The sequence below is a fragment of the Manis pentadactyla genome, chromosome 11, assembly GCF_030020395.1.
Source record: "Manis pentadactyla isolate mManPen7 chromosome 11, mManPen7.hap1, whole genome shotgun sequence".
NCBI lineage: Eukaryota > Metazoa > Chordata > Mammalia > Pholidota > Manidae > Manis > Manis pentadactyla.
The window spans coordinates 92,477,960-92,619,700 of record NC_080029.1 but is presented as its reverse complement, the minus strand read 5'-3'; the positions used below and the strand labels follow the sequence as shown (position 1 = coordinate 92,619,700).

General features: G+C 43.0%; 5 protein-coding genes and 1 non-coding gene across 20 annotated transcripts; 4 read left to right on the top strand and 2 right to left on the bottom strand.

The window, feature by feature from the left end:
• Window positions 1-358: 358 nt before the first annotated feature.
• Window positions 359-22,796, top strand: TGM7 (transglutaminase 7). 2 transcript variants are annotated; one of them, XM_036923666.2, is made up of 13 exons: window positions 359-874; window positions 8,983-9,165; window positions 9,537-9,782; window positions 10,372-10,490; window positions 12,115-12,243; window positions 12,329-12,506; window positions 14,641-14,779; window positions 16,060-16,163; window positions 16,593-16,835; window positions 17,926-18,252; window positions 18,614-18,774; window positions 20,610-20,743; window positions 20,989-22,796. In XM_036923666.2, exons 1-13 carry the CDS (start codon window positions 865-867, stop codon window positions 21,146-21,148), a joined length of 2,133 nt encoding a protein of 710 aa, XP_036779561.2. In that variant the 5' UTR covers window positions 359-864; the 3' UTR covers window positions 21,149-22,796. The 2 variants fall into 2 exon arrangements, with proteins under 2 accessions (XP_036779561.2, XP_036779563.2); XM_036923668.2 differs by lacking the exons at window positions 20,610-20,743; window positions 20,989-22,796 and adding an exon at window positions 18,923-19,580.
• Window positions 22,797-26,775: 3,979 nt separating this feature from the next.
• Window positions 26,776-51,662, top strand: TGM5 (transglutaminase 5). The gene is made up of 13 exons (XM_036923669.2): window positions 26,776-26,948; window positions 29,376-29,555; window positions 29,685-29,930; window positions 31,249-31,367; window positions 33,851-33,979; window positions 34,520-34,697; window positions 44,702-44,840; window positions 45,446-45,549; window positions 45,650-45,889; window positions 48,704-49,069; window positions 49,474-49,634; window positions 50,791-50,924; window positions 51,115-51,662. The coding sequence occupies exons 1-13, from the start codon at window positions 26,939-26,941 to the stop codon at window positions 51,266-51,268; spliced, it is 2,160 nt and encodes a 719-aa protein (XP_036779564.1). The 5' UTR covers window positions 26,776-26,938; the 3' UTR covers window positions 51,269-51,662.
• A 10,220-nt stretch (window positions 51,663-61,882) lies between these two features.
• EPB42 (erythrocyte membrane protein band 4.2) lies at window positions 61,883-88,038 on the top strand. Of its 6 annotated transcripts, XM_057488753.1 has the most exons (15): window positions 61,883-62,392; window positions 62,860-63,021; window positions 63,344-63,430; window positions 64,579-64,764; window positions 65,368-65,601; window positions 68,523-68,641; window positions 69,550-69,654; window positions 70,553-70,730; window positions 71,235-71,373; window positions 71,681-71,775; window positions 72,551-72,793; window positions 73,853-74,152; window positions 77,751-77,911; window positions 79,044-79,177; window positions 86,971-88,038. In XM_057488753.1, exons 3-15 carry the CDS (start codon window positions 63,421-63,423, stop codon window positions 87,140-87,142), a joined length of 2,076 nt encoding a protein of 691 aa, XP_057344736.1. In that variant the 5' UTR covers window positions 61,883-62,392; window positions 62,860-63,021; window positions 63,344-63,420; the 3' UTR covers window positions 87,143-88,038. The 6 variants fall into 6 exon arrangements, 5 of the variants coding, with proteins under 5 accessions (XP_057344736.1, XP_057344734.1, XP_057344737.1 ...); XM_057488751.1 differs by having other exon boundaries at window positions 61,883-63,021; window positions 63,340-63,430; XM_057488754.1 differs by lacking the exon at window positions 63,344-63,430 and having other exon boundaries at window positions 61,883-63,021.
• A 998-nt stretch (window positions 88,039-89,036) lies between these two features.
• CCNDBP1 (cyclin D1 binding protein 1) lies at window positions 89,037-98,091 on the bottom strand. Of its 2 annotated transcripts, XM_036923687.2 has the most exons (11): window positions 97,887-98,091; window positions 97,676-97,735; window positions 97,307-97,386; window positions 94,966-95,047; window positions 94,097-94,193; window positions 93,851-93,924; window positions 93,228-93,304; window positions 92,635-92,918; window positions 91,039-91,099; window positions 89,776-89,822; window positions 89,037-89,517 (listed from the first exon to the last, which is right to left on the bottom strand). In XM_036923687.2, exons 1-11 carry the CDS (start codon window positions 97,993-97,995, stop codon window positions 89,403-89,405), a joined length of 1,086 nt encoding a protein of 361 aa, XP_036779582.2. In that variant the 5' UTR covers window positions 97,996-98,091; the 3' UTR covers window positions 89,037-89,402. The 2 variants fall into 2 exon arrangements, with proteins under 2 accessions (XP_036779582.2, XP_036779583.2); XM_036923688.2 differs by lacking the exon at window positions 89,037-89,517 and having other exon boundaries at window positions 89,779-89,858.
• Window positions 98,092-98,149: 58 nt separating this feature from the next.
• TMEM62 (transmembrane protein 62) lies at window positions 98,150-139,458 on the bottom strand. 8 transcript variants are annotated; one of them, XM_036923681.2, is made up of 14 exons: window positions 138,868-139,458; window positions 138,467-138,578; window positions 136,742-136,879; window positions 133,524-133,569; window positions 129,876-130,017; window positions 128,634-128,758; window positions 128,364-128,486; window positions 126,098-126,253; window positions 111,926-112,085; window positions 107,908-108,021; window positions 105,953-106,037; window positions 103,210-103,314; window positions 101,309-101,427; window positions 98,150-98,778 (listed from the first exon to the last, which is right to left on the bottom strand). In XM_036923681.2, the coding sequence occupies exons 1-14, from the start codon at window positions 139,045-139,047 to the stop codon at window positions 98,716-98,718; spliced, it is 1,668 nt and encodes a 555-aa protein (XP_036779576.2). In that variant the 5' UTR covers window positions 139,048-139,458; the 3' UTR covers window positions 98,150-98,715. The 8 variants fall into 8 exon arrangements, with proteins under 8 accessions (XP_036779576.2, XP_036779574.2, XP_036779575.2 ...); XM_036923679.2 differs by having other exon boundaries at window positions 98,150-98,996; window positions 138,868-139,443; XM_036923680.2 differs by lacking the exon at window positions 103,210-103,314 and having other exon boundaries at window positions 98,150-98,996; window positions 138,868-139,449.
• A 1,788-nt stretch (window positions 139,459-141,246) lies between these two features.
• On the top strand, window positions 141,247-141,353 carry LOC118931420 (U6 spliceosomal RNA). The gene has a single exon (XR_005032377.1). It is a non-coding gene; the product is annotated as a U6 spliceosomal RNA (small nuclear RNA).
• The last annotated feature ends 388 nt before the right edge of the window (window positions 141,354-141,741 follow it).

The following is a 141,741-nucleotide window of genomic DNA, read 5'->3' as shown; positions in this document are numbered from 1 at the left end:
TGGTAAAATACACACATTGGGATTGCCAGACATCCTCCTCCTTGTTTTCTCACTTACTCTTAAAAATGTTTTTTTTTTAACCTTCCTATTGTGGAATTAAAAAAAAATTTTTTTTAAATCACCAGCATTCAGTATCTCACTGCTTAGATAATGACAGTTTACTTTTCCTGTCTTTTTAAAATGGGTCTATCTATATAAATAATGATTTTTACACCATTGAGATAAGCCACCCTGGTTTTGTATCCTGCTCTCCCCCTCCCCACCCCAGCTAACATTATTATATCATAGGCATTTCCCTTTGGCACTGGAAACTTTATCAACTTCATTTTTGATCAACAGCATAATCACACACCATGTCAAGGTGCTTGGTTTTTCTTTAAGATGCAGAAGTTTCCATTTCTTCACCAGCTGTTCAAACCCATTTTCATAATCATTTGTGAATTACCCATCCCCACCTCAACACGGACTGTCTGCTGATGCCTGACACCAGGCTGAGCTGGCACAGGTGAAGTGGGTCCCGAGCCTCAAAGTGACAGAGGTGCAAAGGGACAGATCCAAACTGAGCTTTGTCTTTCACATCATTTGAATCTTCTCAGCCTAAAAAGGAGGCCACAAAAACAAAAAACCTTCAGCAATTTTTAAAAAGGCTCAGGACAGAGGCTCTTTTCCTTAAGCTAAGATGCATCCATAACAACGGGAAAATTAAGGGAAGGAGGAGTACTAGGAGGAGGAGGAAATGGCAGCCCCACCCAACTCAGATGGAAGGAAAGGTCTAGGAGGATGACTAAATGCTCAGAGGCAAGAAGGTCTAGGATCTTGGTACGGATTAGTTGAAGGACCTTGGCTGACAGAAGAAGGAAGGAAATGGATCAGGGTGAGTACTGGGAATCTTACTTTTCTGAGGTGCTTAACCAAGAGATGGGAGATGTTTGCAGAGGGTATGGGGTGAACAGAAGAGACTGGAGATGTTCAAAGTTCGTTTTGTGATCTGGTTCTTCCCATTTCCTCATTTGAATCTTGGGGCACAAATCATATGTTTTCTGGGATCAGCTTAACCCTGAAGCTGTGGACAATCTTTTCTTTAACATCTTGGGACTGAAAAGGACTTGGGAAATCTGAGGAGGCCGACGGGGACCTTGGCCTTTCCTACCTTTTCTCCTGGTCCAGCTCCTCCTCTGGCTCTCAGCTCCCCTTAGAGAGCTGCTGCCCCTGGCCTCTGAGCTCAGGCCGCTTTATGGGTCCCCTTAGAACCTCTGCTGCTCTGCTTCTGGTGCTGAGAAGAACAGGGCCCAGCAGCGGGGGCCAGCCTGGCAGACACACAAGCCTGCCAGGGGAGGGCACCAAATACAATTATGTGTTTCTTAGAATTGTGTTCAAAATTATGTATCATAGACATAACTAGAAATTAGAGAAGTATATGGTATTTTAATACAAGCCAGAGTTTAATAGAGAAGTCTCAAGAGGCTTGTTTATATGTTTGATTCCAGGATATTTTTATGCTAACTCTAGGACATATTCCCCCTCAGTTGTCCCTAACTACAGTAAGCAAAAGACATTAGATTGTCTTTGGAAATAATATACTTTAATTAAACAAGTAATACACTAAATATATATGCTTTTTATAAAGAGTAAAAAGTTCATGTATTAGGAAAGTCCAACCTCCCTTTCACATACATCTGTACTCCTAATACTGCTCCTTCCTCACAGGAAAGAACTGTTCACAATTTGGTTAACTGCTCCCAAATAATACTAGATTATATAAAATTGTTTGTTTTATTCAATGAAACTATACAATACATATTATATGATGTCTTGCTTTTTAAAAAACTTTATCATATATCTTGGAAACCTGTGCAAGCCAATGCATATTGGTTTATCAAAAATTTGTAACGAATTACACTCTTCCATTCTGGGCACATGTGCAAATATTTCTTATATGAAAGACTTCTAAAAGAGCTATTGGATCAAGGACAATACTACTTTAAGTTTTGATGGGTATTGTAGGGGAGGGAAAACTTAACTTTTTTTCTCTACCAATCAGGTTCATTGGCTAGAGACCTATAAATTACACTGACAAAAGATAAATTAACAAAAGAAAACACAAATATAATTGTATTAACATATGCATTGCACCTTCACATGGGAACACTCAGTGAAGAGTAACTCAAAGAGGGTGGTTAGAACTTGGGCTTATATAGCATCTTAACATGAGAAAAATACAGTTTTAGGGAAGGGACAAGACGGAGGAAAAGAACTCTGAGTTTCTAGGGTGGAAATTGTGGGAAGTCAAATGTAGAGGGAAGTAATGAAAGATAAGGACAAATTAATAGTTTGCTATGTAGATTGCTCTGGTGTCACCTCTGGGCTGATGAGTATCTAGGGTTGTCTCTGGTGCTTAACGTCTATCCTTCCTGGTAGAGAGGGGAGGGAGGACAACTTTGTAAATGTATATCCTGTTTTGAAAATGTAAAAGCAGAGAGCTTTTCTTGTATCTGCTTCTTCTTGATGCCTTCAGATCAAAATAACCTTTAAGCCAAGGATTGTGGGATGGCATATTTAGCTGCCCTCACTATCAAACAATTTTCTCTAAAAAGTCTGTATGAATTTACATTCCCACCATCAATATGCCAGGCAGTCCATTTCCCTATACCCTCACAAAATAGGCTATTGTTATTCTTTTAAATATTTTTGAAGAGATCAAAGATAGGATCTCATTATTGTTTTAGTTTGCATTTCTCTGATGATAGCAAGGCTTCTTAATATTTATAGCAACTTTGATATAATATGAATATTAAGCCTTTGTTACATTTGCTGTAAAAGACTTAATGATGTGGCCTGTTGTAACCAGCCTGGAATACTTTTCTTCTGCCAGAAGCTGTTTGAATTGCTAAGTACAGGGTATAAACGATGAAACAATATAGTTAATCATATGGACACACTTACATGAAAACAGTGTTTCAAAGAAACAACATAATCGTACATGATTAACTGACAAATAAATGCTTCAGAGTCCAAGAAACTGCAGAACAGGGAGAGAGACCAGGTGAATCCTGGAGCTGGTTCTGCCCTGAGCTGCTGGCATTTTAGGATGACAAGAGCTGCAATTAACTTCTTTTCATTGTGTTATTTGGATCCCTAACACTCTACAGAGAAGCCAGGGGACCCCTCCCCAGTTCCACTAGAGCAGCTCCTTTTAGGTTTGTTTATTATGTTTTCATTTGAATAAAGCATAATACTCACTTACAGGAAAAAAAGTGAAAACCTCAAGACAACCACCACAGACCAGAGATTAAGAGCTAGGTCTGGAGTCACACTGTCTAGGTTTAAATGACATTTTTTCCACTTCCTAGGTAGGTGACACTGGGCAAGTTACTTAACCTCATAGGCCCTGTCTGCTCATGTGTGATATTGAGTTATAATTTTTTGTTGGGTAGTTGTGGTGATAGAAGGAGATAATGCATATGAAGCCTGGAGCTTAGTAACGCTCAGGAAATATTAGCTAGATATAAAACTTTCATTACAAGTGCTAGGGTATCTCCATGTCTTGAAGTGCTTGGGCAGAGTTTCAAGGAGAAGGTAGATGCTAAGTTTTCCTTGGTGAATGGAAGCAATGGGACATGTGGAGGTTGGAGAAGGGGCAGGGATTGTCCAGCGGTAGAGGTGGGCACGATCTATTTGGAGGCCACACATGGTGAAGTAGAGTTTATTCATGGCTTTGGGAGATACGATTGGGTAGGTATGCTGGGATCATATTGTGGAGGACTTTGAAGGCTTGACTAAGGAGTTTGGACTTGAACCTTTAGGTAATATTACACTTCTATTCTTGCACACTTAAGGGGGCCCAAAAACAATCTGCAGTAATCTCACCACACAGGAATATTTGTCAGATAGGAATCTCAGGCAGATATGCCCTTTCACACTTTTTAAAAGGGAAAAAATGAAAAAGAATGAAGTGTTTATCAAAGTCCCAAACTGATGGTAAGAGATGTGAAAAAAGAAGACAGTGATAGGGAAGCTGACTAAAATGAGGGGACAAAGGCAGGAGAAGGCAGGGAGCCGAGCCCAGAGGCCACAGGACATTTGGCAGCAGGTGACAACTCTCTCTGCTGGCCCTGCTGGGGATAACTTACCTTTTGTCATCTCTGCCTGGAGCTTCTGGTCCTTCACAGTAGGCTGATTGCCTAGGATGTGGTTGGCAGTGGATCCTTTTAACCTGCCCAGTCTTCATCCAAACTGGCTGAGGCCTTAGGAAGCCCTGGAAGTCAAGGTATTTCAACAAGTATTTACTTGCCTACCGCCTGCGCAGGACGCCGGCCGTCTCACACACAGGGTGGCCCCTCCTTCTCACCAGCTCCTCTGTTTGGGTTCCCATTAGCCTTTTGCCTAGATTATTGTGAAACTTCTCACTGCTCTTCCCATGCTGTCTTTTTTCGCTCTGATCTGGGCTACACACCACAGCAGAGTTCATCCTGATGTACTTTCCCTTAGGTACAAAAGGAATACAAGTTCGAAGCAAAAGCTTGGATAACACCAAGAAACTCAAAGGAAAGAAAAATTTCCCATAATTTTACCATGTAAGGATAATCTGTAGCATAGCTTTTTTAGTCTCTTTATCTTGGTTTTTCATATCTCATGGATTATTTCCCCATAGTTTTTGTTCTTTTTGTTGGTTACATCAAAATAAGAGGACTTAGTTTGCGTATCCCCCTCTCATTGTAGGACATTTGTGTTGCATTGAGCATCCGTATACTTATATTTTTGTATACAAATTATGCTTTTCCTTAGAAAAAACTCCTAGAAGAGGAATTTAAGTATCAAAGGCATTTATGTTTTAAGGGTTTCTTTTATTTAGTGATAAATACTGATAAATTGCCCTCAGAAAGGTGTAACATTTTATTCTCCAGTCAGAGATTGGTGTACCCATTGCTACTGAATCAAACAGCAGCATTTCAGCCTGGAGTCAAGCCCCCCCCCACATCCTGGCTGTCTTGCCAATGGGTTTCAGCTTTGGGCAAGTTCACTATGGATTCAGTCAAACCAAAAAGTGATAATGGAACGTTCTTGGGGTGAAAGGATTTATACCCAACTTTATTCCCACCATGGCAGGTCAGTCACTAAAATCCCATCCACTCAGAGCGAGTCTGCATCCAGCAAGCCGGTCTCTGCCTCTGGGCCTCTCTGCCCCTGCAGTGTCTCAGTCTCTGTCCTCTCTGCTGCCACCACTCCAGCCTCTGCTCTGCTCTCATGCAGCCACGCAGCTGTGCAGCTGTGCCACCATGTCGCCCAGAGCGCGGGGCGGAGCTCTTTGTATAGTCAATAACATACTGCCCACACGTGTGTAGTAAGCAAGGCAGCCAGGGCCAGGGGAGAATCCTGGCCACGGGACATTCACTTTCCCCACAGAGGCCCCGCTGCACTCACAGGCTTTCTCCCTCTCCTCCCCTATAACCCCACTGCCTTCTTGCCATTTTGCTCTTCTTGTACTTCACACATGCACCCATGTATCTATTCAGCAAACGTCTGAGAGTAGCCACTAGGGAAGGCAGGAGATCGTGAAAGTTAAGGGACAGGCTCTGGAGCCAGACTACCTGGGTTTGAATCCCAGTGCTGCCCAACACTTCCTGCATGTCAGGAACAATATTAACACCTCCATCATAGACTGGGTGTCAGAACATGAATTATTTCAGACGTGTAAAATGCTTCTGACGGTCCCTGGCAGGTAGAAAGGATTCAGTGAACCTTAGATGTGATTATCAGTAATTAGGAACCATGCTGCATCCTAGGCTTGGGGATCCTAGGTGTGAGAAGAGGGCCAAGGTCTCTGCTTCCATGGAACAAATTCTAGATACCAGTAAGTGCTCTGCAGAAAATAAAGACGGTGTTGTGATAGCAAGTGGTCATAGGGTTGGAGGTGGGCACCATATTCAGCGGCCAAATAAAACCCTGTGTGGTGGTTACCTGTGAGCCACAACTCAAACGGAGAGGTGGAGCCGCCCAGAGGGCAGGGCTGCCCCAGGTCTGGTCTCTCCGCAGGGCAGGAGCTTCACAGTCAGAGCTCATCGCAGGACGACAGCTATTTTATTGTTGCCTTTTTCCTTTTTTTAAGGCTGATAATATATATTTTGATCCTCTTATAGCCTTGGCTTTATAGTCAAGCACCAGGAGACACGTGGCCGGGGCTTGCCTCTCCTCATACACGTCATTAACACTGGTGGGCTGGTGGCCGACAAGGCCTTGTGGGCACTCACATGTTGTTACTAATTGCTTTTGCTTGATTTCCTGCTTTGCTGAACCTCTTCCTGATCTTGGATTTCTTTTCCTGCTCCCTTGAAAGCCCTCCCTTTTGTGTTCTGAAGTCATTGTCTCCCTGACATGAAAAGCAATTCAGTGAGCTCAATGTGTAATTATGTTAAGCTGAATACAAATGAAAAGCTGAGTCTCTAATGGAGAATGCGTTTTTTCTTTTTTTTTTTGAGACTGCATTTTTTCTGTGCACTGCAACCTTGGGTGTGGAGAGGGAGATATCTTCCTTCCTCCTTCCCTTTCCTTCCCAGGCCAGGAGTCAGCTTGGGGAAAAGGAAAATTGAGTCGTCTGCTCTTAGAAGTTATGCTTTGAACAGCAGCCAGGAAAAGGCTGCCCCGAGTCCTATTCCCTTCATTGGAAGCGATGTTAGCACTCCTGTGTGCTCTTTATGGCCTCTTTTGGGTATCTTATCTTTCAGGGTGGGAACTTTTGGGTATTACGTATGGGGTAGAGAGACTTTCTGTGAAGGCTCAGTAGGTCCTGGTATGACAATGTCAGGTCCTTTAGGAACAAATGAGATGCAATCAGTTTCCACTAGCATCCAGGCCAGTTGCTTTCAAAATTTTGACTATGACCCACAGTTTACATCATAACTCAGTTATACATAAGATTATACTTGGTCTTCCTATGGGGACTCATGGTGGTATTTTCCATTCTATTCTTCTTTTAAAAAAAAATGTTCACATTTCTTTCTGTTGATTTCACAAACAACTAATGGATTGAACCTGATGTTTTAAAAATACTGTTAAATAACTCAAAAGTGTCTGTCTTAGGTCTTGCCCTGAATTTTCTGGTTCCAATAATATAACTACTTAAGTACCTAAGTACAACATCAAGAGTTTGGAAAATTTTGAACTATTTGTTCCAGTACCTCACCTTCGACTCTACCTCAAGGAAATATATTACTAGGAGGGAGATCAAGGGACCACCATGCACATTCTGTTTTCAGCCAGATGGTTGACAAATTTGCGGGAAAGATGCAAACATGAAAACTGGATTCAATTTTACACTGTAAAGGAAATTTTAAAACACCTGATCCAACTTCCTCATTGGAATTAGAAATAGTCACAGCTAGTACTATACTGAAGAGTATCTCCTAATGGTTCAGTGTTAACTTGGAAGAAAGCTCTAACAAGAATCCTCCTTTAGCCTCTGACTTGAGACTTACTGCTTGGAACCATCTTATCACCAACGACCTGGATGAAGACATGGAAGGCAGTTCAGCCAATACCTAGGAGGAGAAGTAAAGCTTTTGGGTGAAAGTGTCAGGATTCAGAAAGGCCAGCGAGGCAGGAAAGGTGGGTGAAATTATTCAAGTGAACTCATTTAGAAGACATATAGAATCTATGTGGCACGGGGAAGGCAGTACAGCATGGAGAAAACAAGTAATGACCAGATAGCATCTTACTACACAGACAGTGACTGTAATGGGGGGGGGGGGGAAGGTGAGGACTTGATACTATGGGTGAATATGCTGAAACCACAATATTGTTCATGTGAAACCTTCATAAGATTGTATATCAGTGGTACTTAAAAAAAAAAAGTAAAGAAAAGCCACTAATCCATATAAAAAAAAAAGGAATCTATGTGGAAGTTCAACATACAAATGGCACAAAAACTGACTGGGAGCAAACAGCATCTAAGGCTTCTACCCGCTAGATTCCATTAGCAGCCTCTCGCCCCTGTGGTGAAGGTGAGAGCAGAAGATGCCTCCCGATCTGCCACTATCCTCCAGGGGACAAAATTTCTCTGGCTGAGAACCACTGAGATAAATCGATGTACTACCAGGCGAAAAGGCCTAATGGATATTTGTTGACAGGAAATGCGATAAATATCACCAGCAAAAACAGCAAAGCAAATGCAGTCTGAGGCTGCGTTATTACCAGTAGTAAGAGCAACTAATGGTTACTGAGTACTTACTCTGTACCTACCACTGCGATAAGGTCTTCACCTGTGAATCCTCCCTTAATGCTCACTTGAACCCTATGAGATAGGGATGTCATTGTCACCATTTTTCAGCCAAGGACACTGATTCTAGGGGCATTAAGTGACTCACTGAAGTCTCACAGCCAAGGTGGTGAGAACCTGTACTCTTGCCATTGTGCTGCGAGAGTTTTTAAACCGTACTCGGTGTCCACCTACAGTAGCAGCCCAGAAGGCAGTCATTGCCCTCATAAGCCCAAGATATGGCTGAGAAGCAAGAGATATGCTGCACATAACCTGGGTGACCCCCACCCTGGCCTGATATCCTAAAGTAGGGACTTGCCTATAGCCAAGTCTCCAGGCAGCTCATTGACTTAATTCATATAAACTTCTAAAATGCCCTTTCTTCTATCCACAGAATAGGGAGATTGTCAACAAAAGTGGTTAGGACTATGTGGTGGCACTTCAAGGGTTAAGTTTTGGTTACCTGGAAATATTTTGCTTTCTGGGCACTGTGGCTTAGGGTCCAGGTACAGAGTCACCGGGAGCCTGGTCCTCCCACTCCCAGGCCAGGACCTGCTAACTTGCCCTCTGAGGCTGAATCATGAAACTATCATGAAAGAGGGTGGCAGAAGGACTAGGACCTGGCCAGGAATTTTACCTAGTAAAAGTCAGAGCCAGGTGCACAGAAATGATTGGCTGCTGAGCCCAGGGAGCTACAGCTGGGCAGTGACCTGTCCCCATCTCGGCCCCAGTGGCAGCCTTGGAGCTCATGTCCATTGACCTGCAGAGCCGCAAGAATAACAAGGAGCATCACACGCAGGAGATGGGCTTGAAGCGGCTCATCGTGCGCCGGGGCCAGACCTTCATGCTCCGACTATACTTCAACCGACCCTTCCACTCTGGGACTGACTACATCATCTTCGTGGCTGAGACCGGTGAGTTCACTCCAGCCCAAGGCAAAGTCACCTGTATGGCTCTGGCCTCTCCTTTCTGAGCCCCTCCTGTCTCTTCTCCTGAGACCCCAGGAAGAATTTTATTAGTGCACAGCACCAATAGGGTACCCATTATCTCCTTCAATTCCCATGACAAGAGTTTCAGGTTGGTGCTGTTATGATCCCATTTTACAGATAAAATAACTGAGGCCCACTGATTTTATGTGGCTTGTCCAAGGACACCCAGTGGTGATAAAAGCCTTAAACCAAAAGATTTAGCAAGTAGAGGGAGAAGGTGAGGGTCCTTCCAGGCCCTCTGAGATCATGTCATATAGATTTTAGGTCTCATTTTGGGGTCATTCTCTCCTGCACAGGACCAGAGCCCACGGAGTTGCTTGGAACCCGAGCCACCTTTGCACTCACTCAGGCCCGACAAGGGAATGTCTGGAGTGCTGCTGACTTCACCATTGACTCCAACTCGCTCTATGTCTCCTTTTTCACACCGACCAATGCTGTCATTGGCCCCTACACTCTGAAGATAGAGATCTCTCGGGGCCAGGGTCCCAGGGTGGTTCACCCCCTGGGAACTTTCATCCTGCTTTTTAACCCTTGGAGTGCAGGTATGACTTGCTCATGAGTAGTAGCGCTAGCCTGATTCATCGGAAGCGCTCTGAGAGGTGCTTTTGAGAAAGCCCAGAAAAAAACAGCTGCATATCGATGCAATGTGCTCACTAAAAATCATCTTCACAAAGCTTTTCAATGTCATGATGAAAATGTTCATGGTGTGATGCTAAGTGAAATAGGTTAGGAAATGGAATACAGTGTGACCCTAATTGGATTACATATATGTGCAGAGAAAGTAAGAGTGGCCAGAACACAGTAAAATGTAATGATGGGTGTGTGAGTAGTGGGGATGAGCCATCTTCCACATCTTTTCATCATCTGCATTTCTCAAGTCTCTACAATGAGCTTGTCACTTTTATAATCAGAAAAAGAGAATCATTATTTTTTAAAGTATAGATTATATCGCCGGCCTCTAGAAAAGCACATAGTAGACTTTTAAGGGGTCCAGTCTTGATTTTTATTGCCGTCAGCCCATTGCTTCTCCAATTATCCAGCAAGCTACTGTTATTACTGTTTTTTAATTTTATTATTCTGTTTGTTTTTTGCTTTGGGGTTTTGTCTCTTCCACTGCTCTTAACTGCTCAGAGGACGATGTCTACCTGCCAAGTGAAATACTGCTGCAGGAGTACATCATGATGGACTATGGCTTTGTTTACAAGGGTCATGAAAGATTTATCACTTCCTGGCCCTGGAACTACGGGCAGGTAACACCTGAAGTGGGCCTAGGGCAGGTCGCCTTTAGCTGCTTCTTAGATAACTGTTAGCTCACAAAGGGCCACTAACAAAGTCAGGGTGTGCAGTGGTGGGCCAATTTCCTGTCCAGTGAGAGAGCCAAGGAAGGGGAGATGCCTTTCCATTTTAGCTTTAATTATTTTATATGAAAAACTTAAAATCTGAGTAGACAGGCTGCTATAAGCCTCCATGAACCTATCCCTCAGCTTCAAAAGCGATCAGTTTGTGGTAAATCTTGTTTCATTTATACCAGAGGCTTGCAACCTAGAGCCCACTGACTGTTTTTGCATGGCCTATAAGCTAAGATTGACTTTTACATTTATAAATTGTTGAAAAATAATTTTACAAAATAATATTTTGCGATGTACAAATTATATGAAGTTCAAACCTCAGTGTCCATATATACCATCTTATTGGAACACAGCATGCTCATTCATGTAGGTATTGTCTGTGGCTGCTTTTAGGCTGTAGTAGCAGAGTTGAATAGTTGAGAAAGAGACCTTCTAACCTGCATAGCCTAAAATATTATCTGGCCCTTTACAGAAAAAGTTTGCAGACCTCTTCCCAACCCCTTCCACCTTACCACTAGATTTCTTGGAAGCAAATTACAGATACCACATCATTTAATCCAGTAATACTCTCAAATACAGCTCTAAAAGATGATGACTCTTTCTAGACAACTGAGCCATAATAAATTACCACAATTGAAAAAATGAACAGCAATTCTTTAATAACATCAAATATCCAGTCAGTGTTCAGAAGGGAGGGAATCTTGGGCTCTGGGCAACTTTTCTACTCTTAACCACCAACCACGGTGGTGGCAGTTTCTCTCTTCCTCCCACTGCCATCTCAGCCCTGTCCGCACACACCAGGAGGGGAGAGGCAGGGGGAAGCAGGGAGCCTTGCTAAGGAAGACCAGCTTCCCTTTCTTCCAGCTGTGACAACTTGTATGATTTTTTGAAACTGAAATATGAGTGCATTTGGCAGCCAAAAGGGTTGCAACATATGTCACAAATACATGCTGTAAACCTACGTCATGAGCCTACACGGGCTTCTCTTGTGCTCACAGCGTCGACACTGAGCTCCTCTACCTGATCTCAAGGCCCTCGTCATGCTTCACCCTCTCCTCACACGCCTAGCCCTCTATTACTCCATCTGATCTTATCCCGTCTCACAAGTCCTCCAGAAAGGAGAACCTCTGAATGCTCAAAGACCTCAGCTGACATCCCCAACTTCCTCTCTTCCCCTCCACCTCATCCTTCAAAGCCCACTGGCTCCAACAGCCTTCTCCAATCCCTTCAGTCAACGGGGATCTCTCATCTCTCTGAATTCGATTTGCATTTTCCAACAGAGCCACACAGGTTAGTTTCCAGAGTTACGAATCTAATACATTCCCAATTAGATTTATAAACTCTTTGAAGGCAGGACCTTGTCTGTATTTTGCAACCTGCACCCCCACACCCACCCCAGCTCATATACATCATCCCTAAAAGTCTGTGTCACTGACTTTTGTTTGTTTCGGAATTTGGAACTAGAATTGTTCCAAATTCTACACATTTTTACTCTTCTCTTTTCTCCCTCAAAATCACTTGGAAGTTTGAAGAGGACATCATAGATATCTGCTTTGAGATCCTGAACAAAAGCCTGTACTTCTTAAAGAACCCATCCAAAGACTACTCCCAGCGGAATGACGTGGTGTACGTGTGCAGGGTGGTGAGTGCCATGGTAAGGACAGAAGCTTTCCCACCCCTGATAACAAGCTGGGCTTCCCCTGGGGCACTGTGAAAACCCACATGTCTGTCCTATGCAGATCAACAGCAATGATGACAAGGGCGTGCTGCAGGGGAACTGGGGAGAGGACTACTCTGGGGGTGTCAGCCCACTGGAGTGGAACGGCAGTGTAGCCATCCTGCGGCAGTGGTCAGCCAGGGGCGGGCGGCCTGTGAAGTACGGGCAGTGCTGGGTCTTCGCAGCTGTTATGTGCACCGGTGAGTGACAGGGAGAAGGGAATGCAGAATCACTCATTTAATCTTCATAATAACCCTTTGAGGTGGGGCCTTGACTATCTCCATTTTCATAGGAGTCATTGTGGCTTGCTCATCACCCCACAGCTAAGGAGTGGTGGGCACTTGGACTCAATCAGCATACTCTTTCTACTCAAGGTATCCTGCATATTCACCTGGGAGGAGGGTTGACCTGTTTTAGTCTCTGATGCAGCAGTTAGACTATTAAAATGGTTACCTGGCTAAAGAAGTTTGTGGTCCCAAAGGGGAGGCAAACCCAGATGCTTCTGCCACCGCTCAGGCCTCTCTGCTCCAGGTGAGAAACAGGTTGGCAGAAACTTTCAGTGCAAGCTGACGACCTGGGATAGCCTGATCTCACCTGTACACAGACCCAGCAGCTCCCAAATACTTCTCAGAGAGAGTCTTCAGGAGTTACAATGAAAGATTTGCTACTTTGCTAACTACCCTTAAGGAGCATCAACACTTTATGCATTATCAGTTATTTATAATTTAGTGCAAAGTTGTTGGTCAGATTATCTGAAGATGAGGGAAAGATGGAAAGTACTGAGGTGGCGGCCCATCTTCCCCAGTGTGGGCCAGGAGTACCTTACACAGCGTGTTATGCTGTGATGTTCAATAATTGTTTGCAGAGTTAATTGGTTGACTCTGAACTGGAGAATGAGGGAACACAGAATAGGGAGGATGGAGACAGGGGCCAAAGACAAAGTCCTAGATTTTTCTGAGACAGCCAGCACAGCTCAGCAGTTATGTACAGGTGCTGCAGATAGAGGAGAGGTGTAACTGTTTAAATCAAGTGACCTCACTTAGCTCACTTGTTTGCTGGAAAATGCTCAGCATGGCACCAGCATTTTTTACAGCCAGTTTGCACTGAGCTGGCTTGGAAGGTTTTATGAAGGAGGGCTCCAGCCTTTAGACCCTGGGACGAGAGGGAGAGGGCTAGGTCTGTGTCCTTGCTCCACCTCTGAGGCTCCCCATGCCCAGGCCCTGGCCTTCTGGGGCCACTGAGCGAGGGGGAGCTGCTCTTGCCAGGCTGCCTCTGGCTCTGTGCAGCCCTTGCCTAGTGCTCACTGCTGCTAACGGTTTTGTGAAAAGCTAGGAGCTACACTGTGCTGGGAATGGAGAGCTGATTGTGGAAAGGTGTCCTCCTGTGGAGCTTTTGAATGAACTGAAACAAAAAGATTGGTCAGTCTCAATAGTCCTCTTACTTTTCAAAGCATAATAATCCTCCCAGAAGCTTCAGGAGGCACCTTCTACTCCTCATGAGCAGGAGAGGGGTGGGATAAACCTCTAAATTTCTCACCTCGCTGGCAGAAGTGGGGACCTAAGTTCCGAAAGGCACACCTGACTTTTGGCTTGATTTTATCTGTATGACATGTGTGGTGCTGCTGGTGGTATAATGTTTGCTGTGCATGACTGTATCAGCGAAATTGACTCCGCTTTCAGAAGCCTTTGTAGCACTATCCCGAGCAGCCACGAGAGGGTACTGTTGCTTTACCAAAGATGGTACTGGCTTCATTGGACCTGCAGGTTCTGTCACTATATTCCACTTACCTCTAGAAGTCTGTCTTGCCCTTCTATACATTCTTGATTTCTTTCTTACCTCCTTCAAACCCTTGTCTTTCAGAATTTCAGAACTGAAAAGCTTCTGACCCAACTCCTTGTTTTGTTACACATAAGCAGACTAAGGGCCAGACAAGTTAAGTCACTTACCTAAGGTCACAAAGCCTCTCTTCTGAAATTGCCCACCACACAGGCCTCAAGTTTTTAACTTTCTTTCAAATTAAATGTTTTAGGTCATCTTTTTTTAATTTGGAAAGCTGCTGAATGGGAAAAGCCCTAAATGATAAACTGAGTTGTTACTTGTTGTTTTAAGTGACTTCAAATAATTTCTTTCTCCGGGTGGGATGGAGACCACTGAGAGGACAGGTAGGCGGCAGGGCTCTGGGCCTGGGTGCAGTGCTCCAAGGATAAAGGTGTTAGAGGTGTGGATCTGCAAGAATCTTGGCTTCTTTCTCCCCTCCAGCTTGAGTTAGTCTGCATGGGAGCCAATGATTCTGCCTGAATGAACTCAGTGATTCTCCACGCTTTTCTTCTCCAGTGATGAGGTGCTTAGGTATTCCAACTCGTGTTGTTTCCAATTTCCGTTCTGCACACAACATGGATGGGAACTTAACCATTGACACCTACTATGACCGAAACGCAGAGATGCTGCCAGCTCAGAAACGAGACAAAATATGGTAAGGGACACTGTCTCAAACACAGATCTCTGCTCTGTCCCAGGGAGGATGGGAAAGCTCTGACTCTGTTGCTGAAGCTAAGAGAATAATTCCCCAACCCAGGAGACAGTTCTGGCTAATGAGATCATTACATCAAACTCATTGGGGAGATAGAAGACTGGGAGAAAATGTTCTGCAGCCCACAACCAAGTGAATAGATTGCATGTCTTCTGATTACTGCCCTTAAAAACTACATTCATTTTCATCTTCCATCTTTGAGTCTTTTTGTTTGGACCATTCTCTGTTTCCCCTGTCAGGGCAAAGCCTGGACTTGCTGCCTCTGCGTACATCTTCAGTCTCTCTTGAGTCCTTCTCCCTGCCCTGCTGCCTCTGTGTGTGCATGTGTGCAAGCACGTGTGCGTGCGTACTGTGTATCTCTGTGTGTCCCTTTTTTATATCTTTAATCTCTTCCTCTGGTTGCTTTCTCCTGCTCTGCCCCAAATCTGATACCCTGTTTTTCCTTTTCCAGCCAGTTTTCAGGTAACACCTTTTAGTCTTGGGAGAACCAGTTGCTGTCCTTGGAGCCCCCTCCCTCTCTGAGCTCTTAGAGGAGGAAACTCTATTCAATATACACTGATATGTCTGAGAAGGTTTTTTCACTTATGTAGAATTCTGTCTGTGAATGCATGACCTGAATCTAATCAGGAGGAAACATCAGACAAGCCCCAAATGAGGGCCACTCTGGTTTTTTAAAAAAAAAAGGGGGCTGTATTCAAAATGTCAGTGTACTAAAACAAAGGCAGAGGAGCTGTTCCGAATCAAAGCAGATGAAGGATACTGGACAACCAAATGCAGTGTATGATCCTGGATCGCGAGGAATGCTATAAGTGATATTATCAGGTCAACTGACAAAATAGAAATATAGAAAGTAAATTAGACAAAATTATGTAACAATATGGAATATGTAACATTGGTAATTGTACAAGATTATGTATGGAAACATCGCTATTCTTAGCATATACACATGAAAGTAAAAACAAAGAAAAAATATAATCTTTATATCTATACTGAAAGAAAGCCAATGATAAGCAAATGGGTCAAAATGTTAACAATAAATGAATCGGGCATATGGATGTTCTTTGTACTATTCTTGCAACTTTAAGCTTGAAATCATTTTCAAATAAAAAGTAAGAAAAAAAAAAAAGAAACAGCAGCAATGAAATAAAACCCTCAGTACGGTGTCTGATAACCTGGCAAATCCTCCAGAATTGTGAATCTTTTTCTCCTCTTCCTTTCCATAGGAATTTCCATGTCTGGGATGAGTGCTGGATGGTCCGGAAAGATCTGCCCCCGGGGTACAATGGGTGGCAGGTTCTGGACCCCACTCCCCAGCAAACCAGTAGCGGTGAGTGAGGACCATGGTGGAGGGTCTGGGCTCCATGGGGAGGCTGGTCAGGGTGCGAGACCACGTGAGCAGGAGTCCAGAAAAGAGTGGAGTTTTCCCCATCTGTCCCCTTCCCAAAGTCGTGGTAGAGACAACTTGGAGTCAGGAGTCTTTGCCATTGGCAGATGGGGGACCCAGGCAGGTCTCTGGACCTCTCAGTGGTTTCCCCACCTGCAAAGTGGGGAAGATGGAGAGGATTCGGCCACATCACAGGGTGGCTGTGAGGCCCGCGTGATTTCACAGGCCCTGGAGAGAATGCTGTGGATGAGGGCCATTGCTGTCCTGCTTTTCCCCGTGCCAGCTCCCGACCTCCTTCCACCATGACCAGCCACCCCAGGTACGCATGTTAGCAGCAGAGTCAGCCATCCACAACTCCTGTTCCCTCCGCAGGGCTGTTCTGCTGCGGCCCTGCCTCTGTGAGGGCCATCAGAGAAGGGGAGGTCCACCTCGCCTATGACACCCCATTTGTGTATGCCGAGGTGAATGCCGATGAAGTCATTTGGCTCTTCGGGGATGGGCAGGCCCAGGAAATCCTGGTCCACAACACCAGTTCTGTTGGGAAGGAAATCAGCACCAAGATGGTAGTGTCAGACCAGCGCCAGAACATCACCAGCTCTTACAAGTATCCAGAAGGTGCTTGGAGCCCCAGGCATTTGGGGGAGGGGGGCAGGTATGATGTCTTTTGTGTTGTCTCCCAAAGAGTTGGCTCCCAGCTAAAACCTTCTCCACCCAGCCACCACCTCGTTGAAGATTCCCATGTGGCCCTAGGATAGGGTTGCTGGATGTAATAAGTAAAATACAGGGTGCCCAGTTAAATTTGGATTCCAGATAAATTCAGATAAACACATATTTTATTAGCATAAGCATGTCCAAAATATTGCGTGTGACATACCAAACATATGCTGTTTATCTGAAATTCAAACTTAATCGAACATCCTTTGTTTTATCAGGCAACTCTCTCGTGGTCTCCTGCTGTCCTGGCAGTGGGGGTGGCGGTGAGGGGAGAGATGGGCGCTCAACGCAGGAGAGAGCTCCTGGGCCTGTGAAAGGCGGATGCCCCTGGGGATGTCTGGGTGGACTCAGGCTGCCTGGACCCACCCTTGTGCCTCCACCTTCCCATCCATAAAAATGAGTTAACTACGTCAGAGGGCTGTGTGAGGGTAAATGAGCAAATACGCAGAAAGCACTTGTGTACACAGTGACTGCCCTAGAGAAGTGAGCAGCGGGGGTGAGCTGGGGTTAAGCCCGGATGTTGAGTAGCCCCAAAGGGCAAGAGCTGAAGTTCTATTTAAAAGGCTTGAGCATGTACTTCCGAAGTGAGGGTGCTGGTGGGGGAGAGAATCCTCCTCTGGCTTTGATGATGAAGTTAGTGATGAGGGCGATACTGATGACAAAGAACAGCACTGCGGGTTTATATTCAGCAACTTATTTAACCCCAATTTTTGGCAATTTTGTGAGGCAAAGAGATACCCTGGGTTATAGGTGACAGAACTGAGCACCAAGAGATTAAGAGATGATGACAGAGCAAGGACTGAACCGAGCGCCGAGCAACAGCGCCCGCCCCGCTCTCAGCCACGATGCTGTATTGCCCCCTCTACAGCTCTTCACGTGGTTGGGGCTTTAGGAGGGCAGCCGGGAGTTACTGGGAGGCGTGTTTCCCAAAGGCCATTTGGTCCTCTCCACCCCTCCCACTGCTGTCTTTCCTGGCTCTCCTTCCTGCCAGGATCCCCCGAGGAGCGATCTGTGTTCATGAAGGCTTCCCGGAAGATGCTGGGCCCAAGCAGGGCCTCTTCACCCTTCCTGGATCTGCTGGGGTCTGAGGGCTTCCAGGACCCGCCGGCGCAGCTGCAGCTTCACCTGGCCAGGCTGCCCGAGTGGGGGCAGGACCTGCTGCTGAAGCTGCATGCCCGGAGGGTACCGGACAGAGCCCACCCCCGGGGCCCCATCAGGCTGGAGGTGCGCTTCTGTGCACAGGCTCTGCTACACAAGGGCGGTGCCCGGGAGCCCCTCTGGAGGAAGACAGCACACCTGGACCTGGACTTCGGGGAGGGTGAGCAGGGCAGTTACTAAAGGAGGGGACTTTGGGGCCATGGACAAAGCTGAGCTGACTCAGCCGCATCTCCCAGAGACCCCTGCACCCCCGGCACCCACTGCTGGGCAGTGAAGCTGCTGTTGGCAGGAGGTTGAACGCCGTGGGTGGGATCTCTGCTGCCATCCCACCAGGCGAAATGTAGCAGTGCCCTGGGGGGGCCGTGGGGCAGGGCACTGCCTGCCTCTCTTTTACAGACTCCCATGCATGCTCTCTCTCACACGCAAACTGCTTTTTCTTCTCTGACACATAGACATTTTCTCTCTCTCCTTCTTTCTGAGACGCATTCCCGGGACACAAGATGCCTTTTGTCTGTGCTTAGAGGTACGGCTGCCGCTCTTGCTACCCTTCGACAACTATAGAAAGAAGCTGATGGATGAAAAGCTGATCCGTGTGTCTGGAATTGCCAGGGTGGAGCAGACAGGAAGGTCCGTGCTGGTGCTGAAAGATATCTCTCTGGAAACTCCCCACTTATCTATTGAGGTGAGGCGTCTGGACAGAGACCGGGCCCAGGGGCCCTCTGACTCACCCAACCCAGGGGCTGGGGATACAGCTGCGAACAAGACACAGTCCCTGCCTCAGACACCAAATGATGATTAAAGCATGGTATAGGGTTGTCTTCTGTCTCTAGGCAACATGCAGAGCAGGCCACACTGGCATCCCAGAGGAGGTGACATTTGGCAGAGAATGCATAGGAAGACACTGTAGAGAGAACTGAGGTGGAGATGAAGGCATCTTAAGTAAGCAAATAGCTTTGCAGAGGTGAAGAGACAAGAAAGGCAGTGACAGAGATGGAATAGAGGAGACGGACTTCAGAGAGATCACAAGTTCAATCCCACGGCTGACTGCTAATAAGGCAGGGATGACAAGAAAGAGGGAAACGAAAGGTGAGCCTCAGATTCTGAGTTCAGAGGCCTGAGTTGCTGGTGAGGCCATCACTGAGGAAGGAATGAGGAAGGAAGGACTAATGAAGAGGACAGAGAGGTTCCCCATCTCCTACCACCAGGGCTTCCTTGCACTGAAGCCTCCTTTCCCCACCTCCCCCTCACTCCTACAGACCTGCCCTCTGCCTAGCCCTACTGCCTCTGCACCCAGTGGATTTGTCAAAGGTGCACTCCACCCCACCCCACTTCCAGAATGAGAGGCGAGTGACCCCATGTCATAGCTGGCCACCTGACAGTTTTCACCTGGGCATGCTGTCAGGTTGTCAGGCCAAGGGATGCCAGGCAGCCTCCACGAGGGTACAAACGGTGGACAGAATTACAAGTGCAGACATGGCCTGGCGCTCAGGTGAGGGCCCTGCCATTACTCAGAACCTGGTTACAACAGGATCTGATGCAAATGCATCTGACTCCAAGTAGGCTATGAATTGGTCCCCACTGGTAAGGGACCTGGAGTGTTTTGTGTGACTATGATATATTCCAATTTTCTTTTTACTTGATCTACTTTGATACCCTGATTACCATGCAAGCAACCTGCTTCTAGAATTCTAGAATTCTTCCTTGTTCTTGCTTCTCTGGTTGAGCCAGAACATGCCACCAGTATGATCTGGGTGTTCAGAGATCATTTCAGCTCAACACTCATTAACCGAATGGCCATCATTTTGCTCATAGTGCACTAGGCACTGGGGCTCTAGAAGTGACTTTAATCCCTGCTCCCACTCACAGGCCAAAGCCATGCTGCTCTGGGACACAGACCTCACATATGATGCATTGAACTCAACTGGAAAAACTCAGAGTACATCTGTTGGTGTATATGAAGACAGAGCATTGTAGGGGAAAGATCCTGGCTGGTGGATGGGACACCTGGGGCAGGTCCTGTCTCTGCCGTGAACATATCCTGTGACCTTGGCCTCAGAATGACATTGCTGATGGCACATGGGCAGCACACATGACACCACTTCCTTACCCCATGCCTGCGTCAGACACTACTGATCAATCATGACACTCTCACCGCCTCTGGATTTGTCCTTAGGATCCTTTTTAACACAAAATTTCTATTAGCCACAAGAAACAGGTTGGAGCTGCCACTAAAATTAGAATGTACTCGCTATCCTGGACTAGATGGTGGGGATAGAAATAGATTTCAACTTGGTGCCAATTGCCAATTGTTGGTGGCGTCCTGAAGTATTGTGACCTAAAACAGACCAGGATATATGTTAACCTCAATACTTGCAGCTCATATTCTTCTCTCCCAGTGGCAGCATCTTAGCTCCTAAGTAAGCACTCCCTGGCAGTCACCAGTGATGGGGATGCGAAGTACTGAGCTGGAGGGCAGAGGTGAGGCCCGTTGCCTGAATATCCCTGTCTCCTTCGCAGGTTCCTGAGAGGGCTGAGGTGGGCAAGGCCCTGAGAGTCCACATCACCCTCACCAACACCCTCACGGTGGCTCTCAGGAACTGCATGTTGGTGCTGGAGGGAAGCGGCCTCATTGATGGGCAGATATCAAAAAAGTGAGTTCCATCGCTGTCCGCCTGTCTCAGGCTGTTCTTGGTTAAAGGGTACCTCATGAGGTCATAGGGTGGCCCACAGTCTCCTAGATGGGGCTCCTGGCTCCCAGTTTCCCACCCGCCTGGGGTAAGGTTGAGCTTGCTAGTGTTGAGGTGGAGAAGGAGGTGCTTATCCATCAAGAAGAATAACCAGATTACCCACCCCAGTTTATTCCTCAAGCCTCCAACAGGCTCTTTTTCACTTTCAGCATCGGGACTGTGGTGGGCGGACACACCACCGAAATCCAGGTGGACCTCTACCCCATCAAAGCAGGACGCCGTCAGCTGCAAGTCCTCATCAGCAGCAGCGAGGTCAAGGAGATCAAAGGCTACAAGCACATCTTTGTTGCCGCAGCCAGGGCTTCTTGAGCCCTGCCCCCACCCTCCTCAGGCCCGCTCTGTCCCCCAGCCCCTCCCTGAGCCCTGCCACCCTCATGTCCTCCTGGCCCCACCTCCCTCTTTTCTACTCCTGAAGGTATAGGGTTCTGTTTGCTTCTTCTCTGCCCTCTTCCAGCCTGCCTGGGGGGTGGAGGGGGGCATGAAGCTGTTGGAACCACTGTGCATCTCAGGAAGAGACAATAAAGACGTCTTTATTTATTACCGGTGTTGTCTCTTCTGTGCTAACAAGCGGCTTTCTGCATTTAAATTGTCTTACAAGCCTGCAGGCCGAGGCTAGAGGGAGGTGTCCCGACGTCAGCCTGGATGTGCTGGGAGCACACTGACTGTGGCACCATGGGGGCTGCCCAGGCGCTGCCCAGCAGGACTCCTCTGCTGCCACCCTGAGAGCATGGCAACGGCCCCAGGATGACTGGGAGGCACTTCGTAGCTAGCTGCCCCCAGTGGCAGGCCCTCACTTACCCTGACCCCATCTTCCCCTCTTGTTCCCTCACCCATCTGCTCCTCTTCATCTTTGACTCTATCCAAGTCACCCTAACTGCCTCAGCTTCTCTTCCTTTCCGTTGTTCGTTTTTGTTATTTTTAAGGACAGGAAGGCAATCTTTTGTATTTTCTTCCTGTGGTCCTAGAGATCATTTGTGCTCATTCTAGATTATTTGGGAAGAATAGAACAGTGAAAAGAAACAAAAGAAAAATCACCAAGAGCTCCCTCTTCCTAGAAGAAATCTCTGTTAATGTTTTGCCATATGTCTTTCTGGTCTTTTCCCCCTTTTCATTGTGCCTTTTATAGTTATCATTACATGGCTATCATCAAAAAGACTAAGAGATAACAAGTGGTGAGGATATGAAGAAAAGGGAACCCTCGTGTACTTCTGGTGGGAACATAAATTGGTGCAGCCACTATGGAAAGCAGTATGGACAATACTCAAAAAATTAAAGATAGAACTACCATATGATCCAGCTATTCCATTTGAGCCAATATCTGAAGAAAATAAAATCATCATCTTGAAGAGGTATTTTCACATTCATGTTCACTGCAACATAATTGACAATCACCAAGATATGGAAATAACAAGTGTCTGTCAATGGATTCATGGACAAAGATGTGAGATATGTACACACATTGGAATACTATTCAGCTGTAAGAAAGAAAGCAATCCTGCCATTTGCTACAATATGGATGGAACTTGAGGGCATTATGCTAAGAGATAAGTCAGACATGGGAAGACAGATACTATATGATCTCATTTATGTGTAGAATCTAAAAAAGCAGAAGTCGTAGAAGCCGAGAGAAGAATGGTGGATACCAAGGGCTGGGGCAAGGAGGAACTGGGGAGATGTTGGTCAAAGAGTGCAAGCTGCTAGTTAGAAGACAATTCCTAGAGCTCCAATGCATAACATTGTGATTTTTAAGTTAACAATACTATTTATACTTCAAAATTGCTAAGAGACTAGATCTTAAATGTTTTCACCACAAAAAAAGAAATGATATTCATGTGACATGATGGAGGTGTTAGCTAATGTCAGGGTGGTAATCATGTTGCAATATATGTGTATCACATCAATACATTGTATATCTTAAATGTACACACTATTATAGGTCAATTATATCTCAATAAAAAAATTAAAAAATAAAGTCATCATAAAAATGGACACATTTGCATCATGGAAAATTTAGAAACTCCAGAAACACAGAAGAGGAGAGCACCATCCTATGGGTTTTCAGGTGTTGGCCCTCTGTCCTTGCCACCCCCGCCTACTCGGCTGCTTGGCAAGCTCACTTGGCTCATCTCACCACCCTCGTCCTCTACTCCTCCTCTCTGTTTTCTATTCAGTTTGCTTTCACAGGCTGCTTTGGGCAGGAAGGGCAGTAGCCTGCACACCCATACTCCACCCTTGGTGTTGGCTGCCTGTCCCCGTAAGTGCCATCGGGCATTTCTGTGGGACTCCATCATGGCTTCGTCACTGCTGTGTTCCAGGCGGCTCCCCAACCGCCTGAAGGAACCTGAGCTGGCTCCTGCAGAAATCTGAGGTTTTGCTCCACCTGCCAAGTGCCCCTCCTCCTTTGGCCGTTGCCCCTCCTGCCTGCTTGGTCTGGTGGCACGCATCTCCCTGGCTGTCACGTGTGTCACTGGAGGGAACAGTGGGCGGGCTTCCTGCTGGACCCTCAAGGGGCCTCCCAAGGGGATGGGGATATTAGCTGTCTCTGCCTTATCAGTCGAGCGTTCAAGTAATTTCCTCCGTCCCCACCTAAAAATTGGCTTAAAAACCATACTCCGCAGCATTTTCATCTTTTCTGTTTTTCAAGTAGGTGAGCTTGTCTGCTTCATTTCCCTTCCTCAGTGGGACCAGCTAGACAATCTCAAGCTCCCTTCCAGTTCCGACATCTCCAGGGATTAGGACGCTGGGGTTCATACCCACTGCTGCGGAGCACTCTGAGATTAGGTCCTGAGCCACCCTGCTCTGCCATCCTCACCCTCCCCTTGTCTCACAGCAGCCCTGTGGGGCTGGCTGGACCAGGCAGTGGTGCCCACAAAGAAAGGCTGAGAAGTGTTCAGTTTGTGGAGCAAGAAGGCACAAACCATGCTAGCACCCAGGTTCCTGACTGCAGGTCTTCCCAGCCCCGGGGGCATGCATGAGGCTGCTGTCCTCATGGCCTTCCGGCTGGCCATTTTGGGGTCCGCGCTGTTCAGTGTCATTGGGTGATGTAAAGCAAAGAGCTGCCTCATGGGTTGATGCTGGCTCTCTCAGATGTAAACTGATAATGACAATTAACTGCTGTGCCAGCCCTATCTTCCCTCAGAGGGTTGCTTTGAGGATCAAATGAGAAAGTGTGTCCTCAAGAGCTGTGTAAATCATGAAGTACACCCATGTGCAGAGGTCTTCTGCCCAGCTCAGTCACCTCTCCTAAGTGACTGTCTCCATTTTCAGCGGTGGGTGCCCACCTGGATCTGCCAATTTCAGCTTCCCTTTGCAGTTGTCTATGGGGAACCTCCTCTCCCTCCCTTCAGACTTAGGTACCCACGGCTTCACAGACCATGATTCTACAAGGAGGTTGGAACTTGACTAGAGACATACTGGGATTCAGGGATTGGCCAGGATTAGCATCCTGGCTCTCTGAGTCTTACTGAAGGGCCAGAAGTTCCCAGCCCCCACCTTGCTAGAGCCAGCCTGCCCTGGGGGGTAACAGGCAAGTCCACACCTCCCTGCTTGAATGCCCCAGTACCTGCTCTGTGCCCACCACTGAGGGTCACAGCCCTGTTCCCATCCAGACAGAAAGTTCTCATCAACTCTGCTCAGCTTCCTTGGCTCTCTGCTGCCCTTACTTTGGACCAAGGGACAAGCCACCCCAGTCAGAACTGCCTCCCTTCCTTGGCACACCTCCACCCTCTAATCTCTGACTAATGGTTTGTAGTAATCAAAGAGAGGGCTGAACCTCTAAGTCAGCTTATGAACCCAGAGCCATGAAATGGGCTGTTGCCCAATGGCCACTGGGCACCTTCCTCTTTGGCTACTTGTCCCCTCCCCCCGCCGCACCCACCCTAGCTGTATGCGCCTTGCTGTGTCTCCTCACAATTAAGCTCTCCTGCCTACATTTTTTCTTTCTCTCTAAGCTAACTCATCTCAACTAATGTGGCAGTGGGTTCAGACATTTATCCATTTGTTCAAGCATGTATCTTCTTTTAATTCATTTACTCTGTCCTCCAACAAACACAGATTGGAAAACTGGCCATGATTCAGATAATGCATTAGCACTTACGCAGGACAATGGAGTCTGATTGCCTCCATTCAAAATCTGGCTCCACCAATTCTTAGTGAGTGATCTTGGGAAAACTATATAATATCTTTAAGCCTTGATTTCCTCATCTGTAGTACAGGATCAGTAATAGTACCTAACCCAACTCATGGGGATAGAGTGAAGATTAAGTGAGGTAATACTCAGAAAGAATGTAAGACAGTAGCTCTTGTTATTTTTAGCAGTTTTACTATTAGCCACTATCATTATTAAGCATGGGGGATATATTAATAAGCCACAAACTCTGCCCTCAAGGGGAACTGGGGGAGATAGGTTAAGTATTTGTAATGTCAAATCTGAGTAGGTTAGGAGGGAATGCAAAAAGGGTTGCCCTAAACACCTGGAGTGGTGGAGAGAGGCTGTCAGGAAGAGGGGTGATGCTCCAACCTGGATACGGGAGAGGAGAACATTTCAGAAAGAGAGACCAGCACGTGTGAGAGCACAGAGTGAGGGAGAGCAGGTCTCCATCTGAGAACTGAAGGTAGCCTGCCTGGTCTCCAGGTGGGGTGGGAAAGAAAAATGAAGGGCTTTGGGGGTGATGTCAAAAAGTTTGGACTTTACCCTCAGTTGGACCTTACGCAGGAAGTAACCTGGCTGAATTGGCACTTTGGTTGAAAAATCACTTTGGTGACTCATTTGGAAAAAGGATGGGTTAGGAGGCTGTTTAGCAGTTGTTGTCCAGGCAAGTGGGTGGGGGAGCTTCAGTGAAGGTAGGGCCAAGGGCACAGACAGGAGGGACCAGTTGTAGGAGATAATCAGGAGCTGGACTGGACAGGGCTCAACAATTAATGAGCTAAGGGAGTTTAGGGAGACGGGAAAGTGTGAGGTGGTACCCAGGTGACTCCCAGAGTGATTGGATGGACACTCCTCACTCACCAAGACAAGAAATGCAGGAGGAAGGGGAGAGGGGAGGTGTTCCATTTTGGATTGAAGGTGGGTGAAGATGTGTTAGGCAGTGAATCATATATGTGCATGTATACAAACACTATAAGAGTTGACTGGGGACAGACAGAGCTGACAATACAGGAGGGAGGATGGCTGCTGGAGAATGAGGTTCTGAAGAGAAAGATTAAGAGACCCAACAAGCAGGGAGATGCAGGGAGAAGTGTCCCACTGGAGGGAAAGGCAGCAGGGGTGTGGATACCTGGTGCTTCCAGCGTCCCACTCACTCCCTACAAGCAGCTGTTCCCATCCTTCCACCTCTCTTCTCCCATCTGTTTTACTCCCTTTGTGCTAACTCCAAGGGCTTGTACGTTTCTTACTAGAGTCAAGGTCACTCATTGGTGCTCCCATCCTCTCACCTATTTCTAAAACTCCACCATGAATCTTCCCAAGTTTTCTTTCTCTATGGCTTTTATTTGAAATTTGCTTTGGACATGGAAGTTCTCAATCAGCACAATACCTCCACCAAAAATAAATACCCAAAGAACCATACCAAGAGTGATCCAGAATGGGTTATGTTTGTATTTGATGTCCAGAAAGTGACTTTTCAGGATAAAAGAGAGGCTCAGGTGCTAAGCAGACATCTAGGCTTAAGAGGCTCTCAGTTGTGAGCCATAGTCTTGGGACCCTGCTACTCTCTCCTGCAAGGGTTCAGCCCCGCTCCATTCCCCTAGAGGCCCCATCAGCTCAGGTCTCCCACCCGGCTCCACCACCACAGTGCAGCGCCTGCCAGGGAATGTGCCATTGCCCAAGAGCTATCAAATGCCCACATAGTACAAGGTGCTGACAGTTCCTTGGCCTCCACACCTCCTCTCAGCCAAGCAACACTACCAAGAAAAACCTGAGGGCAAGTGAGAAAACCAGTTGTGATCTGCCCAGTAAGCAGGTGGCAGTGCAGCAACCGCCCTGCCTTCAGTGTTTCTTGGGGATGGAAGGGGAAGCAGGCACTCCAGGACCACTTTCCTGAAGTTCACAGCCATCTAGTTGTTCTGCGTGGAACAGTCCGGGAACTGGAGGCCACCATCATGGAGCAAGGTAGGCGAGACCCATGGGGCTGCTGGAGCTCAGAAAGGAACACAGAGAGACTGCAGGAAGGCAAGGGAAGGGTGGATTTGGAGGAAGAAAGTAGTAAATAAAGAGCTGGGACAGAAAGAGCAGAAACCCAGACACCTCAGGATTTGTTGGCAGCCTAAAGACCGGGAAACAAGGTAGAGGCTGGCAGGTAAACAACTGCATGAAGCATGACTGCTTGCACAGCCCCGTGGGCTGGAGGAGGGCCAGGGACTCGGGGCCAGGAGTCCCGTCCATCTCTGCTACTAGCTGACCCTTTGACAGTGAGCAAGTCACTTCTCTAGTTCCCAGCCCCTATGCCTGAAAAAATGAGTGGGGGTTGGACCAGACAATCTTGAAGTTGTTTTCCAGCTTGAAAATTCTCTGAATCTTCATTTCTTCTCTTCTTCCTCTCACTTTTGTTTCTCATCTCAGCTAATCTTCCCAGCATTACTCTTCTCTATATCAAATCCTTCTCTCTAGAAAGAGCTGCTATGAAGATTAAATGATAGTTCAAACTATTTATAAGAATGAGGTAAAAGCTCTACAAATATAACAGCCTCATCTTCATTTACTATTTTTTGTATTGAAATTTTTATAATTTTTAATTACATAAGATATATATGAATACATAGTTGTAAATTAGTAAAATAAGGCAATAATTGTAGATAAAGCTACGGTGTGGCCATCCCCCATCCCAGCCTTAATTTTAATTTCAGATTATTTATTGTAAGTTTATAGAACTACAATTAATGTTTGTATATTTCTATTGTATTCTAGAACATTGTGGCATTTATTTATTAGTTCTAATTTTGTGTGTGGACTTGTTGTGATTTTCTATATTCAAAATCATGTCATGTGTAAAGAGGGGCCATTTTCCTTATCTCTGATGTGTACTGATTAGAACCTCTGGTTCAATGCTCAATAGATGGGGAGAAAGTGGACACCCTTGTCTTGTTCCTGATCTTAGGGGGAAAGCATCTGCTCTTTCACTATTAAGTAGGTTTTAGCTGTGGGTTTTTCAGATAAGCTTTATCAGGTTGAGAATGTTTCCTTCTCTTTTTAGAGATAATTAATTTGTTGAGTATTTTTATTATGAGAAGGTGTTGGATTTTGCCAAACACTCTGGTTCATATTTCTTAAAATCTAGATATAGCTGAGATGAAATAGGTAGGTCTCTACCCTCAATTGTTTATAAATAATGGTGAAATTCAGGCAAATAAAACAGTAACTACAAAAATATTTAAGCACACTACACAGACAGGTAGGGCTGCCATTGCCTCAGGACAGATCGGCTGGAGGGGAGGGCCTATGCTAGGAGTGGCAAGAAGTGAGAATGCAACTATACGTTAAAGCCAGGCATGGGGGGTCCCCGTGTCAGGTTAAGAAGTGTGCGTTCTGCATGGTGGGCTGTAAGGTATCTCAGAATATTTAAAGCAAAGATTGGCATGATCCAACTGGCTTGAGGAAAGGTAAGCTTGGTGGTGTGTTAAGGGGTGGGTGGTGTGGAGACACAGGAGTCAGGAGACCTGACAAGCCTGTAAATGTTCACTAGGTGTGAAGTGAGGAGGGAGGTCCGAGTTATGTAAAAGTGAAAAAGGACGGATGGACAGCAAAGACGTTTTAATGGAAGGAGTGAAGGGACTCGATGACACATGAATCAGTATAGGCTGAGAAGGAGATGGTGAGCCAATTGTGATTTAAAGGTTGTGAGCCCAGGTGCCTGGGGATCAGGGTAGGACCATGGCCAAACATGGAGAAGTCAGAAATGGAGCCCTTCCGGGGGAGGCACACCTGGAGAGAAGTGAGCTCAGTCTGTGTTTTAGCAGGAGCTCCAGAAGGCTATTATGTGGGCCAGTGTGGGCCTTTCTTTGTCTTCAGCATCCCAGCTCCTAGGGCATTGGGTACATGGCATTAGTTGCAGTCAGAGAACCAGCAAATTGCTAAACACATAGCATCTAACCCAGAGACTTGCTCTCACATCTGGAGACTGCTACAGAGGCTAGTGAAACTGTTTTCTTGAGTCCAAGAAAGTGGATGCTGGGGTAAATCTGGAGGCTTGCTGGGCTGAAGGGAGCAATCAGACTTGGCCAGGCAGCTGGAAGTAGTTGGACAGAGGTAGGAAACCCTGCATCTCCAGGAGGGTGTAAGGGAGAAGGGGGTGGAGGGTCAGAGACGCAGGGAGGAAGTGAGGAAGGAAGTATGAGGGAGGCACTTGCAGACCTGGGATCTCACTTAATCCTCACGCCAACCCTGTAAGGCTGGTTTTATGGCTTCTATCTACCAACTTAGAAACTGAGGCTCAGAGAAGCTAAGTTTTTCCTCAAGTTTGTACAACCAGTAAGTGGTAGACAGGATTGGCCCAGGCTCCACAACCCTGCTCTTTGGTCCGCCCCGGCCGCCCCATCACAGGGCTGGAGGTGGCCCTCGTAGACCTCCAGAGCTCCCGGAACAACCTGCGGCACCACACGGAGGAGATCAGCGTGGGCCGCCTCCTCGTCCGCCGGGGCCAGCCCTTCTACGTCACTCTGTACTTCAGGAACCGGGGCTTCCACCCCAAGTGGGACAACATCATCTTCGTGACTGAGACTGGTGAGGACCCCTGCTGGCTCACCGGCGTGTGTGCGTGTGCGTGTGTGCGTGTGTGCGCGCGCGCGCTGAGAGGGATTCTGGAGGGTTGCGAGGTCACCCCAGAGGACCTCAGCTCTGCTTTCCTCCCAGGACCCCTCCCAGACCTGGCCAGCGGGACCCGGGCCCTGTTCAGCCTGGCCGGGCGGCACGGCCCCAGCCCCTGGATCGCTTCACTGGAGGCCAATGGGGCCACCTCCTTGGAGGTGAGTCTGTACGCCCCTCCCACGGCAGCTGTGGGTCGGTACCTCTTGAAAATTCACATCGACTCCTTCCAGAGGTCTGTCACTGCCTACCAGCTTGGGGAGTTCATCCTGCTCTTCAATCCCTGGTGCCCAGGTAAGGTGGGGTGCTTGTGTGGGGGTCCCTTGTCTCCGCCCCTTTATAAGTGCCGCAGGGAGCTAGGCCCGAGGATTTCTAGACCCCTGTTCCCCAGCCATCCCATATACTCAGCATCTACTCCCAAACACCAACAAGCATAGTAGGGAGAACTTGCTTATTTACTTATTTTGAATTTTTAAATTATGAGCCAAGTCATTTTTACCTAAAAAGAGAACCATTACAATTAAGTCTGACCACAGTTAACATCTAACATCTTTATCTACATTTTTAAGTTAACTCCAGGTTTTTCATTAAAAAGTAATTAATGCATTGATTGAATATTTGTGGAATGAAGTAAGGGGAAAACCAAATGAGAGAATGAAAGAAAGGAAGGGAGGGAAGGAAAGGGAAGGGAAGGGAGGGGAGGGGGGGAGAGGGAGGGAGGCAGGAGGAAAAACATCATGTGAAAAGGAGAACTTTATCCCAATTTCCAAGTTCCATCCTTCAGAGGAAATCCTGTTAACATCTTCTTGTGTAGCCTTATAAAAATGTTCCATGCTTAATCAAATATGTATTTATGCATATATGTATATGTGCGTGTGATTATATAATCATACCCAAATGGGATTATATAATACATAGCATTCCCTAACATTTTTCATTTAACATCAACTTTGGACATATTTTCCTAAAATAATTCTTTTTAACAGCTACAATTACCCCACTGTTTGGTTGCACCAAATGTTTTTAATTAGCCCCCTACTCATAGGCATTTTGGCTGTTTTCAATTTTTGTCTTAAACAAACAAAGCTACAGGGTTTATCTCAGAACCACTTGTCTCACAATCTCTGTCCTCTAAATCCATCTAGGGGCAGAGGTAGTTACATACACACAGGGATGTGGAGTGGGTGGAATGAAGGACAAGCTAGGAGGGACAGTGGGAAGAGGTGCAGGAAGAGTTGAGAACAAATAATGTGTCTTGTGGGCTGTGTTCAAATTTCACTCCGTACTTATGGATGATTTGGGATGTTCCCTATCACACTGAGCCTGTTTCTTCGATCTTAAAATGGGGCTAGGATGTAAATGTGCTTTGCAATCAAGAAATCCCACCAAAGGTAAATATTTCCTATTCTACCTCATGCTCCTATTGAGCCTGCTGCTGGGGTTGAGGCATGGTAGAAGGTGGGTTTCTCCAAGACTATCCCCTGCCCTCTTGGTGTCGTCCAGTGCCCTCACACAGCCTAGTTTCTGTGGGACTGTGATGTCTGGGGATGAGACTGAGGCAGGACAAGCAAGATGACTTTTCTGCTTTGCATCCTTCCACTTTGATTCCTAGGGGACTCTGTCTACTTGGACAGCGAGCCCCAGAGGCAGGAGTATGTTGTGAATGACTATGGATTCATCTACCAAGGGAACAAGAACTGGATCCGCCCTTGCCCCTGGAACTATGGACAGGCGAGTCTCAGCCCTCCTCATGGCTCATCCTGACCCCTGGGCTCATGGGGAGAGGGGAGAAGAAGCAGGGTGGGCCGGTTCACCCAGAACTCCTGACAAATGGGTACTAAATGGCACCAGGAAGATGTGACATGTGACCCCAAGGAACCAGAGGAGCACCCACTGAAAGTTGGAAGAGGTTCTTTGTTGATCATGTCTGATTTGGACAACAGGATCTCAGGCGGAAGAACAGCTAAGGGTCCCCACCCAGTCATTCCGCTGAGCATGAGGGTGAGGACAGCAGCACTGATAGCCAGGATGGTGCCTGGGGTTTTGGTTGTTAAACTGTTTCCATGGGGGCCATTTGAATTCTCTCACTTCACCCTCACAACTCCAGGCTGTGGACCCTAGGACCATTCTGTCATCTAGGAAAATGTGTCCCTGAACATCTCAGGGGCTGTGAACAGTGATGTGTGCCCCTCCCCATTAGTATTGCCTCTTTGTTTTGATTTCATTATAAAAGCAATATATGATTGTTTAAAAATCTTCACCAAGAAACATGATGCAAATGGTGCCTAGATCACGAGGCCATTCTGGCACCACCATCAGCATGGTGTGTATGATCCTCCACATTTTGTTTTCTACACGTATTCAAACACACGTGATTTCATTTGTAAAAACAGCATTGTATTAATTGCAATACTCTGCAACTCCTGCCTTACTGAAAGCTTGCCTCCCACATGGAACACAGTCTACAGCAGGTGCTCCAGGAAGGCCAGGGACAAGGGTTCTCAAGCCTGAGCCCCAGCACTAGAGCACTGTCCGAGGAGAGGACCAGCCCCGGCTGCCCAGAAGGCGTGTTGGCTGGGAAACCCTGGGGCCCTTGTGGAGCCTTGTACCAGTGTGACACTGGTTCTTCTCCTAGACGTCCCCATGTAGAACCAACACACATGACCTCAGGCCCAGCCTAGGCCCCCTGAGTGGCTATAATCAAGGTGAGACATGGCAGCCTCAACTGGCCCCAACCCACATCCCCAACTCCACTCAGCATGGGAAGATGGGGATCCTGGAGAGCCCCTGGACAGGAGCTTGCTGCCATTTCTCACTTATGTGAGAAACAGCGAACTGAGCCCAGAGCCCTGTCTCCCTCTTTCTGACTGAGTGAACTTAAATTGAATGCCTGCTCAGTGTCAGGTACTAGGTGCTAGAGATAAGAAAGTGAAAGAAACACTGTCCCTGAGTGCGCAGTGCAGTTTGGACTCAGTCACACACGCAGGTCCCTTTTCATGCAGTGGGGCATGTAGACTGGGAGACAGGCACAGGGTGTTCTGGGAGTCTGGAGGGAGAGCACGTGGCCAGGCATGGGGCTGTTGGGGAAGCTTCCTGGGAGAGATGTTGAACTGAGGTAGCCAAGTGACAGAAGGTGGGAAAATATCCCAGGCAGAGGGATGCTTGAGCAAAGATACAAAGGTGAGAAATAGTTAGGTCTGCTTCAGGCACTGCAGAGATTCTGCCATTGGTGGTGCCAAAATGGTGAGCCAGGGTTATTAAGATGTGAGGATGGAGAAGAAGAAGGAGGCCAGGTTGGCAGGGGAGGGGGCAGGGGTGGGGCGGACATGTTTTATCCATCTTGTAGAGGAGGTTAGAGCTTTTGTTCTGCAGGCCACTTTAGTAAAGCAGAGCAGTGAGCTCAGGGACAGTTTCACTGAATCAGCATTTCTGAATCACTAGTTTCTCTGAATCAGAGAAGCCTCACTAACCCTGTTTATTGCTCAGTGTTACATGGGAATAAATGCATTTATTTATTCTCATTCAGGAAAGATGCATGGAGTCCCTACTGTGTGCTGGGCATTGTGCCAGGCCTGGGATGTAGAGCTGCAAGAAGAGCTAGAGAGAGACAGCATAAACTCAGGCAGGGAGGAGAGACCTTGGCTACCTCATGATAACGGAGTCTTTTGTAAAGAGACGTAGCCAGGGCTGTGATGTTAAACAAGCTTGGGCTCAGGGAAGACTTCAGAGGAAGTGACATTTACACCAAGCCTGAGGGACCAGGAGCCGGCCTGCCTTGGGTGGAAAGCTTCCATAACTCACGTGCTATTAGTCAGCCCAGAGCCCCACGGAGTCACAGGTGCCATGGCAAATTGGCACCCTCACTTCAGCAGTGGAAGATGAGACAATACGGTTTTAGCAAGAACATATCATGGGCTCCAGGAGTGTGGGAACTGAGGGACAAAGAAGCAGAAACAAACTTTTTAGCTAGTCAGAAACACTCCAGGGATCTGACTGCAGGACATAAACCAGGTGAGCTGTGGCCCCAGAGCTCTGGGACTCTGCACCTGCTCAGGAGGCAGTTCATGGCTATGCTAACAGACATTACCTCCCAGATGGATTTCTACTCCACAAACACACTACATCAGAAAGCTGGGCATGGTGGGTCATGAATTGCTTTCCATATCCACATGTGCCAAGCATGGGCACCTCATCTTTCTGCATCTCTCCTGCAGTTTGAAGAGAATATCATAGATATCTGCCTGGAGCTGCTAGACAAGAGCCTGAACTTCCAGTTCGACCCAGCCACAGACTGTGCCCTGCGAGGAAGCCCCGTGTACATCAGCAGAGTGGTGTCTGCCATGGTGAGTCTGGGTATGGCTCTGCCCACCCAGGGTGAAGTGGGGTGGCCTGCAAAGAGGGAGTGAGGAGTTGAGAGGCAGAGGCCTTCAGGCAAAGACATTGTGCGTGACTAATGAAAGAATGTAGGCAACAGGTTTTCTCACCTGATCTCTGAAATTGCTGGGCATGGGCTGTCACCTCTATTAATTCCAAATTGCATGTTTTGGGGAACACTGAGTGTAGCTCTAGTTTGGGAATTGGTCTTGTCGTTTCTAAATTTGTTTTGTTCTGAAATATTTTTGAAAGCTCTCGGAGCCAAGCTCTAGCTGTGCAGGGTATGGGGAGCTGGCAGGGATAAGAGAGAGGGTAGGAACAGAATAATGAAGTGTTTAACAGTAGTAAACCAGTCAGAAGAGCTGGCTTCCCACCCTCACCCACTCCCCAGGTAAAACGAGATGTCTCCTCTGTGTCTCAGGCCCATGGGCCTTGCAAGGCAGCCCGCACATCCCATCTTGTAGAGGAAGAATATGCTTCTAATGCTTCTATGTGTGGTTTCTCTTCAGATCAACAGCAATGATGACAATGGGGTGCTCAATGGAAACTGGAGTGAGAATTACTCAGACGGTGTCAACCCTGCAGAGTGGACAGGCAGTGTGGCCATCCTGAAACAGTGGCATGCCACAGGCTGCCAGCCGGTGCGCTATGGGCAGTGCTGGGTCTTTGCGGCCATCATGTGCACAGGTAGGGAGGGGCAGGCACCCACGGGAGGACCAAAGGGTGTAGTGGATCATGTTTTAGTGCTCTGAACCATTCTTTACTCAGTCTCACATGGTTCCCACAAAGGAAGCCCTTTCCAGCAAAAACATCTCCTCACTGATCTCAGGCTTCTGGGCTTATTTCCAAGGATGGTTCTGAGGTAGACATCACACACTCCCAGGACCTGGAGCCCTTCCTTCTGAGCTTGGACAACCTAATGGAATATTCCTATGAGCTTGGCTGGAAATTGTCCAGTCTAAGATAGGAATGAAATGAGAAGACACATAATTAGATATCTACAAACTGATTAGTGCCCTGAGCACAGAAAATATGTTCACTCGGGAGAAAATGTGCATCTGAGTGTTGGTGTGGGCCATGAGGCCAGAGCAGGATGGTAGCAAAGTTAAATGACCTTGAATTTGCAGTTGTCACTTGTTTAGTGGACCTGATGGCCTGACTCAGGCCAGGGAGTGAGGGGATGGAGGAAAATGGGATATAAGCTTTTCAGGCAGGAAGAGATGCTACCTTAGTAGAAAGAAAGTTAAAGAATATGTATGGGAAAAAAGAAGGCAAGCTGGTTTATGAGTAGCAAAAGGAGCAAGCAGAAGGAAGAGGGGTGGTGAATCTTGAGAGAACTGAAACATGGAAATGAGTCACACACTGGAGGCAGCAGGAGGAAGCCTCTGCCTCACCCAGGCCAAACTTGCTCCTGGCCCTCCCCCTCGCCCTGCCCCCCATGCCTCAGCCGGCTCTGCCTCTTGGCATGCATATCTGTATACCTGACTTGGTCATGATCAGGAAGTTATTCTTGTTAGCTGGGGAAAGAGACCAAGTGTGGCTTTTGCTCACAGGATTCTCTAGTCCAACCCAGGGAGGCCAGATCTGCCTACAGCATGGTGTTTATTGTGGGCACAGGCCTTCTGTGTAGAAAAAGTCTGGTGCAGTCCATGTGCATGCATGTGCTGGGCCTGGAGGCAGCCTAGAGGCCCCCCAGGCTGCTGAGCAGCAAGCACCAAGCCTCCGCCTAAGGGCAGTTTGATAGAAGCAAGGAGGTTTCTCTCAACACCCACCGAAGACTTCACACAACCTGGTGAGGAGCAAATCCTGAGCTACTCTTTCTCTGTAACTGCAGAGCCCAGTCTTGACTTGGGTGCTTTGATTGCCCAGAGATAAGACACCAGGAATTCAACAGGTTTGATACCCAGAGTCATGGAGATTTGTGTGAACTGGGATGTCTGAGTTCAGGGAGCATCCAGGGAGTACCACAAGACTGGCAGGCAGAGAATGGGTCAGTCTTGTGCACAATAGAGAGGGAAACTTGCTGAGCATGGAAAAGCCTAGAGTCCAATGGGCCTGGAGTCTGTGTGCAGAGGGAGATGGCCAGGGGTTGGGGTGTGGTTTTCTGGAACTGCATGATGAGAGGCCTGGAGCCAGTAAATGGAGATTATTCAACGAGAGCAGACCATTTAAAAAGTTTATGAGAGTCATGGCCCTTTAGTGACCTGGGGGGCAAAAGGTTGGGCAAAGTGGGTCAAATGTGGCTGATCCAACTGCAGCTCATTCAGCACCAGGCTTCCCCCAAAGGGCTGCCATGTTGCATATTAATAAATACATCTGTTTGAAAAACTCTTGCATTCACCCAACAGTGCCTACTGAGTCCTTATTCTATGCTAGGCAATGTGCTCCAAGTCTCTTGGGTACAGAGCTGGGTAACACCCAGCCTCCCTCTTCTCCATTATACATTAAGGATTCATCAAACTCCTTAACCCAGCACAGCTGCCAAAGCATGCCTTTTTAAAATTATAATGATGACTATTTTACAATTCCAACAGTGGATGTTTCCTGGGGACTTCCTTTGCACCAGGCACTGTGCTGAAACATTGATAGCCAGGAGTAATGGTGAAAGCATGTGGGCTCTGGAGGTAGACTGACTGCTGGGGTTCAAACACCAGCACTACCATTAATTGGCAGAGTAGCCTTAGGCAAGTCACTTCACTTGGCTTCAGTTTCCTTAGATGTATGATAGGGAAAGGAATAGTACCTACCTCATAGGCTTATTGAAAGGACTGAGTGAGTTCATACATGGAGAGTGCTTAGAATAAATAATGCTGGCTACAGTGAGTGTTCAGTTAGTATTGACAGGATTGCCTTATTTAATTCCTCCAATGAGGTAGGTTCTAGCATCATCTCCATTTTGCAGATGAGGAAATTGATGTAAGAGCCAGTCTCATGTCCAGGTCTGGCTGGCTCTGACCACCAGGCTACACAGCTACCTGAACATTGCTAGCAGCTGCCATTTACCCAGCATCCCCTGTGCTTCAGTCACATGCTGGGTCCTTTCACTCTTTCTAATCCTTATGTTACTGGGTAATGGCATCTGGAGAAGTCTCTCCCTGCACACCAGGCAAACCTCAACCCAGACAGTGGGGGCTCTTGACTCTGACTGGGAAAGAATTTTCGATCACATAGAACAAGTGCCAGCAAGACAGGAGTTCATTAAAGAGTAGAGGTGAATGTCAGCCGCCATGCAGGCAGCAGAGAGCAAGGAAGAACAGAGGGAGGAAAGGGAAGCTCATTGAACTCCTGGTTGGCATAGGGCAGATCCCTTGCCAACTCCTAAAACCAGGGTTTCCTGGCATCCAGTGTCCACTTGAAATTGCACCATGTGGGAATTATATCCTTACCACCCTAGGATTTGGGGGAGCTGCAGATCATTGGATTGAGTGAGTTTATGTTCTGAGAATTTCCACTTCCCTACTGGTCTGAAATAAAATAGGAACAGAGAAAAGGGTTGTGTTAAGACTAGAAATCTGAGTGAAATGGCAACGTGACAAAGACACTTTCCATGGAAGGTGGAGGTCAGTGAGGTCTTGTCTTTATCACAGAAAAGAGTTCAGAAACAAATACAGTAGGCTTATGCAACAAGAAAATTTATTTGATAAGATAGTACACACTCAGGAGTGTGGGAGACCTTGAAGAGGCACACTTAAGGGTTTAGGGTTTGGGGGTTTATAGGGCCTTTTGGGTAAGGGTTAGCATAAGGCATCATATAAACTAGTGATTCATAATTCCTTTGCAGTTTTGTCTTAAGAATATGGTTATTTGGGTGACTGTGTTGATCTGGATCTTGGCGTTCTTTACACATGTAGATTCATTTATACTCCAGAGATCTCTCTTTCATCTGGATTAAAGTTACTTAATTGGTTAAGGGGCTGGAAGTAGAATAAGAACAGCATATAGATTAACTTAATCAATAAATTGGGCATTTTTCATAGCCTAAGTAGATTTTACAATGGCATGGCTCTTGTCCCATTTCCCTGCTCTGTCTTACTTACAACCACTTGTAAAGTAGGTATCATCACTGTCATTTTGCAGATGAGAAAAATGAGGCTTAAAGTGACCAAGTGACTCTTGTCTGAGTCAGAAGTACATTCTCTCCCCTCTGCAGCTCAGCCTCTCAGTATTGCCCTTTTTTTTTTTTGAGAGGGCATCTCTCATATTTATTGATCAAATGATTGTTAACAACAATAAAATTCTGTATAGGGGACTCAATGCACAATCATTAATCAACCCCAAGCCTAATTCTCAACAGTCTCCAATCTTCTGAAGCATAACTAACAAGTTCTTACATGGTGAACAAATTCTTACATAGTGAATAAGTTCTTACATGGTGAACAGTGCAAGGGCAGTCATCACAGAAACTTTTGGTTTTGATCACGCATTATGAGCTATAAACAGTCAGGTCAGATATGAATATTCGTTTGATTTTTATACTTGATTTATATGTGAATCCCACATTTCTCCCTTATTATTATTATTATTATTTTTTTTTTTTAATAAAATGGTGAAGTGGTAGGTAGATGCAAGATAAAGGTAGAAAACATAGTTTAGTGCTATAAAAGGGCAAATGTAGATGATCAGGTCTGTGCCTATAGACTAAGTATTAATCCAAGCTAGACAAGGGCAACAAAACATCCATGGATGCAGAAGATTTCTCTCAAAACAGGGGGGGTGAGGTTCTAAGCCTCACCTCTGTTGATCCCCAATTTCTCACCTGATGGCCCCCCTGCGACTGTGCCTGTCTTAGGTTGTTCCTCCCTTGAGGAATCTTACCCGTCTCTGGCTAACCAGTCATCTTCCGGGGCCATACAGGGAGTATTGCCCTTTTTAATGTCAACATACTGACTTCAACTTCCTACAGAAAAATCACAAAAAGGAGACTTTGTGTGCATCAAAGACACAATTACATTTTTTTTGGATGGGCAGTTTCTTTGACATCCATGTAGTTGGCTATTACTTTAGGAATTTCAGAGAAACCCCTGGCCTGACCTCCCTGTGCTCAGAATCGGAGGCCCCACAGCTCTGTCAGCAGGCTTTTCCGGTCCTGCGGTCTACTCCCTGTGACGCGGTCCGGCCCCTCAGCCCTCCGCTGAGGTCTGTGAAGTAGCCTGGACGCCTGCTCTGTAACAAGGGAGCATGGAGGACAGTGATGTTCTGTTCCCTTAAAATTCTCCCCACAGCCACCTACTGTCTGATTCCATATATAGGAAATGCCCAGAATAGGCAAATTCATAGAGACAAAGAGATCAGTGGTTGCCTGGGGCTCGGGGGAGGGGAGAATGGAAGTGACTACTAGTGGGCATGGGGTTTCTTTTTGAGGTGATGAAATGTGCTGGATTGGATAGTGAAGATTATAGGAAAACCTGTGAATATACTAGAAACTACTGAACTGTACACATTAAAAGGGTGAGTTTTATGGTATGTGAATTATATCTCAATAAAGTTGTTTTTTTAAAAAAGGCTAGGCATCCTGGGAATGTGCCTGATCTGTTCCTGCCCGTAACTGCATGGGGTGAGGGTGGGGGCAGCAATGACTTGGGCAGGCCTGGTCCCTTCCTCTCTGATGTAGGGCCCTGGGCCCAGGTGGGAAGGCAGGCAGGAAGTGGCCTGGGAGATGACACTGAATGCTTGGGGCTGGGCTCTCCTCTCTTCACCCCAAATGACCCCACATGTGTGTCTCTTACAGATTGGATCCCTGCTTATGCTCTGCCTTGCATGGAGGGCCCTCTGCTAGCAACTTTTGAACACCCCTGAGCTAGTGTCACATAAGATTTCTTCTCACTCAGTTGTGTAGTAACTTCTATAAAGCACCTCTTTATCTTCATTTCAGTATAATAATTCTTGTCCTCATTGTTTTTACTGAGCCCTTAGCTCTCAAAGAAGGAACCTCAGCCAAGGCCCTGGGGCATTATTTTGTCTCAGCCTTTGACTTAAACACAAATCTACTGTTATTCTCCTTTGACTTATGAGACATCAAGGATTGTATGAAATGTCCCCTTGCAGGGTTATAGGTTAATATATGACCAGAACTTTGAAAAATGCCTGGCACATGGTTAGCTTTACTCACGTGCTAGCTATTGTAGTCTAATACTGTTTTAATCTCTGCCCCTTGGGGTCCAGAGGTCTGGCTGGGTCCTGCTCAAAAGGTATTTCTAGCCACCCCCAAACTTCAGTTCCCCATCATCTCTACCACTTTTTACTTTATTTCCTTCCTTTGTTCTTTGGAGTGTTTCATGTTAAATTAATCATATTCCTTATTTCATGGCATTTCTCATAACAGGTCTGCTTTAAGCCCCTCTTTAAAAAATTTAATTAACTAATTAATTAATTTTTGCTCTCTTTTGTCTCATAACCCATTCCCGTTCACCTCCCTGTGTGTTAGGGAAACATTTTGATGTATTTAGTATGTAGCATTGTAATTGAATGTGTTCTCACAGAAAAGTAAATTGTTATCTTTGTGCAATATTTTATCCAGTAGGTTTTCTGTTTTTTATAGTGTATTTTTCATCTTTAGAAGTGCCTTTGGGTTGTTTTTCTATCTTCTATTTCTCTTATTATGTTCATGTTTTCCTTTGTTTCCTCTGGAGCATATTTATAATATTTAAAATAGCTGTTTTCAGGTCCTTATCAGCTAATTTTCCAGACATTTCTGGATCTAGTCCTGTTGATTAACATTTTTCCTCATTATGGCTCATATTTTCCTGCTTCTCTATGTGCCTGGTAATATTTTTTAATAGACCTTATTTTTTAGAGCAATTTTAGGTTTCATTGTCATTGAAGGCAAGAGAGAACAGTTCAGAAATGAACTAGGGATGGCATATCTGAAAAACCAAGGCAATATAGCCATTTTGGTTACAAGGGGCAATTAAAAGCATGGGAGAGGGAGCAGGAAGTGGAACTTTTACCATTTGGAAGCCTAATATACCCAAGGAGAAATTAAAAGATGCTAAAAATCATCACATATAAATGCAATCACTTGACTCTATTAGCTGGAGCTTTCACTGTATTCTTTAGTATAAGCCATGGAAGTGTGGCAGCACAGCAAATTGAATTAATTTTGATATGCTGAACTCTAACTTTCCACTGACTTATAAAATTGGAGCCATGTTTCCACATGGGGAGGTGGGGAGGCAAGGCAGGGAGAAGAACAGGTGAGAAACCTTCATGGCCAGTCCTGAAATAGACTCCATGTTTTAATACAGCATCAGGATGGTGTCCACCACCAGTGAGAAGTGAAGCTGCACTCCTTGAGGGCAGGAATGTCTTTCATTTTTGTGTGTCCATCTAACCCTGTCTGGTTCATCACAGGGGCTTGTCACTTGTCACTGAGTGAGTCCTGAATGGCTGAGTGAAGAGACACTGTAACACACACTGGGAGTGTGGTCTGGTGCACTATACTTTGGGAGCTCTACAGTCCTTTCCTGGCTCTTAGATCTTGTCCACCTTTTCCAAGTACCATCACAGGAGCATGCACATGTGTGCACACATACACAGACATGCATGCCCCTTACGGTTTTTCTTTTACAAGGGACTCAGCTCCCAGAAAATTATCAATGAAAGAGTCACCTGGAACTCGTGTCAGACTGTGAGGCTTCAGGACTGATAGTCTGCAAAAACCTTGTTTGCAGGCTTAAGACAATGCTCTTCAATATGAATTTAATGAGCATCTACTTTGTGCCCAACACGATGCTAAGAATGAACAAATTCAAGAAGAGTTTCTGGTATGAACCCTATTCGAGGGGGATTTGTAATTTGGCTGACAAGAAGGTTAACATATGAGATGACAGAGAGCTTTGTCCAGGGATAAAATGTGTGGTGTAGGTGATAGGATTAGGTGAGAGCCTGAGAAGGGAGATTAGTGTGGCATGGATAGTCAGAGAGAGCTTCATGGAGGAAGGTGCATTGAGAGCAAGGTATTGCTGGGATGTCTAGTGAATTTGCAGTGAGGGTGGTTTGAGATCAGAGAACCCTGCCTGGCTCTCCTTGCTGCCACGTGACACCACCCTCTCTAAGCTTCAGGTTCCTCCTCTTTGAAGTCGGGCAAACTACAGGGCTGTAGCGAAAACTGACTGCGATCATGCCTGGATAGTGCTTGGTGCCATGCTGGCACCTATGATGGTGATGTCGCCGACTGGCAAGGAAGACTGGGAGGACTGACAACCAGGAAGTTTAGTGGGGATGTTTACTGACAGCAAGGTCTCCACACAGCCTCAAGATTCAGATTCAGAAGTCCTGGGCACAAAAGTGGGAGATGAAGCCACAGGACAGGATAAGCTCTTTGTCGAAGGACAGAGCAAGCAGGACAGAGGGAGCAAGATCCTGGAAACATGTAAGAACACGATGTGCATATCTGAGTGCTATTAACTCCCTAGTAGGATACTGAAGCTGAAGCCTTGATCTCACTCCCTATATAAGAAACCACTCTTGCCCCTGTATTGCTTCCCTGTGGCAGGCTGCTGTTCCCCACCCCAGTCCTCCCACAGCCATGATGAGATAAGAGGCTGGATCAGTGTGAATCCATGACCACTCAAAGCTTATGCTGGACTGACAGTCAAGTGCAGCTCACAGCCATCAAAACAGTGCTGTGCTGACGTGGGAAATCAGTGGGATAGGCAGCATATTTATGACATCCATCATCCATTCGGCAAAGAGGTACTAAGTATCTGCAAAATAGCTCAGGCCCTGTATTGTTAAGGGCAGTGTAATGATAAAGACGATTACCTGACAATCCCTGCCCTCCAGAGGACTCATAAACAAATCATTACAAGCCACGAGGCACATCTATTAGAAGTGCTGAGTGCCGTGAGACTAGGGACCTGTCTTCCACTGGCAAAGTGCTCATCTAGCCATGTTGAACAAGAGTCGTCATCACCACAGACAGTTCAAGTGGCCATTCGTGATGCCATCAGATGAAGAGGGAGGCCTGCTCTCCGTCTCCCTGCCCGCCCCTCCTTGGCACATTCTCTTATTTTTGAATTAAGTGTTATCCACCCTCCTGGCAATGATCTTAGCATAAATGTGCCCACACCATGCCTCTGAGTCACTTGAATGCTCTTACCTCATTCCTGTCTCATGTTCTTTCAGTGGCCGCTTTTCCAACCTCATCACCTCCTCTGAGGCTGTCCTGGGTCACCTCCACCTACAGCTCACGTGTCAGATCTGCTCACTCCCTGCCCCCACTCCTTGGTCCTCTGCAGACCTGCCGCTCCAAGGCGGGCTCCAGGCTCCCTTCCGGGCTTTTCTCCCCCAACTAGGGGTGTGTTCCCTTCTGGCCTGGAGAGGCTTTGTGCCAAAGTATAAGAAGGAGCCTGAACTAAAATCTGTAAACAGTTCAGTGTTTAATATAAAGAAGTGTTTTAAAAATTATGCATATTTTGGAAATGACAGTACAAGAACTGTGTGAAGAGCCCTTAGAAATCAATCGCTGTATATTTTGACTCAGTCATTTTACCTCTTGGAAACTCTCCCAAGGGGAAGAAAAAGATTGATCTACAAAGATGTTCATTTCAACATTATTTGCAACAGGGAAAAACTAAATATCCAAAATTAACCATCACAAGGAATCTTGCTTTTGGCAAATATTTGATAACACAGGAAAATGCTTAGGATGTATAAGGTGAAAATACTGCAGTGCTGAACTGTGTGCATGGTACTGGCAGGTGGGCTCAGAACTGAGGGCAGGCTTAGCATGAAACCAGGATCTGAGTGACAGCTCTGCCCCTCCCTAGCTCTGTGACTTGTCAAAGAAGCAAACTTTTCCTGGTTGTTCCTTTGTCTTTAAAATGCAGATAATAACAGCAGCTTCAGTATAGAGCTGTCCTGAGGATAATGTATGTAACAACAAGCCTGGCTAATAGACACTATTATTATTATTATTATTATTATTATTATTATTGAATTGGGTGGTCTGCCAGTGCTGAACTTGAGGGGGCTGCAATCCCCAGGCCATCAATGGTGGGATGGGCAGAGGCTTGCTGTACTTACTGAGTGCGGAACGGGGGAAATACCGCAGGAGACAAAGGGAAGTGGGCCGGCAAAGGGAATGGAGTAAAGACAACATTCTCCCTCCTTTCCAGAATCTCTCTACCAGGTAGAAGGTCACTTTTCAAGCTTTGGTTACACAGTTTCCTCCCCTTTCTGCCTTGATCTATAGTGCTTTCCTTGAGAAGCTTCCAAGACAATACACCCAAGAAAAGGGGGAATCCAAGCCACAGAACTCCTTGCCTAAGAATCTGATGATCTCAGTCAGCAGTCCTTACCACAGGAAGGAAAAATTTCTAGCTATTTGGTGTGAAGATGGAGATTTGTGGCCAGGAGAGAATTGAGACTGAGTCTTAGAGGAGATGTGGGCACAATCAAGAGCCCCCATGACTTGCTGGACTTTCTGTTGGCCTCGGCAGTGCTTGTCTAAGCAACCAATAGCCTAACCTTTGCATGGAGTCTCGTCCATCAGCCGCAGAGTGAGAAGCTCAGGAAGGTGGGGAGGGAGTTTGGTAACATCATAGACCTAGTACCGCAGACCCTCAAACAGCTCCTTGCTGGTCCTGCAGGTACCAGATGAGTGATTTCCCTGGTTCAGGGTGCTCGGTCCAGGACTCTATAGCATTCCTGAATCCACAGCATAGGAGATTTTTCTGCCCTTTCTGCAGTGATGAGGTGCCTGGGGATCCCCACACGCGTGATCACCAACTTTGACTCTGGCCACGACACCGACGGGAACCTGATCATAGATGAGTATTATGACAGCACAGGCAGGATTTTGGAGAATAAGAAGAAGGACACCGTCTGGTGAGAGACAACCTCTCAATCTCTTTCTAGGGCAGACCCCACTTAGCAGGGAATAGGGCAGGACTGTGCCCACGAGTCTGCAGTGCCCCCATGACCTCTGACTTTCACCAGCCCCAGGGCTCCTACCCCAATGCTGGGACACAGCTGAACATAAAAACGATGGTTGTGAGTTCAGACTCCTCACATCACAGGAACTCCTTGCCTGGGTGGGGTTTTCCCCTTTGTCACCACCTCCAGTTAATACTCAGCCCGTGGCTCTGCCTGCAGGACAGCCTGAAGTCTCGCCTGCAGACGCACAGACCGGGACTGCTCTGTGCGGCTACAGCTCACTCAGAAGGGGTCACAGGTATCCTTCTGAAGGTTTTTTAACTTCTGTTGGCTCTGGAAGCCTCCACTCTCTTCACAGACAGAGGAAAGGTCTTTCCTGGACAAGCTGAGGCTCACAGGAGGAAGAGCCGACACTATTCACCCACAGACATTTGAAGGCCTGTGGTGAGCTGTCCTTCTACCCAGCAGTCCATCCACTCCTCGTCCGGAAAGTACACAAGCACTACAAACTCTCACTTACCTTCATCTGACATTAATTGCTCTGGCTTCTCCCTCAGGAATTTCCATGTCTGGAATGAATGCTGGATGGCCCGAAACGACCTCCCTCCCGGATACGGAGGCTGGCAGGTGCTGGACGCCACGCCTCAGGAGACAAGCAACGGTGAGGCTCCAGGAGAAAGGCGGCACCCACCCCCACAGACACCCCCGCCCTGCCCGCGCCTGCAGCAGCGGCCCACGGTGGCTCTTCTGTTCCCCTTCAGGCCTGTACTGCTGCGGCCCTGCCTCCGTTAGAGCCATCAGAGAGGGAGAGGTGGATCTGAACTACGACACGGCCTTTGCCTTTTCCATGGTGAATGCCGACTGCATGTCTTGGCTTGTCTATGGAGGGAAGGAGCAGATCCTTCACCAGAACACAAGTTCTGTTGGCAATTTTATTAGCACCAAGGGCATCCTGAGCAACGAGAGGGATGACATCACGGAGAACTACAAGTACAGAGAAGGTAGGACCAAGTCAGTCCAGTCTTGTGAGCACCTTCTGCCTGCCCCAGGGCCTCCCAGCCAGCTGGGGCAGCCCTCTGGGGAGCCAGACTGTGTCTACAGGGTGGCACCCAGGTCACTGCCTCCTGAGCCCTTCAGTTTTAAGTCCCAGATGAGAGACCACTGCCTCACCTCTCATGCCCAGCACTCCTCCACCCCAGAAGCCAGCAAGTGCCCACCACAAGATGTTCTTGTTGATTGCAGGGCCACTGGTGGGCATCCCACCAATAGTATATGAATTCCTCGGTCCTGCCTTCCTGAAAATCAGCCTCCTGCTGAAGATGGCAGGGGATTTAGTAAACTCTCTCCTATTAGTTAATTCAATTAATTTTATTTAACTTATTGTTTAGTTGGCTGTGTTTGAGCGTTTGGAGGACAGGACAGACCACCAGCCAGTGATGAGATTAACATAAGGCCAAAAGTTCACTCCTGTGCCCACCCTCTATAGACAGTGGTACTGAGAGGTGGAAAAAACTCTTGGGTAAGGCATGGGCTTCTCACCCAAGTCAGCAGGGGCAAAAGGGCAGCTTTGTGGATTAGTAGTTACATGTGGACTGATTCCTGGAAATTGAGAAAGACCAGCTACCACAGAGCCAAGCAAAACTATCCAGTCTATGAGAGTCAGGAGGAGGGTGAGAGCAGGATCTGAGCAGAAGTGACTCAGGAACGTGTAGGGCTGGTGGTGGGGGGTACCTGAGCAATGGCTGCAAGTGCTGGTGAGTGGGTGCCTGTGATTTGTGTATATGGCCCACACAGAGAAGCTCCAGAATCGAAGCCTAGGAAGGGGTTGCACAGCAATAGGCAAGCACTGAACCCAGCCCAGCATACTGTCCATCACCCCTTCCACTTCCACCCACTTGGGTTATCTTGGTTGTGTTGCCCAGAACAGATCCTGAGGCAAGGATTCAAGTACAAGTGGTTATCTTGGAAGCCATCCAGGAACTACTGGAAGGAAGGCGAGTGAGTAAGTGAGACCAGGCTGGGGAGGAGGCCAGTGCAGGGAGCCTCAGCAAGCCTGTTAGCACCATGGGCAGCTGGAGCTTAGCCCGGCAGGGGAGCTCCGCCAGTGGGGTTGCCAGGGAAAATACAGGATGAATAATGTAAGTCTAACGTATTCCAAACAACTTGTTAATCTGAAAGTCAATTTGAACAGCTCTGTGTTTTTATTTTCTACATCTAGCAACCCTATTAGGGATTCAGCATAAAGTGAATACACTGCAGATTTATCTCACCCAAGAGGCAAGGGGCTGAGCTATATATTTACCAACTTCTGTTGGTCAGGGGTTGGGGGCTGCTCTTTGGTGTGTAAATTCCCTGGCACTTTCAGCCTGCCCCATGAATGGACTGAGTCAGCTCTGGTAGCAGAGAAAGCCTCAGACCAAGAATAAGGGGACCTCTGCCTGGGAAGGCTTTGGGAGTGCAGTGAAGGGTCAGGGCTAGTCCCTGGGAGAGTAAGTGCCCAGTGAAGGCAGCTGCTGGCATAACTAGGGAAGTCAGGATGTGTATTCCTGCATATCTTGGCCACAGTGCTTCCCCAGGACTGAAGCCAGGTGCTCTGTGAACGCAGCTTGCCTGAATTTCCTTTTTTTCACTGTGGCTTCTCAGTTTCTTGATTTCCAGGAATTAGTCTACACCTGACCAATAAGTGGCTCTGGAACAGAAATCACACCGTGCCTTGTGATATTTAGGAGGCTTATTCCTCTGCATCTGTGGGCCTTCGTCTTTCCTGTGGGGAAGACAAGATAGAGTCTAGTGCTCATGAGCATAGATTTTCAAGTCATGCAGATTTGATTTACATTTGGATTCTGCCCCTTGAAGTTTGTGTGACCTGGGCAAGTGACATGGCCTCCCTGAGCCCCAGTTGCTGCATCTGTATATGGAATAAGAATGCTAACAATAGTATCATTATTGCTGATGGAGAGGATGTGGAGAAAAGGGAATTTTTTTGCATTGTTGGTGGGAATGTAGATTGGTGCAGCTACTATGGAAAATAGTATGGAGGTTCCTCAAAAAATTAAAAATAGAACCACCATATTATTCAGCAATTCCACTTCTGGATATTTACCCAAAGAAAATGACAACACTAACTCAAGAGCTATGTGCATCCCCATGTTTATTCCAGCATTATTTACAATAGTGAAGACATGGAAACAACCTGTGACCTCAATGGATGAATGGATAAGAAATTGTGGTATATATAAATAGTAGAATATTAGTCATAAAAAAGAATGAACTCTTGCCATTTACAACATGGATGAACCTGGAGGGCATTATGCTAACTGAAATAAGTCAGACAAAGACAAATAGCATGATCTCTCTTATATGTAGAATCTTTAAAAAATCCCCCAAACCCCAAGGTCATAGATACAGAGAATAGATTAGTGGTTGTCAGGGGCTGGGGTCAGGGTGGGGTTGTCAGGGGAGTGAGGGTGGGGGAAAAATGGGTAAAGGGAATCAAAAGGTAAAAAACAAAACAAAAAACTTATAAATAAATAAATAAATAAATAAAGTAGTGCTTTGTGGCACCCAAGGAAAGGTCCAGAGGGCCCTCCCGCGTCTCCACTGGCACTCACCACCCATGTTGGTCGTGACACCGCATTCACACAGGCGCTCCTACATGCTTACTTAGTAATGACGATCCATCTCTCTCATGGTTAATGTGACGATGTCAGCAGAGTCTGATATGTAGAATCGGTTGACTGATAGGGAGTGTTTGTGATTGGGCAGTGTTGCTGGGTCAGCCTGGCCCACACTTGGTGTTGTTTCTGCCCTCCTAGGTTCCCCCCAGGAAAGGCAGGTGTTTCTGAAGGCTCTGCATAAGCTGAAGTTTGGAAGGTCCCAGGGCCCCGGCCAAGCAGTCTCACAACCTCCTGGGTCGATGCCGGTGGGCAGCAATGAGCCTTGGAGCCTGGGCGCGCCTTCCCGTCGGCCCAGTGATGTTGTCCAGGTCTCCCTGAAATTCCAGCTGCTTGACCCACCCAACATGGGCCAGGACATAAGGTTTTCCCTGCTGGCCCTCAACATGTCAGCACAGTTCAAGGACCTCAAAGTGAACCTGAGTGCCCAGTCCCTGCTGCATGATGGCAGCCCCCTGCCCCCATTCTGGCAGGACACAGCCTTCATCACACTCTCTCCTGAAGAAGGTATGGGCTCTGGGCGTGGGCATAGGGGCAGACACCTGTGACTCCTGTCTTCCTACTGTCCCCTCCAATACACATTGCCCCTCCTCACTCCTCTCCTTCCCTCTCCCTCCTACTCCTCCCCTTCCTTCACTACCTCAAGGCAAGTAGCCTGGCTTAGCAAGGAAAGCCTGAGCTTTGGGGTCCTCCAGATGTTGGTTAGAGCCTCATCTTACAAGCAGAATGACCTTGGACAAGCCATTTGCCTTGCTTAACCTCAGTGTTTCCATCTGGAAACCTAGCACCTACTCCACCAGGGCTCAGTACATGATGCCTCCCACACCCCCCAGAGAAGGGGGTGCTGGACCTAACCCAGGCCCAGCTGATTTCCCCAGCGACTCTCACTCACCCTTGTGTTCTCTCCTTAGCAAAGACCTATCCCTGCAAAATTCCTTATTCCCAGTACAGCCAATATCTGTCGACGGACAAGGTGATCCGCATCAGTGCCCTGGGTGAAGAGAAAAACAGTCCTGAGAAGATACTGGTGAACAAGATCATCACCTTAACCTATCCGGGCATCATGATTAATGTAGGCAAGAGCCCAGCAAGTGGCCTGTGGGCTCCATGGGATTCAGCTGGGGGGGTGGTGGTGCAGCTCTTTCTTTCCTCTGCCTTCTTACCAGGAGCATAAAGTTATCTGAAAACAATGGGTGAGGGCTCCTTCCTCTTGCACCATTAAAGGCCTTGTGGATGAAGCTTGTGTAGGTGCGATGGGGCTGTTGGGGAGAACTCCCTCCATTGTGCCACCTCCCCCTGTTGGCCTTCCCCAGAGTCAACATGAGGAAATGTCAACTGAAATGAGAGGGACCTGAGTTGGGGGGAAAGCACTGCCTGAAGGTCAGCTCAGGATGGATTTGCCGATTCCTGGCTGTGCATCTTGGCCATACCCCTTGGCCTCTGCTTCTTGAACTGTCACATGAGAGCAGTAGTCTAGCTGGCCTCCAAGGCCACCTCCTGCTCTGACATGCTGTGGTCCTCTGAGCTGGAAGGCCTCACAGGGCCCTTCCTTCCTGTGTGGTCTCCCCGAGGGCACCTGGCCTTCTGGACTCTGCCAAGTGAGCGCGCAGTGCCCTGTGGTGGGTGCATCTGCAGGCCCGGCCCCTGGAGTCTACTTCAGGAGGTGCCTCCAGGTTTCCTGAAGCTGCTTTCTTCTCTCTGCAGCCCTAAATGATCCACTGCTCTTCTCTCACACATTGGTGTGGAAGGGAACAAGACAGTTACTACGAGAGGGAGGGAAGGGATGGAGTAGAATCACCATAAGAAGCTGCCAAGGAAGATTCTAGCCACTCAAATTATGCATGAAAGTCCTTTGGGAGCTCTTGGTCATTTCACCCTTGGATGAAATCCTTGCAGCAGAGGGAGCATCACAGGAGACTCCCAGTTCATCAGACTTTTTTCCATATGTGGGGTTCAGTGATGTAAAATATTTCTTTCAAACATCCATGCATATATAAAGAAGGCAAAAGTTTCACATAACAATACCTTGTGTGATGTCTTCTCTTCTATTTCATTTTTCAAAATGTTAATGCCAACCCATTAAGTTGGTTTGAAACCATAATTGGAAAAACACAGGCCATGAAAGCCCAGCTCCTCAGAAAACAGATCTCTGCAACAGTGAATTGCGTAGTTAATTGGGGAGTGAAACTAATTCTCTGCCCCTTCCTCTCCTCTGGGTTTCTGTTTAGGTTTTAGGAGCAGCCATTGTGAACCAGCCACTCTCCATACAGGTGCTCTTCTCAAACCCCCTCTCGGAGCAGGTCGCGGACTGCGTGCTGACTGTGGAAGGAAGCGGTCTCTTCAGGAAACAGCAGAGAGTCCTGTGAGTGCTGGGAGTGCTTGCCTTCGCTCCTCTTATCCCGGGGTTAGCATGTATGTCTCTCTGGACATGGGCTCCCAGGCCAGGCAATGAGAACTCCAAAAAAAGAAGAGACCTGGCTGCTGTGTGGAAAAAGGCTTTGGGGTTATCATACTGCCTACGGTTTTCTGACGATCTCCTTTCTCTGCTGCAGCATTGGACTCCTCAAACCCCAGCACAGGGCCAGCATTGTTCTGGAGACTATCCCCTTCAAGAGTGGCCAAAGGCAGATCCAAGCTAATCTGAGGAGCAACAAGTTTAAGGACATCAAGGGTTACAAGAATGTCTATGTACACTTTAGGTTATAAATTCTGGGACAATGAGCTTGGTGCATAGATTTTAAGCTTCAGGAAAAGGATCAAGTTCAAATGCAAGCTATGCCATTCCCCCACCACAACAGAGGCTTTGCAGGGATCTGACGTGAGCAGCAGAGGACACCAGTGATGAATAATCCCCTGGACCATTTACACAGCTCCCCAGGACTCTGTTCAGAGCCCAGGGACTCACACACCCAGAAGTGTGAGATGGCACAGAGGTCTGAGGACACTGATTGGACTTGGCTATGACTTAACTGCCATCCAGATGTCAAGAAAAGAAGATGGGATGAGCAGCTCACTGTCATTTTATCATTGCAATGGCTAATGTTCTAGTATTCAGTCCTTGTTGGACAGAAGTCACAATAAACTTCAGTCCTTGTTCTCATCTCCTTTGTTTCCATATAATCATCACCTTCCCTAGAGCAGCTCCTCTCTGTTCCCTGGACACTGGGAGAGTGCCCTATTTTTCAGGGTCTGAGCCCGTTCACTTGTTCAATATTTAGAGTGCCTAGTATGTGCCAGGCACTGTTCCCAGTGTAGAAGATAAGGCAGTAGACAAGGCACAGTCCCTGCCCCTTTGGAGCTTCCACTCTAGGAGGTGGGCAAGGAGACACAGACGATAAACATTCCAACATGTAATGGTCTTAGAAATGGTGTATCGGGCATGAGCCAGTTAGGAAAACAAACACAATTACCAATTTTCTACATAGTCCTTCCTACCTTTGTGTCTTGGAAAAAAACCTGTGAGATCTCTCACTTGGCCTTCTTTTGAATACCTTCCATATCATATCCAAGATGACCTAAATCTGAACAGTTCCAGCCTCTTGGCTCAAAAAGTCCACCAACGCATTGTGATCTTGGATGGACCCGGGATGCTCAGGATTCAGAGATAAAGCCAGCTGAATAGTGAGAGAGGTATATTTTGGGTAGGGAATGAAGTACCTTCAGACGCTTTCATTGGTTGTAGCTTGTGTTCATGGACCCACTGAACACAGAGCACCTCCCATCATTGCCCCCTCTGGGCCACACCTTCTTTCTCATGGCATTGCGCAAAGCTCCGCCTGGAGAAAGGCACCTGCCCTCCAGGCACTGGCCACATGAATGAGGCAGCTGATGGGAGCATATATTAAATGCACAGACATTCAATAAAGAAGTTAAATACTTATATACAAAGGGTCAGAGGGAGAAAAGAAGGTGGGTGGGAATTCCATAGTAGGTTGGTATTCCTCTTCAAGATTAGGCTGAGAACTAGGAAAATGCTGGCAGCACAGAGCTGGAAGTAATCTGTAATGATTTCATTCTGTAATTGTTGAATTACAATCATGAAAATGGTTTCAGGAAAACATCCCAGGGGGAACACCTTGTAGAGACAATGACCTCTGAAGTGCTTGGAATATTTTAGCTACCACACCCCTTGAATTCTGATTTTAACACCACATTCATGAATTTGTTCACTCAACAACTATTCACTGAGGTTCTACTAGGGACCAGGCCCTGAGATAGTCACTGAGGACACAAGAAAAACCAGGGCCTACTCTCAAGGAGCTCAAGCGTAAACATGCAGAGAATGAAAAATGAGTTGGAAGTCATAACACCGAGTGGTGAGAACTTCCATGGTAGTGAGCACAGGTGTTGTGGGAGCATAAGGAGGGCAAGTAGTCTAGCCTTGGGATTGCAGATCAAGGAAGGCTTCCTGGAGGAAGTGGCATTTAAGCTGAAAGCTAAAAGACCAGTATTTAGCCAAATAGACTCAGGGCCTAGTGGGTGGGAGTACAGTAAAGCAGTCAGGAAGTCATTCAGATGGCTAGAGATCAGAGTGGAGAAAGAAAGTAAAGGGGAAAACTGAGGCTAGCACCAGGCGGTGAAGAGCCTCCGGTGACAGTCTAAGGAGTTTGGGCTGCCATCATCTTCAGGCATCTGCTTTCTCTAAGTCCCGGATCACAGTCATTGCCTGTAATGTCAGTGCTTAATGGTGATTCTATTTTGCAGAGCTGAGTAGACTTCATGTGATTTGAGACGCACTTAAAAGACAAATAGTTCTCCACCCTGGTCTGTCATAGAAGCTTGCAATTCCCATCAGAGTCAAGGCCTTCCGTGAATGTGAAGGTTGCCTTTCATCCATTTATTTAATATTTACTGGGTACTGACTTGTTCAATATTCTAGGCCCCAGGGGATAGTGCAGTAAACAAAGCAAATAAGGTTCACCCCATTCCATTTCAACTCCCACCGCCCAACACCAGTGGAAATCAACATAAAAGTCAGCTGCAGGTGCAAAGGAGCCTTGCAAAGACTCTGAGAAGCTGGAGATTATAAGTCCAGATGCTTCCACATGTTTGAACCTCACAACAGCTTTGATAGCAGTATTGTTATTATCCTCATACTGTAGCTGGAAAACTTAGTGTCAGAGAAAGTTAAGTGACTTGCTTAATGTCCCAAAGCCTGAAAGTGGAAGAGCCAGACTCAATCCTAGGTCTTCAGATTCCAAACCCAGAGTGTTTTTCTTTCCATCACCACTTCCTTGCTGTAGGTGTTGACATAATTAATAACATCATCTATCATCTGTTAATCACCTTCCCGTGTGCCTGCCAGTCACATGCCCAACATTCTATTGACGCATTCTTGTAACAGGCCCACCAAGTAGATATGACAATTTCCATTTTATAGAGGAAAAACCTGAGGCACAAGTATGATGGACACTGGTTGATTGTTTTGGCTTTCCAGCATCCATCACCTTTCCTGCAGTAACAGCATCACAGCTTCTTTTGAAGGAATTCTTTCTTCCTTATTGTAGCCTTGGTTGGTCTGCCAGCCAAGATGACATGTCTTCCTCTAGTCAAGAGGTGGTGGGCCAGTGACTTACCTTGGACCAGATGCTTCTCCCAGGGCTTTGACTGAGAAGCAAGGAGTGAGCCAGAAAAGAAAGAATCTTGGAGCTGGTCCATGCTGGCAGCATAGCCCCAGAGAAAAAATATCCATTTGTTCCTGCAGCCTAGACTGCTGGAGTTGCCCTGGATTCCACTCTTTTGGTTTGAAGCCTGGTCCTCTTCCTATCTGTTCTAGGACCTCCTTCACACTGTTGCTTTTTTTTTTTGCATTGACCAAAACTGGTTTCAGTTCCTTGCATTCAAAGGACTTTGTCTGATCCAGAGAGACTAGATGACTTGTTTAAGATCACATAGCAAGGTCTATGTGACTCTAAATTCCTAGTACACCATGCTGCCCAATGATCCTAGAAGTCTGCCCTTTGGTCCTAATGCTGTCTTTGTTAGTGCCATAAACTCACCTGAAGTTCAAAGAAGTGGCAGAAGCTCTCATTCACCCCAACCTTGTAACTAGAAAGGCTGAGGCTGGCTGTGTGGAAAGGGTAGGCAGCAGCCAGAGTGAGACTCTTGTTTCCCAGGCTCTGCTCCTCCTGTAGTCTCTGGCATGGCTCTACAAGGCCCATTGTCCAGCTTTGCTTTCCTTCCGTCTGCTCACTGACTAGCAGGAAAGCAACCAATGTGCAGCAGGTACCATCTCCCTATTTATCCATGAGACCCGACTTTTCAGTATCTGGGAGCTACCTGGTGCCAGCGGCCTGCCACAGACAAAAATGATTTGATTGCAAAGTGCTCCCAGCTTGCCTCAGACCCACAGGATGGGACTTGGCTTCAGACTGTACAAGATCATGGAGCTTCCTAAGGGGAGACAGGCCAAGCACTTGGCGTAGTAAGGTCTTCAGAAAATGAAAAACCGAGCTGGGACCATCTGTGAAACTGTGGGCATGTGGGGACAAGTTCTGTCATTCTCTACCAAGGTGGGGAAGAAAGATCAAGATTAGAGAATGAAAGACTGATTTTAGGAACCTATTAATTACGTTCTGTATCTCTGGTTATTTTTTAGTAACCCTTTGGTATTGATTTCTAGCCTAGTTCCAGTGTGGCTAGAGGACATACTCTTGTCTGATTTTAATCCTTTGCTTGCTTGTTGAGACCTGTGCTGTGGACCAGCATATGGCCCATTTGGATAGATGTCTCAGGGGCTCTTGAGTGTTTATTCTGCAGCTTTGTGGCTTATATATGTCCATTAGGTCAAGTTTGCTAATAAGTTGCTCAAATCTATTTTCTTTTAATTTCTTTTGTTTGTATATAAATTGCTGTGGGAAGTGTGTTAAAATCTCCCATTAAATTGATTACAGATTTATCTATTTCTCCTTTTCATTCTGTCTATGGGGAGGGGTATTTTGAGGAGGACTTACTTACCTTGGGGCAGGAAGGTGGAATCACAGTAACTGGGGCAGTTAGATCCCTAGGCTTGCAGGAGTGAGGAGAGGGAGAGATTGTCAGAAATGAGACAGAAAGAGCTATATGGAGCTGGCTGCCAGCCGGGAACTGACTTCTGGTAACACTACAGGGAGGGAATTGGGAGAATTAATACTTCACCCTTGCTCTTGTTCCACCCTCTGATTTTCCATTGGTGCCCACATTAGGCAGAGAGCAAAGCAGGAGGCCAGAGAGCAGGGAGCCCATGTGCGTGGTCCACAGTGTTCAGCCTCGAGGGCACAGGGCAAGAAGGAGAAGGGGGTAGAGTAGATCTGGAGGGGCAAATGGAAAATATCCAGCGTAAGAAGCAATTAATCCAGCCTCCGGACTTTAAAGGTCCTGAGCCCCCGAGGGGAAAGGCCTGGCCCAGAAAAGTGACAGGTGAGATGCCGAGCTGGGCTTGGGTGCCAGTCCACACCCTCCACTCTGTGTGATCAAGATCCCTTCTCTGAAAAGTCTGACTCAAACTTTGTAAAATAATTGGTCTTTAAATCACCACCCTATGCTGTTCCAGCATTTATAGCTTTATTAGATAAATAATAATGATAACAACAGCATCCTTAACAATGTCCGCAGGAATAAAAGTCTCCATTGGTTGAGTGCCTAAAAACAAACAAAACAAGGTTTCAGTCTTTTGTTTCCTATTTACCTTTATTCCTGGGGTGCAGCCTGCAAGAGCCTCAGCTGAAATCCTGGGGTGTTTATTGGGGTCTTTATCCTTGGTGGCCCTGGAACTCCATTATTTATCCTCCAGCCCCACAAGACTTCCAGAAGACCTACTCAGACCCTCAGGCTCTCACCTGCCTGGGGAATCAGCAAATATCCCACAGAGAAAAGGCTGCCTGCCTGTCTGTGCTTCTCTTTTCTTCAGGGTCTTGATCCCTCAAGTCCTTGCCACTTTGCCTTCAGACAATATTTGCAATATGTTACCCAGCTTTTCTAGTTATTTTCAACAGAGGAGGTGGTATCAAGTTAGTCTGCTATACCTAGAAACAGAAATCCTTGAGATGTCAAAGAAGATTGAATACAGGGACCTTCTCAGTGGTGGTTTGGATGACAGGCTAATGTAAAATCAAACTTATGGGATCTCAGCCAGAAGACCCGACTCTGAGTCCAGTCTTGACAATAAACTGTAAGATCTTGGGAAAGCCTCAAATCCTGGGAGGCTTCTTTGTAGTAAATTTTTGCTGTGTGGGCAGCATGTGTAGAGGTAGGGGATGATACGTGTTTTTTTAAATTTTGGTATCATTAATCTACAATTACATGACGGACATTATGTTTACTAGACTCCACCCTTCACCAAGTCCCCCCCACATACCCCTTAACACTCACTGTCCATCAGCATAGTAAGATGCTGTAAAATCACTACTTGTCTTCTCTGTGTTGCACAGCCTTCCCCTTGCCCACCCCACACTATACATGCTAATCGTAAGGACCGCTTTCTTTTTCCCCACCCTTATCCCTCCCTTCCCACCCATCCTCCCCAGTCCCTTTCCCTTTGGTAACTGTTAGTCCATTCTTGGGTTCTGTGTTTCTGCTGCTGTTTTGTTCCTTCAGTTTTTTCGTTGTTCATATACTCCACAGATGAGTGAAATCATTTGGTACTTGTCTTTCTCCGCCTGGCTTATTTCATTGAGCAAAATAACCTCTAGCTACATCCATGTTGTTGCAAATGGTAGGATTTGTTTTCTTCTTATGGCTGAATAATATTCCATTGTGTATATGTACCACCTCTTCTTTATCCATTCATCTACTGGTGGACACTTAGGTTGCTTCCATTTCTTGGCTATTGTAAACAGTGCTGCGATAGACATAGGGGTACATCTGTCTTTTTCAAATTGGGCTGCTGCATTCTTAGGGTAAATTCCTGGAAGTGGAATTCATGGGTCAAATGGTATTTCTATTTTGAGCTTTTTGAGGAACCTCCATACTGCTTTCCACAATGGTTGAACTAATTTACATTCCCACCAGCAGTGTAGGAGGGTTCCCCTTTCTCCACAACCTCGCCAACATTTGTTGTTGTTTGTCTTTTGGATGGTGGCGATCCTTACTGGTGTGAGGTGATAATCTCATTGTGGTTTTAATTTGCATTTCTCTGATGATTAGTGATGTGGAGCATCTTTTCATGTGCCTGTTGGCCATCTGAATTTCTTCTTTGGAGAAGTATCTGTTCAGCTCCTCTGCCCATTTTTTAATTGGATTATTTGCTTTTGTTTGTTGAGGTGTGTGAGCTCTTTATATATTTTGGATGTCAACCCTTTGTCGGATCTGTCATTTATGAATATATTCTCCCATACTGTAGGACATCTTTTTGTTCTATTAGTGGTGTCCTTTGCTGTAGAGAAGCTTTTCAGCTTGATATAGTCCCACCTGTTCATTTTTGCTTTTGTTTCCCTTGCCTGGGGAGATTTGTTCATGAAGAAGTCGCTCATGTTTATGTCCAAGAGATTTTTGCCTTTGTTTTTTTCTAAGAGTTTTATGGTTTCATGACTTACATTCAGGTATTTGATCCATTTTTAATTTACTTCTGTGTATGGGGTTAGACAATGATCCAGTTTCATTCTCTTATATGTAGCTGTCCAGTTTTGCCAACACAAGCTTTTGAAGAGGCTGTCATTTCCCCATTGTATGTCCATGGCTCCTTTATCATATATTAATTGACCATATATGTTTGGGTTAATGTCTGGAGTCTCTATTCTGTTCCATTGGTCTGTGGCTCTGTTCTTGTACCAGTATCAAATTGTCTTGATTACTGCGGCTTTGTAGTAGAGCTTGAAGTTGGGGAGTGAGATCCCTCCCACTTTATTCTTCCTTCTCAGGATTGCTTTGGCTATTCGGGGTCTTTGGTGGTTCCACATGAATTTTAGAACTATTTGTTCCAGTTCATTGAAGAATGCTGTAGGTATTTTGATAGGGATTGCATTGAATCTGTAGATTGCATTAGGCAGGATGGCCATTTTGACAATATTAATTCTTCCTAGCCAAGAGCATGGGATGTGTTTCCATTTGTTAGTGTCCTGTTTAATTTCTCTTAAGAGTGTCTTGTAGTTTTCAGGGTATAGTTCTTTCACTTCCTTGGTTAGGTTTATTCCTAGGTATTTTATTCTTTTTGATGCAATTGTGAATGAAATTGTTTTCCTGATTTCTCTTTCTATTAGTTCATTGTTACTGTATAGGAAAGCAACAGATTTCTGTGTATTAATTTTGTATCCTGCAACTTTGCTGAATTCAGATATTAGATCTAGTAGTTTTGGAGTGGAGTCTTTAGGGTTTTTTTATGTACAGTATCATGTCATCTGCAAATAGTGACAGTTTAACAACTTCTTTACCAATCTGGATTCCATGTATTTCTGTGTTTTTTCTGATTGCTGTGGCTAGGACCTCCAGTACTATGTTGAATAACAGTGGGGAGAGTGGGCATCCCTGTCTTGTTCCCATTCTTAGAGGAAAAGCTTTCAGCTTCTTGCTCTTAAGTATGATGTTGGCTGTGGGTTTATCATATATGGCCTTTATTATGTTGAGGTACTTGCCCTCTATACCATTTTGTTGAGAGTTTTTAATCATGAATGGACGTTGAATTTTGTCAAATGCTTTTTCAGCATCTATGGAGATGATCATGTGGTTTTTGTCTTTCTTTTTGTTTATATGATGGATGATGTTGATGGATTTTCAAATGTTGTACCATCCTTGCATCCTTGGGATGAATCCCACTTGATCATGGTGTATGATCCTCTTAATGTATTTTTGAATTCGGTTTGCTAATATTTGGTTGAGTATTTTTACCTCTATGTTCATCAGGGATATTGGTCTGTAAATGATGTGCTTTTTTAGCTTTTAGCTTCATTCTTGCTGTGTTCTATCTCCATCTGTATTCATCGTTCATCTTTTGCATCATTTTAATACATGCTCTTCTGAAACATCTCATTTCATTTTGGTCATCATAAATTCTTTCCAGAACAAGGCACTATGTTCATTGATCCACTCATTAATTCACTCATTAAAAGACATGTTTACTCCCTGAACCTGTTTTCTCACCAATAAAATTGGAATACTGATCTCTTACTCAGTTTACAAGATTGAGGTTCAGATCATATGAGATAATGTATGTGAAAGTACTTTGTAAAGCAATGTAGCAGCCCAATTAATTTATTTGAAACTGGGAGTCATGTTGAATATCTTTGCTTCTTTGTCCTCCACATCCTGACCATTATCTTGTCTTGAAATTTAATTTCCTACATTTCTGTCAAATCTGCCCACCTCTATCTTCAGCAACACTCCCTGGGCCAAGGCACCATCCATCATTTCTCACTTGAACCATGAGGCAGTCTCTAATTGGCCCTGTCCCACTTTTTCCCCCTCTGAATAATCTTCTCTAGTTTAGCCAGCATAGCATTTTTTAAAATACAAATTTGATTGTGTTACTCCCTTGCCTAAAATACCATTCAATAGCTTCCCAGTGCTCTGAGGATCAAATTCAAAATCCTTAGCTCTGCAAGATTTAGCCCTTGCCCTACCTCTCCCTTCACGATCTGCACTCCAGTCCCATGGCCTTCCTTCGATTGTGCCCTGCCTCAGGGCCTTTGCACATGTTCTCTCTCCTCTTACCCTACCCCACCCTATTCCCCATTGCCTGTCTAACTCCATTTATTCTTTCAGTTTCTCAGCTTAAATATTGCTTTCTCAAGAAGCCTTCTCTGACCTCTACATCTAGATCCTAGAACTCAGAACTTCTCTTGTATAGCACGGGTCTCCATGATAAGTAAATAAATAATGCTGTAAGCACTTAATACTGTCTGTTTCCCTATTGGAACATTAGCTCTTTGGTGGCAGGGACACATCTATCTAATCTATTCCTGTATTACTGGTGCTTAATAAAGTTTCTGATGCACAATAGTGATCAATAAATACTTTTGTCATGGATGAGTAAATGAATCCTTCTTGGGTACACACCAGCTGAAATTTGTTTTTCTGCCAAAGGTGCGGGTGCAGTAGGAAGCAGGACAGACCTTTGTGGTTACATATCCCTTCATCCTCCTCACATCTCTCATTTATGTTTCCCCAGTTCAACCAAACACAACAGTATCTGTCTCATCATGGGATCCCCCAAAAGTGTCCCAACTGAAACACTGCCAGAGTGGATATTAGTGAAGCTCCCTGGGAATTGTATCAGGAAAAAGATTCTCTTTGCCAGTATCAGAGCTGGCAAACCCCCAAAGAGAAGCCAGCCCATGACCCCCACCCCCATTGCCCTCCAAGATAGGAAACTCTTTCCCTTACAAATTTTTATTATTTAAAAAATATTAACACATAATGTATTCTTGTGGTACAAAGATCCTAAAGGATATACAGAAAAAAGCCTTATTCTCAGGCACTAAATTTCTCTGCAACAGAAGTGATAACTTACCAGAAATATTCTATATAAACACAAGCATATATATTCTCATATATATTTTCCCCCAATCCACCCCCACACCTTTTATACAAATGCAGCATACTGTTCACACTGTTCTATACCTTGTTTATTCCATTTAACTATATAGCTTGGAGATTTTTCTGTATCAGTTTATATAGAGCTACTTCGTTCTTTTTCATGCTTTTATAGCATTCTATTGCATGCATGTCCCATAATTTATCTATCTAGTCAAGCATCTTATTTATGGACATTTACTTTCCAATTATTTTGCTAAACCAATACAATTGATGTACTTGTACAAATTTCATTTCACACGTTTGGTTATTGCCTAATAGAATATGTAGAAGTGGAATGACTGATGCAAAAGCATAGACATTTAACATTTGGGTAGATATTACTTAATATCCCTTCATAAAGCTGCACCAACTTACACTCCTACCAGCACTTTAAGAGAGTAACTATTTCCTTACACCATTACTAACTCAGAAAGTTGTCTGATAGGTGAAATAAATTGTATCCCAGGGTAGTTTTACTTTGCATTTATTTTAAGTGAGGCTGGACATCTTTTCATGTAGTTAAGAGAAATTTGAATTTCCTTTTCTGTGAATTGTCCATCAAACCCTTTACCATTTTTTTTGTTGATTTGTTGTTCTTTTCTTATTGATTTGCAGGTAACTTTTACATTAAAGAAACTAAGTATTTGTGATGAGTTTCAAACATTTCCCCTAATTTATTCTATGTCTTTTAACTTTATGATGTAAAAATTTTTAAGGAATCAAATTTAGCAGTCTGTTTGTTTGTTTTTTGCTTCTGGAGTTTGTGTAATATTTTTAAAGCCCTTTCTTAGGATGACTTAAAAGAAGTCTCTTGTCTGCTTGTATTTTTGGGATTTAATTTTTTTACATTTAGAGTTTTGATCCGCCTGAAATTTATTTTGGTATATGATGCAGGTAGGAAAACTACTTTATTTTGACAAGGTAGTTATCCCCAAACCATTTACTAGTGAATCCTTATCTTCCCCACTGATTCAAAGTGCCACTTTTGGCACATATCTAATGCACCCATGTAGTCTATGCACTTTTCAATTACAGTAATGTCGTAATATATTTTGATATCTAGGAAGCCTGGTCATACTACAGGCTTCCCAGATATTAAAACATATTTAGATCTTTTTAGATCATATTTTAGATCTTTTAGAAATGTCTTTTTGAAACTTAGAATCAATTTTTTTTAGTTCAGAGAAAAAGCATTTTATTGGGAATGCATTAAAATTAGGATCTAAATTATCTGATCTTTCATAATTATTTTTTAGCAGATTCATGTTTCCCAGGTAAAAATCGTGTCATCTTCAAATGATGAAAACTTTACTTCTTCATTTCTCATGAAGAATCTTTTTGGGGGTAAGTGAGAAGGCAGCAGCTTCATTTTTTTACATAATAAGATCCTTCAAATGGGCAATGGTTCAAAGCTGTTAAAGTATAAAATGGTAAACAGCAGAAAAATCACCTTCCTACCCAATCCCCAGCTGTAGTTTCTTTTATCCCCTCCTGTAGATATCCCAGATACATGCAGCCCAGCACAGCTGCCCTGGGAGCTTCTGGTGACACAGTTTTAGAAGCCCAGGCAAAAGTTGGATTTTAGAGGCCAAAGAGCGCCAAGTGGGGGATTCTTTCCTCTGTCTTGTCTCCTCAGTGATTAAGCAAGTAGGAATAGAAAAGGCACAGACCCTGAATCCCAGGGTAGCTCCAAACCTTCCCTAGCTGAGTGTCCCAGATCCAGCAAAATTGGAAGAGCCGGGCTCTGGCTTCTGCTTTTAGGATATTTATTTTTCACCAGAAAATGCTACTTCCTTATCTCTTTCACACAGATGTATCCCAGACATACATGTTCTCTCTTTATGTTATCAAAACAGCCCATGAACATCTAGCAACTTGCAGCCCATGATATGTTCAGGGCCTGAGATTTGGAGTTGGATATGGGCCCCTGTTTGTGGCATCATCTCTTCCAGAGTCTTCCAGGTGTTGTCCAGGTAATATTTCTGAGGGGCTCATAAAGCCATTGAAGCAACGGGCTTAGAATTTTCTTCTGGGCTTCTCCAGCTGGCAGATCTTCCCCTGTTCCATGCCCCACTCTGGCCTGTCAGGCATAGCCCTACCTGGGCCTCCTGGCACAAGAGATAAAATGAAAAAGGGTAACTCCCAGCAGCTGGTCCAAGAGATATCAGCCAGCAAAGAGTAGGAGAGAAGAAACATGTGAGGGAGCTCCCAGGCTGGGGGGTGGAAGGAAACTCCACTGTTTACATGTTCTTAGGCCAACAAAAGTACCTCCATCATTTTCTGTCTGGCAGATAGATTCAGAGAGGGAGCCCAGAGTACCAGTTCAAGACAGGCATTTCCTGTGGTCCTGTGGATAAGAAGAACCTGCAGCCATGGGACAGGGTGAGCCACGCCAGCTCTCCTCAGGGCTTACTGGACTGTCAGTTGCATCTCCATCATTAGATGTTTTCATTAAAGGAAGTAGGATGGTGCTGGAGGTGATGGTGGTGTGGCTATAATGTGTGAGGGTGTGGTGAACTGGTGCCGGTGGTGGTGGTGGGGCCACGGTGGGGGCTGGCAGTGCGGGCTGTGGTGGGGCAGCTGTCGAGTGGCAATAGGATAGTATGTTTGTGGTGAATTGGTGGTCATAGTGGTGATGATGGTGATAAGATGGTGATGGTGGTTAACATAGATTGATATTCTTATCCTAGTATCATCGTAACATGACTGTTCTCACTGGGTTGTGATATAGATGGGAGACGACTCTGGGAAAGCACGACAGTGTCATAGCTCAGCATTAAGTGGAACAGAAGGGGAGGAGGTAGAGAATCGCTGAAATGGGCAGATGCAGACATAAAGCAAGAAGACAGGCAGAACCAGAGGATGTAGAAACCTCAGGGGCTTCTGTGTCAGTTGGTTACCACATTTACATGTCTCACCAAATTCTCATTTTGAGATTTGTCAGGAGATAGACTGTCAGGAGACTCTCAGGCCCCCTCCCTATAGTGTTTGGTGCTGTGGGTTTGGTGAGCTTTAGGTGAAGGAGCCACCTGTGATCACAGGGGAGTTGGTGCTACTCTCTGGGCTTTACTTTTCATCATAAAATGAGAGAATGGGACTCAGTCATTTCCAAATCAGCTCTAAAAATTATCTGATGGTGTTCTAAGGAAAACAGAGTAGGGTGAACACATTTCTGGGTTGATTTATTGCTTTTGGTTTGGGACCAGGAAAGGTCAGCAAGGGGAACAGCATTGCTCTTATTAATAACAACAGCCTCATTTAATGGGGCTTACTATGTATCTGACACTGGGCTAAGTGTATAATATACTTTCCTTCATTTAATTTCTACAATGCTGCAAGGAGGGATGAATATTCTAAGGACGAGGAAACTGAGGCTCAGGGTGGTTAAGTTACTTGCCTGAGGTGGCACAAGTAGTGAGTATGTTGAATCAAGGATTTGAACACTTGGCCCCTCTGACTGCAGGATCTCTGCTTTTACTTAAGTTGTCATGTTTACCTCCTCATCATGATTTTTCTCTTTTCCATAATAGCCCTGGGGATTGAGAAATGTGACTTCCAGGAAGCAAGAAACAATGAGGAGCACCACACCAAGGCCATCAGCTCCCAGCGCCTCCTTGTCAGGAGGGGGCAGCCCTTTACCATCTGCCTGCACTTCCGGGTTCCCATTCACAAATTTCTGCCTACCCTGAAGAAGGTTACCCTCATTGCACAAACTGGTAAGTGGGGCAGGCCTCGACCCCTCTGGTAGCAGGACTGGGGGGGTTCTTTCTAAGCACCTCCTCAGGGAACCGAGGGGCAAATGTTCCACATCCTGTGGGACCTTTGTACCCACCTAGCAGGAACATGTGTGGATGAGAAAAAATGCATAACAAATAACGTTTATTGTTACTGAGAAGGTGCTCAGCAGCATTATCACTAAGGAGTTCCTTTTGACTGCAAATACCAGTTTTGTAGAAAAGCCTGAATGGGATCTAATTAATCTAGGCTCAATCAATAAAACATTTAATTGCTACTCTTCATTGAATCTGTACTATAGATCAGATATTGGGCCAAGAGCTTTACCTGTAATATCTCCTTAAGACCTTATATCAGCTCTCCGTCATGCATTTTATGCACTGTGAACCTTTTTGAGATGTAGGTCCATGCGTGCTGGGAACCATGCTCTCCCATCGCTCTTTATTGTCTCCCATTACTGGATGGGTTGCTTTCATTCTCCTCCACAGCCAGTTTTCACCCATCCCAACTTTGTGATACTTGACTTTATTACTTGGAGTTGTGACCAAGAGGTCCAAATGACCAATTCATCTCTGTGACTGCAGGAAAGCAGCCTTCTGGAGCCAACAAGACCCAAGTCATATTCCCAATTTCCAGTCTGGAGGACCGGAAGTGCTGGAGTGCGATGGTGGAGGAGAGAGACGACCTGTCCTGGACCATCTCTGTGACCACGCCTGCAAATGCTGTCATTGGCCACTACTCACTCCTACTGCACGTCCGGCGCAGGAAGCCACGCCTCCTGGGCCAGTTCACACTGCTCTTTAACCCGTGGGCTAGAGGTGAGTTGGGACCTGGGCCAGCCTGGGCTGCACAGGGATTCAAGCCACCAGGGCTGGGGCACAGCTCTGGCAGCAAGCGACTGCCTGGCCTCAGCGGACAGTGCCCTCTCTGGGTAGCACCAGCATTTGGGCACCTGTGGCACTGCCCCCAGGATGAATGCCCTCAGACCCAGGGCCCTGTCTCGGGGTCAGCCCTGCAGAAGCAGCCTGGGACTTTCCACTGAAAACCAAGGCTTGTGTCACCACCAAGCCCGGCTGCTGGCTCAGGCTATTGGGCCACAGGGGTCGAGGCTCATTGAGATGACCCATGGACAGCTACCTATTGTAACAGTTCTGGGGCCACGAACGGGAAAGCATCTCGGGAATGGAGGCCACCTGAGGGACGGGCTTCTCCGTTTCCTTCCTGGGCTCCTGTAGTCTGTCTCCAAGGTGAATCCAGACTTGCGGGACCTGAGGTTTATGTAACTTGAGGGGTCCTCTTCAAGAAAAAGAATACAAATGTTTGAATTGCTAAGGCCCCTCGCAGGACCTGAGAGGTCTGTGCTACTGAGGCGCCTGAAGCTTCAGCTTCATCAGCTTCATAGTAAATCTGTTCTTTTTGCCACATCTGCTCCTCCCTACTTGTTATCTTCTTACTACAGACCATGTCCTCTCCACACTGACCTGTCTAAATATCTGACTGGAGGGGCAAATTAAACAGCCAGCCTCCTGAAGTCAGCAGACCATAGGTGGGCTTTTCTGGGTAAGGCGACCTCCTGCAGCCCATCCAGCGGCCACCTCTGCCAAAGCTCAGCCCTTGTTGGAGGCTATTTCTTCTAGAAAAAGTCATCAGAGTGATTGATGTGCCCCCAAAAGAGCCAACGGCACATCTATCCTTCTTCCTGTTCTGAAGATGGAGTCTGTCTTTCCTTTTCAAATCTGACACTCCACCTTAATGCATGGGTCTCCCGTGGGATGTTGGGAGAATGGAGAACAGTTTCAACCTGCTTTCCTGTCCTTGCTAACTTAGACAAAAAGCACAGAGCCTTTTGCTTTCAAGAGTTTCACTGCCAACCTGAAGGGGAACTCTTTCAAGGCAGGCCTGGGAAATGAGAGGAAACGTGGGGACATAGGAGAAATCTTCTCAGCTTCCTCTAGCCCCTGTCCCTGGACTCCAGTCCCCGACTCCCTTTGTATGTGGCACTTGAATCCCAGCAGGAATTCTCTCTCCAATTCTCTTGCTCAAGGTGGGGTTCTCCAGCCCCCCTCCTTCAGGCAGCCCTGGCTGTCCTCAGTTCAGGCTCTTCTTTGGCTCCAAGTAGGCAGGCATGTGGAATAACAGATGGGAATTGGTGTTCATTCTGGTGCCCCTGCCCCACGCGGGTGAATGTGGGTTCTGGGACCCTTCAGCTGGGGGAGGACACGTGGCTCTCCCTGTACCGAAAGGAAGACCCTCAAGCCATGTCCCTGCAAAGCTGAGGCATTATTGCACACACCTCACTGACTCTGAGCTTGCATCCCAAGCTAGGCCCTGGTGGCCAGAGCAAAGACACAGCAAAGACCATTCTTGGATAGTGTCCGGTTCTGGAGGAACCCATAGTCTTAAGTCCATGCCAGGATTCTTGCCTCCATGTTGGCGAGTTGGACCTGCCTATGAAGGCCTTTGTCTGTGAGTCTGTACAGAGATGTCTGTGTAGGCAGGGGTAAGCCGTTGGCTCTGCTCATTGGAGACGTGGTGAAGAGATGATCAGAGATTATCTGGGGCTCAGTCTCATCTTATACTTAGAGATGGAGCTCTCCTGGATTCAAAAGGAAATTTTACATCCTATAGTGAAAGTCCTATTGATTAGCAGGGAACTTTAAAGGAGACTGCACCCAGGTTAAGAGCAGGGTAGTGCTGCCTATGCTCTCTGATAATGTACTCCCCAGATCCCTGCAGAGCTGGGGACAAACACCTGTTTGAAGTGATTTCCCAAGAATTACTGTCCAGCTCACTTCATAGAGAACATTCAGGAGGGAGGGGCAGGGGTCAGGGGCTCTAAGGGCACATGGTTCTGTGATTCTGGGCCCCAGGTTTTTCATGGCTTCCTGATTTCTAATATCCTATCCTTCTGTTGCTTTGAGTACCCTCATCCAAGCTGGATGCCTAGAGGGGATGGTTTGGAAATCTTTTTCTCTTTCTAGTCCCTAGAAACCAGTCTAACCACCATCCACTCCACCCCAACATCAGGTGCAGAGAGACACTTGACAAGCAAAGCAGGTCCCCCCACTGTTCCCAGCTTCCTAGAGTGGGAGGCAGACTGCTGAACACCCCCCATCCTTCTCATGATCCCCAGCCCAACCCATTGATGAGACAGTAGGAGAGGCACCGGGGACACCGTGGAACTGTAGACTCACTTGGATACCCCCAGTGTGAAGAGCCAATGCTCTGGCTTCCAGTTTGCCCAGCCCCACTCTTCCCTCTGACCATCTGGCCAAATGCTCCCCTTCCCTCCTACTCACCCCTGTCAACCTATGCTTGATTGCTTCTTCCTGAAACACTATTGTTTTTTTATTTGAACTTGTAGGAGAGATGTATCAGGTCCACTGGGAAGCTCCCTGGACTGTTCTTAAATTCCCTTGGGCTGATAGCACTGTGGCTGCACACTCTATCTTCTGGGAACCCTTCTTAAAGTCAGCTTGTTCCTTTCTACCTGGCTGACCATGAAGGCCACCTTGGCTGGTCCAGGGACTCTGACCCCTTTGTCCACTCTGCACCAGAGAGGATGCCAGGTCCCACTTGGGGCAGCGGAAAGAGGGAGTTCCTCCTCAGTCTTCATCAGGCCCAAATGCGGAGCACAGGCCTGCAGCCAAACCTGACCTGCGCAGGGAGGGCAGAGGCCCGGATGTGGGGGGCAGGCCTAGCACCCCACAGGCCCTCAACCTTGCCTGCTTCTCACCAGTGGACGCTGTATTCCTGGAGAATGAGGCTCAGCGCGGGGAGTACTTGTTGAACCAGAATGGCCTCATCTACCTAGGCACAGCTGACTGCATCCAGGCAGAGGCCTGGGATTTTGGCCAGGTATGGGAACCTTGGGGAAGGAGAGGGGTTAGTGATCACCCCATAACCTTCAGTGTTCAGGCCAGATGGAGTTGGCAGGTCCCAAAGCCTGTGGTCGTGAGGCCATTTCTTAAGGCTATTTCAGTGTGTGATGCCTCTCTCCTCAGGGCCACATCAGACCATCCTCCACAGCTTCCAGAGTTACCTTCCTAAAGGCCACAGCAAACCAAACCTCTGTTAAATCTCCAGTCTCTGCAGGATAAAGCAAAATCCCCTGGCTTGAAACACAGGCCCTTTGCAGCCAGGCCACAGCTTCCTTTCCTCAGGAGCCACCTGGGGCTCCAGCTCCTGGCCATCCCCTGAACACACAGGCTGCATCTGCCTGGAATACTTTTATACCCTGGAAAACTCCTACCCATCTTTACCCAACTCCTCCAGCTCCCCAAAGGTAGAGAGAATCTCTCCACCAAGCTCTCTGCTCTGGGTTGGCATCTCTCCTACCCCTCAGCCATGTTGCTGAGACCTAGTGGACAGGGCTACATGTCCCCCTTTGTTCCTAAACTGTGGGATCCTCAAGGGCAGGAGCTTTCTTGGTATCCTCTGCACATGGGTCAGTGCTGGCAGGAGCAGGGCAGTGTGCTACATGGGAAACGATAGGAATGAACGGGAGCAACACAAGCGTGGTCTTCAAGAGCTCAAACCCTATTGGGAGAGTCAGACAACAGAAGAGGCAAAGGATGGGGGTGCCTGGGCACTGGGACCAGGAGGCACCGGGCAAGGGAAGGAAAAGCCAGAACTGCATCGGGGGGACAAGAAGCAAGGCAGGAAGGAGTGGAACCTGAATCTGGGAGAAGTAGGAAGTGACAGGGGCCGACTTGTGGGATGACAGACCTGCAGACCCTCATCATAGCCCTGTGTGGTCCTTACAGTTTGAGAGGGATGCCGTCGACCTCAGCCTGGACTTACTGAGCATGGACCAGCAGGTGGAAGAGTGGGGCAACCCAGTGCATGTGGCCAGAATTTTGGGCGCTTTGGTGAGTCAGGGAGGAGGGGTAGAGCCAGAGTGGGGAGGAGATGGAAGGGTGCAGCTGACAGTGCTGCCTCACCCCTAAGGCCATGGAATTCTTCAAATCACAAATAGTCCCCTTCCCCAAGGTATGAGGCACAGTCACTGGAGAAGGGTCTGAGTGAGGAGGGGACACAATAGCACCCACAGGGAGAGAAAAGCAAAGGCAGGAATCATCTCTGAGGACACAAGCCAGTGAGGACAAAAACCCTGGACTTCTTCAAAGCGCTCACCCTCCCCTGCCTCCTCCCCTCTGCCCAACCTGGGGGCTTAGGTCCTGGGGGAGGGGGGAGAGGGAGGTCCATCGGACTCAGTGCTGCTATGGTGGTCAAAGAAACTTGGTTTTGCTTCTAAATTATTCCTTAGAATATGCAGGCCAGGCAGGTCACTTGATTTCCCATTGTCCCTAATAGACTTTCACAGGAGTAATGTATTCTCCATATTTTCCTGTGCACCTGAACTTACCTTTGAAGAGGTAGGGAGGGACAAGGCCTGCCTATGAGAAGGAAGCTCAGAATAAGTGGGCCTCATGCCCCCAGGCAAGTGAAAGAGCTGTGAAATTAGCCCTAGTGAGGGGTGGTGCCCATGCTCTTCTTGGGGCTTGAGCTCTGATTGCTGATGTGGTCCACAGCCCCTGGCTTCAAAAGGACTTGTTAAAAAGGAGGGTCCCTGGGCCACACCCCTGGAGATTATAACCCAATGGGTAGGGTGGTGCCGAGAAACATGCAGGTTTAACAAGTTCCAGGTGACTCTGACACAGGTGGCCTGTTCACCATGCTTGGAGAACTGTCTGAGCCCTCCTCACCGGCCCCTGGAAGGTGTCTTGAACAAGGGCGCACCTAACATCCACACATTTTCCCAAACAGTTGCATGCTCTCAAGGAGAAGAATGTCCTGCCCAGTGCACAGACCCAGGACATCCAGGAAAGGGCGAAACTGCACAAGCGCCGGGGCAGCATGCCCATCCTGAGGCAGTGGGTCTCAGGCCGAGGGCGACCTGTGTGCGATGGTCAGGCCTGGGTGCTGGCTGCCGTGGCTTGCACAGGTACCAAGCAGGCTTGCCTGCCACACCCACTGGTCACCTTGGCTACTGTAGAAGCATCTGCCCTGCCTCTTGAGTGGGAGGGACATCTCCAAAAGCAGGCACCACCTCCACCCTGCAGCCTTTCCCTGCCTTCTGCACCCATAGCTGGTTCAGATACTCCATCTGGCCAAGAAACCAGCAACTTGTCCTGAGCAGCTCCTCCCCACCAGCTTCTGCTCCTTTTCTCCCTCAGCAAAGCTGGCCATCTGGCAGGCTCTGCTCCCAAAGTCACTTTCTCTCCAAGACTTCTCCTGCCCTGACTCCTGCCCCGACCATCAGAGTGAGCCCCCAGTGCTCTCAGCCTTCATGCATCCCGTGCCTGCATGTCAGCACTACCCTCCTTCATTTCCAGTGTCACCTGGCATTTAAGATGGTGCCTGCTCAGAGGAGACCCAAAATATGCCACCCTGCACACGCCACCCCAGGCCTCTCTGGTGCCTTCTGACTCTGTCCCCTTCCATGCAGTGCTGAGATGCCTGGGAATCCCTGCCCGCGTCATTACCACGTTCACTGCAGCCCAGGGCACCGGCGGGGAGTTGCTCGTAAACGAGTATTACAACGAGGAGGGGTTTCAAAACGGGGAAGGCCAGAGAGGCAGAATCTGGTGAGAAGCCCCAAAGGGATGAGCCTTCAGGCCCGGGAGGACTCTTCAACTACAAACAGTCCCACATGGTATAACCCGATGGGAACCCCGCACCCCGAGTGGCCCTGGAACTGAGCGAGGGCCTTCAAGATTCTTGGAGGCAGGACACTGATGGTCAGTCGTGGCATGCACCCCTCTTCCTGGAAGTGCTGCAGCCACTTTTCCACAGTGCCCTCCCATCCGCATGACAACCACAACACTGCCATTTCTAGAACCTCTTCAAGACTCCATTTTTCCCCACTTGAATTGTTCCCTTTACTACCTTCAGGATCTTCCAGATGTACACAGAGTGCTGGATGAGCCGGCCTGATTTGCCTGGTTATAGCAGATGGCAGATTCTGAACCCAACTGCTCGTGATGGAGGTAGAGGCAAAGCTTGGGGGTAGTCCCAGGGCCACCCTGAGCTGCAGAGAACTGCACAAGCTGATGTTGCTCCTTGGAGAGGAAACAGGAGCAGTGGGTGGTCCAAAAGGGGAGTGCATCCCCTAAAACAGAAGCAGAAGGAATGATAGCGGCCAGCAGAACACTGACCTGATGCTAGTGGGCTCAAAGGAACAGAGGTGTTAGCCATCTCGGCCCAAGGCTGGGGAGACTAGCCCCACTTCAGAGCAGCAGGCAAGGGAGCTGAGTCTCAGTGAAGGGTGGAGGGTCTTAAGGTAGCTGGTGGGTGTGGGCTTGTAGGGTGGGACTTCTGAGGTGATGGATAAAGAGGGTATCAGGAAAGGCTCAAGCTCAGAGAAGAAATTTTCAGGAGCCATACAAGGATGGCTCTTCTTTCCCCAGGAACAGACTCATCATAGAGCCTGGCATATAATGAGTGCTCAGTAAAGGTGACTGGGTCTTGTCGTATCCATGGGAAAGCTGACTATGGAAATCCTATGGGCTATGTTCCTCGGAGGCTCTACCTGTCCAGTTTCTGAGAGGGCTTCCACTACAGGCCATGACTAAAAAGTATTGGCACTAAATAGCTCTAGTTTCACCTCTGCTGTGCCCTTGCAGAAACTCTGCCTAGTGCCCAACTCTGACTTTGCTCCCGAGGGAGGACAAGAGGGTCTAGGATGGGGGTGAGGTTCTGCAGCTCTAACCCAAGCAGAAGTCTGGGGTGGCTTCTCTTCTCACTGACCTTTCTTTTCCTCAGTCCTGGAGGCCTGTGATCTGGTCCCAGTCAGAGCCATCAAAGAGGGGATACTGGGACTGACCCCTACAGTATTGGACCTTTTTGCCGCAGTAAATGCCTCATGTGTGGTCTGGAAGTGCCGTGGGGATGGGACCCTGGAGCTGACTGACTCTAACACTAAGTACCTTGGCAACAACATTAGTACCAAGTGTGTGGGCTGTGACCGTTGCGAGGACATCACTCAGAACTACAAGTACCCTGAAGGTACTGGGCAGGGGGCTCTGGCTTCCCACCACAGGAAGCAGCAACAGGGAGAAGTAGTGGGTCAGATGCTAGCCAGAGAGTCACAGTCTTCCTCAGCATAGGAAACAGAGCTTCTAACCCCATTTGACACAATGGACATTTTGGGCCAGATAACTCTTTGTTGTGGGGGCTGTGCATCCTGCGGCTGACTTTTAGCAGCCCTCTGGCCTCTATCCACTAGATGCCAGCACACACACACCTACCACCAGCTGAGACAACCAAAAGTACCTCCAGACATTTCCAAAGTTGCTCCCAGTTGGGAATCACTACTATAAAACAACACATTTTACCCCGCCCCACTGCCAGAAGTCATCTTTCCTCACTTTCTACCCCTTTCCCCATCACCCCCAACCTGTCCCATCTTCCATATTAGTTAATGGCACCACCATCCACCTATTTGTCCAAATAAGAAGGCTCACCCTCTCCTCAACTCTTCTCCCTTCATGTCCCCCCATTACTCTCATGTCCTTCTCCTCATCTCCTTCCCCATTGCCTCTAGGTAACCCAGAGCCTCCTCATCTCTTGTTGCAGTATTACAACAGTCTCCTAACTGGATGCCCAGCCTCCAGTTTCTCCATCACTGTTCCCTTTCCCACTTCCAGTTTCCAGAATGAGTTTTCTAAGACACAAATGTAATTATGTTACTCTCCTGCTCCAGAATATCTCATGGCCCCCATTCCCTTGGAATAAGCTCAAACTCCCTCACTTAGGAAGATTCAGGTCTCTGCAAAACTGTTCTCAGAGACAGTGTGACTTGTCCAAAAGTTTACGGTACCACCATGCAAGGGGCAAATGCATAACCCTTGAAGAACTTGGTTCTTGAGTAACTTGGAAGAGACGTGGTGTATCTGTGCTGGGTCAGCCCAACACAGACCTCTTTTAGCTAAATATAGCCTTAAAGGTTTGCAAAGCTCATGTGGCTTTGGCATTTGAGCTGCAGTAGGGAAATGAATCTTAATCATGGGCTTTTATTAGAAGGATCTCAGGTAAGAGGTCTGCTTTGTTTCTGTCATTCTCCAGGATCTGTTCAAGAAAAAGAGGTGCTGGAGAGAGTCCAGAAGGAGAGAATGGAACCTGGGGAAGACAGTGGCACCAGTCCTCCCACTCTCAAGATTGCCAATCCTCTGTACCTGCTTTTGGAAGTGCCCAGCTCCCTATTCCTGGGAGGGGATGTCCCGTTCTCAGTGACCCTGATTAACCCCAGCGACCAGGACATGGTGGTACACCTGGCAGTTTGCGTGCAGGCCATGTACTACAACGGCATCCTTGCTGCCGAGCTCTGGAGGAAGAAGGCAACATTTACGCTCGTTGCCAACACAGGTAACTCTTTGTGGCCCCACCAGATACCCCCACACCCAGCTCCTACCCTGGACAGGCAGCAGCCATAGGGCAGCCCCTGCAGCACTGAGTAGATGGCTTCTAGGCCCTTGTGCACCCTCTTTCACACAGTCTCTCTCTCTCCCTCCCTCCCTATCTCTCTCTCTCTCTGTAATTCAACATGTATTTATTGAGCTTCACACAGAAAAAAACCCCACAATTCCAACTGTCATCAGATACATAAACAGACTATGGTAGCAGCGTCAGAAGTGTTTGATGAGGAAAGCAGTACACTGGCAGGAGAGTATTTCATGGCTGGAGCAGGCTGTCCCCAAGTAAACCAGACTGCCCTGGGTCCTAAAGGATGAGTAAGACTGTGACGGACAGAAAAGTGAGCCATGGGCATTCTAGGCAGAAGAACTGATATAGGCATGGGTTCCTCCTTCTCCCTGAGAATATCGTTTATTGGTCTGGGGGTGGGGTCCAGACACTGGTATTAAAAAAAAATCTCCCTATGTTATTCTAGGGTCAAAATTCCTGGACAAGAGTAATCATTCTCAACTTGGCTGCACATCAGAATAACCTGGGAAGGTTTGATGCTCAGCCTGTTCCCTAGACCAATTAAATCAGAAACCCTATGGTTGGACCAGAGCATCAATACAATTTTAATAACCTTGGGTGATTCCAATGTGCAGGCAAGGGAGAACCAGTGAGCTAGAGCTTGTCTGCCTTATTGTGATAGTCTCCTAACTGCCCCCCTGCCTCTAGTCTCTCCACCATATTCCCTTTCCAAGGATGGGAAGGGTGGAGGTGGGGAAGTGGCTGAGAGCTGGATGAGGCCAGATCATACAGGACCTTGCATTTCATGCCAAGGATTTTGAGTTTTGTTCTCTTGGCAATGGGGAGCCGGGGAAAGGCTTTAACCGGTAAAGTCAATGTGATCAGAAATTCATTAAAAAATAAAAACAAAACTTTTGGAAGAATGGAATGGAAGGAGTCAGAGTAGTGTTTCTCAACCTTGGCTACATGTTGCCATCACTGGGGAACTTGAAAAAATACTGATCCCAAGGCCTCGCCGCCAGATCTGATGTAATTGATTTGGTGTGGGGCCTGGCACTGGGATTGCTTTATAAAATTCCCCATCTGGTTGTAATGCGCATTCAAAGTTGAGAACCACAGGACTGGAAGTTAGAAAGTTTTGTAATAATCACGTCAAGGAACAAAGGACAGACTAAACTAGTAGCACTTTGAAGAGATATTAAAGAGATGGGGTAGATTTGACTTGTGAATATGTGTATATGGGGGGTGTGGGGGCGGCTGCTTCCAGTTTGGATACGCCTCCAGAACAGGGTAAATTGTGGGGAGAGCAGTTTGGAGAGAAGGATGACAAGCTCTGTCTGTGGTGTATCAGGTTGAAAATCCTATGAGACACCGAGCAGAGATGGCCAGTAGGTAGCTGGAAACCTAAACCTGGTATTCAAGGTAAAGGCCTGGGCTGGAGACCAGATGTGGGAATCTCAGCACAGAGGGAGCAGCCGAGAGTCAGGGCATCAGTGTGCTCACCGGGGTGGGAGAAGGACTGTGAAAAGATAGGTGAGGGGGGATCCTGGCAGCACCAGTGTGTAGGGGGCACTCAGGGAGGAGCAGAGAGTAAGGGAGATGGAGAGGTCAGAGAGAGGAAGGAGGCACCCAGCAAGGTCAGCAGAGCAGCCCAACGTGTCAAGGCTGAAAAGCTTCCATGCTGAAGAAAATAATCAGCAAAGCAAGAAAGTCTGAAGTCTCAGGAAAGATGGGTTATTACTGAAGGTGCAATCTCATTGGGGATGGGAGAGACAACTAGAATAAGTATTGTTCACATTTATTGTGCACTTATTTTTGGCAAGATGTATTAAGTGATCTATATGCATTATCTCACATCCTCACAATAGCCTTATAAGGCAGGAACCATTATTGTCTCCACTGTACAGAGGAGGAAACCAAGACACAGAGAGGTTAAATAATTTGCCTGAAGTTACACAGCTAAGCAGTAGGGATGGGGGTCAAGATAGAGCACAGATTTTAAAAGCAGAGGACTTGCCTTGGGCCAGGGAGATACCTCATCCTGTTGGGGGTGGTGGCAGCTGGGGTAGATGTCTATGTCTACAGTTGGGGAATGAGAACATGAGCTTGCAAAGACTGCTCAAGGATGAAGGATGGCTTCATTTGCTCTGCCAAAGGTCAAGAGAAGCAGCAGAGAATGGGAAAGGCACTAAGGTCATATTAAACAACGACTACATGGCAGGGTCTGAGATAAGCATTCAGAATCTCATTTAACATAAGCCATCCCACCAGGTAGGCCTTATTATTATTTTTTTTGGTATCATTAATGTACAATTACATGAGCAACATTATGGTTACTAGACTCCCCCCATTGTGAAGTTGCCACCACATACCCCATTACAGTCACTGTCCATCAGCGTAGTAAGATGCTATAGAATCACTACTTGTCTTCTCTGTGTTGTACTGCCTTCCCCGTGCCCCCCCAACTATATTATGTGTGCTGATCATTATGTCCCCTTTTCCCCCTTAACCCTCCCTTCCCATCTATCCTCCCCAGTCCCTTTCCCTTGGGTAACTGTTAGTCCATTCTTGGGTTCTATGAGTCTGCTGCTGTTTTGTTCCTTCAGTTTTTGCTTTGTTCTCATACTGCACATATGAGTGAAATCATTTGATACTTGTCTTTCTCCACCTGGCTTATTTCCCTGAGCATAATACCCTCTAGCTCCATCCATGTTGTTGCAAATGGTAGGATTTGTTTTGTTCTTATGGCTGAGTAATATTCCACCGTGTATATGTACCACATCTTCTTTATCCATTCATTTACTGATGGACACTTAGGTTGCTTCCACATCTTGGCTATTGTAAATAGTGCTGCATATGCTTTTTTCAAACTGGGCTCCTGCATTCTTAGGGTAAATTCCTAGGAGTGGAATTCCTGGGTCAAATGGTATTTCTATCTTGAGTTTTTTGAAGAACCTCCATAATGCTTTCCACAATCGTTGAACTAACTTACATTCCCACCAGCAGTGTAGGAGGGTTCCCTTTTCTCCACATCCTCCCCAACACTTGTTGTTGTTTGTCTTTTGGATGGTGATTTGTGGTTTTAATTTGCATTTCTCTGATTCTTAGCTATATGGAGCATCTTTTCATGTGCCTGTTGGCCATCTGAATTTCTTCTTTGGAGAAGTGTCTGTTCAGACCCCCTGCCCATTTTTTAATTGGATTATTTGCTTTTTGTTTGTTGAGGTGCATGAGCTCTTTATAGGTAGGCCTTATTGTTAGACAAGGAGACTGAGGCCAAAAGAACTTAACTCAATCTAGTTTGCAGCAACCTCACCATAGCCCCACTGAGGGCGGATCTCCTAGAGTGTTGGTGGAGGTGGTGATGGTGGTGGTGGGGTGGGTTTTGGGTGAGTTGAGAGTTTGAAATTGCTGTGAGGAACAAGGTGTCTTTCTGGCTTCAGTGAGACCCGGACTCCTTGGTGTTCTGCAAGGAACTATTTTTCCCAGGGCACACACACTCATCCCTTTGCACTGACAAACCGCCTGTCCTGTGTTTCAGCAAAGACAGCCACCACCACCCTGTCCTGTGCCTCTTTTGATCAAAGCCCCCCGGAGAACAGTTTCCTTAGGCTCATAGCCATGGCAACACACTCCAAGTCTGGCCTTACCTGCTTTGCTCAGGAAGACATCGCCATTTGTAGACCACGCCTTGTAATTGAGGTAAGTACAAGTCCTTCTCCAGATTTCTCTTGTTTGTTACTATTCAGGTCCCCATTTCAGAAGGGATTAGAGCCCCATAAGCTTCAGAGCAGGCGACCATGCTGCAGGATTACCAGAAACTTCTGGGTTGAGAGCTCCTTCTCTTGAAAGAGATGGTATCAAGTTAATACCTTCTTTTGTTGGCTAAGTCAAAGTTTCTAAAGTTGGGGCCTCCCAGTTGCTCTTCCATACTTAAAGGGATACTAAAGCCTGTGTTTAGCTAGCACTTTGTACATATGCCAATGTATTTTCACCTCCTTTATTTCTTTTAATACAAATGCCCTGTGAGGTGGAACTACTCCCATTATTCAGATGAGGAAGCAGTCTTAGAGAGCAACATGCCCAAGATCATAAAAATGGGACATTTTAGAGGCTGATGGCTCTTGGTCCAGTCTACTTGCCACATGTCTATCCTGGCCAAAGGGAAGCAGCCTGGTCCCTGCCCTCAAGGAGGTTATAGCTGGGTAAGGGGGACCCAATACTTGGTCTTTTATTTAAGTGCTTTAATACATATTCAAAGTCACTATGGGATAGGTGAAGTAAAGGGGATTAATTCCAGCTAATGGGTTTGAGAAAGACTTCATGGAGGAGATGTCATTTATGCTGGGCCTTGAAAAATGGGGAACTTTTAGTCCTGAAGTGGAGGAAAGCCATTGCAGGGAGAAGACTGAGCAAAGAGGCCCAAAGGAATGGAGTTTGAGGGGTTTTCTGGGGATGGAAAAGCGCTAACATGGCTAGGATGTCATTTAGTCAAGCCAAGAATATGCTGTCAAGCGATGCTGGAGAGGTGGGTTGAGGTCAGACCACAAGGGCTCTGAACGCCGACTGAAGCTGGATTCTGAAGACAGTGGGAAACCCTCCAAGGTCTCTAAGTGGAGGTGAGGCTCCATCGGAGATGGTCGGTGATGGATTAAGCATGAGAGTAAAAGGGAAGGACCAGGTAGAGGGATGAAGAATTCAGCTGTGGAGTTTGGGTCAAGATGGCAGAGATAAAAAGTAACTGAGGAGGGTATGGAGTGAGATCCTGGGAGGGGAAGGAGTAACGTGGCTCTGTGCTCTTGGCATCTGCTCCAGGTTTTGCTTCTTCCAACAGATGCCAGAGACAGCAGAGCAGTACCAACCCCTAAAGGTGTCAGTCAGCGTCCATAACTTCCTAGATGTTCCCATGGAGGACTGTATGATCTCCATCTTCGGAAGGGGGCTCATTCACAGGGAGAGGAGCTACAGGTAAGAATGCAAGCTTCTCATCTCAATGACACATCTCAACTGGCCAGAAAGGGACGCACCCAAGATTAATGACTGTCTTTGCCATGTCCACAGAGACAGAGGAACCACCCCTAGAAGCTGAACTAAAGGATTTGGGCCTCCTCTTGTTGCCACCATGTCACAGGGGGATGGGAGTGGGGGAGACTGTGTGCCCCATGGGCACCCTCCTGACCCTGGTTGCTGCCCTGATCCTGCAGAAAGGGCCTGGGTATTGCTGGTGATTGCAGGCAGGGGGTTAGGGCTGGGCACAGAAATATCACAGGGAGGCCAGGCTGCCTCATGACCACCACAATATAAGATCTTATTTACATATTCCCTTTTATTCCTATTCCCTCCTCCTATTCCCACCACCACCCTTCATTTTTTAATATGTGTATCTTTTCATTATTATGTGTAAGATGTGTACTATTGCTTCATAAGCCCAAATGTTCAACTTCTGTAAATGATGTTATGTCTAATCCTTTTTCTTTTCACTCAGAACTGTTTTTAAGATTCATCCATGTAGGTCAAGTCCATTGCCTCTGTTACATAATATTCCACTGTATACATCTTCTACTTCTTTTCTTTTTAAATTTTTTATTAAGGTATGATTGATATACACTCTTATGAAGGTTTCACATGAAAAAACAATGTGGTTACTACATTTACTCATATTATCAAGTCCCCACCCGTACCCCAATGCAGTCACTGCCCATCAGTGCAGCAAGTTGCCAGAGATCCACTATGTGCCTTCTCTGTGCTACACTGTTCTCCCTGTGATCCCCCACACCATGTGTACTAAACATAATACCCCTCAATCCCCTTCTCTCTCCCTCCCCACCCGCCCTTCCACACCTCTCCCCTTTGGTAACCACTAGTTCATTCTTGGAGTCTCTGAGTCTGCTGCCATTTTGTTCCTTCAGTTTTGCTTCACTGTTATACTCCACAAATGAGGGAAATCATTGGGCATTTGTCTTTCTCCGCCTGGCTTATTTCACTGAGCGTAATGTCCTCCAGCTCCATCCATGTTGTTGCAAATGGTAGGATTTGTTTCTTTCTTATGGATGAATAGTATTCCATTGTATATATGTATCACATCTTCTTTATCCATTTGTCTACTGATGGACACTTAGGTTGCTGCCATATCTTAGCTATTGTAAAAAGGGCTGCGATGAACATAGGGGTGCATCTGTCTTTTTGAATCTGAGAAGTTGTATTCTTTGGGTATATTCCAAGAAGTGGGATTCTGGGGTCAAATGGTCTTTCTATTTTTAGTTTTTTGAGGAACCTCCATATTGCTTTCCACAGTGGTTGAACTAGCTTACATTCCCACCAGCAGTGTAGGAGGGTTCCCCTTTCTCCGCATCCTCACCAACATTTGCTGTTCTTAGTCTTTTCAATGCTGGCCATCCTTACTGGTGTGAGGTGATATCTCATTGTGGTTTTAATTTGCATTTCCCTGATTAGTAACATGGAGCATCTTTTCATGTGTCTATTGGCCATCTGAATTTCTTCCTTGGAGAACCATCTCTTCATATCCTCTGCCCATTTGTTAATTGGGTTATTTGCTTTTTGGGTGTTGAGGTGTGTAAGTTCTTTATATATTTTGGATGTTAACCCCTTGTTGGATATGTCATTTACAAATATATTCTCCCATACTGTAGGATGCCTCTTTGTTCTGTTGATGGTGTCCTTTGCCGTACAAAAGCTTTTTAGTTTGATGTAGTCCCATGAGTTCATTTTCGCTTTTGTTTCCCTTTCTTGAGGAGATGGGTTCAGGAAGAAGTTGCTCATGCTTATATTCAGGAGATGTTTGCCTATGTTGTCTTCTAAGAGTTTTATGGTTTCATGACTTACATTCAAGTCTCTAATCCATTTTGAGTTTACTTTTGTGTAATGGGGTTAAACAATAATCCAGTTTCATTCTCTTGCATGTAGCTGTCCAGTTTTGCCAACACCAGCTGTTGAGGAGGCTGTCATTTCCCCATTGTATGTCCATGGATCCTTTATCATATATTAATTGACAATATATGGTTGGGTTTATATCAGGGCTCTCTAGTCTGTTCCATTGGTCTATGGGTCTGTTCTTGTGCCAGTACCAAATTGTCTTGATTACTGTGGCTTTGTAGTAGAGCTTGAAGTTGGGGAGCATAATTTCCCCTCCTTTATTCTTCCTTCTCAGGATTGCTTTGGCTATTTGAGGTCTTTTGTGGTTCCATATGAATTTTAGGATGATTTTCTCTAGTTTGTTGAAGAACACTGTTGGTATTTTGATAGGAATTGCATTGAATCTATAGATTGCTTTAGGCAGGATGGCCATTTTGACAATACTAATTCTTCCTATCCATGAGCATGGGATGTGTTTCCATTTATTGGTAGTTTCTTTAATTTCTCTCATGAGTGTCTTGTAGTTTTCAGACTATAGGTCTTTCATTTCCTTGTTTAGGTTTATTCCTAGGTATTTTATTCTTTTTGATGCAGTTGTGAATGGAATTGTTTTCCTGATTTCTCTCTCTGCTAGTTCATTGTTAGTGTATAGGAATGCCACAGATTTCTGTGTATTAATTTTGTATCCTGCAACTTTGCTGAATTCAGATATTAGATCTAGTAGTTTTGGAGTGGATTCTTTAGGGTTTTTATGTACAGTATCATGTCATCTGCAAACAGGGACAGTTTAACTTCTTCCTTGACAATCTGGATGCCTTTTATTTCTTTGTGTTGTCTGATTGCTGTGGCTAGGACCTCCAGTACTATGTTGAATAGATGTGGGGAGAGTGGGCATCCTTGTCTTGTTCCCGATCTTAAAGGAAAATATTTCAGCTTCTTGCTGTTAAGTATAATGTTGGCTGTGGGTTTGTCATAGATGGCCTTTATTATGTTGAGGTACTTGCCCTCTATACCCATTTTGTTGAGAGTTTTTATCATGAATGGATGTTGAATTTTGTCAAATGCTTTTTCAGCATCTATGGGGATGATTATGTGTTTTTTGTCCTTTTTTTCTTGATGTGGTAGATGATGTTGATGGATTTTTGAATGTTGTACCATCCTTGCATCCCTGGCATAAATCCAACTTGATCATGATGGATGATCTTTTTGATGTATTTTTTAATTCGGTTTGCTAAAAATTTGTTGAGTATTTTTGCATCTATGTTCATCAGGGATATTGGTCTGTAATTTCCTTTTTTTGTGGTGTCTTTGCCTGGTTTTGGTATTAGAGTGATGTTGGCCTCATAGAATGAGTTTGGAAGTATTCCCTCCTCTTTTATTTTTTGGAAAACTTTAAGGAGAATGGGTATTGTCTTCACTAAATGTTTGATAAAATTCAGCGGTGAAGCCATCTGGTCCAGGAGTTTTGTTCTTAGGTCGGTTTTTGATTACCAGTTCAATTTCGTTGCTGGTAATTGGTCTGTTCCAATTTTCTGTTTCTTCCTTGGTCAGCCTTGGAAGGTTGTATCTTTCTAGAAAGTTGTCCATTTCTTCTAGGTTATCCAGTCTGTTGGAGAATTTTTCATAGTATTCTCTAATAATTATTTGTATTTGTGTGGTGTCTGGATTGATTTTCTCTTTCTCATTTCTGATTCTGTTTATGTGTGTAGACTCTTTTTTTCTTGATAAGTCTGGCTAGGGGTTTATCTATTTTGTTTATTTTCTTGAAGAACCAGCTCTTGCTTTCATTGATTCTATTGTTTTATTCTTCTCAATTTTATTTATTTCTGCTCTAATCTTTATTATGTCCCTCCTTCTACTGACTTTGGGCCTCATTTGTTGTTCTTTTTCTAGTTTCATTAATTGTGAGTTTAGACTGCTTATATTGAATTGTTCTTCTTTCTTGAGGTAGGTGTGTATTGCAATATACTTTCCTTTTAGCACAGCTTGGCTGTGTCTCACAGATTTTGTGGGGTTGAATTATTGTTGTCATTTGTCTCCATATATTGCTTGATCTCTGTTTTTGTTTGGTCATTGATCCATTGGTTATTTAGGAGCATGTTGTGAAGCCTCCATGTGTTTGTTGGATTTTTCATTTTCTTTGTGTAATTTATTTCTAGTTTCATAGCTTTGTGATATGAGAAACTGATTGGTACAATTTCAATCTTTTTTAATTTACTGAAGCTCTTTTTGTGGCCTAGTATATGATCTATTCTTGAAAATGTTCCATGTGCACTCGAGAAGAATGTGTATTCTGTTGCTTTTGGATGTAGAGTTCTGTAGATGTGGGGAGTTCTGTAGAGTCTGTTAGGTCCATCTGTTCTATTGTGTTGTTCAGTGCCTCTGTCTCTTTACTTATCTTCTGTCTGGTTGATCTGTCCTTCAGAGTGAGTGGAGTGTTGAAGTCTCCTAAAATGAATGCATTGTATTCTATTTCCCCTTTTAATTCTGTTAGTATTTGTTTCACATATGTGGGTGCTCCTGTGTTGGGAGCATAGATATGTATAATGGTTATATCTTCTTGTTGGATTGACCTGTTTATCATTATGTAATGTCCATCTTTGTCTCTTTTTACTTTCTTTGTTTTGAAGTCTACTTTGTCTGATACAAGTATTGCAACTCCTGCTTTTTTTGTTAGTTGCATGAAATATCTTTTTCCATCCCTTCACTTTTAGTCTGTGTATGTCTTTGGGTTTAAAGTGAGTCTCTTTCAGGCAGCATATAGATGGGTCTTGTTTTTTTATCCAGTGACTCTATGTCTTTTGATTGGTGCATTGAGTCCATTTACATTTAGGGTGATTATCGATAGGTATGTAATTATTGCTATTGCAGGCTTTAGATTTGTGGTTACCAAAGGTTCAGGGTTAATTTCCTTACTATGTAAGAGTCTAACTTAACTCACTTAATATGCTGTTACAAACACAATCTAAAGGTTCTTTCTTTTCCTCCTCCTTTTTCTTCATTCTCCATTCTGTATATATTAGGTATCATATTCTGTATTCTTTGTCTATCCCTTGATTGACTTTGGGGATAGTTAATTTAATTTTGCATTTGCTTAGTAGTTAGCTGTTCTGCTTTCTTTACTGTGGTTTTATTTCCTCTGGTGACAGCTATTCAACCTTAGGAACACTTCCATCTACAGCAGTCCCTCCAAAATAGACTGTAGAGATGGTTTGTGGGAGGTAAATTCTCTCAGCTTTTGCTTATCTGGAAATTGTTTAATCCCTCCTTCATTTTATATGATAATCTTGCTGGAATAGGTAATCTTGGTTCCAGGCCCTTCTGCTTCATGGCATTAAATACATCATGCCACTCCCTTCTGGCCTGTAAGGTTTCTGCTGATAAGTCTGATGTTAGCCTGATGGGTTTTCCTTTGTATGTGATCTTACTTCTTTCTCTGGCTGCTTTTAATAGTCTGTCCTTATCCTTGATCTTTGCCAGTTTTATTACTATATGTCTTGGTGTTGTCTTCCCTGGGTCCCTTGTGTTGGAAGATTTGTGGATCTCCATGGCCTGAGAGACTATCTTCTTCCCCAGATTGGGGAAGTTTTCAGCAACTACCTCCTCAAAGACACATTCTATCCCTTTCTCTCTCTCTTCTTCTTCTGGTATCCCTATAATGAGAATATTGCTCCATTTGGATTGGTCACACAGTTCTCTCAATATTCTTTTATTCTTAGATATCCTTTTTTTCTCTGTGCCTCAGCTTCTTTGTATTCATCTTCTCTACTTTCTATTTCATTTATCGTCTCCTCCACTGCATTCAACCTGCTTTTAATACCCTCTATCGTGCTCTTCAGCAATTGGATCTCTGATCTGAATTCATTCCTGAGTTATTGGATATCTTTCTGTACCTGCATTAGCATGTTGATTATTTTTATTTTGAACTCCCTTTCAGGAAGAGTCATAAGGTCCATGTCATTTAAATCTTTCTCCGGAGTTATATTAATTTTACTCTGGACCAGGTTTCTTTGGCATTTCATATTTGTATGTGGCGCCCTCTAGTGTCCAGAGCTCTACTCTGGAGCTGCTCAGCCCCTGAAGCAATGTCAGGGGTTGCAGGGGAGCGGTAATGGTGCCTGGGGGGAGGAAAGAGCTGTTCCCCACTTCCCAGCTGCTGTGCCTGTCTCCACTGCCTTAACCAGTGGGCCGAGCACACAGGTATACACTTTTGTCCCAGAGCAGCCGGATATGGATCCCTGCTTTCCACAAGCGGCTGGAATCTCAGTCTCTCCAGGAATTCTGCCTCTATTAAATTTCCAACCCGGTAGTCATGTGAGTATCATGAAAGTACCATGAAATGTAGGTTTGTGCTCCCAGAGCAGATCTCCGGAGCTAGGTATTCAGCAGTCCCAGGCAATCCACTCCCTCCGTGTTCTGTTTCTCTTCCTCCCACTGGTGAGCTTGGGTGGGAGAAGGGCTTGGGTCCCGCCTGGCCACAGCCTTGGTATGTTACCCTGTTCCGTGAGGTCTGCTCTTTTCTGCAGGTATATGCAGTCTGGCACCGTCCTCTTTCCTGTTGCTCTCTCAGGATTAGTTGCGCCAACTATATTTTCTAATTATATCCAGTTTTAGGAGGAAGCCTCTGTCTCTCCTCTCATGCGCCATCTTTTTTTCTACATCTTCTACTTCTACCACCCCGCTCTCCCACGGTGGGCACCCGGAGTGACTCCACCTCTCAGACAACACAGATACTGTTGCAATGGACATCCTTACACATGTCCCCTCATACACTTGTTTGAAACTGTGGGGTGGTAGGGAGGGAATATATATCCCCAGGAATGGAATTGTTGGGTCACAGGATATCACCTGGCTTGAGCAGGTACTACCAGATTTCTTTGCAGAATGGCTGCAGAAGTCTGCATTCCCTCCAGCAGTACATGAGTTTCTATATTCTTACCATTCCTCCATTCTTAGCAATACCCAGATTTCTTTTTTTTCCATTCTAATAGAAATAAGGTAGTATCTCATTACTGTTTTAACACGTAACTCCTTATATGTTTCTTAGCCTTTTCTGTCACCTCCTTTATAAAAAGTTTACATTCTGCACATTTCTTTTGGTGTTCCTGCCTTTTTTTCTTGTTGATTTCCTGTAGGAGTTCCCTGTATAGGCTAGGTATTAGTCCCTTGTTGGTTTTAAATGTTGCAAGTATCTTCTTTCATTGCCTCTCCTCTCCTGTCCACCGCGTCTTTCGTTAAACACACAGTATAGAGGTCCTGATGCCTACTCTTATGTCCCTGAGGTATGTGACAGGTTGTCTGGTTACTGAACCACTGCCTCAGGCTCATGAAACTCAATGAATCATTCCTGCCAGTAAGTTGGGAGAAGGGACTGCCAACATTTAACCAGACTTTTGTGGGATCCCAGATCAATTATGGGGCAAAGCTCTTCAAAGGAAATTTGCACTATTCCCTCAGTCACCATAGAAAGGTTCAGTCAGGCCAGGAAGTTGCTGATTGGGTTCCAAACACCACCTGTTGACATGATGACATTTCTCTCCATATGCCCACTGTACCCACTGCACTTAGTAATGTGAAGGTTCTAGAACTATAGCCTTTCCAATCAGTACTATTACCAAGAGTGGGACTACACTGAAGTCACAGGTGATAATAGAAACAGACGCAGCTTGGATGCCCTTGGAAAAGGATGTTTCTCTTCCCAACCAGCAATTGCTCCCCATAGGGAGGGTCCTGTCTTCCACTCCCTTAAACCCTCTTCTTAGCAGCAAGGTACGAAAATGTTTCTTTCTTCATAGTCTACCTCTTCAAGTAGGGAAGGATCAGTCACTGGGACCAGCAATGCAATGAACCTGGGACAGAACTAGCACCTACCTTTTCCTGTATTTCAGATTAGGTTTGGTGCAGCCCAGAAAAACTCTGCGTACCCAATTCCAGTTCACGCCAACACAGGTGGGGCTCCAGAGGCTCACTGTGGAAATGGACTGCAACGTGTTCCAGAACCTAACCAATTACAGAAGTGTCACTGTGGTGGCCCCCTCTGGCGTGAACTCCCAGCTCTAGCATCACTTTCTCCAGCCCACCCCCTTGAATCTGTAATCTAAAACCAAACGTGCTGGGAAGGGAAACTTTGCTTATCAGACAAGTAAATCTCCACTCAGGTTGAGAACAGTGACCAAGAACAAAACTAGATTCCCAGAAATCAAAACAAAAGACATTCTCTTCTGTCACCCCAGCTTAAAGCATCTAGGAAGACTGGTTGTCTTAGAATAGCAACTACTGGGCTTGAGTGACAAAAAGAAGCCTTTGGAAAGGCATTTGGCTAAGTACATTCAGATTTCTGAGACTGAGGGTTTTTTATAACCATTTTGCTACTCACTAACACATTATGAGTAAGAAAAAGAGCCTAACATTTAAATCACTTTTGCATTTCTGTTGAAATGGGAATTTTAAGTAATCCTAAGACTATATTATTGTTGTTATTCCTGATCATTATCCTTAAAGATCCAAAGATGACTGAACAAAGTTAAAACATTTACAACACAGGACTTGAGAGTAGAATGGTCTTCTAGATTCAGCTATTGATGTCTTTATTAGACTTCTATATTCATTAAGTATCCCACAATTAAAGTCTGATGTTAGTAACATGAAATTGGTCCAGTAAAGAAATATGAATATTATTTGGTATATAGAAAATAGGCTGTATAAGAAAAAAGAACTGGACTCGTTTTGTACAGTTACGACTTCCTGTTTGTTTACATTGTTTTGTTGCTTTGGCACTCTTTGATTTTAGTTCCTTTTCTTTGACGCTTGTTAAAAGTGCGGAATGGTACTTCACAAAAATAAATTAAAACTCATTTGACTCAGAGTATTATGCTAAGTGAAATAAACCAGGCAGAGAAAGATAAATACCGTAAGATTTCACTTGTAGGTGGAATCTAAGAAAACAAAACAAAACAGAAATAGACTCATAGAAACAGAGAAGAGGTTGGTTCTTACCATGGGAGGGATAGGGGTGGTGGTGAAATAGGTGAAGGGCATAAAGAGGCAAAAAATCTCAATTATAATATAAACTAGTCATGGGGATGAAAGTGTAACATAGAGAATATCTTCAATAATATTGTAATATCTATGTTGACAGTAACTACACTTATTGGGGTGAGCATTAATAATGTTGTATACTTGAAGCCCCTATATTATTGTGTATCAACTACACTTTAATTAAAAATTATAAAAAAAAACAAAAAAAACTTACTTGATATAAGGTATTTCAACCCCAAGTATACACTAGTTGCTCAGAAGAATGGTCGCTGTTGCTAATTATACATAAAGAGACCATGGGGACATCAGAAGGGTAGATGTGGTAAATTACACCTATACAAGGAAAAGAACTGGCACTGGAGATTGTAGAGACCTGCAGTATATGTATAAGACCCAAGTCAGGTCACCAGCATATATGCCACTACAGGCTTACCTTGCTTTCCAATATGTGACCTTCCAAACTGATGCAAAAATATAATCACGTGGTGACGGTTTTGCAAAAGGATTAATTGAAGAGGCTCTTAAAATTATATAATCTCTCTTATACATTAAAATTTTTTTGATCTATAAAAATTTTGTATTTACACTTGGGGACACATATATAGGAAAAACAAATCTGTGCATTAAGATGAACAAACCTAACAAATGGGCTCAATACCAAAAATAATTGTAGATGCATGAAGTAACCTTGAATAATATTCAGAAGGACTAATGATAAGAATAATGATATTATATAACATGCTGAAGTATTAAGAGGGGCTTTGGAGGCATCTTCTCTAAATAAATTTAAGTCAAGTGTTTTTGTTTTAAATATATTTCTGATCAGAATCAGATTTTTATACCTATAAACCCAAATGAAAGTAATGTATTAGTCTGAACCCATTGTTTTTCTGGTAGAAAAAACTTTGGAAGGGTAGTCATTTAACCACTAGCAGGTCAGCACTTTATTGAGACCATCACCTTCTTTAACAATGAAATAACACACTTTATTGCAAGCAGGGAATAAGGCAGCTTCCCCAGGATCTCTGAGAGGTGATTCAGGAATGCAAATTCATGCAATCATCTTTTGTTATCTAGCTCATTAAAATATATAAAACTCTTAAGGGTTTATTTTGCCAGTAGAGCCTAGCCAACAATCTTTGGTAACAGTGTCACTTTCTAAATATAGACAGCAACTCCCTTTTGATTCAGAAACATTGTAGCCCCATTTTCAAAGCAGACATCAGAGCCTGCCTGTGACAGTAAGAAAAGAAGAGAGGAGAATACAAATCAGCCTGAAAACTCATAATTCAAGTTCATTCTGAGTGAGCTCCTTGATTCTATTCATGCAGTGATCAACAGCATTAATGAGTAAAGGGATCCAACTATCTTCTGGCTGCGGGGTCACATGACTTGCTCTGCAAATGGAAGGGGAAAAATGGAAAGTTCAGTTCATTATACTGTCAAGGGGAAACCTATCCTCCACAGGGAGCACAGAGGAAACTACAGTAAGAAAAGGCTAGTTTCTTTGCAGAAACTCAGCTGCTCCGCAACTAAGGTGAAAGAAAACACCACACCCACCCACTTCCACTCCTTTAAGTAGGGGTTTGGGAGTTGAGAATGGCTGGATAGGTTTACTCTCAAAAAGCTATTTAGGGAGAAGTCCTCATACTCACTTTGTAATTTCAAGTGCCTTCTTTAAAACAGATACAAGTTTTGCAGACTAGAAAAGAAACAGAGAAGTCACCTATCCTGAGCTCTATTATAAAAAGGAGAGCCAAAATATTTTAAAACACTCAAGTAATAAAAAATAATAAAAAAAGAACCTCAAAGGACATATGCAAAAACAAAAATGCTGATTAGATTACAGTGGTGGGATTATGGATTTTTTCCATGCAGGAAAAGCTTATTAATATTGTTGCCATATCATTTTATAAGTTTTTCTATTTAAAATACCTAAGATTTTAATTTAAAATATTTTTAAATAAAAAAAAAACCAGAAGGTAGAATGGAAACTAATTTGTCCCAAGTGCTGATAGCTCAGAATACAGAGCAGAAACAAGCAATGTTTCCTTTTTTTAAAAATCTAAGTACAGAATTTTAAGAATACCAATAACAAGATAACATGAGGATGTATGTGTGCCACCAATATACAGTACACATTAAAAATTTTTTATTTGGGGTAATTGATAAGGCCTATTGCTGAAGATGTTCATTTCTCAGGAAGTCAATTTTTAAAACACAAATGCAAAAAATAAAAAGTTACTGCCCTAAAGGTTGTTTCACACTGTGAAGGTACATTTGATGAATCTAATTTGGACTATCTACTTTATTAAATATTTTTAGGATTGATATATCTGATTGTAAAATATATAGCCATTTGTCAGTTTTACTTCTTTCCAATCACATCAGAGATAACTTGAGTTTCTAAAAATAAGATAATGAACACTGTCTAGCACAAGACCCATGACTCAAAGAATTCAATAAAATTAGATTTTTATAAAGAACTTGACCCTCCGTGGTTAATTCACACAATGTGCTTATATTAGAACACAGTGTGTTCATATCCTAGAGTATGTTTCTGGAACACTTATTTCTGCCTGTACTTAAAACATGACTTCAGGTTGGGAGGACCCTAAAGCACTGTGGCAATTAAGACTTTCTTTTTTCAAAGCAGTATTTTCTAAGGTTGTTGGATTTTTCTAAATGATTACCCAAGTGGTTATGGAAGGACATACTACCAGAATTAATGGCTTTATAATTCAACTTTGGCAAAGTATTTATCAAGCACAAACACATGTAAGAACTGTGACACTACTGTTATTCTACTTGCATCCGGGCATAATAGATATATTCGGTATAGCTTAAAAGAAATACTAGTGATTTAATGAAACCCTACCACTGAGGTCTGCAGCAATTCCCTCAAAGACAATACTTACATTGATTTGCACAGTCAGGTGGCACATAGGTGGATATATGCTCAGAGCCAAATCATCCACGCTAAGGGCAGAAAACAAAAATAACCATTAACAAAAACAAGGAGTAAAGCTCAACTAGGTGGCTTCCAATATACAACTAAAGATGTGACTAGTGAGAAAATGACTGTCCCAGAAAAATGCCTATCAGTTGCTTAAATTGGGCAACCAGAATCAATTCAACTGGTATTTACTAAACACATATATACTGTTTCACTAGAAGGCTGGGAGAAAAACACACCCTTGGCCTGTAGGATGAGACATGATTAGTTCAGTTAAAAATGTGAGGATCTGAAACCATCAATTGAATAACTGATACAGGCATGGTTCATCCATGAAATGACCCTAAAGTGGGTACCACTCAGCCAAATGATGAAATTTAGTACTAGCAATGAGGGAAAAACTAACATTACATGCCTCCCTAGTATTATGCAATGAGAAGGACAAAACACTCAATTATGTCATGTTCTTGCCAAAAAGTGTTTAACCTGAACATAACCTATAATCATGAGAAAATAATCACATGAATCCAGACTGCTGGATATTCTACCACTGACAACTGACCTGGATTCTTCAAAAATGTCAATGTTAAAAAACACTAAAAAGGACGAGGACTGTTCTAGTTGCGAGAGACTACAGAGATGACAACCAAATGCAATGTAACACCCTGATGGACCCTGAATTTAGGGTGATAAAAAGGTATGAAAGACATATTAGAGACAAGTGGGTAAATTTAAGTGTGAAGTAATATTGTTCTATCCAATGTTAAATTTCCTGAATGTAATGCTAAGAATAAGAATGTCTGTTCTAAGGATACATACTCAAGTATTTAGGGGTGAAATGTCATTGATGTTTGCAACTTACTCTCACATCGTTTAGGGAAAAAAATGGCTCATTTATCTTATAGAGAAGTAAGCAATGTTGTCGGTCCCTCCTTACTTCTGACCTGCAGATGTGGGGGAATGCAAGGGAATGCTGAAGATCTAAAAGGACCAGCCAGGGGACTCAAGAGAGTAATGCCGAGAAGGCACTTCTCATATTTATTGAGCAAGTAAATCTTAACATCTATAGAATACATGCAGGGGTTCAAGTAGGAATTCCACACTCTCAGTTCTTGAATCTGTGTTTAGCTCTCATGCAGTCTCCAGCCCACTGAGACGTGACGCTCGCGAGAAGTATTTACGTATTGTAGAAAAACACAAGGGAAGTCGTAAGACCTATTGTATGTCTGGCATTCCAGACACACTGGGGTGCGTTCGCATTCTGGTTGTTTTTCCCCTTTTCAGAAGAGTCATGTCATCAAGAATCTGGAGACTGTAAGCTTCACAGAACAAGGATTGTGATGTGTTTTCTTTACTATATATTAATCCCACACAATGTAGAAAAAAATGTGAACAGCAGGTGAATCTAGATGTAGGATATATGGGTGTGCACTGCAATACTTCAACTTCCTTGTAGGTTTGAACATTTTCAAAATCAAAAAACAAGGAAGAACATTGACAGCAGAAGCTGAGATCAAAATCCTGGTGCTCAGATATTTCAAGTAGGAATCATGCTTACCTAGGGCTGATCTCATCAGAAATATCCACAATGTCGTCTAGCTGGGCCACCTGCTCCTTCTTCCCGTTCTCTGCCACTGAGATCCGGATTTTCTTCAGGCAGGCTCTGGATGCTCTCACCAGTGCAAGGCATGGGACTATGAGCTCTTGATCTTCCTCTGACCAATACGAGTCCCGATTGTTTGGACACCCCAACACCTCATCCTCTTCCTCACCACGGTTGTCAGAGCTGTCCTCCTCAGTGTCATTTAAGAGGCCGGAGTAAGGGTCACATTCTTCCACAGCCTAGGATGAACCATGATATGTATGAATGCCAAAAACAAAGAGCCTATTATACTTTCAGCACCATGTCTGAGTTGTCCCAAAACCTCACTAATGGCTACAGAGTTGATACCCTGTTCTCTCTCTCCCAGTCCAGCAATGGAACAGAGGGGAGTGGTATTAAATCACACACTGGTACAGGACAGGAAATGGGAGATGAAGGACAGGAGTGAGGATGGGACCTGTGTGGTCAATGCTCAGGATATCTCCTCTTTATAATCATTTCTCATCCATTAGTCACAAGTTGCCTTCCAATGACAGAGGTCCCCTCACCTGCTCCATTTCCTCATGTGCATCCTTCACAAAATCCACACTCTTTGTCAGCATTGAAAGGGCTGCAGCTTTGTTATCTGGGAGTGAAAAATGGGAAGCACTAAAATTAGAGGAGATAACGAACAATTCTGCAAACAGCAGCCCACAGCACTCCCCTTTGAGGACAGTGAGAGGGACAGCCAAGCATGTGGTTTAATGTAAAATTCTTCTCACATACATTCTCTGCATAGCCAAAGGGACCTAATAAGCCTTTTACCATTCACCACAAGAACTATTAAAATGGTTACATGATGTTTCTTGTACAGTCCTCTTGGACTACTACTGCTTTTGGCCCAGCTGGCTCTACATCCTAACTGCTTCAGTGTTCCTGTAATACTGCTCCTGGGGCAGGACCAGGAGAACAAACAAAACTTGTTCAACAAGAGACAGGGCCAAGCAAGAGGGCAGTGTAAACTTAGAAGTGAGAACTAAAAAGACTGACAGAAAGTATTAGTACTTATCTTTTGATGTTGGTTATAAATTGCATATATTCCACATACATGCTACAAAACTGGAAGTTAGGTATGCGAGGTCTGTCTGCATTGGCCAGCATGGTCAGTGGCCCACTTCCCACTTTCACCCACCTCTTGGTATCCGAGGCACCTGCTGGCATGCAACCCAGACACTGTTGCAGGAAATAAGGTCGCTGTTCTCGGGGCTGGGAAAAGGAATGAATAAGGATGTATCAATAACTAGGTTTCTCTTTTCTGAAAAGCCCCCTCTTGCTGGTCATTATTCTCAGCTATCAGTAGCTCTGCTGTTGAAATGAGTTTTTTCCCTTCCTGAAGCAAGGAACCCCATTAACTGAAACCCAACTGTGGCATCACTACCTCTGAGCTGGAGTGACGAAAAGCACTTCTACGAGCTGAGCCATGCCATCAACGATGTCCAGAGTGGCACTCCGCACCAGCTTTCTCAGGGTGATTCCTAGAGTCGAACCGAAAGACTAAGCAGCCTGGTCTTCTCTCCAGAAGACACCATCTGCTTTCCAGAGAGTCTAAGTCCTAGAGAACTTGAGGTAATGGGCACTTGTGCTTTACCTGAAGTGCCAAGACAAAACTTGGGTCTTATTTATATCCCCGTATCATTTCCTTGTTCCTCCTGAGTGCTATTCTCCAAAAGAGATCAGTAACACAATCTTTGCATGACAGCATGTGTTTATTCATTAAGGACAGAGGACCCTTGACAACTGTGGATGAGACACTTGAAATTTAAACCATTTGTGAGTAACCCTGAAGAACAATGAGACATGCACTCATTTATAACTTTGGCATGAGTAAAATCAAGGCATTAAACATGGCAGGGCTACAGGCCACTTAACCTGTAAAGGAGCTCAGAAACAGAGGGTGCTGTAATATGGGTAGAGTAGACTAGGGATGACCTGGGGATGAGTATGGGGCTGAGATGCAGCCAGCATCTGTGGCAATTATAATAGATTAGAGAGGGAAGCACTGACAATTCAAAAACCTTAAGAGTCAAGCAAGGCAGGAGAGATGGGAACACAGCATCTGTACCTTGGCATAAAGCTTATTTATGGAGATCACTGATGTTAGAAAGTTATCCTTGACTAAACTATATGGGAGAAAGTTACATCACATGCTCAAATTGAGGAAAAGGTAAGAAGTCTCAGGACATGAGCTATCATATTAGCAAAGATCTACTCTATAAACAGATTATTTATGAGTACATGGTGGCTTACCCTGGTCCTTGGGGAGTGAATAGTATGCTGCAATAATTGCCTTGATGGCAGCATGGACCTGTTCACAGAACATCTGGGTTTCCTATGAGGTGATGGACCAATTTCAGAAAGAAAAAAAGAAATGGATTATATTAATATGGTCAACCCAACTACTGTGGCAGAGAATAGACATCTTTACAGAACACTTTCTGAAGTCTATTATGAGTTAGGCTATTCTTGGCACACACCAGAGGAGTTAGTTGCACAACAGAGACTGAGCTGACCGCTCAATAAAACATTAAGGAAGAGCAGGAAAAACTTATTCCTGATATTCTACACACCAAATCAGGCCTACTGCCAGTGTTTGTAAATAAAGTGTTACTGGGACATAGCCACACTCTTTCATTTACACATTATCATAGTTATGTTCACACTACAAGGGCAGATCTAAGCAGCCGGCCTGCAAAGCCTAAACGTATTTACTATCTGGCCCTTTACAAAAAAGCTTGCCAACCTGATCTTAGACCATTAACCAGGTGCTGATCTCTCTGTCTCTGTCTCTATAGCAGAACCACATGTACTTAAAGGTAATTAGCATGGACTCTACAATTCTCAGTATTGACTGTTTTCCTTCTGACCAGTTACTGGCTTTTCCTTATCTTCCTTGTCCTCACTTCCTGCTAAATTCTAAGTCAGTGCTAAGCAAAATGTAGCTCACAGTCTAGTGCTAGTCCATAAACTGTTACCAGTCTGGGATGAATAAGTACAGTGATTGGGAGCAAGTGTTTAGAAACTTTTATGGCAATTTGACATTACTTCAACAGCCAAACAAATAATTTTATAAAAATTCCATATTCCATATGGACTGGAACAACAACAAAAAAAGCCATTCATTAGTAGGACAAATGTGCTGAGATCCTAGGAAAGCAATTGTGATTCAAATATATATAATACAAATGAAACCAAATTCTAACTTTCCATCTCTGAGTGGAACCACTGTCCTGAACATGTATAGAATAACAGTTCTTCGCTACTTCCTCAGGGTATCTTATTAGCTATGAATTTTAGCAGAAAGTCCCAAGTGTATTTGAAAGGAAGGAGTCAACAAATAAGGAAAAATAAGGTATTATTACTACTCCCTTTGAAGTAAATACTGACTTTCTTCCACAAGGCTTTTTAAGTGCTCTCATACAATTCATCTCATTTCCTCATCATAGATCTCTGAGGTATGGAGGGAAAGGGAGTGTCGTTGTAGGTACAGCAAAAACGAGTATATTTTCATTTCAAAATATCTGGATAGATAAACTGAAAAAGAGAATGACACTATCGACTATGGAAGTCAAATAAGGCAATGAATGTCATTTTTAAATAAATCTACTCCTAAATTAAGTGTATCTAGCTCTGGAAAAACCAGGCATAAATCATACTCGATCACAGGCAACATATTTACTTTCATTACTTTAATAATAAAAGGTTATTAAAAAACGCATTAAATCTTTATTTTAACAATTCTGTTTCTGGGAATTTTTTTAGTGATATACACACACAAAGACTGTATTAGGCAACTTAGCAAGGCATTGTTTATAATAGTTACAAGTTGAAAACAGCTTAAATGTCCATGTAGAGTACTGGTAAAATAAATTATGTTTATACTCACTCAACTGAAGACCATGCAGCCATTAATAAAAATTGAGCAACTTTACATATGCTTCTAAGCAACAATTTGCAAGCTATGTTGTTAATTTTTTTAAAAAGGAAGATCCAGAAAAGTACTTAGCGTATCCTATCATTTGTGTAAGAAGAAGCAGGCACATACACACTTATTTGTATATGCATAGAATATATGGAGTAATAGAAAAGGACCTGGGGAGGGGAAATACAAACTTTTTAGCATTCAACTTTGATATTTCTGTATTTTACATTTATACACGTTACTAATTAAATCTAAAAATAATTCAATATAAAAAGGATATCATGTAGAACAGAAAAGGTGTAACTTAGATAGCAGATAAACCCTAACTTAAATCCTAGCTCCATTGCTTACTTACCTTAACCGGAGCCTTTGGGCCTACTTACTCCTCTGTCAGATAGGGATCATGAGAACACCTAGCAAACAGCAAGCTCTTTAAACAAAATTCAGAAAGGAAAAAACCAGGATGAACTTCGGACTGAACCAGTATTTAGAAGACCTGCCTGCCCTACGCCAGGTACTGCACTTGGCAACTTGCTTTTAACGACAATCGTGAGGTGAGAACTGCAATCTTATTTGACAGATAAATCCCCTGGCTTGAGTGTAAAAGGTGGAAAGAAAACGAGAAGGTTCCTAAGGAAAACGAGGCAGCAGGATTCCAGTAAAGCCCACCTGTGGAGATGGCAATGGAAGTCGAGAGAAGGCTTCGGTCAGAGCCGTGGCTTCCCCCGACACTGTCACAGCTGCCTCATCTGGGGAAGACAGAGGAGGAGGCAGGAGCCGAGACGTTAGTGCCAAAGAGATAAGGCTGTAGCTGCGGCACGGAATTTGAAGGTAATGCGTTCCCTCTCCACCCTGACCGGCTGAGACATTTCAAAAGCACCTCTAAAAATCAGTGCTTTATATTTCAACCTCTGAGGTGCCGAGGATGGGTAAGGTGGGCATCACCAAGGAGAGGAAGCGGCGGCGGGAAAGCGGGAGGGCAAGGGGTCCCGACGCGGGGAAGGAGAGATGGAAGTCCCCAGCAGGACAGGCACTCACTCAGTCTTCTCCAAAAAGCCTCTCGATTAAATTCCTTGGTGGTCTCCCGGGCTTCGCCGACTAGCAAGCGTGGAGTGTGGGCCAGGCGGGGACACCAGGAGGAGCGGAGGTCAGCGAAGCCACCTCCAGCCTCCTCTCCTCCGCCGCCGCCGCCCAGCCTTGTCCCTCCCCAGCCCGCCCCTGGCGTCGCTCGCCCCCGCTGTCAGCTCACCCCGCACTCCGGGCAGGAGCAGCCGCAGTTCTACCGCTAAGTGCCGGAGCTGCTCCACAGGTGCTGCAAGGGTGCCGACTGCGGCTGCAGACGCCGCTGCGCTCGCCATCTCGGGAGACTGCCTGGAGGCCGCAGGTGAGCACGGAAGACGTAGTGACACCGCGGCGGCGGCCGCCGCACTTCCGGGCGTCCCAGTCCGGCTCGTTTCCGGCAACAGCCCGCTTCGCCCCTCCCCCTGGCCCGACCAAATGCACGGACACCAGTCACGCTTTACTCATAATTTATTTGATTAGTTGAAAACACCCCCGACTAAGGAAGCACAGCGCCCATAAACACGCCGGGTAATAGGACTGGGAGCTATTATCTCAATAGGGCAGGAAGGACCCAAGTTTGCACTGGTTCCCTGTCCCTAAAGTGGCACCCTTAACGGTTGCAGAGTCCCAGATACTGTGGTAGGTACTTTCCAAGAGGTATTCCTAAAAAACACACGACCAGAGAGATACTCCCATATACACACCCAGCGCCTACCCTGTGGATATCCTAGGTTAGCGCTTTCTCTTCACAAAAGTCAATCAACCCTTTGCTTTCTTGGGGGAAAGAAGGAATCACGGCATTATTTAGAGACTTTTCTGTAGTCCATTCTGCAGAAATCAGTAGTGGGAGTCCCCCAACTCCCGGTGTCCAAACAGCAGCAGCTCCCTGAAGCTTGTCCACCAATACTGGCCCTCCGCCTCCTGCTGGGACAGAGGCCTGGGCTATAGAGGTGATAGCGAGACATGGCCTTCAGGGGCTTAAGCGGCTTTTTAACTGCGCTACGAAGGTTCCAAGCTCACTGGAGTTCAGTGTCCACACACAACGAATGATAACGGGTGTTAGCAGTGTCAACCAGGTCCTTAAAGGGGAGAATAAAAAAGCTACAGTGCCATATGTCATATGAAGGAAGTAGCAAGAATACATCTGCCAGATGTAGAGTAGCAACATAAGTAGGTGAACAGGTATAATTTTCAAGCATTTTCCTTGATGGAGATGAGAACTGAAACTGTGACCAAAACTCCGCTGCAGCAAGCTCCAACACAGGTAAGCCGTCAAGGGGATGTTAAAAAACACCAGCTGGGAAAAGGAGCAGAGCAGAACCGTTAGCTTACTGGAAAGACCTTGGAAGGGTAGGGTCTCATTAACACATTCTTGCCAGCTCCTGAGAATATGTGGCTTTTTACTCTGGGGACTGATACTTTATGCTTCAGTCACACATGCTTATAACGCAACAGCTGACTTGTAGTTAATTGTGTATTTGCCATATCCTTTTGTTTATCTTAAAGACAGGTATTTCATTTAGGTAGAAGCCCTCAATAATGTTTAAGGTAGAAATGAACTGGATGTATGTATATATATTTATACACACACAAACACGTACTTTTTTTTGGTAGAGTGAGGGGGGACTTGGGTATTAATCTCTATTTTTGTTTGAAGTAGCATGATGAGTACTGGAATACAAACTAGACAATTTAAGTTATGATCCAAATTTAGCTGCTGTATGATTCATTCATTCATTCACCAAATAACTACTGAGCACCTATTATGTGGCAGGCACTGTGCTAGGCTCTAGGCTAGGAAACACTGGTGAACAAGTCAGAAAAGATGCATCATAGAGCTTACATTCTAACAAGGAGAAGAGAGATAAGAAAATACACAAAAAAGTCATTACAAATTGCGATAAATTCAATGAAGCAAAGAGCTGCGTCACTAGAGAGTAACTGGGAGATGAATTCTCTGAGGCCTGAGGGACAGGAATGAGTCAGTGAAGGAACTGCATTCCAAGCAGAAGAAACAAATGAAAAGCCCAGAGGTGGGAGAGGTCAGTGGGCCTGGAACATGATAAGCCAGGTGGAAATTGGGACAGTCAGCAGGACCCAGATTACGTCACTGCTCTGCTTAAAGGATTTTAAGCTGAGAAGTGAGTGAACTGATAAAGGTTTTAAAAGGACCACAGTGGATGCTCTATGACACACTGACAGTGGGAAGACAAGAGTAGCACTAGGACGACCAGTCTGGGGGTTACTGCAGTAGCTCAGGTAAGAAATAACCTAGATTAGGGTGGTGGTAACAGAGATGGAGAGAACTGGTGGATTCAAGATATTACTGGAGATCAAACAAGGTACTACTTGCTGATGCATTAAATGTAGGGTATGAGGGAAGGGGAAGAATTAAAGGTACATCCTAGAGGAATACGATGTATGGAACCATTTATTAAAATTGGAAAAAACGAGAGGGAGAAACAGGTTTGGGATAGAAATAAAGGTCCTATTAGGGACTTAATAATGAGATGCCTGTTAAATATCTAAAGGAAGTTGTGAAATGGCAGTTCGATATATAGGCACATGAAGACGTCTAGTCAGTTACAGATTTGTGAGTAATGGGCTTGGATGATACATAAAATTCATTATTAGTGTACTATTTATTAAAATATTAATATAAACCCACCTTTTGGTAAGGCTCATGTTTTAATTGGTATAAGAGTACTCCTGAGAGACAGCTTTCATCTACGTAACAGAAAACTAAACTGGACCCAGAACTTAGATATAAAATACCGCTTATTCAGAGAATGTTCGAACCTCTGGTCAGTGTTTGCTAGTCAGAGGTCTTCCCTCTATCTGTCTGTCTCTGATCCTGCTCAACACGTTGTACTGCCGTTACGAAGTTGTGAACTCATTTTGAACAATGTTTTTGGATCTCTTCCAAAACTTCAGATCAAACCTCACATTTTGGTCCATTAGTGCCATTAGGTGAGTAAAAAAAAGAAATTACTAGGTAAATACTTTTCAAACCTATTTATAGAGACCTGCTACAGGTTAGGGTTTTGTTTCTGTGTTTCTTTTAATGGAATCTTAACCCACATGTAAATCTAATGTATCTGTGTTTTCCCAAAACAATAAACCCCAGAACCAGACTGAATACATTCATAAACTTTAGAAGATTCTGCTGCTAAGATTTCACTAGAAGGCCCAAGTCTCGTTCTTGCCCAGTGCAGCTTCCATTGGTTAAATGGCCCACTTTTCCTGTGTGCTTATTTTTCCTTTCATCCCTCTGAAATGTCTTCCTTCTTCATGATCATAATCAATTTGGCTTTCTCAGAAGTCTGTCATTTTTTCTACCAGAAATCCCCTATTTCATTTTTTTTATCAATAAAGAACTGAAACAAAAAAAACCAAAAACCTCTTTCACCTCTTAACAAAAGAGTGGTGGAAGAGTTAGGAAGCACTCTAAAAGCAAACATAATACCAGATATTAAATACTGCCCTGCCACTAAGTTAGGAAACATGATCTACAGTGTTTAATTTGGGACTTTGGATTTAATTCATAACTGTTATGTAGGAAGTCTAACAAGGCCAAGATGTTCTTAAATTCCACTTCTGTCTTCTTACCTGAAGAATTCCAACTATAAATGTTAGGCTGCCTTGTAGGAAATGTCCATCAACAAGGATCCCAAAGGAAAAGCAGCATCCAAATTTGCCTTCAGTGATTTCACCAACAAACCATGGTCCTGAAAGAGACAATGGACAGGAAAGGAGAAGATGAAATAACTATGACTCTAATTACATACATCATACGGTGCACTTACAGGAATAATGAAGAAATACAAGGCTAGCCATCTATAAGCAATTTTATTTGCATAGCTTTTCTTTTTTGCTGATCTCTGTGTTGCACTTGATGTCCTAGCTAACCAACCATTTGTTCCTTTGTTTCATATTTCTCTGATTATACAACTGTCGGAGTATATGCTGTACCTGGAATAAATCCCAAAACCAGATTGGAATACATTCACAAACTTTAGAAGATTCTGTTGCAATAACAATGTCAATGCATCAATAGCCCCTTAAAGAAGCAAAGAGGTATTCCACAGATGTTAATTTTCCACATAGCTGAGATTTACTCTTTTAAGCAATAAAACTTCAACCACTTTACTCTTTCTAAAATGTACTTCCTCTTTCTTATTAATGAATGTATTATGACCTTTCCTTGCTAACACAGTCATTATTTTGTACATCAACTAAATACTATAGGTTAGCATGTACAAAGTCTAACTTGCTTCTTTAAGTTTTCTTGAATGCCAGAATGATTATTCTCTCCTTCCTATTTATTACTGCCCCTTCTCAGTGTATAGGTTTCTGGAATTATAATACTGTCAGGAGTGATTAAGGAATTGTCAGACTTTCTCAAAATGCAAATACTATCATTTACTGATAAGAGTTCCCATTAAAAAAGTCATAGGTGATTTTCTCAGAGATATATAAACTCCATTAGATACATATGAGTCTGAAAAAATATTTTCCCTGAAAATTTCAACTTTTAAAAATGGGACAACCTCTGCCCTTTTAATGTTTTTTTTTTTTTTACAGCCAGAAACCAAATCACTTGCTTTGTCTCCTAGTGTTAAGAAAAGTGTCTAAAGCAGCTTTGACCTATCTTATAACAAGGAAACTGACCTCCAAAAGCCAATCTGCCATAGCTTGTTATATAGAATTGTAAAGCGTCATATTTTTTTTATTTAACTACTTCTGTTCTCTGGTGGGAGTTACTAATGAGCAAAGAAAAGTCCAGCAGTGGAATAAAAGTATAAAACAAAGACTAAGCAACAGGTGAATCTACTCCTAACTGACTTTTAGTTACTACGGAACATTAGTGAATAGCTATAAAGAGAGACTTGCAGTGCTTTCTGCTTCCATAATTGGCTAAGTTAGTCCGTATTGAGTATAATAATTAATACAACAGAAAAGCTCTGAACTCACTGCGCAAGTCAGTTTTTCTCTTGTCTGAGCTGAGCTTTTAGGAGCCACACATTAGTAAATATTAACTGAACCACATTAGGCATTGTGTGTAGCACTGGGCATTTAAGGTGCACAAGACAGACAAGACATCAATGGATATTAATGAAGAGAGAGATAATAAACACAGAAGATAATCATAAATTTTGATAAAGTAATGAAGGAAATAAAAGGTATTATGAAATAGAGGATAAAACTTGAAGACAGTCAAAGAAGGCTGCTCTGAAGAGATGGCATGTAAGTTGAACTTCTATCTTCTACTAGGTTTCTACACAAATACTAATTCTGATCTCAGCTTCTTGAGTTGGTGTCAATTAAATGACCTTTAAGTATGTTAGGAAATAACTTTCGTTTCCCAAGACCATATCCCAGGAAATGACTCAGGAAAATAGCCATGTACTGTTCATTAAGTAACCAAGAGCTTTAATGACTCTTGTCAAAATTCTCAATATATTATTTGGGAGAATGTGCTGAAGTCTCAGGTTTCCTAATTAACTTACCCAGCACTGTATATAGGGTCAGCAACAACACAGAATAGTAGAAGATGTTTATTTTGCTCAAGACATGAAGGGAAAATGAGGTCAACTGTATAAATCTTGGAGGTCCTAAACAGAATAAATTTGAAAAATCAGTGAACACATGCAAAGTTTAATTTCTTTATAACATTTTTTAGAAGACTTCCATGGGAATTTATATATTCAGCAAATCTTCTGTTATATGGTAACTATACAGATGATGCCACTTTAAATTCAGAAGTTGGCAGGAATCCTGGTAAGGCAGTTCACTTAGAATTGCAGAGGGTAGAAAGTTCAAAGCAATGGTGTGGTTGAGACACAGGCACACACATATTTTTTCAATGACTGAAACCTGCCAGAGGACTATTACTTTATCTTCATGTAGGTTTGAAATACAGTGTCATACTCAAAGGACGATCAAGTCTCTGTCTTTTATGGGATATAGTATCCAAATGTACAAACTTCTAAGACATAACAAAGGTATATCAAAGAAATATCAAAATTTTTCCAGTCCAATCTTAAGTATGAGTTTCTGTCCAAATATTCCTTCCCCATATGTGATACAGCCCTTAACTCACAGCTATCCCCTTACTCCAATTGAGAGTGATCCCTAAGGCTCTCCAAATTAACATCTCTTAAAATACAGTGCCAAAAAACCCACGCATACAGGCTTCACACAGAGAAGCTACATTCTGTGGCCACAGACTAAAGTATCACAAATGCTCAACCCCAGCTAGCCACTTCACTCATGCATGTGGCTGATCATAAACCAGGCAGCAAAAGACTATGATAGGAAGCTCATGCACACTGAGCAACACTAGAGGTGAAACTATTTAAAGGACTAGTCCCGATGAAACACAGCCTGATATAAGTTAAATAATATGTCTTTCCTAATACGCAGCATCTTCGTTTTCTACTTAAAACATTGTTGAGCCTGCTAACAGTTACTTTCATACAAAGTCTGATAATATGTGACCTTTCTCACTTTGTGTGTTACATACTTGCTACTCATTCTTCTCTTCTTTCTTATTCTAGTGTGGTACTTCTCAAGGTATTACTCTACATATCCACCTTTAATAATTATTATTTATTACTAATAAATAATCCTTTAGCCTTAGAGTCAGCTGTGCTTTAAACTTTAAGCAATGATTCTCAATGTGGCTGCACATTAGAATTATTTGGGGAGAACATTTAGCAAATACTCATGCTCGGGTGTCACTTTCCAGAGATTCTGATTTAATTGGCCCCAGGGGAGAAGGGGAGCTTAGACAGCAACCCAGGAGATTCTAAGAAGCAAGTTCTGAGGATTATTACTTTAGACATAACTGCTTCTCAGCCTTGACTGCACCCTGGAATCATCTGGGGAACTTTAAAGAATACTGATACTTAGGTCCTACCCCTAGAGGTTCTGACATAATTGGTCTAGGGTGCTGTGTAGACACTGAGATTTTAAAAGTTCCCTAGGAGATTCTAAAGCATAGTCAAAGTTGAGAAGTGTTTAAACAAAAGAACTGACCTGGGATCAAATTCGGGTTCTGATCTCCCTGCTGCTTCCTGTTTGCTATGAGAATTTGGACAATCTACATAATCTCTCGAGACCTTAGTTTAGGACAATAGTACCTACTTCCCAAATTATTATAAGAATTAAGTGAGGTAACATAGGTAAAAATATGTTGTAAACTTTAAATAACTACACAAAGATATTGGTATCCTCACAAAATGAGGCTGGGGCTTTCCCTCAAACATTTACTTATTTACACTTTGTGCAGGAAAATATATGTATGCAATAATGCTTCTTCAACTTTTTCCATAGAACTTTAAAATACATACAAATATATATACATAGGCAGTAAAACATTCAGTAAGATGTGTACACTACCTATTCAATTAACCATTTTACTGTTCAATCATTAATACAGTTCTCCCCTACCCCGCAATCAGTCCCTGATCCCAGGGATTTCATTCAAGTCAGGAAGGGATAAGAAAAACTTAATTCAACAAGTATTTATTGTCTATTCTGAACAAACTCAGTGCCAGGTGCTGTGGGAAACAGAAAAGGAGAAAACAAGAACTTCTATATTAAGGAACTTATGACCTGGTTGAGGAGAATATGTATATACACTTAAAGTGGTTACATGAAGCAAGGTGACTGGCTAATTAAGTATAAAATTAATCATCAGGAAGGACTATAGAGATTCAGGGAAGCAAGAGCTCATTAAGACCTGGACTGACAGAATAAGACTGTATGGAAAAAGAGGGTTTGAGGTGAGGCCTAAAGGAAGCTAAGACTTATGCAAGTTTGAAAAATAATTTAAGTAGAGATAATAGCCTGAACAAAAGCACAGAAGCAAAAATGAGCATGGTATATGCAGAGAACACTGAAAAATTATCTAGGCTGAAATACAGGTACCTGGTTGAAGGCACAGCTAGCTAAATAAGTTAATCAGATTGTGGAAGATCTTTAATATGTAGCAGAGATGTTTGGACATTTTAAGCTATATTGTGATTCCCCCCTTTTTTGTCAAGCCTCATTTTACTGCCACGTAGCAGCAAAAAATTGATTTTTTTTTTAAAGATAGAGTATTGTGGAAAAGGTATGATAGTTTGAAGGACCTCACAGAGCTCAGACCAAAACAATTTATATTGTTATTTATCACATGATAATAGTGAGGACATTATGGGATAGTTTAAAATAATGTCTTCTAACAATAAAAGGAACCATACTAACCTTCATGCTCTGGATATCCTTGATACCTAAAAATAATGAGAATGGTGAGCTGGATCAGTGCAATCATCACAAAAAGGACCCGAGCCTGAAGAGAAATGGATGGTAATGTGAAACACGGGTACAACTTCAGTTAAGGTTTTTTAAATGGCCTCATTAACAAAAATGGAAATGACATCATTACCAGAAATGACTATATAAGAAAAATATATGAACAGAGAGAATCAAACATTTGATCCACCAAAAAAGAAAACTATAAGTTGCCTCAGCATTACTCTTTCAGAAGTTGGATACTCAGACTGTTGAAACTAAGTAATTTTATACAGTGACATAATGTGATAAAATTAAAATAGTCTACACTTATTATACTAGGAGAGGTATAATTAGTTTTCTTTCAAGTTGTGTAAGAGTAAAGAAAAACAGTACACAGTACACTGTAGGTTGAGTGAACAGAGATTGCATTTTCTTTTGCTTTCTCCATTAAGAAGTCATTCACTTGGAGATTAACTCACAGTAAAGAGACATGGAATCTAGGTTCTTGTTTCTCAAAGTAGGGAGCCCCAGATCACCACTTGCATTACCTTGAGCCTGTTAGGAATGTAGAATCTCAGGCCTCATCTCAGCCTACTAAATCAGAATCTGTCTCTTACTAATATTCCCAGGTGGTTCATAAGTACAGCAAAGTTTCCAAAGCCTGATCTAGGTGACTATTCAAAATCCCCAAAAGAAAAATAAATGACACACAGAAAAACTTATAAAAATGAAATACAAATGCCCACTTGTCAAATTTTTTAAAAGCTCAATCGCACAAGTAATAAATTAAAATAATCAATTCACATTTTAAGTCTGTGAGGAAACACACTAAAGCTATCTATGGGAGGTGAAATTAAAGGACATAAAAATTTTCTTCTCAACACTGCAGTGTTTATCTTTTCTGTATTTTATGTAGATACCCAGGATAGGTGAGATCTGAGGGAAATAGAGTATAGATTGCCACAGCACTTCTGGAAGAAAACTTGACACTGCATATTAAAACAAAAACAAAAACAAAACATTTATTCATTCAAGAAATATTTATTTTAGGGCCTATTCTGTGTTAGACATACCACACAATGATCCCTGCCCTTAAGAGGCTTATATTTGAATGAGGGAGAATAGATCAAAAACAATGAATATAATAAACAATTTGTGTAATTGTATAACAAAGTATATAGAATAATGTGTCTATTCTTTGATCCAACAATTCACTTCTAGTAATTTATCCCCAAAAAACTAATATATACAAAAAATTTAATTGCAAGCAGTATTTGTATAGTAAAGGGAAAAAGTGGAAATATCCAATAGTAGAGAAATGGTCTATCTATGACAATATAATGCACCCAATAAACATCATGTTATAAAATAATATATACTGATATGAGAAAAATAGCAAAACATATTCCTTAGCAGAAAAAGAGACAGCAAAAGAGAATAAAAAGTATATTACCATATTATATTAAAAACTCATATACAATGTATATGAGAGAAAAACAGGGTGTCATAATGAGAAATACAATGGTTATTAAAATTAGTGTGATAAAAAATGCACTGTGTGGCTGATTTTATTTCTAAATTTTCCAAATTTTCTATATTAAACATGTTTTATTTATATAGAAAGAAATACTATTTTCAAAAAGATCCTTAATACAATTTAGCACAGTCCCTATAATTCCCTCAGTTACACCCTGGTATTATGGTATTGGTTAGAACAAGGTTAATACCCAAGATGGGTATTACTTGTCCATTTTATGTGCTTCTTTTAATACAAATCAACTTAAAAATATTTCATTCTTCTACACAAAAAACTAAACTTTTAATTTTGTAAGGTTCATCTTTCTCATCACATGATTATATTATTTGACTTTGGACCTACCAAATCTAATAAAAAACACACATAGCATTTAACTGAATTTACTCACCACAGTGCAATGGTCAGTAAGGAGAATAAATGATGCCAGGGGATCAAATCTGAGATAAATATCCTCTTGAGCAAAGAATATGTGGTAAACAGTCTTAGTTCTTCCAGCAGAATCCTAGTTATAAGCACAGCAGAGAAGTAACTCTCACGCACATTTAAATATGTATAACATTCCAAGACTAAGTTCCCAATAACTTTAGTCTCTCATTTCAGTAGCTACATTTTTTTCATTTGCTTTTGATTGTTCCTATAAGCACTTTAAATAGAACTTCTTTTATACCCTGTAATTCTAGATTTGAACTAGACATATCAACATGTATTCACAATGTATTTTCCCTTAAAAAAAAAATCTATATTTCCCTCTTCCCACTGAAAAGGCATAAAAATAGTAGCAAACTCGCTATCAATGAGCTAGTTAGCTAGTGCCCAGATTGTGGTCTCAAAATTAAATTTCTCACTCTAAGGAATCAGTGTTCTTTTGAGGAAATAGCTAATTCCAGTTCTTGAGTAAGAAATGCACAAGAAGACCTTGGAATATCTTCATCCCCTAAAGCAAGAAAACTCACAAAGATACTGGGATTGTATAAAAGGGCTTACTGGCAGCTTGAAGAGGCTCCCACTGAGCATCAAAATGAATAAATGCAGTAGACTGAAATGCGTTTTTTAAAAACTTTGAAGTCATAATGAAACTAAAAATAAGAGACTCATTTGGCTACCTTTGTCAGATACTAGAGAAGCAACTTGTTACCTGAAAATTTGCTTAGAAAAGGGGAGTGGGGGAAGAATTAAGAATTTATCCTGTCTTTCCTGTATGATCTCTATATCTGGGTACCAAATAGATGAGGGAAATCTCTTCTTTATAGGACTATTTTAATTAATACTCCTATAATAAGGAGTAGCAATTTGAATATCACCATTTTATTACTCTAATGAAACAATGGATCTAGGCCAAGATCATCAATAGCTGCTAGAAATCCTTCAGTGAAAAGCTGATTAGGTACTTCATAATGAATGGAGGGATATGCTAGCAGTGTGCTGGAGCTGGCTTGACAGGCCCACAAGGGCCAAATGTTAAATTTGCAGGAATTTTACAGGCCAACTGATGTGTTGACAGCTTACAACCAGCTATGGTAGGAATATTTATACTATGGAAATTGGTATAAATCATGGAAATGCTACAAATTAGGGTCCCCCCTTCAAACCTGGCCCAAGCTGGCTGTTAAATATTTACCAGCACATCACTGGATAAGGTTACCAATACCTGAATATGCTGATTGACCTTAACATTACTAAAAGAAAGACAACCAGATATTACAAGCTTCTGATAAATGCATAAAACACCAAATGAAGTATTCTTGCCAAAAAAACCAAACAGATTTAAATCTGATGCAATCTCTAAGTCTAACTGCAGTTACAGAAACTAGAGTGGGTGGAGAAACATGCTAAATGATAACACATGGATGTAAATGGCAGAAATACAGAATATAGAAAACTCTACAGGATAAAAGATGCAGTTTCCAAAGCAAGTAAATTGCAAGGGGAAAAAAGGGGTGGCAGGGAGAAGGAAGAAGGAGACTGAAGAGACAAATCAGCTAAATGCAATATTTGGGTCTTATTTAGATTCTGATTTGAACCACCCAAATACAACATATACTGACACATATATAGTGTATGTGTATATATATATATATGACAAATTGGGAAAACTTAACACTAGCTGGATAGTTTGATATTAAGGAATTATAGTTAATTTTTCAGGTATGATATGGGATTACAGTTACTTTTTAAAAATCTTATCGTTTGATGAAACGATATCATGGTTCGGGAGAAGTGGAGGGGTATAGATGAAACAAGATTGTCTTGAGTTGATAACTATTGAAGTTGGCTGATGGATACATGGGATTCTTTTTAGTATTATCTCATTATCTCTTTCATATATTTTTCTAATTTCCCATGATAAAAATGTTTAAAAATAGAAAAAAAAACTTTTACTGGTATTTATCAAGCTTTTATTGTTCAAAATATTAAGTTATAAGTTCCTGTTTTCAGGCAGAGATTTGCTTTAATTTTGAAATACAGTTCTAGTTCTAGAGTCTACTCTTTAAACTGGCAAAGTAGGTACAATAATCTAAAGTTCAGGTTCTCAAAGTTTAGTGTGCGAGACTCACCTAAAAGGACTGTTGTAACAGACTGCTGGGTCCCATCTCCAGAGTTTCTGATTCACAGATTTGGGAAGGGAGCTGACAGTTTGCATTTCTTACAAGTTTCCAGGTGAGTTGGTGCTGCTAGTTCAGGAACCACACCAAGAACTATATAAAGGCCTATGCTAATAGGCTGCCTAGATCCTACAGACATTCAATACTACAGTGAGTAGGTAAAATATAAGATAAATAAATTGATGTCTTCTCTCATAGATTTTTCTCTCAGACTTATCTACAGTGCACCATACTTAAAAAAAAACAGAACTTTACCATTGATGAATGAGGGGACCAGGTTCCCTATTTAATATTCAGTAAACTAATTTTTTAAAGTTAGATACATTTAGGAAATGAGGGTAGGAGGAAGGCAACTGCAAAAGAGCACAAGGAAACTTCTGAGGATGATGTATTTTACTGACTATAGCAATGGTTTCAAGGATGTACATCAAAACTCACCAAACTGTACTCTTTAAGTATGTAGGGTTTTCTATAATTAAACTATACCTCAATAATGTTATAAGAAATGTCAAACATTGTAAAAAGTCCATGTGATTTCACATTTTCACTAAGGATCCAACTAAGCAGCCAGAAATGTTTCAAGGAATGTGAGCTATGTATTTTTCTTCAGAAAACTACAGAAGTTGGGGTTCTGAAGCAATCAAAGGATTTGCAGTTCCCCATTCCTACAGTGAACAGGTCTCCTGCTGCTGCTCCTACTTCTTCCCCATGACTGTAATGACAGGGAATAATTTATTCTAGGTGCACTGGTATACCTTCAAGCTCTTTTAAAATGATCCAACTTCTAACATGAAAGACTTATTAAGAGTTTATCCTCAGACATCCCTCCTTCCACACCCTCCCTGAGAGTCTCTTCTACCTCCCAGGCAGAGCACTGCAAAGATGGCTAGCATTGCAAAGTGTTTTCTCTTGTTTCCTCATCTACGAACTGGGGATAAAACTACCCATTTAGGATTGTTAAATGGATTAAGTAAAAAATTCTAAGAGTCTGGCATCTCCTTAGAAGGAGCTCAGTGAATAGCTCCTTCCTGCTTAAAATCCTTCTCTGTGACTTACACACAAAAGATAATAAAAAAATTACAATGTTTTCTGAAGGATTATTTGGTAATCTTCAAGCTAAGACTTAACAGTGGAAGATTTAAATGGTTAAAAACTGTCATCAAATCATAGAGTTGTAGAAATCAACAAGATTTTCTTTTCCCAGAAACTAATTTCTGAGCACAGTCTGTCCCCTGAAGAGTTTCATAATGTTGATCAAACTGCTCTATTTTGGTAATGATGATCACTTTTTACTCTGGCAGATAAATGAAATGCCCCCAAGCTGAATCAGAATAGGGACAGGCAGACTGTCATGGCTTATGCTACCAATACATACTCCCCAAACAAAAAAATCTTTTAATGCATTGAAAATTCTCTACCCTAGAGATTTCAAAATAGCAATAGAATTTTCCTATACTTGGAGATAGTGATCAAAGGCATGAACACATAAATACATATTTTTATGTATCCTTATTCTTTGGGTATATTGGGGAATTTGCTCTCATTATTAAAAGACTGGCCAAAGTCAAAAGAAAAGAAAAGACGGATTCCAATAGTTGCACACTCATGTTCTCCTCTGCCCAGTTTTTAGTCTACCAGTGGAAATATTCCTGAATGTCCATTTTCAGATATTAAATGCAGTGTTTGCAAATTATTAATTAACTTAGTTTCATCTTTATCAATTGACTGAAAAAAACCCAAATTAGAGTTCAGTGTGGTTACAGCCTAGTCATTTATATAGCAAGTTGAAAATCACTAACTTACCTGGACGGTGACTTCTATGTCATGTGTCCTATTACCATAGTTTCTTGGGTTCCACTTCAGTATGAAAATAGGACCAGACAAATGAACAGCTTGCCCTAAATGAACTCCATCAATCTTAACTGTGACAGAAGTAATGGAAGATAGGGAAAAGGCCAAGATTCTAAAATGAAAGCATACATAAATGCATGATTTTAGGCATTTGTCATTGTTTTTATAAAGAATAACCCTTTTTATAGAGGAGAATAATCTGAAAAGATGTAAGTACAGGGAGAACCATCACATGGTGCAACAGTTCATATAACCATTATTCATATAACCCCTATTCATATGATCTAATTTCTTTATGAATGGTGGCTTTTGGAGTTGTGTAATTCAGCAAACTTGAACTGGTGAGAAATTAGAAACTGTTCTTTTAGTTTTTAGAAAGTAAAATCAATTTTCTTTTGACAAATCATGCTGGAATAAGTTCAAAGTTCTTTCTGAAGAAACTTCTGAAGTTCTGGTTTTTCTCAAGGTAAAAGAATGTAGGTTAGACATCTTTAGCCAGTCTGTCAATTGTACCATCTACTCATTTGGTTCCCAGCATACCTGCCTAGAAGAAGCAATGTCAAAAACAGAGCTAAGGCTACCATGTCCTTTCAGAGAATATAACATCTAAATTTGAAATCCAGCTCCTATCAAAAAACCTGATTGAGAGATGTATTTTCCACTTTACTAGTGATCAAAAAAATAAAACACCTTGATACCACTTTTTCCAGAATTAATTAGTAAATCTTTTTAAAATACAATATCTAATGATAAGAATTCTCTGAAATTGGCATTTATATTACCTGGTAACATTGTAAATTAGTATGTTTTAAAAAGTAATTGGGCTATGAAAACCTATATGCTAACAAGCTGGAAAACCTAGAAGAAATGGACAACTTCCTAGAAAAATACAACCTTCCAAGACTGACCAAGGAAGAAACACGAAAGTTAAACAAACCAATTACAAGCAAAGAAATTGAAGCAGTAATCAAAAAACTATACAAGAACAAAACCCCCGGATGAGATGGATTTACCTCAGAATTTTATCAGACATACAGAGAAGACATAATACCCATTCTCCTTAAAGTTTTCCAAAAAACAGAAGAGGAGGGAATACTCCCAAACTCATTCTATGAAGACAAAATAACCCTAATACCAAAACCAGGCAAAGACCCCACCAAAAAAGAAAATTACAGACCAATATCCCTGATGAACGTAGATGCAAAAATACTCAATAAAATATTAGCAAACCGAATTCAAAAATGTATCAAAAGGATCATACACCACGACCAAGTGAGATTCATCCCACAGATGCAAGGATGGTACAACATTCGAAAATCCATCAACATCATCCACCACATCAACAAAAAGAAGGACAAAAACCACATGATCATCTCTATAGATGCTGAAAAAGCATTTGACAAAATTCAACATCCATTCATGATAAAAACTCTCAGCAAAATGGGTAAACAGGGCAAGTACCTCAACATAATAAAGGCCATATATGATAAACCCACAGCTAACATCATACTGAACGAGAAGCTGAAAGCTTTTCCTCTGAGATCGGGAACAGGACAGGGGTGCCCACTCTCCCCACGGTTATTTAACATAGTACTGGAGGTCCTAACCACGGCAATTAGACAAAACAAAGAAATACAAGGAATCTAGATTGGTAAAGAGGAAGTTAAACTGTCACTATTTGCAGATGACATGATATTGTACATAAAAAACCCTAAAGACTCCACTCCAAAACTACTAGAACTGATATCAGAATACAGCAAAGTTGCAGGATACAAAATTAACACACAGAAATCTGTGGCTTTCCTATACACTAACAATGAACCAATAGAAAGAGAAATCAGGAAAACAATCCCATTCACAATTGCATCAAAAAGAATAAAACACTTAGGAATAAACCTAACCAAAGAAGTGAAAGACCTATACCCTGAAAACTATAAGACACTCTTAAGAGAAATTAAAGAGGACACTAACAAATGGAAACTCATCCCATGCTCTTGGCTAGGAAGAATTAATATCGTCAAAATGACCATCCTGCCCAAAGCAATATACAGATTTGATGCAATCCCTATCAAATTACCAACAACATTCTTCAACGAACTAGAACAAATAGTTCAAAACTTCATATTAAAACACCAAAGACCCCAAATAGCCAAAGCAGTCCTGAGGAAGAAGAATAAAGTGGGGGGAATCTCACTCCCCAACTTTAAGCTCTACTACAAAGCCATAGTAATCAAGACAATTTGGTACTGGCAAAAGAACAGAGCCACAGACCAGTGGAACAGATTAGAGACTCCAGACATTAACCCAAACATATATGGTCAATTAATATATGATAAAGGAGCCATGGACATACAATGGGGAAATGACAATCTCTTTAACAGATGGTGCTGGCAAAACTGGACAGCTATATGTAAGAGAATGAAACTGGATCACTGTCTAACCCCATACACAAAAGTAAATTCGAAATGGATCAAAGACCTGAATGTAAGTCATGACACCATAAAATTCCTAGAAAAAAACATAGGCAAAAATCTCTTGGACATAAACATTAGCGACTTCTTCATGAATGTATCTCCCCGGGCAATGAAAACAAAAGCAAAAATGAACAAGTGGGACTACATCAAGCTGAAAAGCTTCTGTACAGCAAAGGGCACCATCAACAGAACAAAAAGGTACCCTACAGTATGGGAGAATATATTCGTAAATGACAGATCCGATAAAGGCTTGACATCCAAAATATATAAAGAGCTCACACACCTCAACAAACAAAAAGCAAATAATCCAATTAAAAAATGGGCAGAGTAGCTGAACAGAAGAAACTCAGATGGCCAACAGACACACAAAAAGATGCTCCACATCGCTAGTTATCAGAGAAATGCAAATTAAAACCACAATGAGATATCACCTCACACCAGTAAGGATGGCTACCATCCAAAAGACAAACAACAACAAATGTTGGTGAGGTTGTGGAGAAAGGGGAACCCTCCTACACTGCTGGTGGGAATGTAAACTAGTTCAACCATTGTGGAAAGCAGTATGGAGGTTCCTCAAAATGCTCAAAATAGAATTACCATTTGACCCAAGAATTCCACTTCTAGGAATTTACCCTAAGAATGCAGCAGCCCAGTTTGAAAAAGACAGATGCACCCCTATGTTTATCGCAGCACTATTTACAATAGCCAAGAAATGGAAGCAACCTAAGTGTCCATCAGTAGATGAATGGATAAAGAAGATGTGGTACATATACACAATGGAATATGATTCAGCCATAAGAAGAAAACAAATCCTACCATTTGCAACAAAATGGATGGAGCTAGAGGGTATTGTGCTCAGTGAAATAAGCCAGGTGGAGAAAGACAAGTACCAAATGATTTCACTCGTATGCGGAATATAAGAACAAAGGAATAACTGAAGGAACAAAACAGCAGCAGAATCACAGAACCCAAGAAGGGACTAACAGTTACCAAAGGGAAAGGGACTGGGGAGAATGGGAGGGTAGGGAGGGATAAGGGTGGGGAAGAAGGGGGTGTTATGATTAGCATGTATAATGTTGGGGGTGGGGGAAAGGGGAGGGCTGTGCAACACAGGGAAAGTAGTGATTCTACAACATCTTGCTACGCTGATGGACAGTGACTGTAATGGGGTTTGTGGGGGGGATTTGGTGAAGAGGAGAGCCTAGTAAACATAATGCTCTTCATGTAATTATAGATTAATGATAAAAAAAAAAAGTAATTGGGTAACTTATGTACTGCTGGTGGGAATGTAAAATGGTGCAGCCGCTATGGAAAACAGTATGGCAATTCCTCAAAAGATTAAACTTAGAATTACCATATGATACAGCAATTCCACTTCTAGATATACACCCAAAAGAACTGAAAGCAGGGATGTGGATAATATTTATACACCCATGTTCAGAGCTGCATTATTCACAGTTGCCAAAAGGTACAAGAAAAATGTCAATCAGTGGATGAATAGATAAATGAAATGTGGTATACACATAAAATGAATATTATTCAATCTTAAAAAGGAAGGAAATTGAGAGGGGGCGGAAGATGGCGGCGTGAGTAGAGCAGTGGAAATCTCCTCCCAAAACAACATATATCTATGAAAATATAACAAAGACAACCCTTCCTAGAATAAAGACCAGAGGACACAGGACAATATCCAGACCACATCCACACCTGAGAGAACCCAGCGCCTCGCGAAGGGGGTAAGATACAAGCCCCGGCCCCGCGGGAGCCGAGCGCCCCTCCCCCCAGCTCCCAGCGGGAGAAGAGCAGGCAGAGCGGGAGGGAGACGGAGCCCAGGGCTGCCGAACACCCAGCCCCAGCCATCCGGGCCAGAGTGCAGGGCCCTCGATACTGGGAAAACAGGGCAGCAAGAACAGTGAGCAGGCACTGGAGGCTGGGCGCCAGAGGACATAAGAAAAGCGCGCAACCATTTTTTTTTTTTTTGCTTTTTTGCTGCTTTGTTTTAGCGAGCGCTTTTTGGAAGTCTTAAAGGGACAGGGACCCCAATATTAGGGAAACAGGGCAGAAAGACCGGTGAGCAGAGGCCTGAGGCTGGCACCGGAGAATAAAGAAAAACGAACGACCACCTTTTTTTAATTAAAAATTTTTTTTTTTTTTTTAATTAAAAAAATTTTTTTTCTTGTTTTTTTTTGTGGTCGTTGTTTTGTTTTGGCGGGTGCTTTTTGGAAGTCTTAAAGGGGCAGGGCGGGTCACTTAATCCAGAGGTAGGGAACCCGGGATCTCAGGGCACCCTAACCCCTGGGCTGCAGGGAGCAGGGAGGCCCCTTACGGAGATAAATAGCCTCCCAGCAGCTCCTGCTCCAACGCGACTCCACCATTTTGGAGTAGCTGCCCGAGCCAGGCCACGCCCACAGCAACAGCGGAGATTAACTCCATAGCAGCCGGGCAGGAAGCAGAAGCCCTGTCTGCGCGCAGCTGCGCAGCACAAGCCACTAGAGGCCGCTGTTCTCCCAGGAGAGGAGGGCCACAAACCAACAAGAAAGGAAGTCCTTCCAGCCGTCACTCGTCCTAGTTCTGCAGACTATTCCTATCACCATGAAAAGGCAAAGCTACAGGCAGACAAAGATCACAGAGACAACACCAGAGAAGGAGACAGACCTAACCAGTCTTCCTGACAAAGAATTCAAAATAAGAATCATAAACATGCTGACAGAGATGCAGAGAAATACGCAAGAAAAATGGGATGAAGTCCGGAAAGAGATCACAGATGCCAGAAAGGAGATCGCAGAAATGAAACAAACTCTGGAAGGGTTTATAAGTAGAATGGATAGAATGCAAGAGGCCATTGATGGAATTGAAATCAGAGAACAGGAACGCATAGAAGCTGACATAGAGAGAGACAAAAGGATCTCCAGGAATGAAACAATATTAAGAGAACTGTGTGACCAATCTAAAAGGAGCAATATCCGTATTATAGGGGTCCCAGAAGAAGAAGAGAGAGGCAAAGAGATGGAAAGTATCTTAGAAGAAATAATTGCTGAAAACTTCCCCACACTGGGGGAGGAAGTAATCGAACAGACCACGGAAATACACAGAACCCCCAACAGAAAGGATCCAAGAAGGGCAACACCAAGACACATAATAATTAAAATGGCAAAGATCAAGGACAAGGAAAGAGTGTTAAAGGCAGCTAGAGAGAAAAAGGTCACCTATAAAGGGAAACCCATCAGGCTAACGTCAGATTTCTCAACAGAAACCCTACAGGCCAGAAGAGAATGGCATGATATATTTAATACAATGAAACAGAAGGGCCTTGAACCAAGGATACTGTATCCAGCACGACTATCATTCAAATATGACGGTGGGATTAAACAATTCCCAGACAAACAAAAGCTGAGGGAATTTGCTTTCCACAAACCACCTCTACAGAACATCTTACAGGGACTGCTCTAGATGGGAGCACTCCTAGAAAGAGCACAGCACAAAACACCCAACATATGAAGAATCGAGGAGGAGGAACAAGAAGGGAGAGAAGAAAAGAATCTCCAGACAGTGTATATAACAGCTCAATAAGCGAACTAAGTTAGGCAGTAAGATACTAAAGAGGCTAACCTTGAACCTTTGGTAACCACGAATTTAAAGCCTGCAATGGCAATAAGTACATATCTTTCAATAGTCACCCTAAATGTTAATGGGTTGAATGCACCAATCAAAAGACACAGAGTAACAGAATGGATAAAAAAGCAAGACCCATCTATATGCTGCTTACAAGAAACTCACCTCAAACCCAAAGACATGTACAGACTAAAAGTCAAGGGATGGAAAAACATATTTCAAGCAAACAACAGTGAGAAGAAAGCAGGGGTTGCAGTACTAATATCAGACAAAATAGACTTCAAAACAAAGAAAGTAACAAGAGATAAAGAAGGACACTACATAATGATAAAGGGCTCAGTCAAACAAGAGGATATAACCATTCTAAATATATATGCACCCAACACAGGAGCACCAGCATATGTGAAACAAATACTAACAGAACTAAAGGGGGATATAGACTGCAATGCATTCATTCTAGGAGACTTCAACACACCACTCACCCCAAAGGATAGATCCACTGGGCAGAAAATAAGTAAGGACACGGAAGCACTGAACAACACAGTAGAGCAGATGGACCTAATAGACATCTATAGAACTCTACATCCAAAAGCAGCGGGATATACATTCTTCTCAAGTGCACATGGAACATTCTCCAGAATAGACCACATACTAGGCCACAAAAAGAGCCTCAGAAAATTCCAAAAGATTGAAATCCTACCAACCAACTTTTCAGACCACAAAGGCATAAAACTAGAAATAAACTGTACAAAGAAAGCAAAGAGGCTCACAAACACATGGAGGCTTAACAACACGCTCCTAAATAATCAATGGATCAATGACCAAATCAAAATGGAGATCCAGCAATATATGGAAACAAATGACAACAACAACACTAAGCCCCAACTTCTGTGGGACACAGCAAAAGCAGTCTTAAGAGGAAAGTATATAGCAATCCAAGCATATTTAAAAAAGGAAGAGCAATCCCAAATGAATGGTCTAATGTCACAATTATCGAAATTGGAAAAAGAAGAACAGATGAGGCCTAAGGTCAGCAGAAGGAGGGACATAATAAAGATCAGAGAAGAAATCAATAAAATTGAGAAGAATAAAACAATAGCAAAAATCAATGAAACCAAGAGCTGGTTCTTCGAGAAAATAAACAAAATAGATAAGCCTCTAGCCAGACTTATTAAGAAGAAAAGAGAATCAACACAAATCAACAGTATCAGAAACGAGAAAGGAAAAATCACGACGGACCCCACGGAAATGCAAAGAATTATTGGAGAATACTATGAAAACCTATATGCTAACAAGCTGGGAAACCTAGGAGAAATGGACAACTTCCTAGAAAAATATAATCTTCCAAGATTGACCCAGGAAGAAACAGAAAATCTAAACAGACCAATTACCAGCAACGAAATTGAAGTGGTAATCAAAAAACTACCAAAGAACAAAACCCCCGGGCCAGATGGATTTACCTCGGAATTTTATCAGACATACAGGGAAGACATAATAACCATTCTCCTTAAAGTTTTCCAAAAAATAGAGGAGGAGGGGATACTCCCAAACTCATTCTATGAAGCTAACATCACCCTAATACCAAAACCAGGCAAAGACCCCACCAAAAAAGAAAACTACAGACCAATATCCCTGATGAACGTAGATGCAAAACTACTCAACAAAATATTAGCAAACCGAATTCAAAAATACATCAAAAGGATCATACACCATGACCAAGTGGGATTCATCCCAGGGATGCAAGGATGGTACAACATTCGAAAGTCCATCAACATCATCCACCACATCAACAAAAAGAAAGACAAAAACCACATGATCATCTCCATAGATGCTGAAAAAGCATTTGACAAAGTTCAACATCCATTCATGTTAAAAACTCTCAGCAAAATGGGAATAGAGGGCAAGTACCTCAACATAATAAAGGCCATCTATGATAAACCCACAGCCAACATTATATTGAACAGCGAGAAGCTGAAAGCATTTCCTCTGAGATCGGGAACTAGACAGGGATGCCCACTCTCTCCACTGTTATTTAACATAGTACTGGAGGTCCTAGCCACGGCAATCAGACAAAATAAAGAAATACAAGGAATCCAGATTGGTAAAGAAGAAGTTAAACTGTCACTATTTGCAGATGACATGATACTGTACATAAAAAACCCTAAAGACTCCACCCCAAAATTACTAGAACTGATATCGGAATACAGCAAAGTTGCAGGATACAAAATCAACACACAGAAATCTGTGGCTTTCCTATATACTAACAATGAACCAACAGAGAGAGAAATCAGGAAAACAACTCCATTCACAATTGCATCAAAAAAAATAAAATACCTAGGAATAAACCTAACCAAAGAAGTGAAAGACTTATACTCTGAAAACTACAAGTCACTCTTAAGAGAAATTAAAGGGGACACTAACAGATGGAAACTCATCCCATGCTCGTGGCTAGGAAGAATTAATATCGTTAAAATGGCCATCCTGCCCAAAGCAATATACAGATTTGATGCAATCCCTATGAAACTACCAGCAACATTCTTCAATGAACTGGAACAAATAATTCAAAAATTCATATGGAAACACCAAAGACCCCGAATAGCCAAAGCAATCCTGAGAAAGAAGAATAAAGTAGGGGGGATCTCACTCCCCAACTTCAAGCTCTACTATAAAGCCATAGTAATCAAGACAATTTGGTACTGGCACAAGAGCAGAGCCACAGACCAATGGAACAGACTAGAGAATCCAGACATTAACCCAGACATATACGGTCAATTAATATTTGATAAAGGAGCCATGGACATACAATGGGGAAATGACAGTCTCTTCAACAGGTGGTGCTGGCAAAACTGGACAGCTACATGTAGGAGAATGAAACTGGACCATTGTCTAACCCCATATACAAAAGTAAACTCAAAATGGATCAAAGACCTGAATGTAAGCCATGAAACCATTAAACTCTTGGAAGAAAACATAGGCGAAAACCTCTTAGACATAAACATGAGTGACCTCTTCTTGAACATATCTCCCCGGGCAAGGAAAACAACAGCAAAAATGAGTAAGTGGGACTATATTAAGCTGAAAAGCTTCTGTACAGCAAAAGACACCATCAATAGAACAAGAAGGATACCTACAGTATGGGAGAATATATTTGAAAATGACACATCCGATAAAGGCTTGACGTCCAGAATATATAAGGAGCTCTCACGCCTCAACAAACAAAAAACAAATAACCCAATTAAAAAATGGGCAGAGGAACTGAACAGACAGTTCTCCAAAAAAGAAATACAGATGGCCAACAGACACATGAAAAGATGCTCCACATCGCTAATTATCAGAGAAATGCAAATTAAAACTACAATGAGGTATCACCTCACACCAGTAAGGATGGCTGCCATCCAAAAGACAAACAACAACAAATGTTGGCGAGGCTGTGGAGAAAGGGGAACCCTCCTACACTGCTGGTGGGAATGTAAGTTAGTTCAACCATTGTGGAAAGCAGTATGGAGGTACATCAAAATGCTCAAAACAGACTTACCATTTGACCCAGGAATTGCACTCCTAGGAATTTACCCTAAGAATGCAGCAATCAAGTTTGAGAAAGACAGATGCACCCCTATGTTTATCGCAGCACTATTTACAATAGCCAAGAATTGGAAGCAATCTAAATGTCCATCAATAGATGAATGGATAAAGAAGATGTGGTACATATACACAATGGAATACTACTCAGCTATAAGAAAAGGGCAAATCCAATCATTTGCAGCAACATGGATGGAGCTGGAGGGTATTATGCTCAGTGAAACAAGCCAAGCGGAGAAAGAGAAATACCAAATGATTTCACTTATCTGTGGAATATAAGAACAAAGGAAAAACTGAAGGAACAAAACAGCAGCAGAATCACAGAACTCAAGAATGGACTAACAGGTACCAAAGGGAAAGGGACTGGGGAGGATGGGTGGGTAGGGAGGGATAAGGGGGGGAGAAGTAGGGGGGTATTAAGATTAACATGCATGGGGGGGTAGGAGAAAAGGGAGGGCTGTACAACACAGAGAAGGCAAGTAGTGATTCTACAACATTTTGCTATGCTGATGGACAGTGACTGTAAAGGGGTTTATAGGGGAGACCTGGTATAGGGGAGAGCCTAGTAAACATAATATTCGTCATGTAAGTGTAGATTAGTGATAGCAAAAAAAAAAAAAAAAAAAGGGCAGTTCCTGTGTGGTAACCTCCAACGAGTTCTACACAAGGGTATAAAGGGCATATAAAAGTGTAGGCAAAGGGTCTGTTTGTGTTTATACAGAGGATCAAAGCCTAATTGGGCTACCCCGAAAATGAACTAAGATACGATATGAAAAAGAACTTCCAACATCTGCACTCTCTGGAAGACTCATGCCAGAAGATGATCATCAAAAAACCCCAACAAAGATCCACGCACTGCTACAGCTGTAGATGCACTCATCCCACCAGTTCCTGGACTTGCCATGGGAATGAGGAAGGAGATATCTAAGCTGGCCTGTGCATACAGTAAAACAACAAAATTGGACTGGATCTATACTGTTGGAACTCAACCAAGAATTTGGAGAAGTGCAAATTGTAGCGCTCCAAAGTCTTACAACTAAAAACTATTTACTGTTAAAAGAACATATGGCATGTGAACAGTCCCCAGGAATGGGTTGTTTTAATTTGTCTGATTTCTCTCAGACTGTTCTAGTTCAGTTGGACAATATCCACCATATCATAGATAAGTTTTCACAAATGCCTAAGGTGCCTAACTGGTTTTCTTGGTTTCACTGCAGATGGCTGGTAATTACAGATATGCTTTGGTTATGTAACTATACTCCTATTATGTTAATGTGTGTGTGCAATTTAAGTAGTACCTTAAAACCTATACATGCTGAAGTTACTCTACAAGAAGATATGTCAAAGAAATAATCAATCTTCCCATGTTTTCTTCCGCCTGCTACTTCTATAGCTTTTCTTCTTCCTTCCTAATTACAACCCTTAAATAGAATTCGTGCCTCATATCAAATTTACCGAGTATCATAATTCTTCCAAGTGGTAAAGATACCTCAAGACAAATGCTGGGCATAGAAGCCACAGGGCATAAATATGCAAAGAAGTAAAAAGCTAACTTTTTCAAACAATAAGGCTTCTCTCTCACTTACCAACTTCACATTTCCCTGTATGGCCCCGGAAGATGACTGGTTAGCCAGAGACGGGTAAGATTCCTCAAGGGAGGAACAACCTAAGACAGGCACAGTCGCAGGGGGGCCATCAGGTGAGAAATTGGGGATCAACAGAGGTGAGGCTTAGAACCTCACCCCCCCGCTCTGAGAGAAATCTTCTGCATACGTGGATGTTTTATTGCCCTGGTCTAGCTTGGATTAACACATAGTCTACAGGCACACACCTGATCATCTACATGTGCTCTCTTACAACACTAAACTATGTTTTCTACCTTTATCTTGTATCTACCTACCACTTCAGCATTTTATTAAAAATAATAATAATAAAGAGAGAAATGTGGTATCCACATATAAATCAAGTATAAAAACCAAATGAGTATTCATATTTGAACTGACTGTTTATAGTTCATAATGCATGAGCAAAACCGAAAGTTTCTGTGATGACTGCCCTTGTACTGTTCACTATGTAACTTATTCATTATGTAAGAATTTGTTCTACATGTAAGAACTTGTTCGTTATGCCTCAGAAGATTGGAGACTGACAAAAATTAGGCTTGGGGTGGAATAATGATTGTGCATTGAGAATTGACTCCCCTATACAGAATTTTATTGTCATTAACAACCATTTGATCAATAAATATGAGAGATGCCCTCACAAAAAAAAAAAAAAAAAAAAAAAAAAGGACAGACTTCCAATGGTAAAATAAATTAGTAACCGGGATGTAATGTAGAGCATAAGGAATATAGTCAAGATATTGTAACAGCCTGGTAGGGTGATAGCTGGAACCTAGAATTATGTATATAAATGTTCTACCACTGTGTTGTACACTTGAAACTCATGTAATGTAATACTGTGTGTCAACTACCCTTCAATAAAAAATAATTATTAAAAAAAAAAAAATAATAATAATAATAATAAACATTCATTCACAAATAAGCTAGAACAAAAAGGTTTTTTATGCTGTTTATAAGTATTTTAAATGCCCTATATTTCATTTTTAGTAATTATTAAGTTTTCTATTTTTATGTTTTATCATATATACAGTATATTAGTAGAATAGCACATATATCTAACTTATAAATAATATTGGGTTTACAGTCAGAATTTAAATTGAAACCATTGTTATGTTGAAGTCATATGAGTAAATAAAGTTTCTATATTGTGTGTAAAAAAAAAAAAAAAAAGGAAGGAAATTTTGACGTATTCTACAATATGGGTAAACCTGAGGACATTATGCTAAATGAAAGAAACCAATCACAAAAGGATAAACACTGTATGATTCCCTTTATGTGAGGTACCTAGAGCAGTCTGTCTTAGAGACAGACAGTAGAATGGTGGCTGTCAGGGGCTGGAGGGAGGGGAGAAGGGTGGCTACTATTGGATGGGTACAGTGTTTCACTTTGGGAAGATCAAAGTTCTGGTGATGATTGCACAACAATATGAACATACTTAATGCTACTGAACTGCACACCTAAAAATGGTTTAAATGGTTAAGTTTTATGTTATGTATATTTTACCACAGTTTTTTCTTAAAATAATGATTTTAGTTACAAAGAACAGTATTTGTACAATCTTTATCAACAGCCATATGGGAATTCAAACTTTCACCTAGAATCCCATTCTAGAACTCTACCTAAAGGAATTATTCAAATGAATGAAGAAGCTCCTGCATCAGATGCTCATTGCAAAATTAGAGAAAAACCTAAAAGTTCACCAATAAGATAGGCAAATGGTTAAATAAATTGTGCTATATTCTTTCTGTTGAGAAAAAAGGATAGGAATTAGAAAAGATTGTTCCCTATGACTCCAAGTATGAAAAATATGCCTAAAAGAGAATGCCAGAGAAGGAAAATTCAGAACTGTTAATACTAGTTCTATTTGGGGGTGAGACCAAACTACACATACAATCCCATTACCCTGTTTTCCAAAGGTTGTTATGTTGTATTACTTTTCAAAATAAAATTTAAGAGCATACATATTAAAAAGAATGACCTTATATTTGAAAAAATGTTCAAAGTCTCTTTAATTTACATTGTCAAATGCACATGCCAACTGAATTTTCAATTCCGTAAGATTTATATAGCCTTTGCTTTTTTGGAAGGCTGTATAGCAAAACGAAAAAAATATTTCTGATATATAATATAAACTTCTCTAAGTAGGTTACAAAAGAATATGTACACTATGATCACAGCAGTGTAAAAACATGCAAATAAAAAGGCAGGAAATGATTTCACTCATTTGTGGAGCATAACAACAAAGCAAAACTGAAGGAACAAAACGGCAACAGACTCACAGACTCCACAAACGGACTAGTGGTTACCAAAGGGAAGGGGTTGGGGAAGGTGAGTGGGAGGGAAGGAGAAGGGGATTAAGGGGCATTATGATAAGCACACATAATGCAGAGGGGTCTCCGGGAAGGCAGTACACCATGCAGAAGATAAGTAGTGACTGCGGCATCTTACTACACTGATGGACAGTGACTGCAACGGGGTGGCGGGGGGACTTGATAATATGGGTGAATGTTGAAACCACAAGATTGTTCATGTGAAACCTTTGTAAGATTGTGTATCAATGATACCTTAATTAAAAAAATAAAAAGGCAGGCATAAAATACACAAAAATAATAATGGTAGGAATATGGGTTTCTGGATGATTTTTAAAATTTCAGCTTAAAAAATTACATGTTTTTAACTGGGAATGGAACAGTAAGCAATTTATCTGTATATAATGTTTGGATTGTTGAGAAAACTAAAGTGGGCTATCTCACAGCTTCCACATGGGAATGAAGTCACAATGACTTATTCTCCATCAATATCAAACTGAAAGAAAATTCGGAAGAACTGCTACATACCTGATGTGTGTTGAGTGAAGGAGTCTTTCTAGTGGTTCATGTTTAGCAGAACTATAGAGGAGTGACTTAGGATTGGTGATGAGAACCACAGGCCACTCATCAAAGGCCAAATCTGCAAAGCTAAAGAGGTCGTGATCAAAAGCAAAAATCCGGTACCTAGACAGTAAGGTAACTTAGTCACTTCATCTTGTAAGTGGGCATGAAAGTTACACACAGAACACATGTAAAAGTATAAAACTGTATTTTCTGAGGTCATGAATTTGAATGCAGAGTAAATAACCTTGTTCCTTTGTCCACCTTCCCTTGCCTTTCTCTTCACACTTCACATTTGTCACAACTGGGATCTGACTGAAGCAATAAATTAATTAACTGTGCCCTAGAACAATGTCTGGTACATAGCACACACTTTTCATTTTTAAATAAATGCTTGTTGAATTAATTCATTTGATTTCTATGCTTTAAGACAATTTTGAACCTAAGGCATTCGTCATTAGCCTAGTACCTGACATCCTTCATTCCATCAACAATGCTCCATAAAATATTAAAATAAACACAGAAACCTTTCATTCTTCTTCTAAACCTTTGTAATTGTATACTTTTGAAAGTTCAATGTTTTGATTTCCTAAATGCAATATGAAAGGTATAAATATTCACTAAAGAATAACCAAAGTTTTGTATTCTCTAACTTTCAGAACTGAGAAGAGAAATGATTAACTATGGCAGAAACAATAGTGCTCACCAAATACTCCACATGCTCCCTTGCATTTCCCAGTTTCCCTGGTATTAGGCTGGGGCCATGTGACTAGTTCTGGCCAATGGGCTGTGAACAGAAGTGACATGTATCACACTTCTGGTCCAAAACACTTAGGAGTGAGTATGAGTTCTCCATGCTCTCTTCCCTGCCCTGGAAATGAGCTGTGGAAATAGTGGCATTATAGGATGGAGGAACTCTGGATCCCGAGTCACCCTGTAGAAGACAGTTGCTTTGACTCATACTGCATATACATAAATGAAGAAAAAAGAATGTCTACTGTGTTAAGCCACCGGTATTTCTAGATTTATTTGCATCCACAACAAAGCCTAACCTACTATTACTAATTTATTAAATTTTTAAAACCTCTTCTATTGTACTAATACAACTTAAATGTTTATAAGGGCAAGTAAAGATTAGATCCTTTCAATAAACTTCAGGAAAACCCCAGGGTGGAACACAGGAGAGCAGGTGGTGGGAAGAGAAAAAAAGGAAATGATCTCATAACATCATTTAACTTTTATCTGTAGCATTTATAAGAAATAAAGAGGTTATCAAGGGTGAGGAAGGCTATTTGGTAAAAGGCAATCCCAGCCTGGCTCATAGCCTCAGTCATGAATAAACAGGTCTTAGCTCAAAGTAACTGAGTTACTGTAGTTACCAACTAATTACAGGCTTCAAGCATAGCTCTTATACACATTCTAAAGAAGCCAACTGAAATTAGTAAGTACCTTCCAAGATGTAAAGCTGTTTTTTAATAACTGGAAGTAGTTAAAAATAGATAATATATTCATCTAAAAAATATTTATTGAGTGCTTAATGTCTTCAGGACTGGGTTTGAATAAATTAAATAGCAATTGATAATAGTTAAACAATGAGATGATATTCATCTATATTTAAACTACTGTACTTATTCTCAAAAATATATTTAGTTCTTCTCAATATATATATATAACTATATTATATGCTTTTGATAAATAAGTTGCTTTCTTTTGAAGAGACCTTAACCTTAATAAATCCAACTATCATCTATTTGAAGAACTTAAATCACTAATATCTTGGAGCAGTAACTAGAAATGTAGGTATAAAATTCAGGGGAAAAAGTGACACATTTCCAGTTTTTTTCTAACTGTGGCCCATAGAACACTTGGGCTTTTAAAAAATGCACTTTCTTTGGTCCTTATTCAGACCAACACAGTCAAAATCTCTAGAGGTATGGCCTGGAAATTTTTATTTTTAATAAGCTCCTCTGTAATTCTTGTGCACACTAGAGTTTGAGAACTATATCCTAATGGATACATCTTGAAAATCCAATGTAACATACTGATGGCAAACATAACTGTTAAAACAAGAATTTTGCATAATAAAAAAGATCACTGGATACATATATTACTTTAAAAACAGAGATATCACAAGATCTTCAACTCAGATCACCCATGATAGCAGTAAGAAAATTATCATTGATTTAGCAAAACTTACATTTATAAGTTTTATTTTTGGGGGTACATCCCTTACCTCCTGTTATGCTTCCAATCTCCCACCTCAAGTTCCAAAGTGCCTTCAAAGTGACGAGTGTGCAAAACAGGCATCAGTCCACCGAGTGTATGGAGGTGCCCACACAAGTAAGCTGTAGCTGAACTAACCAATGAAAAGTAAATGGAATGAATGAATAAAGATAACTTGTGATGCTGAACTAATAAAAATAACTCTTCAGGAAAGCTAGACAGGTTGAGCAACATAAAAGAATTTAAAGCAATTAATTTTGATTTCTGAAGCCTGCCTCACCTCATTATTGACCGAATTCCTGGTGATGGAGAAAGGATAGTGGATGTTGGAAAATGTCCAAACCAAATACTATGATTACTCTGGCTACTTTCCTTGGCCAGTAATAAAAGCTCCTCCATCCTTTTCTGAAATGGGCAAAAAGAGAAGGATCTTTAATTAGCATTCAGGCTGAAATATAATGCCAACAGATTAAACAACTCCCCTGAAGCTTTATAATAGTGTTACATCTAGGGATTAAACCCCACTAATGACTTCTGTGGACCTCTGTAAGTTTTGAACTGTCTTCACATATATTATAATTTATTTGATCTTAAAAATAATTGTGAAGACAGATATCATCCCCATTTGATGGATAAGGAAACTGAGAAATAAAGAATAATCTTTAAAGTACATAAATTTCTTTATTTGTAAATTTCTGTATAGAAATAAAGAACTACTAATCTTTTCAGCTCTGTATATACATTATAATTATGAGGATATTGAACCTGAACTTCTAGAACAAGATGTACATGTCCACAGAAAGCCTTGTACCTGAATATTCATAACAGCTCTTCTCATAGTATCTCCAAACTAGAAACAATCAACACATTGTAGTATATCCATATAACAGAATAATAATTATCAATAAACAGGAAAGAACTATCAATACACACATGGGCGAATCTCAGAAACATTATACTGAGCAAAAGAAGCCAGACACAAGAGTACATACTGTATGATTTCATTTACATAAAAATTCTAGAACAAAACTAATCTAGGAAACTGATTGACTGTGACTTGCCAGTTTTACTCGAACAACGGTTTTCACCTAGTGTACAAAAATGCTTTCAAAGAAACTTATTGCAATGCTTACTCTTCACTTATAAAAAAATACGTAGACCTTTAGTTAGAAATGGAAACTGGGATTTTAGGAATATACCATGTAGTATTCAAAGCTGTATGCGCTGTACCATGCAAAGTGCTGAACTTAGTATATATGTAGTACATGTTTACTGAATAAATATAAAATGTGAGGTACTTCTTTCCCAGATTCTGGCACAAGAACAGGGAAAGCAATTAATAGTGCTGACGTAGCTAGCCAATAATGTCTTCTATCCATACCTGTAACCACAGAAAATATTCTCTCAAGCATTTCTAGATAAGAACTTGTTCACCTAGGAAAACTTTAGGTGAGCCAGCCACATGTAACTGAGAAAAAATAAAATCGGTCAGCTACAAAGGGAGGTGAGATTTTTACTGTACCTCATCTAAAATTCCAAAGAAATTATAGGGTCTCTTAGGCCCTGGATTTTGGGTGGCATCCAAAGAGATGAAAGAATAGTTGCCAAAGGGAGTACTGTGGATGTAATGGTAAGAGCCATCCCTATGTACGGCAGAATATTTCCTAGAAAATACAAGATAGGAAAGTTTAGTGCAATCATAAAAAGACAGAATGAGTTTAAATTTGTTCCCTAATATCACACTGTATTTTACCTCTTTGTAAAGGAGATTTCCTGATCTGACAGAGAAATACAATAAGCTAGATCCAGGGAGATAAATTGATTAAAAGAAATTTTAAAGATTTCCTCCCATTGTCACCAAAGACTCAGGCAAACTAATTCCTCAAGAACCAAACACAGTGTTACCAAGCAAAGCAGAGAAGTAGGCAACTATTTCAGGCAGTCCACTAAACATTAACCATTAAACACTAATGGTTTAAGAGAGCAATCAGAATCCTGTGAAATGGTACCTATCAGTCATTAAAAATTTTAGTGAAGGCCTACTCAGTATCTAGCAGAATTCTTGGTATAATGAGATACAAAAGATGTTTACTTCTTTAAACAGGACTACAGAGGCTTAACTCACAAAGCCTTGCAGAGATAAAGTCATCAAGTCAGGAGAAGAATGTTTGTTAGGTCTAGGTCAGCATATCTTTTTCAGTTCCTAAAAATATATTACTAACATACACAGGGTACACATCCAGTAATACAAGTCCTCACTACCTTGAGTATGAACAGTGTTTAGGTGTTCATAAAGTTGGAGGGTGAAGAGCAGGGGAAAAGGATGGATAAACAGGACACAGAGTAGCACTCATTGAGTAGTTGTAGAATAAATGTGAACTAAAGATTATAATGGAGGCATGCCTATATTATTCAAATGTTAGAACATTATAAGAAAATATCTTATGTGTCTTACATGATGTTTTACCAAAAAGCATATATGAGAAAATATAACCAAATGTCTGAAACTTAGTGTGCTATTAAGGAGCTGTAATTAAGCACAGTAACCATCAAATATATCATAAATTTACTATCATAGGTATTGCAATTAATAATCAATTAGTTCTACTGCCTCATCTATTGGTATTTTTTAAATTTCTATTTCAGGGTTTTTTCCTCATTAAAATTTTTATTTATATTTTTCCTGCTTAATTTGCTTTCAGAGTTATTCTTCAGAATCTTATAATCTCGCATATGTTGTTTCCTACATTTGTGACACTTTAAAATTCAGCTATTTAAAAATAAGTCAAAATCCAACTATTCAAAAGCAGAGGTTAAAATATATGATAATTAATAAAATTTTAAAAATTCTGGATTCTGGCATTCTCTGGGGCTTTCTTAAGATTTGACTTGAAGATTTTTTTCCTTCAGGTTGACATTTCTGATACATTTCTATCTCTAGCAAAATACCATTTACTAAATTCAGATGAAGTTTAGGTAGTTAGAAACAAAACATATAAGTAAGAAACTTTAAAGTGACTAGTAAAGTTTACTTTCCCGATAACTAGTCAAACCCTAAGTCCTGTTAATTCTTTTTTGAAAATGTTTAACTCCATTCCTATAGTCACATCAAAAATATAAACAGATAATAGGAAATGAAAGATTTGCATTTTCATCCTTTTCCTTTCTCGTGTTAACAAGAGGACTACCTCCCCTTTCAAGTTATGTTAACTCTAATTCTACTGTTAGTTAAACAGCACTTTTTCAGCTATCATCCTCAAATTGATGTCACTATCCCTGTATCCATGAACTTTGTCCACTTCATTTCAGGGCCCTTCCGTATCATGACTGAAATATTATAGGACTCTCTTCTTTAGTGTACATTAACTCCAATCTCCCCTTCTTTTTTCCTTTTTATCCCTGTTTTTATTCTTTTTTGTTGTGCAACTGCCCTTTATCAAATACCATTTTCATGTTACTTGTCATAGGAATGAACCTATGCTGGATTATGAACTACTACCCATCACATTGAAATGTGCTTGTCACTTAAGACCTCCATATATTACAAGGCCCTAAACTACCTACAGTGTGACACTGGTCCTCAATGTGAGCCTTTACTCTGGTGATACCAGTTTCCTCCCTGCCCCCAAAAGTTCATTCTAGCTTTTAAAGGTTTTTAAAAAATGGGGTTTTGCCTAAAATATACCCCTCAGAACTTCTTACTTCCCTAAATGTTACTCATCTTTTAAGACTGGATGCAATTTTCACTTCTTTTATAAAGTCTTCTTTAACTTGAAACTAGTAACTGAGGAGTTCTGGAGATCTAATGCACAACTGCACAGCATTGTAATTATAGCTGGCAATATGGTATTATAAAGTTCAAAGTTGCTAAGAGTCTAGATCTTAATTGGTCTCACCATAAAAACTGAAATGGTAATTATGAGACAATGATAGAGCTATTAACTAATACTATGGTGGTAATCATACTGTGATACATAAATGTATCACATGAATATTCTGTACATCTTAAACTTATACAATGTTGTATGTCAATTGTATCTTAATACACATAAAAATAAAAAAAGTCTTCCCTTCATCCACCCCAGGCTGATCTCTGCCTTTCCTGATTTCTTACAGTGATTATCACATGTACCAAATAATCTAACATTTCATTAGCTATTCTTCATGTTCTTTTCTAATTGTTTACTAAAGAATTTTTATTTCCCTTACCCAGACCTCCTTGAAGGTAGAGCCATATTTTTTAATATTAGCTCTTGCATCTCAAACTATCCAATTCATGATGGGCTCTCAATAAATACTTGATACTGGATTGATTGACAATGCAGAACACAGCTTTGAAATACCCTGAAACTGAAAATGAAATTACAACCAAAAGAATCCCAATACACTGAAACTATAGAATTCATTTTCTAACTCAAAGATCCTTTCACATTCCACAGCCTTTTTCATAGTCATGGCACATAAGGAAAATTTTAATATTTGTATGTCATACTGGGATGAAAGGGCAAAACAGCCAGGGGTGACCAACTAGGATCTTCAGACACCCCAGAGTCTGGGAAAATCAGTATCTCAGCATTCCTAAAATCCACAGTACTCTGGTTGACAAGCCCTGATCTAAATGACTTCTGATATATGGTATGGTGACTACAGTTAATAATACTGTACTGTATATCTGAAAGTTGCTAAAGAGTAGATCTTAAAAGTTTTCATCACAAGAAAAATAATTTTTTATAAATATGTTTGGTGATAGATGTTAACTAGACTTCTCATTGTGATCATTTCACAATATATATAAATATCAAATCATTATGTTGTACACCTGAAACTAATATCAGTGTATTTCAATTATATCTAAATTAAAAAAATTAAAACATTAATGACTTCTGTTATGCATCTATGACCAAAAAAAAAGTCCATCGAATATTAAAAGCACCATTAGCCAACAAAAGGCATTAAAGTATATGAAATAAAAAGAATTAAAGGAAAGAAAAAGCCCTAGGAAACAACAAAAAAAGAACTGAATCTGTCACACACACAAAGCCTCCTTTTTTAAATTACTAGAGGTTCTTTATATAGAAATTTTATCTGTTAAAAATGTTTCACCCGTTCATTGAATTGACTGCACCCTCCTTGTAACTCATTGTAGTCTGTCTTCTGTTCACTACAATACCTGTAATAATTCTCGACACTCTCCAGACTTGGAATGTTGAATGCATCTAATTGAAAACAAAAGAGCAAACATCTTCTATATTAAAAAGAAAAATGCAAACATGTTAACAACTAAAGAAAAATGACAATTCTTTCAATAATAATTTAAATGGCAGAATATCAATTAATTAGGTTGATAATTTAAAAATTTTTGTAACTTACTGAATTCAGGATATCTGGAAACATTTTAAAGCACCAAGTACTGGAGAATAATGAATAGTTTGAAATATACACTACTCTGAATAAATCGATTTGAAATTATAAGATTGGATCATTGTTGCTGCTGTTTTTAATCATGTGATTTGGAAGTTTGCAAGGACTGGATTATACCTAACATATGGATCCTTGCCAAGTGTTTCTCAACCAGTAGATCACTTTCTAACAGAGGGTCAAAGTCCATCTCTTCCTAAATCTTAAAAAAGATTCAGTAAGAATGGAGTTATATAATTGTTAGAGGTAATGTTAAAGATGGGATAGTATACTTATTTGGAAATACAATGATTTCATAAAGTCTGATTGCCTGATTGCGACAGTTAAAATTGTTTATCAGCTTTAACTTCCAGGAATCTACTACATCTCTAATAACCTTAGAGAGTAAGCTGTAAATACAATTGTGCATGTAATCCTCTTGCTAAATAAGAGAACTCTGTTATAGTTAAATATTAATATGAATTAGTTTCCTCCTGTATCTTAACATAATATGTTAACATATATAAACACATGCCATAAGCATTTATAACTATACAAGTCAGATTATTATGAACTCCAAAGGACTATCAAAATTATTTAATCAAAATAATCTGTTTGATATTTAGTACTCGAAAAAAGTCAGTAGCTTGGCTTGGAAAAAACTTTTTAGAATATACAAAGATATTGGCTATTTGTTGTCAAAGAATTTGACTAAATGACTAAGTAGGATCAGGAAAAAGAGAAATGTAAATTCAGATCTTCCCTGACCTATAGTGGGGGTTACATCCTGATAAACCCATTGTAAATTGAAAATATTCTAAGTCAAAAATGCATTCAATACACCTAAACTACTGAATGCATAGCTTAGTCCAGCCTACCTTAAATGTGCTCAGAACATTTACATTGGCTGGCAGTTGGGCAAAGTCATTTAATACGAAGTCTATTTTATAAAAAAGTATTGAATATCTCATGCAATTTATTGAATAGAGTACTGAGAGTGAAAAAGAAATTGTTGTAAAAGTACAGAACTGTTGTGTGTCAGTTGTTTACCCTGTGATCATGTAGCTGACTGGGAGCTATGGCTCACTGACACTGCCCAGCACCATGGGAGAGCATCATACAGCACATCGCTAGACCAGGAAAAGATTAAAATATAATGTCGGAAGTATGGTTTCTACTGAATGCTTATAGTTTTTGCACTGTCATAAAGTGAAAAATCTTAAGTTGGGGACTGTCTGTATACCAGAGAAAGCTGTATGGCCAGAGATCCCATTTTCAATTTGTAATTCCTAGCTACTTTTAAGAACTGCTTATAAAGATGGCATTTTCTGTGCTGGCAAGGATGTGGAGAAAGGGGAACCCTCCTACACTGCTGGTGGGAATGTAAGCTAGTTCAACCATTGTGGAAAGCAATATGGAGGTTCCTCAAAAAACTAAAAATAGAAATACCATTTGACCCGGGAACTTCACTCCTAAGAATTTACCCAAAGAATATAATTTCACAGATTCAGAAAGACATATGCACCCCTATGTTTATTGCAGCACTATTCACAATAGCCCAGATATGAAAGCAACCTAAGTGTCCATCAGTAGATGAATGGATAAAGAAGATGTGGTACATATACAGCCATAAGAAAGAAACAAATCCTACCATTTGCAACAACATGGATGGAGCTGGAGGATATTTATTGCTCAGTGAAATAGCCAGGTGGAAAAAAATAAGAACCAAATGATTTCCCTCATTTGTGGAGTATTAACAACGAAGCAAAACTGAAGGAACAAAACAGCAACAGACTCACAGACTCCAAGAAGGGACTAGCAGTTACCAAAGGGGAGGGGTGGGGAAGGTCAGGTGGGGAGGGAGGGAGAAGAGGATTGAGGGGTATTATGATTGGCACACACATGGTGTTGGGGGGATCATGGGGAAGACAGTGTAGCACAGAGAAGGCAAATAGTGAATCTGTGGCATCTTACTACCCTGATGGACAGCGACTGCAATGGGGTGTTGAGGGGGACATGATAATATGGGTGAATGTAGTAACCACATTGTTTTTTTCATGTGAAACCTTCATAAGAGTGTATATTAATAATATCTTAATAAAATAAAATACAAAATAAAGAAAAGACAGCATTTTCTGATTGAACCAAAAGCTGTATATTTCACCAGATAGAATTAGGTGTTTAAAATAATAGTTTTTAAAAATATGTAATTAGGTACTTATCTACAACAAATAATCAAATGAAGCAGACAAATGAGGTACTTAACCAAACAATAAGAAAGCCAACCTTTATAAACAACAAAACAAATCCACCAAGGACACTTTTGGAGAAGAGTTCATTTCTTTGCTAACACAACATTGATCATCTAAAAAGTGGATAGAGATTATCCATTTATCTTCCTATGCATATGAGAGTTTATTTGTGATTTTAATTTTTTAATGTGTATACAGTAAAATTCATTCATTGTGCTGTACAGTTCTATGGGTTTTGACAAATGCATTGTCACATATCCACCACCACAATTAAGATACAGAACAGTTCCACTACTCCCCTAAATTTTCTCATGATGCTGCTTTGTGGTCAACTTCTCCCCCAGCCCCAAAGCCTGGCAACCATGATCTATTCTGTCTATATAGTTGTACTTTACCTTGAATGTCATATAAATGGAATCATGCAGTATGTAGACTTATGGGCTTGGCTACTTTTACTTAGCTAAATGTGTATTTTTCAAAACATCCTTCAAAATGGGTTTTAGTAGAAGCTTTTCTTCCAGGTAAAGAAGAAAGGATCATACCAGCTTTCTCCTCACAGGCTAACACTGACATCTGAAGTTCTAAAATCCTGTATTATAGTTCTATTTTAGAATTGTGGCCTTCAGTATATCTAAACCTATGTTATAATGTTCCCATTTTATAATTTTACAATCTAAACTGGAGCAGCTAGGCTCCTAAAGGAAGAAAATCTTAACTATATGTGGGTCTAGATTCTTACCGTGATTTCCTTTGACATCTAGCCACTTGGTTTTTTCCATGACCCTCGTCCTCTTCAGAATACCCTGGTAAGTTTGCCATTCTACCTCCTGCTGTCTGGATCCAAACTCTTCCTTTGTTTTGGCATCTGTCAGGTCTCCTGTAAATTTACATAAGAATTGAATCACAATGCAAAATAAACCCCAGGGGTTCCTTTTTTTTTAGTGCAGACTGAAGGAACAAAGATACTTAAAAGTACTCAACTTGTTTAACATAAAATAACCACTTACTAGTCCACTTATGTCCAAAGGAAGCCATAAAAATTACAAGATTTTGTCAGCAAGGGACTTGCAAGTGCCTGTTTAACCTCCTGTGATATTAGAAATGGGCTGTGAAAACTGTATCTTAAAGAGAGCAATATAAAATGCATCATGAGACTGACAAAATGAAAACAGCTGGTAAGAAATTTCAACACTCTGGGCAGGTGAGTGGTAGCTAGGGCAACCATATTTTCCAAACCCCAAATCAGGATATGTAATCTGACCAAGTATTATTTTTATAGCAAGAAACAATGTGGAAGGTACAGTTTGGACAGTACCAAAATTTCTAGAAAACTAGACAGATACTTGAAACTGAGGTTTCCCATAAATTGAGGATTGATAACTCCATCATATTGGAAAAGTGTTTCAGTAAGGTGGTGGGATATGAATCTCCCAGTAGACAGAGTAGGTGTTCCTTTTGCTTCTTCTCTTCCAACACAGTTTGGGAGCAAATGTTTAGGAGTCTGAAGATTCTAGAGAACCCAAGTCACATAAGTACCAAGTGTTAAAAAGAAAGGCCCAACATGGTGTCACTTCAGCTAGGCCAAGTCAACGACCTGGGGCTTAATATCTAACCTAATTGAAGTTTCAACCTCTTCCCAAAATGTAGTCAGTCAGGAATTCTCTGGTCAGCATCAATAAGATAATGTCCCATATGCCCTCTCCATCCCCAAAGGAAGATGAGGTAATCCACCTGAGACCCTTACCCTTGCCTCCCCTTACACCCATAGATATAGCATCAGCATATGTATAGCATGATCCTTTAGGACAATTATATCCGTGTCACACTGCTTGATACACTAATATTTGTAACCTTTCTGCACGTATTTCTTGCTGTAGAGAGGATACGGTGTCTCCAAACGAAGGGGCTTTAGAGCAGTTTACCAGAACACACCGATGGGCTGCTCTCAGGTCATGGTTCTCAGTAAGACTATGAACAAATCCTACCGTTCTTAATATACCAGTCCTGATGGTTTCAGTCTGCATAAGGGATAGAACAAGTGTACTGAGTCACTTGAAGCCTCAAGCAGTTGACAGTATGATTAATATGTAAAGAAAATGTGTAAGTTCGTTTAAAAAATTTAACACTAACTTTTGTGGTTAAAGGGCTTTCCCTAATTCTCAATTCCAGACCTGCAACAACAAAAAAGACTGAAACAAATACAGTAGACAGAACACTAACGTGGGAATCGTGAACTTTGCTTCTGCCACTTTGACAAAACCTTGCTATGACAAAGCATTAGTTGGATCTTGACTCAGTTATCCTTTGGCAAAGGGGATTATAACGTCACATCTTTTCCACAGAAGGAGGACACACCTGGGGCCCTGGCTGTAATGTTCCCAATGTCTCCCAAGTGAAAAGCTGCAGCCCTGGCTGCTGTCTACCATCTGGACACGACAACACGACAGCACGCCAATCCTCCTACCTGTGGCTAGGACAAGAGCTGGTTGAATGATGTCAATAGTTTCAGAACAGAACTTCTCTAAGTCTACAGCTCTGCCTCGATCTCGAAACCTGCTCAGGTGCGTGTCGGATATCTGCCAAAAGCAGGTATTAAACAGAGATAGCGGAGTCAGCAAGAGGCTGCGCGGACACGCCAACCCAGCGGCTCTCAGAAGGCGGAAGGAAAAGGTAATGCGGAAGTCAAGGAACAAATCCCCCCAGGGAAAGGTCGGACACACACCACACCCACGCGAGCGCGCACACACTGCAGTTCGGAGTTTGGGGCCCGCACAGGCGTAGATCGCATCTCCGCGGAAACTGCCCACGCCTCACCGCCTGGTGTCAACTCTGCACTCCCCCAATCCCGGGGCTCCCGCTCGTCACCTGCAGCCCCCAGAAGATGTTGCTGGCTCTGGCGCCCGGCGCGGGGTGCGGGCTCGAGGGGCGGCGGGGCTGCAGCAGCGGCGAGGGCTGGCTGGCCAGGCTGTAGCGGTCCAAGAGCACAGCGACCAGCGCCGCTGCCACGAGCCCCGCGACCACCCTGAAGGCCAGCGCACCGCTCATTCCTCCTGCCCTGGCGCGGACCTCGCGGTCCTGGGATAGGATGGCGCCGCGCCCCGGGAGCTGCTCTGGCCGCACTTCCGGACTCTATGGTCACTGGGCCTCCGGCGCAGCGCTGTGTGCAGCCTTCGGTCCTCGCCCGCCGCCCACGCCCCTGGCCCGGGAATGCCAGTGCAATGCAGCTGAGGAAGAAGCTGAGACGCCCGAAGCCGGCAGGGAAGGGGCCCTGGTCCGGGAGGCGGAGGCTAGTGTCCTACTTCCGCCCTAGTCAGTCATTCCTGACCTCGGTGGGTGGGTTTCCTCACCTGTAAAAGCGAGTTACTAATACCTCCCGTGCGTTCTTCACAGGGTTGTTGTGAGAATCAGTGTGTAGGAAGACGCCTTTTAAATTGTTGTGGAAATGTGACAGGTGGCTTCCTTCAGCCCCTTCTATTAACGTGCTTCCATAGAGGTAATACATGTTTTGCGAGTTATTCTTAAATGTGTACTTGTGGATAAAATTGTAATATTTCCAGAATGTCTCGCTTGGCTTTAGTACATCTGCATATCAATAATTGTTCAGAGGTGGAAAGAAGTATGGCTTTAGTGCATTTGCATCGTTCCTCAGGGTTGGAAAGAAGTTCATCTTCATATCAATGGGTAATTACCTGGGCAACCGGGGGCGTGCCTGACCCTGGGAGGTTATGGGGAGGCGGCTGGCGGGTTTGCTGGCTTCTTCCAGAGCAGAGGAGAAAGACCGCTCGGGACTGCAGTTGGTGAGCAATAAACAGATTTTAAGCTTTATTTCTCCCTTTGACTGATTTCGGTTTTTAGAGGTATTTTGCCCTGGATTTCCTCTCCCCAGACTTACAGTATTTCATATGCACTTAGTTACATAATATTCCAATTAATAAATGTTAAATGTCCTGTGGGCCGAACTAGATTCCAGTCCTGCCCTTAATTTATCTTTTTTTATTGAAGTACATATAGTTGATATACAATCAACAGTTACCCACATTATTAAATCCTCACCCCCAACTAGTGTAGTTACTGTCATAGGAAGATGATCTAACCATTTCTTGACTGTTGCAGACTGCTAACTTCTGTGCCCTCGCAAGGCGGAAGGGGCAAGGGATCTCTCTAGGGTCTCCTATAAGGGCACTAATCCCATTCATGAGGGCAGAGTCCTAAGACCCCACCTCTAAATACTATCACATTGGGTATTAGGATGTCAGCATATGAATTTTGTGGGGACACATTTGTAAGATAAATTCCAGCCGAAATAAGCAGGCGAAGAGAGGCAACAAAGGGCCAGGTAGTTTATTTCAATGCCCCCGGGTGAGGTTCCCTAGTCCATGGAAATGGAGGCTGCGGGCGCGAAAGTAGACAGGCAGCGAGTTTTTAAAGAAGGTAAGGGGAGGCAGAGCTTAGATTTACAGCGGCGCGAGGATTGGCTAGCCTAAGGCACAGCAGCCGGGGACTTCGGCACGTTATCAGTGTCTGACGTGCTCACCCCTCTCCTTAGTGCCTTCAACCTTACAATATTCAAACCATAATATTGGATTATTCCAATATCCTTCTAACAGGAATCTCTGCCACCCATCTCCTCTGTCCCAGTGGTTCCCTACGCTGTTGCCAGATCTGTCTTCACTCTTAGCATTTATAGAGGCCTCCTAAAATGGCTTAAACCAAGGGTCCGGTTTAATTACCACTATTCCTCTAGGCATAACACTTGCCCAGCCAAACTGAAGTATTCAGTGTCCTCAACCAATGCTTTGGTTCATCTTGGTAAGTCTTAGAAATACTATTTATTCTTTATATGCCAGTCCTTAATTCAACTTTTCCTGATTCTTTCCAAAGTTGTGATCTCATGATTTTTAACCTGCCTGTAGCCTTTTATAGCTAATTGTCTCATAGCAAATGGTATATTCATCTTTTGTTAAATTTACATGTGTATTTGTCTCCTACATAAGCTTCTAAGATGAAGAACCATGGCTCCTTAGCCACTTATACTATGTTTCTTTATATTTTCTGCTTATATCAATGTCATGTGTTCAAAAGGTACTCAAAGTATATAATGAATTGAAATTGGCATAGCCAATACTGGCAACATATCCCAAGAAACAAAGCTCAAGGGATATTTTTTTTAAGAGTGTTACTTGTATAAAAATGCTTATTCAGAACAGCAATGTTTATTCAGAATGTTTATTCAAAAACACTCAGGTGCTCCCTTCAGCAGCACATATACTAAAATTGGAACCTACAGAGATTAGAATGTACCCTGTGCAACGATGACATGAAAATTCGTGAATTGTTGATGCCAGGGTTCTTGTTTGTGGAGTCGAAGAATGAACTTCACAAACACTCAAGGTAGGAGAGCAAGTGACAGGCTTTTATTTAGAGATACAGCGAGAGGACAGAGTTCCTGGCTCATGCCAGGAGCGGACAAGAGAGCCCTGGGGTGGTCTGTTTAGGGGTTTTATAGGCAGTTGAAAGACAAAGGGCTAGGGATGTACACCTGCTAAGTGGTCCCAAAATGCTTATCTTTGAAGAGACATTAAGTTTCTTATTAGTATTCTGGTTATTTAGAAGAAATTTACTGCTCTGGGAGCATATCACTCCAGATTGCTTGCTGTGCTCCCAAGGTGGAGTGAGTTGTTGTCTGTTTGTTAAAGAGTATGTTAAGAAAGTTACTTTTTAACTAATTGGGTTTTAAAA

Bases quoted from the DNA above. Each gene is read 5' to 3' on its own strand.
- EPB42 (XM_036923673.2), top strand. From the start codon at position 64,554: ATGATTTTTCTCTTTTCCATAATAGCCCTGGGGATTGAGAAATGTGAC. The intron at 69,655-70,552 runs GTGAGTCAGGGA...TTTCCCAAACAG, and splicing joins CCAGAATTTTGGGCGCTTTG to TTGCATGCTCTCAAGGAGAA. The intron at 72,794-73,852 runs GTACTGGGCAGG...GTCATTCTCCAG, and splicing joins GAACTACAAGTACCCTGAAG to GATCTGTTCAAGAAAAAGAG.
- TGM5 (XM_036923669.2), top strand. The intron at 49,070-49,473 runs GTATGGGCTCTG...TTCTCTCCTTAG, and splicing joins CACACTCTCTCCTGAAGAAG to CAAAGACCTATCCCTGCAAA. The intron at 50,925-51,114 runs GTGAGTGCTGGG...TCTCTGCTGCAG, and splicing joins AGGAAACAGCAGAGAGTCCT to CATTGGACTCCTCAAACCCC.
- CCNDBP1 (XM_036923687.2), bottom strand. From the start codon at position 97,995: ATGGCGAGCGCAGCGGCGTCTGCAGCCGCAGTCGGCACCCTTGCAGCA. The intron at 93,925-94,096 runs GTAGTGATGCCA...TCCTTTTCCCAG, and splicing joins TTCGTCACTCCAGCTCAGAG to CCCCGAGAACAGCGACCTTA. The intron at 89,823-91,038 runs GTAAGTATTGTC...TTTCTTTTCTAG, and splicing joins ACCTGACTGTGCAAATCAAT to TCTGCAAAACTTGTATCTGT.
- TGM7 (XM_036923666.2), top strand. The intron at 9,783-10,371 runs GTATGACTTGCT...TTAACTGCTCAG, and splicing joins TTTTAACCCTTGGAGTGCAG to AGGACGATGTCTACCTGCCA. The intron at 10,491-12,114 runs GTAACACCTGAA...ATCACTTGGAAG, and splicing joins GGCCCTGGAACTACGGGCAG to TTTGAAGAGGACATCATAGA.
- TMEM62 (XM_036923679.2), bottom strand. From the start codon at position 139,047: ATGAGCGGTGCGCTGGCCTTCAGGGTGGTCGCGGGGCTCGTGGCAGCG. The intron at 133,570-136,741 runs GTAAGAATCTAG...GTTTTCAATTAG, and splicing joins AGATGTCAAAGGAAATCACG to ATGCATTCAACATTCCAAGT. The intron at 126,254-128,363 runs GTAAGGGATGTA...CTTACTGTCTAG, and splicing joins GATTGGAAGCATAACAGGAG to GTACCGGATTTTTGCTTTTG.